The following is a 141,284-nucleotide window of genomic DNA, read 5'->3' on the forward strand; positions in this document are numbered from 1 at the left end:
TCATCACAAGATATAAATATAAGTTGACGTGGTGTATGTTGCTGAACTCTGTGCATTCAAACCTCTGTTCTTCTCTTCCTAAAGGACTGGATTCAGTCACTCACTTCTTCCTTTTTCTGGGGTTCGTTTTTTTGTTTGGATGTGGAATAATCTTCTTTCTTCAATTCAAGTATGTACCGCCGAATGTCAACCAGTGATATCTCATTCAGTGTAGTTTTGTGTGCTTTTTTAGAAAATATAATAATTGTCTTTGTTGTGTTTTTTTTGTCTGTTCAGAAAAACCGGCAGAGTTGGGTTCAGCTTCGGGGGTGTTGGAGGTGGTGGTGGATCAACAAAGGTAGTCCTGACCCTGGATGACCTGGTCTTCATCAACACTCAAGTCAGCAAACGGGTCAGTTCTGTGCTGTACTCAGCTGTGCTTTGCTTCTTTCTGTGGTGCAAATATGTGATGTATGAAAGTTGTTTACCTGTAAAAGATGATCTGCTCTAAGCTGAGCCTGTCCCCTCTGAACTGTGTGTGTGAGCAGAAGCTCAATGACGAAAGCATTATGAAAAGCCAGCTGGATATGAAGACGCCTCAACACTCTGTGTCTGGTCGAAGCTACTTGGCCTCCACACCAGACAGCTCGAATGTTGCTGTGTTTGAGGTGAGACAAGTCGTGATAGATTCAATAAGCTCATGTTTAGCATTATGGAGCTTATTCCTGTGGCTGTTTTTGGAAGAATTTTCACAAAGACTGTGTTGTTTTGTGTACATCCCAGGGTGACTGGGTTTGGTTGAAGAAAACCCCCAGTGGAGTATCAAGTGTCAACAGCAGCACTGAATTTGTCTTTGTCAAGGTCAGTGAATGTGTGAGTGGATGAGATGGAAGCTTTACTGAATTTCTGTTGATTGTCTTGGCCAATTGCATGCCACTCATTATTAGAACAAGTGACTTTCCATTGTAGCCAGAAGCCGGTTCTGTGATTATGCAGTGATTTACTGTAAAGCTCAAATTTGTAAATCCTCTGGACAAGAGGATATAATTGGTCATCTGAAGTTCAATCTGAAGAAACAAACAACTGATGCCATGACCCTGGCCTTTAAAAAAAATCATCATCAAGCCCCTTGAAACATGATTCGATCCAAGGAACAAACTTGACAGTCCACAGGTTTGATGTTTCCATTGTCTTCCTCTCAGCTCAGAGACATGAGGCATGAAAACCTCAATCTGTTCCTGGGACTGTTCTACGATTCTGGGATCTTTGGCATTGTGACAGAACATTGCTCCAGGGGCAGCTTGGAGAACTTGCTCAGCAATGAGGAAGTGCGTCTTGACTGGATGTTCAAGTCTTCCCTGTTAATGGATCTGATCCGGGTAAGAGAGACAAAATCACCTACTCATGTTTCATTTCCCACCTCAGCATGTCTTTTTATCACTCAAACATTTTGTTCCAAACATTATCAGGGGATGAAGTACCTGCACAACCGTGGCATTGTGCATGGACGGCTCAAATCCCGCAACTGTGTGGTAGACGGGCGCTTTGTGTTGAAGGTGACAGATTATGGGTTCAATGAAATTTTGACTTCCCAAAGCATGGACACTGATGATGACAAGCCAGAGAGTGAGTTCATGTGCATCCTCAGACCAGTTATTTAGTGAGTTTGCTTGTGCATATCAATTTTCTTTTTTTATTTATAATTTTTTTTTGTTTATTGTTCATCTTTTGTCAATAAAAAATAGATCTGCTCTGGACGGCTCCTGAGTTGCTGCGAAGCTCTAGTTTGAGAAAAAAGGGCACTTTCCCGGGAGATGTCTACAGCTTCTCCATTATTGCACAAGAGATCATTTCCCGCTCTGCACCTTTCTGCATGCTGGACATGCCTCCCAAGGGTAAGTGATATGGCGTTCGTAAACCTATAGGATGACAATATGAAACAATTACTGTATACACAATACTGTTCATACTGAGTGGGAAAGAAGAATTGTTCCTGAAAATGTTAATCGACGAAACTGAGTGCAAATTCTGTTTTTGTGCATTTCTGTGTGTGCCTGTCTGTGTGTTGCACTTGTTTTTACAGAAATTATCAGCAAAGTGAAAGAGCCTCCTCCTTTGTGCCGGCCTGTCGTGTCACTGGAAGAGGCTCCGGTGGAAGTGATACAGGTTATGAAACAGGCCTGGAGTGAAGAGCCAGGGAAGAGGCTGACCTTTGAGGAGATCTTCAAACAGGTGAACACATTGAAAACATGTGTTGATCCGAGTATTCCTATATGTTGCTCTGTGCAAAAACTGGAGATCACACCAATGTTCCCTCCCTCTTTGTGACAGTTCAAGGGCATCAACAAGGGAAAGAAAACCAACATAATCGACTCCATGCTGCGCATGTTGGAGCAGTACTCCTCTAATTTGGAGGATCTGATTAGAGAGAGGACGGAGGAGCTGGAGGTGGAGAGACAGAAGACTGACACTCTGGTGGCTCAGATGTTGCCCAGGTAAGCCTTTAACTGCTTTCATTAACATGTGAAAGACATGCTAAAACTGTGATGTCATGCTCAAAGTCAACAGCACAGCTAAAGAGGTTGATGAGAAACAACCTTTGGAGGTCTGTAGAGCATGAGCACCATTACAATAGTAATGTTATATTTAAGCGATCAAGTTAAGGGAAGTCGAGGTCATAGATCAGAGAGAGAGACAGCATCCCTGGTATGGATTCAGTTCAGCAGGGTGGCTGCTCCCTGACAGACAGTAGTGATCCGAAGTCTTTGTAGGGATGTAACAATTCTCAGGTGCTGTGGAGTTAAGGCCAGCTGTGCAAAATATGACTAAATCAAAACCACAGAAAAAAGTAGATTATTATTGAAATGTAGCCATCATTAAAACCACCGGAAAAATCTATGTATTTTCTTTTACTTCTTTCTTTCTTTCAACATATCTTTACTCCAAATTGTCTGCTGAAATATGGCGTCGTTCTGCTGCATTCAACAACTGCGGGAATGTAATATGGATGTTACCAGATTAAATCAAGCAGCCAAACACCAGTGAAACCCTGTAATCTGTAGATTTTTCTGGCTCATAACAGTTATTCTTTGTTTTTCACACATAACACAAAATAATGACATTTACTGTCCTTAAGTGGTGTTTAATCTCAAACATTCAGAATCAATGGTATCCTGCCATTATATTTTATACTGTCACAGTATGTTTACTTTGCAATTTGTTTTGAAAAAAAAGGAATCAATAAGAGGTTAGTATGTCATCAGGACTGCGAAAAACAGATTGTTCCATAGAACATGATGTAAAATAGATCAGCCACTTTAGTTTTGTTTCCTTTTGCAATGTGTAGTGCAACTAAGCACCAAAAAATCCTTCTTAACAAACTCAATTGTGCATTTCATTGCATTGAAATTGGCCTAATGATGTCTTAGTGAATCTTTATTAAATTAGATCAAATAAAAATCAGATCAGTGTAAGAAGGAATCAGTCACATCATGATGTTGCTGCACTGAGTTCACATATTAAAGGCTACGTATCTATGCATCTCAGTCATGTTTTTATAGATGCTACTTTACCTATATGCAGTGATCAGTACTGATAGTTTGAGAGGAAAGCCTGAAGTCATTAGATTTATGATGTTTGAAATGGACAGATTGTCTTTTAATGTCTGTGTGGGCTAAAAAGTGAAATCCATGAAAGTGTAAAATTACTTTCAGCAGTTTCACGCTCTTATGACAAAAATATTTCTGTGTACCTCAGAGTGTCCTCCACTCATCATCTTCCTCTTTCAGGTCTGTGGCCCAGGCGCTGAAGACAGGGAAGCCTGTGAAACCCGAGCATTTCAGCGAAGTCACCCTGTACTTCAGTGACATTGTGGGCTTCACCACAATCTCAGCTCTTAGCGAGCCCATCGAGGTGGTCGACTTACTCAATGACCTCTACTCACTCTTTGATGCTATCATTGGGTTGCACGATGTGTACAAGGTGAGTACTAGGAGGTCTTTTGTCAATCTGTGCACATTATGCATTATGAATACTTAGCTTTTGTATTTTCACTTTAAACCCTTTTTATTTTGGTGTTTCTGATATTGGTGGTATCTTCAAATTTCTTTCAATATTTTAAACGTAATGACAGGAAGAACAGATTTTTTGCAGGACATATCAGTTTTGTTGTAATCCAAACCATAAACACATTTATAAAATGATTCTATTTTTAATATATTTAGGTGAACTCTTAAATAATTTCTTTTTGGTTTGGTTTTATGGCCTCATTAAAAGTTTTGTCTTTTTTTCTTATTTCATGTCAAAATTTCCAATAAAAATGTGATCTAGAATTCAATGTATTGTTATTATATATATATATATATATATATATATATATATATATATATATATATATATATATATATATTGAAAAACTGTTGCAGTTGTTCCTGAATCTGATCTGAAGCTACTCATTGTTGTGTCTACTATTTATTTAGGGGAAATCTTTATTAATATTATAACTTTTACAGGGAGGGCAATTGAGAACAAGCTCTCTTCTATATGAATGGCCTATAAGAACAATAGAAGCAATACAATTGCATATAAAAATTATAAAAGGGCACAAAACAGCTTAAAAAGAGATAAAAATTAATTTGATGATCAACAGTATTTAAAGCCTCAGATAAATCAGTAAAATGGGCAACACAATCCTGCTTGTTATCTAATGCACTAATAATATCATTCAAGACTTCCAGTGCAGCCGTCACAGTACTAATCTCAGCTCTAAATCCTGATTGATACAATTTTAAAATGGAGCATTGAAATAAAAATGTTCTCACCTGATCATTTACCAGCTTCTCTAACACTTTAGTACTTTAGCTAGACATGGTAGTTTAGAGGTTGGACAATAATTTAGCTCATTGGACTTGCTCCCTTTATGCAAAGGTAGGATGTGGGCTGTCTTTCAAAGGTCAGGGATGCTTACTGTTTCAACAGTCAGATTAAAAGTATAAATTAAGCAATCAGCTAAAAATAGAGCTGCTTATAATAAAAGCCTTGGCTGTAACTGATTAGCCCCAGTGGATTTTTTGGATCAATAAACAAAGAGCATTAAACACTTCAAGATTCGTAAAAGGCTTCAATGAAAAGCTCTGAGTGCCTAATTTTCCCAGTAGGTGAACTGATCCAAGACAGTGGGAGGAAACCCAGCATTTTCAAATAAATAACCTGATGAAATACAATGTTGATTGAATTTATCACATATTTTCTTTCCAACTGAGATAGTGGTGATACACTGAACAATTTTATTGGGTAAGGATGAAGAAGATTTATGTAATAATTATTTGACCGTTTTCCAAAAGTGTGCTGGGTTTCCTTTACTTTCAGATAGTGCAGAGACATAACATGATCATTTGGCAGTGAAACACCTATTACATTGTTTAAGAAAAATATTACCCATCAGAGGATGATTTAGTTGTTGACGCTTTGCACAAGGCAGCATCCCTTTCATGAAATATTGAAGCAATTTCTGAACAAAAATAGTTCCTGGTGCATACTTGTCTTCAATGGAATTAAATGTTTTTATAAAATAGTCTAAGGCCAAGTCTGGATCAGGAATTTCCATGGTAAACCTAATATCACTGTAGTACTAATCAAACAGAAATACATACTCAGAAAAGTGTTAAAAATTCATTTTTAACAGTGATATTTGGTTTGGATCCTTGTAATTTTGTGTCACCGATGCCTGCTATTGGGCAGTGGAAAAAACACTAGATGTATAATGTTGAGGTCTGTTGGTTAAAATAATATCTAGATGTGTTGCCTTTTCTGCATTTTTGGATCTGGCCAAGTACGGGAAGAAATAAGCTGTGTGAGATTTAATTAATTGTAGAGAATTTTTAAATGATCAGTGTTAGTTAACCAGTTAATGTTCATATCAGCCAGGACCTTCTGGTGGTGGCCAGTACTTTCAAAATTTGCAGTGTTTTTTGCAAAACCCATTAAATGTCTGTCTTGTTCCCTCGGCAAGTCTAACAGCAGTTGGTATGTCTCTAACTCTTATTTCTATGGTAGGTTGAAACTATCGGGGATGCTTACATGGTAGCTTCAGGAGTTCCCAACAGGAACGGCAACCGTCATGCAGCTGAGATGGCTAACATGTCTCTTGACATCCTCCATTGCATTGGGACCTTCAGGATGAGGCATATGCCTGACATAAAAGTCAGGATACGTATTGGCCTGCACTCTGGTGAGGAATATTTGCATCCTTTCTGTGCTTTGGTAAAATATGTTCAAGTAATTACCTTTGGTATGCATGTTAGCATTGATCAAAACTGTATTTCAGATTGTCTAAAAGTTAAATTGTCGTACAGAAGTAAGAATTCAGCAACCCAAGCCGCTCAGGCAAGGAGGTATTTTTACCTCCTTTATCCTCGTCTGAAACTTATTCCTGGAAGAGTGAAACACTATCCACTTAGTGCTGTCATCCAATTAACACACTGCATACTTTGGATTTCTAACTCTATTCTATGAATTTATGGTAGCACACAGAGGTGACAGTGTACAGCTTTAATGTCACATATTGAGAAAAGAATGATATCTTTTTTTGAATAAATTGCTAAGATAGACACCAAGAGTCTTCCTGATAGAGTGGGATCAAAAACTGTATGTGTGTGTGTGTGTGTGTGTGTGTGTGTGTGTGTGTGTGTGTGTGTGCGTGCATTTTTATACTATGTTTGCAGGCCCAGTTGTAGCAGGAGTAGTGGGCCTTACAATGCCTCGGTACTGTCTGTTTGGAGACACAGTGAACACAGCATCTCGCATGGAGTCCACATCATTGAGTGAGTGTTTCATATATTACTATATAGACTATATACATTCTTCTTCCTGTTTTTTTTTTTTTTTAATTGACAGAGCCGTAAAAAGGACAGGTGTTCCACAGTTGTACAAGTGCATGTTGCTTGAGGCTAAAGAGGGCTTTAAGAGAGCAGTCTGTACTAATCCTTTAAGACTATCAGCAGAATTAGAGGCCAATTTGAAGTTTCGATGTAAATGTCGTCAGTGACACAGTTGCCTTGGCTACCCTCTGCGTAATGTACAAACTAAGTATTAACTCCTTAAAATACACTTTTTTCATGTTCAGTGAATCTCAATAAAACATTTAATGGATCACTCAGAGGATCATATTTTAATACACATAGTATAGCCAGGTGCACTTTCAGGTGAGTCTTATTATATTTAAACTAACAATTATACATATATTCATGAGTCTGCGTGTTTGCTATTAGGAGCAAAGAAATAATGGGTTGTCAACTGCCACCAAGTGGCTCAATAAAGACATGACAGCCTGACAGTGTTAATATCTCATATACAATCATTTTAAAACTTCAGAGAGTTCAGAGGCCAGTGCTGATTTGACATGTCTGCCTGATGTTAAGGTAGTTTAAGTTTGCAAATGCAAATGTTCAGGATGTCTCTGTGTTTGCTGTCACAGTTTACAGAATCCATGTCAACGGGAGAACAGTTGAAATCCTCAAAAGCTTGGAAATGGGATACAAAATTGACTGCAGAGGTCTGACAGAGCTAAAGGTACACAAAAATGTTTATAATACCCACTGAAGATTTGCATATCTGGCCTGGTAATAGTGTCTCATGAATGCTATGCTTCCAGGGAAAAGGGGTTGAAAACACGTTCTGGTTGGTTGGGAAGGAGGATTTCACCAAACCTCTGCCCATTCCACCAGACACTCTAGGGTAAGACCATAGTTTAGTTTACTTCTCCACAAACACATAGATGTGATTTGCATAATTTTATCTTCACAGCACATTTGTATTGTATAATTCTAGATTAATGCAGAACAACTTGATGTAATCAAAGAACTAATTTGTATGAATGGGGTGACTGCTGTTTGTGCTGGTTACAATACATACAAAGCTGTATTTTCATTTACAGGGGAACCAATCATGGTATTGGTGTAGATGAGATACCGGTGGACAGAAGACAAAAATTCCTGGAACGACAGAAGAAGATGGGCTAGCCGGATTTTGTTGATTGATCCAAAAAAATTGATTTGAAGTGATATATTCTCGAACAACTTTCAGTGAATTAATACATAGGAGATGGGTGAAGTGGAACATGCAGCAATTTTAAATTATCAGCCACTACCTTCTGTAATTTGTCCTATACTCAAAATGAAATCCTGCACCTGTGACATGGCCATTCACACTTTTTGGATTTGCCAAAATCACTCTCAATACTAACGTATTCTTTCTTGGAGAATATTGCTTGTTATAATAAACTCGGGCCCCAACATGTAAAAATGAGCCAAAAAAGTGGCAGCTCCATATTACATTTGTTCAACAGTGGATTGTATAATGAAAATAGAGTCATAATACATAATAGCACAACATGTAAACCAATGTTAAATTACAGGTCTAAAATGTGTTAGTTTAAAGGACAGAAATCGCCAACAAGAGAGGATTGTGTCTACAAAAATGGATCACTGTCTCATGTGTAATACTTCACGTTATGTATTTGTGCTGATCTCTGTACTCTGTATAGATTTTTTCATGAACACCCAAAGGGTGGAAGCTATTACTGCTTGACTATTCATTTTCATATGATAGAGTCTGTGTTGGACTCACTTTAGAGGCATTAGCCTTTAAAAACTACACAGAATTAATACATTTTCACAGTAATTTTAGCTGAAAAGCACTGGATAGACAAATAAGATTTGAGAGCTCAGGTCAGCGATAGCTTTGATTTTGGTTTTGTAGCAGCATTACTGGGATTATTCACACATTTCATGAATGAAACCATATTGTACCAAAATGGTCAAACAAAGCAACTGATTGTTTATTTAATACTAGACTCCATTATTAATATAAATGAAAAACTAAACAATATATTTGCGACTATTGGATTATTTTCTATTATATAACACCATTCAAGATTTTATTCCATTATTATAATGATCTTATTTGAGTTGATTTGACTGATAGATACTTATCAGCTCCATCAAATGTATCTACAGTAAATGTTTATCTAAAATAAAATGTGCTTTAAAAGCTAGTACATATCAACCATGAAACATATGCAATGCCGTAAAACACGTTTTTTTTTTAATGAGCCTCATGTCAACAAACACTGATATTAGTTAAAAGATTCACTTCTAATGTGCATCTACAGTATGTTTCTCTCGCACTAATGATGTTAAGATACAACCGTATGTATTGTTTTTTTAATGATGTGTGTATTGCTTTTAACATTATACTGTCATTTTCTACCAAAACATACAGTAGAAGGCATACATGCAAAACAAAATCCAAACTATTGCTCACTAACAACAATACAGTTTGACTGTAGTTTCATGTACTTGTAGCCTATTACTGAAATGTGCTGCATGCATGGCTGAATGTACAGCATACTGTGTGTTCAACAGGGTCTTAATAGGGTAGCAATAGGAAGACCTAATTTCTACAAAATACAGTGGATCTGCTCTGCACTGATACGCAGAATGTCTGAGTCAATTGACTGAAACAATCATCTCCAATAATGTGCTTCAGCAGATTGAGCCTTTTCATGTGCATCGCCATCTTCCAGAGGAAAATGTCTGTCTGTGTCTGAGTCTTTTTTCAGCCATTATATTCTGTTTGGGCTCTCCGGGACCCCAAACTGTGGCTGTATGTGAAGGTCCTCTGAGAACAAGTCCCTCTCCCATGCCCACCCCCAGGGGACTCTAGTTGAATTTTACAGAACATATGTGGGGGGGGCATGCATGAAAAAGGGAGGACAGAGTCTTCTGAGTCACTTATCTTTGGCCTGGGGATGTGTACATACTGTAAATTTGTACATAGTTAGTTTGTCTTTGAATCCTGCAGGGTTAGGGACTTTTTTAGTGGAGCTTTTTTTGTCCTACTTGGGTTCCCTAAACCCCTGACACAGAGCTCTCAGCAAAACATATGGGTTTAATCACAGTGCATTCAAAAAGCAAGCAATCACATTGTTCACTTACTCTCTGTTGGCTTGCTAATTGTGAATTGTAGCTCTGATATTGAGGCAACGATAGGCAGACAATGTCAAGATATGACAAAAGTTTCAGGCTGCAGATGTGTATTTTCTTTTGGAGCTCACTGCTGACCACTTCTAACACACGCCGACTTGTCACAGTAGCTCAGCGTATAGATAAAGGACGGACATCTGACGGCTTGATTATCAGGTTGCTTGTGGTGTAGTCTTTCACATCATTAAGTGTTTACAACTGTCTCTTCAAGCATGATTAAACCCCCCAAGGAAGCAGAAACGCAGGATTCTGAGTCAAGATGAAGAACATGGGGGGAAGCTGTCTGAATCCTTCTCTCTGATGGGTATCTAAAGAACAAAAATGAGTTATCTTATTACGTATAGGTAGGACCTTCCCTTTCTAGACTTTTAATCAATTTGCCAAATAGGTAGATCTTATCAAAATTAAATGAACGGTGTTGTTCATTTTGAAAGTGATCTCAATGTGTGTCTGTAAATAAATGATGGTTTTAGTGAAGGCTGTGTTTTCATATGTTTGTCTTATTGTCTGTTTTGGGGTTGATATATGATCTATTTTCCCAAACAATACCATAATAATATGTTAAATTATGATTTCCAACAAGAGGACTAATACATCATAAACTCAATAAAGGGTGGTAAATAAATAAATATTGATAAATGACATATCAGCTATTTATAGCTCAATTACTCTAATTAATGGCTTTTAGCAATCAAATCTGATTGAATCCATTTGAATAGAATAAGATTTAGGTTTTAAAATAGCAGAGTTGAAAATGGGCTCTCAATTATAAAGAAAAGACAGTAAAGCAATGAAAGTCTTACCTCATCATTTCACCATGAATCCCTAAGGAAGTTAGTTATTCTAACAAGCTTTGGGCTGGTGTGACTCTGCTTTATTCTGTAGTGAAACAATCCAATGAAAGTGCAAGGATGGCTTTACATAATGCAACTCCTGTGCAATATGCTGCATGTAGTCAAAAAAATTAAGTGTTTATGTCACAGACTTCAATTGAACAATGTAAATTATTCAATTTGTGATGTTTTTCAAGTGGATTTCCTGCTGAAACACAACTTTATAGATTTTAAATCAAAATAAAGGTTTTTCCCACAAGTTTAGAAATGAACAAACACATTTTTTTTCCAGTGTTGCTTTAGGGTCACAAGATCTTAAAAGAACTTGCCTTCACAAATGTCTCCTTCCATACAATGCATCATAACTTTTTCTAAGGCTGACTTTGTGAAATGACTGCAGTGTTAATATCTAAATCAGAGTCTGTTCGGATCATGTCTGCACCACTACCAGGAATATCTACAGTTGATATCAGTGTCCTGAGGACAACGTAAGCTCAAAATGATTTTCTATGTGGACAATTTGATCAGTCTGACAGGTTGCAATTCTGGATTTAACCACAGACAATATTGTCTACAGTATAACAGACTTTCATCTGAACTCTTAGTCCATGTTAAAGTAGTTTTGGCTGCATATGACAAACATTAGTTCAAACTATAAATGAAGTGATATGTGCTGTAATTCCATTCAATGGTGTAAGTTTATGTAGCCTATGCTATGGGTCACAACAGAAACAAACATAAAAAATAAGAATAAATCCCAAGTCGTCAGCCAACAGCCAACACCTGCAATATTGTGGGTTCTGGGAATTCTGGTTTGGGTATCCCGGTCCCTTATTGCTGGTGCTCCAAACCATCCAGGTAAACCCATTAAAAATGACTATTTACCTAGACTCTTATCACAACAAAGTTAACTTGATTTTACTCAGACTGGAATTTCGTACAACTGATGGTGAAAGCAGCAAATTTCAGATTTCATTTAGATTAATATCAGGACTGAAAATTAATAGGTAAAATCATATTATAATAACTATAACATATATATATATATACCTATATTTCTCTAATAGTGTTTCTATGAAGTGACTTCACCATCACTATCACAGGTTTCAGGGCTATACTTTTTTCACACACATACTGTAATGGCTGTATGAGATTCAACAGTTCCACCCCACAAGTATATTGGGCCTCCTTTATTTCAGCTGCATCAGCCCCTGACCTCTCTAACAGCAAGCTCTACAGTTGTTTTCCTTCCGTCTTTTGTCAGCGGGTTAAAATCCCCCAAATAAATAGTGAACGCACTCAGCTGTCTGTTCGTCCACACAATGATGAACGAAGTCTTTCCCGGCTGAACATCGTGTTCCTCTGCGCACATCATCAGTCCTGAAGCCCCCTAGCTTTTGACTGGCACCGGCTTGGAGGTGCCAGTCAAGCAGAAGCTGCGTAAAGTCAGCCAGAGGGAGCCAGAGAGAGAGGGAAACACAGCAGGCTGGTTTTCATAATAAAAACATGTCTAAGCTGTAGTTGATATGCAGACACTATTGGGGTTTTTAGAATAACTTTTATTCAGAAATAACTGTTTACGCTAGTTTATTTATCCAAACAGCAGCTCACCACCCAGGTCAGGTAAACAACAGATACTAATAAAAAACAAAAAACGCTGTTAATGACAAAGATAAACAAATATAATAAAATGTGAACTGACAAAAAATATGAATATGAAATATGAATAAATAAAATAAAATAAATAAATAATGAAAAAAGTAAAAGAAAAAAAGGTCAATTGAATGATAAGACAATAAAAGATGGTTACAAAATATGAATTAATAAAAATACATACTAATTGTGAAACACTACACAAATAGATTGATAAGATAATAATAATAATAATGATGATGATGATGATGATGATGATGATGATGATGATGATGATGATGATGGATACATTCAAATCTAAAATACAATAAGATAAAACATAAAGCACAAAAAAACCCTCTGAAGAATCCAGTAAACAGATAGCAGAGAGTACAACAATGAATTTTAGAGGCAGGTGGAGGATGCATGTCATCCTGAGGGCAGCAATGATAATTTGCTTGAGGGTTTAAAATGCTCATTGACACCCTTGTTGTGATTTGTTGATCATACAAAAAACTGAGATTCCTCTGTCACAGTTCAATACTGTTTGAATAGATATTCACTGTTTCTGGCCTTCACTGACCGGCTGTGGAGCCGGCAGATAAAGAAAGGGTCAAAAGAGTCAATGTGACTGAGAAAGAGTCAGGTTTTGAAGAAGGTACTTTACACTCATCTCTGTGATTATATCCCATACTATTTGGAAGACAAAATGTTATATGTGATCTGCCTAAAATTGACAATTAATTGTTTAAATTTGGATATTCAAATAAATAAAATTGGCAGTAATCAGCTTAAGCATATCCTGCGTGCTGTTTTGAGCCTTGTCTTTGACCAAGATAACATATTAAACTCATGCTGGATTAAAAAGCAGATGGGATTTTATTTGGGAAATATGTACCGGAAGTTCTGTTTTCATTACGCCTGACTTGACAGCTGTGGGTATAGACTGGGCAACCTCAGACAGGTGGAGGAGACGTCCTCAAGCAGCTGAATGCACCGTGGTTGGACTTGGTCGGGCAGGACTGGGCTGGGCTGCAGGACGAGCAGCGGTGCACGCTGTGCGCGCTCGGTGCGCGGATCCTCCTGCAGCTGCTGGATTCACAGTATGATACCAGATCCAAAACATGCTGTGGCGGTTTTTCCCATCCTGAGCCTTCGCACACATGCTGGACACTTAAATGTGGACATGGGGATGAGGACGAGGGATGTAGTTGCAATGGATTAATGAGGAATACACATGGACTTCGATTTTTTCCCTGAGATTATTGGCGTATAATATTTATCACCCTGCATTGGCCATGGAGAACCAAGCAGCCGAGCAACAGAATTATGAAGATGTACAGAAAAGCGGCTATCTCCGCAAGCATAAATCAATGCACCGGCGATTCTTCGTGCTGAGGGCGGCCTCGGAGCATGGTCCTGCTCGGCTAGAGTATTACGAGAACGAGAAGAAATTCCGCAGTAAATCACCTGTGCCCAAAAAAGTCCTGAACCTGGAGACTTGCTTCAACATCAACAAGCGGGCAGATTCCAAGAACAAGCACATGATAGTCCTTTATACCCGCAGCGAGAGCTTTGCCATCGCTGCAGACACCGAGGAGGTCCAAAATGAGTGGTACCAAGCAATGCTGGATCTTCAGTGCAACTGTAAGATATGAAAAGTGTGATGTGATTTCTACTGTCTGTTTCTGCATCAGGCCTATCCTGCCGTAGGCTGTTTGTTCTCCATACACTATTTGGCTCGGCCATTCCTGATTGTTCGTTGCAGATCACTGGCTCGGATGGTTTGGATATATTTTGCTGCGGGTCCAGTTTAGTCATTTAATGGGAATAAATGATTCTGAATAATGCAATTTGAACGGTGTGTTTTCACCAAGAGGCAGGTGGATCCGACTGAACGGGTTAGACCAACACGTTATGGGCGGCATGTGCTGTGTTTGTGCAGCACAGTCTCAAAAAGCATTGGTTTAATACAGTTATAACCTCCGGATTATTTAATGTCAGCATAATGAAATATGATGCATAGAATAGCATCGACATGTAGTAACATTCAGATGATCGCCTTTCTGAATGAAATGCAGCCCTTTTCATACGACGGTGTATTTTTGCATGGCGCAGTGGGCATATAGCAACCATCCAAGGGATGCATCATATAGTAGTAGCCTATCGTGGTGCACTCCGCTGGTGCCTGTGTTTTTGTTTTTCTGCACAGCTCTGACTGCCGTTCGCCTAACCTACATTTCTGTTGCACGGTGCTGCTGGTAGGGAGGAGATGGCATCGTTAGTGCGCTCTCGCTGGAAAATGTGTTTCTGTTGGTTATCCTCGTGTTTACGTTGTTATCCTTATGCAGGAGCCGAACACCACCATCCACCCTCCCTGTTATCCTTTGCATTTCAGTCACCGATGGGCTTGCCCAAGCTCTAATGTTGATTAATGCTGGGGAAACCAACGTTTATTAATAAATGCACATTAGAGTACAGACCCCCATTTTGTTAAGATTATGACTCAGGGACAAGCCACAATAAAAACACTTTTGATCATTTAATTTGTAGTACATACTTGTCCATAATGTGCATACAAACGTACAACGGAGAGTACCACATATTAATACATAGTTATAATGATTTCTATCAGCATCAAATATAATAGGCTAAATTAAATATTTTTCTTTAGGATGGGAGCACACCAGTGTAACTGTCAGTTGCACTGTGTAGATAACAGGGACTGCTGTGTGGCAAGAAAAACTAAAACAGAATTATAATTCTGTAATGTGTTATGTGATTGGCATTGAACAGATCTACAGTGCATTATTGCACAATCAGGCTTTTCATTAGATGTATTCTATACCTCTTAAGACTTACTGTAATTGATTATAGAGCTGTACACTAAAAGTAAAGGTTATGAATTTGCTGCAGCACAAGTGCTTGGCTGCTACAATAGTAGACATCTTTGCATTTAACAATTTACTAATGATTTAGAGAAAAAAATATTACTAATGACCTGTTAGTCTCACCTATGTTAGTCATTTCGTCTCTGATCAAAAGTTCAACAGGTTTCATGCAAATCTTTTTTTTTAAAGGGTATTTCATAAAATGTATAATAGTAATAATAATAATAATAATAATTAGTATGTATAAATGATGTATTTATTCATTTTGTGATTTTATTTTATTTTTTTCCTAGGTAAAACTCCTGAGGACTACGGCAGTAGTGGAGAGTGTAGCTCTCCCTCTCCTGTTCCAACCTTCAAAGAAGTATGGCAGGTTAAGGTTTGGCCTAAAGGTCTTGGACATGCCAGGAACTTAGTGGGCATCTACCGGCTGTGCCTAACCGACAAGACAGTCAACTTTGTCAAAATCAACTCTGATGTGGCTGCTGTGGTGTTGCAGCTGATGAATGTTCGCAGGTGTGGCCATTCAGAGAATTTTTTTTTCATTGAAGTGGGTCGCTCAGCGATTACCGGCCCTGGAGAGTTTTGGATGCAGGTGGATGACTCTGTAGTGGCTCAGAACATGCATGAGACTCTGCTGGAGGCCATGAAGGCTTTAAGTGAAGAGTTTCGTCAGCGCAGTAAATCCCAATCTGTGGGAACATCGTGTGGAGGTGGCACTGCTTCAAACCCCATCAGTGTCCCAAGCCGTCGTCATCATCCAAATCTGCCACCCAGCCAGGTGGGCTTTTCCAGACGAGCCCGAACGGAGACCCCCGGGACAGGAGGCAGCAGCACCAGCACGTCACCTACGTCACGCCATGGATTCCCGAGGGCACGAACTGCCAGCATTGGGGCCAGGTCAGAGGAGGGTGGAACAAGTGCCAAAGGAACATGGGCCAGCTCCAGTCCAAGTCTTAATGGTTCCTGCTCAACTACACCAACACTGAGGCCCAAGCCCACCAGGGCCCCAACCCCTGCTAAGATTACCCTCAGCCTTGCACGTTACACACCGAACCCTGCTCCCTCTCCTGCCCCAAGTCTGTCCTCCAGTTCTGGTCATGGCTCAGAGTGTGGCCTGGTTGGGGCAGCAGTGGGAGGCATGACAGTCTGCTCCTACCCTCGCGTTTCTCAGAGAGTTTCTGTTTCGGGATCACCGAGTGACTATGGCTCCTCAGATGAATATGGTTCCAGTCCAGGGGAACACTCTCTGCTTGTGCCTAGTCTGTCTGGACATCATGTACATGGAGAAGGCTCCTCCAGCTATATAGTCATGGGACAGCGAGAAGGTCTCCTTGGTTCTCATCATCGCTCCAAAGGCCGACGGATTCTGCGGAGCTCATCTAGTCGTGAATCTGAAGCGGAACGCAGACTGCTAAGTAAGAGGGCTTCCCTGCCTTTGGCAGCCCATGAACGACTGATTCCACATAGAAAAGATGAAGATGACGAGGATGATGAAGAATATGCCATCATGTCGCAGAGTGCTAACCTAGAAAGACCTGATTTGCACCATGGCTCAGGGGCTCTGGCAGTAGAGGGTGGGCAGCTTGATGTCGTAGGGGAGAATAGGAAGAGGCGTGACAAAAGCAGGAGACAAGTGGATGCTGGAGCAGCAGTGGATACTGGCTATATGTCAATGCTGCCTGGAGTGACATCTCCTCCTGTTTCACTTTCTCTCTCAATAGGTATGTCTGATGCCAGTGCTAAACCTGGGGCAGATGATGAGTACATGGCCATGACCCCAAACAACAGTGTGTCCCCCCCTCAGCACATCCGCCAGCCCAGCTCAGAGGGCTACATGGTTATGTCCCCCAATAGTAGCAGCTCCTCAGACTTACACGGACTGGGCATGTGGGATAGCAGGGCCAGCATGGAGAGCCGGGCTGCCAGTGACTACATGAACATCTCACCTGTCAGTAGCCGCTCTGCCTGCAGCACACCGCCTTCCCACCCTGAGCAGCACCAACTGCAACCAAAAATGTTCAATTCCTACTTCTCCCTGCCACGAGCTTATCAACATACTCTCTATACTCGCTTTGAGGAGGATTTAAACAAAGGGGAGGGAAAAAAGGAGAGCAGTGGGAATGATGGTGCTGGAAGGGGAGGGGGAGTAGGTTACAGCAAGAGAAACAAAATAACAGTGGGCTCTGCAGGAGGATGCCAACTCTCCATGTCTTCCTCTTCTTTCTCCTCCAGCTCAGCCAGCAGTGAAAGTCTAGAAGACAAGTCCATATCAGCAGGGAGAGGGTTAAGTTTATTAAGAACTGGAGCAGAATACAAGAGTGCAGGAACATGCACAAAAGATGGTCGTCACCACCAAAAACGTGGATCAAGTAGTAAGAGCCCAAAGCAACAAAGGAGGGGCCGTCCCCTCAGTGTGTCTTCAGACATTACTAAAGCAAACACCTTGCCCAGAGTGAAGGAGAATCTGCCGCCACTGGTGTCTCAGAACGTCGGTGAGTATGTCAGTATTGTATTCAAGGAAGACAATAATGGAGAAAGACGTGCAGGGTCAGAACGAAGGCAACCTGTGATCCATGGAACCCTACGGCCCGTGAATCAACCACTCCTGTGCCACGATAATCCTGCCAACCTTCCCCGCAGCTTCTCTGCTCCGTTGTCCACCTCTGCTGAATACGTCAGCATGGATTTAGGGAAGTCCTCAACCCCCCGGACTCCTGTTAGGTCCACATTCAGCACCCAACAGGGCCCACCAGCTGTTGCTTCCAAGGCACGACATGAGCACGGTATGTCCTCTCCTTTGGCTGCAGAGGGCATCGCCGGGTACCGATCAAAAGGAAAAATGGCAGAAATGCCAACAGACGTTCCTATACCATTTACAGACGACAAAGGTTCAGATCCCAGCATTTCAGCAAGACCTGCCATACACTCTGGTCAACCCTTATCCATGGAGCAGGAGCCAGGTTTGGGCTTTTCCCCAGTCAAGTCCTTTCAGTCTCCTGAGCGGAGCAGCAGACTGGTCCGAGGTGACCCGCAGGGACGGCGGAGCCACCGTTCAGAGACATTTAACTCACCTCCCCGTCTAGCACGCCACCCATCCTCTTCTACCTCCCTCTTCCCAGAGGGCAGCCAGGCAGCGAGCCATCGGCATGGTTTGGACTGCTCACTGTGGGAGAACGCGCAGGCAGCTAGTTTGTCTGCCACACCTCCACCACAAGCCTCCACCTCATCTTCTGAACAAGGCCTTAACTATATTGACCTTGACTTGGCCATTAAGGAGAGCCCTCAAGCTGGAGTGGAACGTACCTCTGCTGCCTACAACATTGGAGGAAGCGTTATGGGTAGCAGTGCTGGCCCCAGCCTCAACACTTATGCCAGTATTGATTTCTATAAGTCAGAAGAACTGAGAGCACACCAGAATAGTAGAAACGATGGTCAAGGTAAGCACTACTAGGACTGCAAACCCATCTCATTTTAAACATCTATTTATTTGGATGTGTAGAGAAAAATGTCCATCTATCATAACATTTAAGGTGAATTTTATGTTCAGACAAGGTTGAGATATTCTGCAACTGCGCTACATTCATATACATAATCTTTTATGATATTACAGTGTGAGACACCTTGCATACGATTGTTTGTAGTGCCACCTACATTTGTTCTGCTTGTAGACAATCAGGTTTTTGGGTTCAGTTCTGGCCTCACAACCGAAAGACAAAGTGGTTACTGAAGCAAACAAAACAGTGTTGAATAATCAATCATACTAATTAATATAGTAGTTGCATCAATAAAATATAGGACAATAAAATAGATTACTTAAAAACAACAAGTTTCTGATATGACTTCTGAAACTGAAAATTGAATAGTTACATTAGGTGGAAACATGCATTAGTCAATTACCTTAAAAAAGAAATCAGTGTCTTTTACCATATGTCTCCTATTCAGTCAGTCAAAGAAGAAGAAGAAGAAAGAAAATGTAGAAAAAACTTTTTTATTAGTATTTTTAATGTATTCATTGCAAAACTGGTTTATGACAAATTATAGTCAAAATTACCCTTTTAATTTAAAATGCATTGTCATTAAGTGTTTAGAACAAATTAAAGTGAAAGAAATATTTCCAAAAAGGTGAAAAAAATATTTGATTCTTGGTAATATTTGTCTGACTGGATGTAACCATTTTATGTGATGTGCATAATCCACAGACAGAACTCATGTCTGGCTCTTAGTCACTCCTTCCCCTTTCATCCCTTACTGATGTGTACCTTTGCTTCAAGCTGGTGGGCAGCGCTGTGTTTCCAGACTGTGGGTTGTCTGTAGAGTCTCTTATTATCACAAGTGGGTGTTCAGAGAGCAAAGCCAATTGATTTGTCTGCTGGTAATGAGCCATTTCATATAAATGGAGGAAGAGGGGACAGAACATGGACCAGGTGTTTATGTTTATGTGTGGGTGTGCTATCGGCTGCAGGATTTCACATGGCAGCTCTGAGGTTTCCCTCACATTGTGCGCAGATGAAAATTATTTCATGGTGAACGCTAAGTATAATTTTAATTGATGTACACTGACGTACATTAAAGATTTATTGCTTTTGAAATTTTCAAGGAATGAAAGAAAAAGCTCTGAGAGGCATGCTTACATTGAAATATAAATATACAGGTAAAGGTTAATATAAATCAAAGTAAATGGAAATGGAACAAACAACTTGTGCATCTTATTTATTCAGAGTAGCTACAACATTTGCATGATTGATTTATCTAATGCTATTCAGTCTCTACGTGTGCATGTGTAATCATAATAATTGCCTAATTATTGTAATTGGGGATAGGTAATTTATGCATTTAACATGCATAGCAAGGAAACGAAGGCCCCAGTAATGTTCTGTAAATTACTGTTTCATGTCATTTTCACACTGCGATTAATGATTGAATGTGCCTCTTCCCCCATAAGATACAAACTGTTTATCCCGCTTTCATGAACTGCAGCCATATTCTAATCATGGCACTCAATATATTAAGCCTGGATGTATGGAGGATGGTGAATATCAAAACTGTGCAAGCTGTTTTTTTCATGCACTGCAGTTTATAAAACTTCAAATACACAGGCTTGTTTTGTCTTTCTCATGTCCAATCAACACTCAAATAATGCTGCTAATATCACATCACTGCACCTATTTTTAATTACAATTTAATTAGACTTTCAAATTGAATGTTTATTAAAAAATCATAATTAGGTTAAGATGTTAAATTGGTCCCGATGTTTTAATTGTTGTATTGCCAAAGCAGCATTATGAGCAAAGTGTTCATGTTATCAGAACTGAGGACGTTGTGGTTCTATAGACACTTAAAAGTTTGTCAGTTTAATGTCTGACATATTTGGAAGAGAGACGCAAAGTCTGGTTCATTGCAATTATTATCTTTATTAAATCTACTCACACAAATATGACTACTTATTAATGAAAAACACTACAGCCTACTCCTGTTGCAGAGCTGGTGAACTTCATATACTCCAACTGAATATTAACCAGACAGACAAGTCCATTGTAAAATTGTAATCATAAATACCTGCACTGAAAAAAACATAGTGGGTGGACCTTTATATCCGATATCTAGTAAAGTGTTCAACAAAGAATACAAAAATGTATACAGGTGAACTTATCTTCTTCAGCCTTTGGAAAATCAGGAAATAGTGCAGGCAATTTTTCTTTTACACAACTGGAGTGTGGTTAGACTGACTCAGTGCTACTCAAACCACAGGTTGATTTATCAGCACTTTTGCCTGAGCTCCCCTTCCCTATTTGTGGTTGCTTGGGGAGGTTATTCTTTAATAGTTATTTTATAGGGTAACTGCGCTTCTCGGTAAACCATAAGAGAAAAAAAATCATTGTAATTGCAAGCTGATAATTATAATGCTCAGATGTTTGCTTGCTGCCACTGCCTTTATTTTGCTGATGTAGCTTTTGTGTTGTTTGGGTGGTTCATTAAAAAAGAAGAAACGGTTCAAAATCCCTGGAACTGACACAAAGATAAGACACATAATATTGACATCTGCAACAGTGTGCATGAGACTCCAATCAGCAAATTCTTTCAGAAAGATATCCTGCGTCATGTGATATTTACCCAGGCAGCCAGCAGGAGCTCTAAATTCAACAAAACCAATATGTTTTGGAGAATATATAATCTAGTCTAGACTGCGTCACCTTCTGTAATATTTTGTGTGGTATAATAATGGATGCAACACTAAACACCAATTACAATTTTTTTTTAAAGTAGAGAAACTTAAATTCCTGCCTGCTTTTGATTCTTTTCTTCCAGATTCTTGATTTCCGTGCTCGTCTTGGATCTGAGCGTGACGCTGGTGCGACAGCTCCACACTCAGTCTGCGAGGGGATGGTCGGCAGCCCGATCTGTTGCCACAACAGAACTGTACATTGGAGTCTGAACACTGGAAACCTGGAAAACTCATCCCCAACCCGTCTGCTGTTTTCTGTCAACCAAATGTGTGCCAAACACACACACACACACACACACACACACACACACACACACACACACACACACACACACACACACACACACACACACACACACACACACACACACACACACACACACAGGGTAAGGAAAAGTTATTGCTTTTTGCCTTGTCTTGAATAAAAATGGCATTTGACCATCTTTTAACTTACTGTAATATGGATAATCAATGACAATTTGACGCAATCACTCTAACAATTCAACAACGTTTTCAGGGAATCACACAAGATTTTCTATCCAGACTTAATGTTTAACGGTGCCACATCATCTCTAAGAACAGTTTAAATTAATGTGATTGGTAAATCTATTGAAGTGTAACTCAATGCTCAAAATGGCAGCTACTACATTGACACAAACTCAGCTGCGTTTTGAAGTACTTTGAATTCCTTCAATCCACAAGGTTTATGTTTTTGTATCATCTGCCTTTTGTCCATATTCTAAGTTAAATGATCATCAGGTGTCACTTTGATTCAAAATAAGAAGGAAATACGGCTTGGGAGAGGTTTCACACACTCATACACTTTGTCACTGTAAACATATTTGATTTATTATACACAGTTGCCAAAAAAAAGCTTTAATACTTCTTGACCACTTTTCTTGTGCTACTGCTAAAAAAATCCTTAATTTCTGAGGTGTAATATAGTACACTACTTTGGCAGTAAATTCATGTTAAATAAATGAAATCTAGACATAATGTTTTATGTTTCTTGTCAGGTTTTCCACACAAGTGTAAAAATCCCACAAAGCTTATGCATTCTTTGTGAAATCCATAGGAGTGAGACATTATAACAGGACATTATATGATTACATGCATTTTCACATTGTGGTTGATGCACCTCAGCTCAGATCTTTAGGTTTTAACTGACAAAACAACAGTTTTCTTTTTATCCTTTCAAAATTGTCATGCGGTAATTCTGTGTTTTTCACACACAATTAAGTTTCATCCCTAAAGCTCCAGATGTGCATTTTCACCAGATACATGCTTATACAGCCCCAGCTTTGATTATGCATAAACTAAGCATGTCTTGTCATGTCCTGTGGCTGATTGTCAAATGGTGTCAGTATGAAGGTCTAGTCAAACCATCTCAGCAGTATTTTAGAATATTTGGTAGATTCCCTTATACAGTATTCCCATATACTGCTCATGTATCCTTTTTTAAATAATTTTGTCATTTTCAACCTGATAAATATATATATTTAAACACTAACTCTTCAAACATTTAGTGTGTGCCAACTGTAGCTAAGAAACAAAGATAAAGGCACATTAAAGCCACAGCTTTTAATGCGGCAATACAGTAGTGTAGCCAAATGATTGATGTGACATAGATCCGGTGCATTCATTCAATAATAATGCAACATTGTATTAAAATGGCCAAATTAACACAGCATTTTTCTGCTGTGCATCTAAACAACTTAATCAAATTGGTAATAATTAATAACACAGTAACAACAATAATTAGATTGTATGTATGTAAATGTTCTCACTGGGACGATGAAGCGGCCTGATAAAATACTTGTTAGTGAGGGAAACACAATAGGGCAGTTTTGAAAAGAAAATCATTTTTAATTTAATTTAATATTTTTTATCTATTTGAATTTTTAAATATGCACATGAATTTTAGCGCTTGAGAGTTGATTACAACCGAATAAGATTTAATGCATTATGATGGGAATGTGGGAATGTGGAGCGCAAGAAAACGTGCAAAAAGTCAAGGTGTTATTACTTTTTTGGCAACTGTGCTTTTCTATTATAACTGTATATTATACTATAGTATATACTATAGTATACAAGTAGAACGACATTAACTATAGTACATGCTGTAGTTTGTTTTCCTCATTTGCATAACAGTTAACACAATTCTAATATAAAGTGACACATTACTATGGTATATAAGATATACAATATACATATAATGATTAATACTATATAGCCTAGATATCTATATACTCTTTTATAAAGTGCCTCATTTTTGATTGTAGCTGTTTTTACACAGGTAATCTTAAAATGGGTTGTTTCTCTCCCGAGTCTAAATTGTGAATACGTTTTAACTTTTCAGAAGACAGATGGTATATTGCTATAAGTAAATCATAATCAAATTGCCTTACTGTGTTTATCAGAAACATGAAAAAAAATATTTCATTAACTTTTTTGCGGTGCCTAACACTTCAGCCACAATGTAAGCACTCCCTCACTCTTTTGTTTGGCTTCGTCAAGCTGAGGTTCGGCCAAAATACACACACACACACACACACACACACACACACACACACACACACACACACACACACACACACACACACACACACACACACACACACACACACACACACACACACACACACACACACTCTCACACACACACACTCACAAACACTCACACACAAAAAGACTCTCTCTCTCTCTCTCTCTCTCTCTCTCTCTCTCTCTCTCTCTCTCTCTCTCTCTCTCTCTCTCTCTCTCTCTCTCTCTCTCTCTCTCTCTCTCTCTCTCTCTGTAGTTTCATGCCCTGGGATGCATCTACACCAGGCCTTACTGTCCTTTTTTTGTCTGAGGTGATTGTTAGTGCAGGAAATAAAAAAAGAAATCTTGTATCGTTTTAGTGATTTGCTCTATATTAACAATCCCTGTTTTTACACCAAGAAGAAATAACAGTCTCCTGTATATAAAAAATATCTACTAATAAGACAAGATCCTACTCCGTATTGGACAGAAATTCAAATATCTGCACTAATTTAGGTTTACAGTATATTTGGAACCTCAAAACAAGCATGAGTGGAGGTCTTCTGAACTCATCAGAGCAGCCAGCACTGGTGGCTTACTGCTAAAACAGTATTAACACTCTTGTTTATTGCTATTATTTTTATTATGATGTGGATTATCTGGACGTGGATCCAGTTCCCAGAAGGTGTGAATATTACTTCCTCTTTCTCACACTCTCTCTCTTTTTCTTTCCACACTCAAACGTGTTACTCGGTCTAAACTATGAGACGGTGCCATTCCTGCTCACAAACCATTCGTTACTTTCTCATTGCTTCCATTTATACCATTTATCTGCTGCTGTCACACAAATTGCCAAAAAAAAAGAAGAAAAAAAACAAACAAAGTCTGACAACAATTCAAAGATCTGCTCTAAAGATCATTTTTAAAGAGTAGACACACAAAATCAAAGTCATAGATCTGATTTAAAAGAAGAAAGAAAAAAAAACCCTTTTTCACTTGATAGCCACTGGGCCACAAGATATGTTTTGAAAATTTCAATGGAGTCAAACGTTTTTTAAGCAAACAGTGTTTTTCTTATGGTAATGTGACTTATAGTTTATGACTGGTTGAGTACTGTATCCAGAGCCACAGGAGGAGTTTGGCCAGTTCGTAACATTAGTGAAGATGTACATTGAATCAGCTGGAGGTGGAAGCAAATACTTAAAAAATCGTGTGGTGATGCCAAACACTTCACTAATTGCGATAAACAAACTCTTTTAATCCAGGGCTCTGGCTGTGTGTATACAGGGTACAAATGAAGAAGGCTTTCTTGATGTGTTTTTGACACTGGTAGCTTTTCCCACATTTAGATTGAATCTTTTACCTGTCACGAGGCTCGCTAACCAAATCATTTTGACCCGGGTGTAGATATTATATACATAACTGCACCTGAACGCTGTTACACATAAAAACTGATTTGAGTCTTTTAATCCTAGAGGTAAAAAATATGGTGCAGATACTTGCTCAGTTAATAGTTTCCTCACTCTGCGACAACATGTGCTCCACTGACTGACAGATTTATAAATCAAAATCCAGCCCTCAACTCGAATCTGAAAGGACACTCAAGTGCCTGGCTGTGATTACCGGTGTCTGGTTATTCATCAGTTATGTTCTTTCTTTTCAGTTATCTCAATGATAAAGTAGATGGAGAGAAATTCAAACCAGCTCCTGGAAAACCAAGTCTTCCACACATTTATTTAGTATTCAGAGATGTACAACACCTGGATGACATTCCCCTCATTAAGTTTTCTGTGTGAATTGTAATATCTGAGCTCCAGTCTTGAGACATATGACTTTTGACACCGAACCAAAACAAGGTTTCAATTTAAAAAATCTGATCTATTCGTTCTTTTACTGTCGAACCAAAACCTCTTTTAATTCTACTTATCAGACACATTATCACATCACATTATGCTGGAGCAGTATTTGTCGGGCACTTCAGTCGCATCGGAATCCTAAGAGATGAAAAAATGTACCAGTCAAAAGTTTGGGCACACTTTCTCATTGAAGAGAATGGGAAGGTGGTGCCAAACCTTTGACTGGTACTGTATCCTGATTGAGCACAGCCCACCACTGCCATCAGTCTGTGCTCAACACTGACAACTTTATTGCCAAATTCTCATATAACAAATCCATACAAATACATGGACTAGTTCCACTTTTATAACTTCTGGTACATTTGTGTTACTCTTTTGTTGAAGTGATCTTTTATAATCTCTTTGTTATTCATTCAGTGTAACTCTTCTAATTGGGGATTAGCGAGATTCTCTGACTGTACCTCATAATCTCAATCCAAGCAGACGTAACAGTTGGTAGTAAAGCCCCTGAGAGTCTGAGAAGGGTTCAGGATATTACTGACGTCAAAAAGGAGGAACAATTCAAGTGAATATCACTCAGTGTATTGTTTATTCAAAATTACTTATACAGCGTGAGGCTCTCTGCAGCGTTGCCACACCCATGACATGTGGTGGTCGAATCATAAAAAAGTCAGAAAAAAAGTATTTTGGTTTGGTGAGATTCGAAGTCTTGTGTTGTCTCTTGAGAATATTTTGGAGCAAAGGGTTGAAAATTGCTCATCAGACTCTAACTGTGGGAAATGATACTGTATGTACAATCAGGATAGCGATTATAATTACAATGGAAAGAGCATTGTATGTATTTTAAAGCTATTGATACTACTTTGATAATGATGTAAAATGTAAAAAGACTGAACAGGAACTATAGGTCTGTAAAGTATACTGTGTATAGAGGAGTTTGCTCCAGGGGAGGGTTGGGCATGGGGTTCATTCTGTTCATGGCGAATTGTTTAAAACAGAATATTGATGATTCTTGTCTGTGATGTAGACAACGTCAATGTTTGTTTTGTTTTTTTTTTGATAAAAGGCAAAGTGATACGAGAAAAAAAAAGGAACGTGTGTCTTTTATTGACTGACTGTCAAACTAAAAAGTCTGACTCGATCAGGGTATATTTCAGTGAGTCTAGACTGTTGTAAGCCATCACTGGTCTGAGTTTTTAAGGATAAGCCTGTGGACAGAGGGTACATGTATTTAATCCCAGCCTCCTCTGTTTAAACAGATGGTATTTTGGCAGCACTTAAGTTCATAGGTGAACAACAATGTGAGGTGTGTGTAGTCTGCAGATTTTCCTTTTAAACCACTCTATGATGGTGAAGAGGATACACAAGGAGGGAAGGACAGCTAGACTTACAGTATTACCCATTAAATCAATGCAACTGGAAGGATTCAGTACTGTTTTTCTAAAGCTCAACACTTGCTCCTCTCTGGTGTCTTTGTTTTTTTTACAAACACAGGGACAAAAGGATGATTTAATTATTTCCAATCAACGTAATATTTAATACTGTCGGATAAAGAAATCACTACCTCAAAAATATGAGCAAGACAGTAAATATCCAATACATGGTATTTAATACCAGGACTCCACAGGCAGTTCATGTCAATAATATAGAAGAGGTAAACAGCCACAACAAGAGAGAAAAAAAAACTTTTATTGATTAGCTGTTTTGACCTTTGGTAGCCACATCATTCACATTACACAGGCTGCTGTTGTTTTTGATATTCTTGATGTGACAGTTTCTTCTCTGGAGGTTTTATAATAATACAAAAACAACAACAGGTTAAAATAAGAAGTGCATTATTAATCAAACACACCATTATTTCTTCAAGTTACTGCAGGTTCAAACTTTGTTATCAGCACAGCTTTCCCTCAGAAGACATTTTGACATGTCACAGCAGGAAAAAGCATATCTAAATAATAAAATGAATGATGGCTGAATTCCATTAAGCTCCATTTAACTGTCATGGCTTACTGGGACACTTAAATTTCATGGAGCCATTGTTAGTACCATTAGCAAAATCAGTGCTTTTCCTATTGTAATGAGTCAAAATGTCTGCTGTGAAAAAAGCCTTTTACTGCTAGCATCTTTGAATAAACTGCTCAATATTTTCTGTAGAGCTGCAACCATTAGTCAATTCAACGATTAGTCAATTGACAGAAAATGTATTTCCAACTGAGATGATAATCAATTAATCATTTTGAGTCATTTAAAAAAAAGAAATATCCAAATTCTCTTATTCAGACATCTAATATGTGAATATTATGTGGTTTGTAATTTTGCGGACTATTGATCGGGACAATAGAAGACATCTGAGGAGGTCATGTTGGGCTTTGGGAAACTGGGATCGATATTTCTCATCACATTTCATAGAACAAACAGTGAATGAATTAATAGAGAAAATAAGACTAATATTACAATGAAAATAATTGTTAGTTCCAGCCTAATTTTCTGCTTCACCTTAGATGATTCTTGACAGGGTCCACCTTGGAAAAACTCCTGTACACGTGGCCATAGCTTGCTATTACTATTTAACTATATCATGACAATAACTCATTACTTATTTAAGAACAACTGGAAATAAACAGATTGAGAGGAGACAGACACTGGTGAAAACCATCAGTAGACCATAAGCAATTCTTGTTTTTCAAAATGTTTCATCTGGATTAGTTAGCAATCGATGATACTGTGTAACTATATTCACAGCCGGCTACAGAACCAATTAAACAGGGTTGATTTTCACAAAACCACCACAGCAAGTAAGGTTAAAAACGGACCAGGCTTGAATGAACATCATCATGTCATCAAACCTCTTTTTAATCAACAGTATATTTTTGAGGCCTTATATCTAGACTAAAAAATAAGAATGCATTTATTTTTTTTACAATCTGTAGTGCAGACACTGCCTGTATTACCTTATCTATTGATGTCATTTATAGGGTTGACTGTCTAATTTACCAGATCCTATCCTTTAGGCAACATGTGCAAAATCATGCTACACAGTGTTACATTTGTGTGTTTGATAAAGCAGGTATATGCATCGAGATACAGGTTTCACGAATGTACTGCTGCACTGTTTCAGGGAAGACTTTTAAACACATTGTGACTGTCTGAGCACAGGCAGGCTTTAGTTTAATGGCGGCTCTGTGCTGTTCTGCAGGTGGGAGGGAAGGGAAAGTACTTTCAGACAACGCTAATGATACAGTAGGTAGGGTAATTATGCACAAAGCCGAGTGTGAAGTTGAGAGCGCAGAGCTCCCAGGGAAGCACTGATCGAGAACAGCACATTCTGAGAAGTTCCTCTATTTATACAAATTAGATGTTTGGATAATGTCTGATGTACTTGTTGGCTAAATATTTCATGAGTGCTTCTGCCTAGTTTATGTAAATATTAAACAGGGTCTCTGATCTTTTGCCTAATTCTTACCTAGAAAAACACGGCATCACATCTGCATAGTGACCTTTAGTCAGCACTTATGAATTGGTAAAGATGGACCTAAAGGTGGAGAGCAAATGTCAAAATATCCCCAGGACTTTATCTCACATTACGTGTTAGAGGTACTTAATACAATTTATTCTCTCTTTTAATGCCTAGAAACTATGTAAATTCATCAACAGAGATGTTTTGTATATTTGAAATCTTGTGGGCAGAAAATTATCAATTTTTTTGACAGTTGAAGTAAGTTACCTGTTGTTGAGCCTGTTGTTCCGGTTGGAAGTTTGAATTAACCAAATGTAGAGTTTGTTTCACACCTGACTGTTGCTAAGCAACACACAGTGCTCTAAACGTGTTAGTTTCATAAAATGTTTTATTTTCCTGTGAATCTGCAGCACAATGCACATAATGATGGACAATCAGTGGTGGAAAATAACAAAGCACATTCAGTCAAGTACTGTATACTTTTCAGGTATTTGTACTTTACTTGGGTATATTCATTTCATGCTACTTGATACTTCTACTCTATATTTCAGAGGTAAATGTTGTAGTTTTTACTCCAATACATTTATTTAACAGCTTAGTTACTTTTCTAATAAAATGTTTACATAAAATAACACAATGATAAGCTTATAAATTACACTCAGTTGTAAAAGATTAATCCAATGGTTCCTGAACTGTTTGGCTTGTGGTCCCTTGTGGCTCTTCAGTATATCACAAAAATGCAAAGATTAAAGAAAAGTTTAGAAAAAATATTACATATGTAGCACAACTATGCTTTCTCTTCTTTCCTACCCAATCTATCCTCTCATGACCCCTCAGACTGATTTCATGACACAGCATACAAAGCAGTTCAAACTGGCTCCACCTGTAGCAGATACCACACTAAAATGCTGCTTATGCACTGGGTGACTAATCATTAATAATGGACTTCGTTTAATGTATGTAATATATCAGTCACAGCCTAATTATCTTCAAAACGATTATTTTTTATTGTAGTACTTTAAGTAAATTTAGCTGTTAATACTTCTATGCTTTTAATTAATTAGGATTTTAAATACAGGACTTTTGCTTGTAATGAAGTATTTTTACATTGTAGTATTGACAATTGTGTTAAGGATCTGAGTACTTCTTCCACCACTGTAGACAATCATGCTGACTATCTGGTGGCTCATCCACGTGTATGTACCAAAGACTGTACTGGTAAAGATAGTTGTAGCGGGTTTGTTGGTAAAGACAGTTGTAGCAGGTTTGTTGAAAAGTTGCAAATATTTAAACCCACGGATTTATTTAACACGAGTCACAACAATGGAATAACTTTGTTTTTTCAGAAACAAGAAAAAACCAGCAGGAGGTGCTGCACCATATCACAGAGTCAAAAACAGGAACCGGAAGCTTTACCATTTCTGACTCCTCCTACCATAGATCGTACATTATAAGATCAATCCTGTCAATATATCTGAACTTTGTGTTTGTAGCTTACATTTTATGCAACAGACACGACTACACTATTATTAAATTCAGGTAAAATGAGAATAACGTGTAATGGCTGCAATTATATCAAATTCTTAATAATAGTATTTATAGTAAATGTGTCATTTTGCATGCAAAGTTATTCAACTATTCAAGAATCTAATTATGTTCACAGTGAAAGTCCCGCATGAAAAATCCTACTTAAGTAAAAGTGCATAGTTATAGCATCACAATTTAGTTGTGTTAGTGGTTAAGTCCCTCTGATTGATATATTATTATATACAACATCATTAGATTATTAATACTGAAGCAGAAATCTACTTGAGTCAATGTACTCAGTTACTTTCCAGCACTCACAGTTACAATGTACAGTTTATTCAAGCAGAATGAATAGATTCGTACCCGAAATATTGAGCAGAGTGGCAGTTCTCGTCCTCTCCGCTCTTTGATATCATCACCTCTATTCCATCTATTCACGATCACAGATGGTCGACCCATTCATTGACTCTGGTGTGTAATCACGGGGGCAATTGTTGTAAATGAGATAACAGTGAAATAAAACGGTGCACGTTCAGGTTGGTGTTGAATTTTAGCATGCAGTCACCGGTGGACGATGCTCTCTTCAGACAGCAGCTCACTCGGTTACCACTTCTATCAGACTCTAGCCACGACACTTTGACGCCCCGAAGTGAACTGGTCGCTCTCCTGTAAACATTAAGGTCTGTATCTTGAAATTATTATCATTATTATCTGTTTATATGTTAAAGAAACGTATGCTCCCTAGGAAACAGTTACTTTCATCTTGCTTTTTGCTCACGGTAATGGTGTTTACGTGCTGGGGTGGTTGCTACAGAATCTTCTTAATGTTGTTTCACTCTTTACTTTCAGTTTTCTCCCTTAAAGTCGGTGTAAAAAACGTACGTGTCCTTCCGCCAATTGTATAACAATACTTCAAATACGTTTCATTTTGTCATAGATAACAAACTTTGCCACCATCTGCTGGTAAACGCTGTTAAACTGAGAAAGGCCTTCAAGTTGTTGCATCATGCGGAGATAAGTTATTATAACATAAGTGTAAGGGAAAATTCATCATAAAATGTCACAGAATTATACTCACTAATGGTAAAACAGCGACATATTGTCCTTAACTGCAACACAGTAATCCAATAGAGACTACTGATATTATATCGCAGCATTGATGTGCTATGATGCCAAGTGGCTCGCTGATTGGTCAATTAGTTATCTCTTTACAGAAACAAGTTAGGTTGTGCCTAAAGACATCATGGTGCAATCAATTTTTGGTAGCTGATTTAATTACAAACTACTAAACCTCCAGTGTCGACTTTTAACTTAGAGACCTTACACATAACTAGTGTAACCCAGTGCTGCAGTGGAAGGTCATTTAAAGCAAACATACTGTCACTGGTATGCTCTGTGTGAAGTAAAAACAACTCTGTAAACTGTTCATAATTACACACTTAAAATGTACAGAGCCTTTAGACAGGAGAACATTGATATTAAAGGTGTCGCAAAGCTGAGAGGACAGCATATCACTCTATATAAAACTACTGTAAATGACAGATTGTGCTCTTCAGAAACACTCCATAGTTGGCAAATTGTTGTCGATAAAAACTCTGCATTTGTACTTGATGGTTGTGTAGTGATGTTACTTCTACACCTATTTTTCTATAAACAAGCCAGTTTTTCTGTCTCCATACAAACCCCATTCTTATTGTAATCACTGCTACCACAGCCAAGGACATGTTTTATTATAGTGCATGTGTATAACCCAGCTGCTGCTGCCTGTCCCGGACTCTGATCCTGGGTTCCTGCTGGTGAAAATGTGCACTTACTTCTAGTCTCTGGAGGATTAGTTGGAAGAAACAAATATCTGTTTATTTTCTGTGTATGTTTTATAGTAAGAAAGTCCTGTAATAAATGCAGGATTGTAGCCTGTGTTGTGAGCGGATTAGAAAGTAAAATGTCCTCTTTTTTTTTAGGTAGCTGAGAGAAGGTGAAACCTCTTCTGACAACTTCTTGGACACCATGGCCCCACACCCGGTGGTCCAGGCCGTCATTGACCTCTCTGCAGGAGCCATTGGTAACCACAGCACTATTATACAGCAAGCACAATATTTCACTTTCATGAAGTCTAACTCACTCCTGCTTTCCACTGCTTGATCACACGACTAACTAGCTGTAGTTGCTGTGGCCGAGCATTTTGATGACTCCTGCCTTTTTCCAGTTCATTTCTCTCTGTGTTTTCATTGACTGTTCAGTGGAGCGCAACCCTCTGATAGGCCCTATCTGATTCTTATCTCTCTTTTCAGTGCATATGCTCAATCTTTGATTTCCTGTAAATTGTATATCAGCTACAGTCTGTGATTCTTTAACCTGGCTGTGTATGGATCTGTTGACTGTTTTTTCACCTTCTTCCTACAAGGGGGAGCTGCATGTGTCTTTAGTGGGCAGCCTCTGGACACAACAAAGGTCAAGATGCAGACCTTTCCCAAGCTGTACCGTGGTTTCCTCCACTGCATCACGTCCACCTACAAACAAGTGGGCCTACGCGGTCTCTACCAAGGCACCTCGCCGGCACTGATGGCCAACATCGCTGAGAACTCTGTGCTCTTCATGAGCTATGGCTTCTGCCAGCAGGTGGTCCGCATCACATCTGGACTGCACAGTGAAGCTGTGCTGAGGTAGGGAGGGGCATCACACACAGGACGTCTTTCTTCTTTACTCTGAGGGTACATGTAAGATCTCTTCACTGTCTTTTCTTTATCCTTTCCTCTCTGTTAGTGACATGCAGAAAGCCTGCGCCGGCTCTGTAGCATCCATTTTCTCCTCGCTGGTACTCTGCCCCACTGAGCTTGTCAAGTGTCGCCTGCAAGCCATGTATGAAATGGAAGCATCAGGCAAGATCGCTAAGAGCCAGAAGTAAGTATATTGTATTTGTTGTTTACTTTCACATTACTCAAAGTTTAGTTTATTATTAGTAGAAGCAGTGCTGAAAAATGACCTGCTCTAAATGTAGAATAATAATAGATAATAGAGATAGGTTACCACCATCCAAATTCAAATAGTATATTTGTTTAAACGACCATCTGCTTTGCTTATGAAAAAGAGAAAAACAAGTCAGATGAAAATGAGAGAAACAAGTGCTAATAGATTCAGAGATGAATAGATGTTTGTTTTTTTGGAAAAATTAGACAGCGTGTACACTTTTAGTGTGTGTGTGTGTGTGTGTGTGTGTGTGCACTGACTCATCCGTACCTCTCTCTGCTCTGTCTGAAGCACAGTGTGGTCTGTGGTGAAATCAATCATGAGGAACGAGGGACCGCAGGGCTTCTTCCAAGGCCTGACCACCACCATAGCCAGAGAGGTCCCTGGTTACTTCTGCTTCTTCGGTGCCTATGAGCTCTGCCGCACTACCTTCGCTGACTACATGAAGTGTGAAAAAGATGACATAGGTACCAGCAGTATGATCTGCCTGCAATACAACAGCGCAGAAAATATATAACATGAATGATAGTATCGCAAAACACAGTTGTAATAATATAGAATATGTCTTCTTGGGATAAGTTATTATTGTGGACCAGCACTGTACATTAATAAGCACTTCAAATATGCATACATTATAATGTGTTATAAATAATTTATTATATTTTTATACTGCTTATAGTACAACATATATTGCAATTTTACTTAAAATTCTACACTACTGATAAGAGTTACTTAACTAACAGGCGTTACTGTGTGTGTTGCAGGTGTGGCTCCGATCGTGTTCAGCGGTGGGTTTGGAGGAGCGTGCCTGTGGCTGGTCGTCTATCCTATGGACTGTGTCAAGTCTCGGATCCAGGTCATGTCTATGACAGGAAAACAGTCAGGCTTTTTCAAAACCTTCATGACCATCGCACGCACTGAAGGTAGGCAGAAGTGGAGTTTGATGTTTACTTCCTTTCTGTCATCTTAACTGGGATGTTTGGTGTACAGATTTGCTGGTGAAAGTTTTCTGTGTCTGTCAGAATGTCACCTTTTCTGTTTTTTGTGTTCAGGTGTGAGAGCACTCTACTCTGGTCTCACCCCCACCATGATCCGCACATTCCCTGCCAATGGAGCACTGTTCCTGGGTTACGAGGCCAGCCGTAAACTCATGATGAAGCAGTTTGACAGCTAAAATGTGCACAGCACATATAAGGAAGCTGTGAACTGGAAGTGAAGTATTACATCCATATTAATCTCTGTTAACATTTGAATGCAGCGTCTGTGGGCAACGGAACAAGATTTTGGTACCAGAAGCGTTCTGGTTTCCATTTGTAGTCCGTTTGTAGTCTGAGTAGTATAGACCAATCACGTGCATTTACATGCAGGTAAACGGACCATGTGGAGAGCAAAGAGGCGCAGCGCATTGGCGGAAATACAATCTCGGATCCCATTGCCTATCATCTGTTGATGATTTAGCTTTTTATTTGCATTTTTAAAATGTCTATGCATTTCTATGCATATATCTGTAAAATATCTAAACTGTAAAAAACAATTGCTGCATGGAAGAGGAAGTCTGTGCCCAGATATCTGCTTGTTACACTGGAATCCCCCGAAATATTTTCCATCGCTCCCAGAGGCTGTATCACCATCAGAAAGATAGCCGATGGGTTCCGAGATTACAGCCATATAACCTCATCAAAACAATTGAAGCTATGAAGTTGATCGTGTGTGGGATTTTGTTTTTGACAATTGCTTTTTTTTCTCTCTCTCTCTCTCTTAACTGAAACTGCCACACTCTGTGAACTTACTGAAAAACATCTTTGACACAGTGTTAACATCTTAAAACTGATATTAATATTTTTGTTTTTAGATCTCAATACAGTACGTTCTTTACACTCCAAAAATGCTACAGTATTTAGCGACCAGCCTCTTTATGAGGAATCATCAACACTCCATTTTACTGTTTTATGTCTACCTCAACAAAGGCGCACAACAATGTTTCTCTGCCAGCCATTCCAAATCATTCTTTACTCGGTCTACATGCCATACGAATGCAAATGAAGACAAGCACTCCGTTGGTCTATCTTAAGGCACAAAATCATAAAACTTAACTTGAGCTCAGTGTATGAAGATTTTATTTGAAAATGTGGCATATACTAATTTCTTTAAGTTACTTAAAATGTGTTTTAATAACGTGTTATCAATTATGTAATCAGCTTGGTGTGTTTTGGTGACGAAAATACAATTCTGGCAATAATTATGCAAAAAGATTAACTCAAACTTACTTGAGTGAAGTGTTACAGGTTTCATCTGCCTTGAAAGAAACACAAGACACATACAACAAGGGTTTTAAATATGAGATTAAAATTACAATTTGAGATTAAGGTTCTAATCTCACTGGACAAATAATGAGCACAGACTGAATGAAAAGCCCGTGCTATGGTGTTAATCTTAAACTGACAGCGTTGTTCTGACGTTCTTTTCCACTCCTGTTGTCCTTATTATTAAGTCTTCACTCCTTTGGGTCCCAGCATTTGCCTTTTAAATCACTATATTTTGCCTTTTTTTTTTTGTTGTCTAACCTTTATTGTAATGTATTAGACAATGACAGATATCTACTGCCTCATCAAATGTACCATTTGCACTCTGTATTCCATGTGCAGGTTCGATTCCGTGATTTGTCGTTGGCAATTCAGAATTCTCAGTCATATTCATTTTAATTGAGAAATATAGTGTTTTCAGAAAGTGCTAACAATTTCAGATGACACTGAAATGTTTGTATAGATATCAGCCCTGATGCAGCAGTATCAGGTGGTATATTGTAGTAATACAATGTTATAATGTAGTAATATAATCCACAATAAAGGTGTCATTGTCAGTAGGATCTTGTCCTGTATTTTATTTGACTTCTTTATTATTTTGGTAACATATATCATTGTTATGCTAGACATAATGAAATGTAACACGGAACTGTAGCAATAGATCAGTTTAATTAAATTATACCATGAATTATAATATGAATTAGCATAAATACTGTGTCATCTTCACAACATCCTTAATACATTTCAAAACATTTCAGATTTCTGTTTGAAGCATCAAAAAAAAAAGACAGAAATATAAAAATCTGTTGCAAAAAAAACAACATTGAATATATTTAATGCAGATGCAGCAGTACTGTCAGCCATCCAGCAGGGGGCGCCAGCAGACTCGGATAAGTGCAGATGATGAGAGGCTTCCTGATCAAGAACTTACAGTGGCTGCAATTTTAAAAACAAAAAGAGAGAAATGTTTCGGTTCAGACAGCATAGTAACAGAGAAACACTTACAGTGAGACTCCCATTTGTGTTCTTTCTGTTCCCGCTTCAGCTCACCCCTTTTTCGGTGCAGGTTCCACACAGGCAGCCAAAAAGGCCGTTGATCATCTGAATGCCACAGAGAATCACCTGCAGGCAGCTTGTGGCCAGCAGAGTACCAAATAACCCAGTGTTAAAGTGCACTATGTTACTGGGCTCTGTGCATTTCCACCACCCTGAACTGTCAGTCAGGTAACTTGGGTCACTATGCAATAAAGAAAAAAAGAGGTTTATGAATGACCAACAATTAGAAAACTGAGCAAGTGTCACCAGAGAGATATTCATGTGTGTCACCTCTCCTTAAAAGGCGTTGTCCAGATCAGTACAACTTTACAGAGGGGCCCGTTCTGCAAACCGAGCACTGCCACAATTAAGCTGTATAAGGCACCAGCCACACCCACTGCAGCGAATGCAATTGATAAGAACATCTGCAGTAGTACAAGAAAATGTCAGAAATGTTTTTGGTGCAGTTTGAAACTCAATATAATACTCCTGAATGCTAGCCTATGTTTACCCTATCTCTCCTCTACCAGACATTGTTTTTCCAAACAATCTAAGGATGAGGTATTTTTATATTTAGGGAGGAACAGGCTGTCCATTGACATTGGTTTCACTTATCACAAACCACACTCTGTTTCCCCCCCTAACACTTAATAAGATAAACTAGCAAGACACTGAAATACTGGAATATGTTTTGTATCAGCCTGTTGGAAAAAAGTTTGGAAACTTTTTCTAAGGAAGGTTTACAAGTGTATTTACTTTACTACCTCTATTGTCTTCCAGCAACTATACATGACACAAGACAGCAATGTTATATTTCTTAACAATTTGAGAAAAAGTGGGCCACAGAAATACAATTCCTGTTATGATGTTATTAAAAAAAGAAAAGAAAGATTGCTATATAATTTGTTACAGTGTGCTATCTGGAAAGACCTAAATCTTGTGCAATGTTTTAGTGACCATGTAGTATGTCACGAGCTCAAGGTTAAGTGTTACTTTGTAGCAAAAAGTTGAGCAATTCAGCCACAAAAACAATCTTGAGGTTTTTGAATTAATTATTTGCATTAATCACTTCCAAAACATGTCTGTGGAACTCATGTTCTTATTTGCTGTTTATATAAATCATTTTAATCTAGCTCACCCCGCAGCGATTCCCACAGCAGCCCTTTTCTCCAGTCATGTGGATGTAAAGTGCTGGCAACAACACCTGTAGCAGGAGGATAAGTTGATTATAATTTACATTCAGTGTAAAATAGTCAAAAGAATTCATCATTTTCTCTTAATCTTGACATTGTAAGGCAAGCACAATGTGTTGAAAGAGTTTGGGAGATTTGTAGAAATCAGTCTTAGATCAAAATTTGCGGCACAAGCACACAACTAGGACTCCGAACAGGTGACGTGACCAGTGCACCTCATTTAAAATCATATATATGGTACAAATCCAGTATATACATATTTTTAAACTTTACATATTAAGTTAGCTAGGAATTTTTCAGCAGGTTATAGTCCAGAGTGACATGCAAGAAGACAACTCACCATCAAACCCCCTCCAACGAGTCCTCCCATGTATTTCACCTCCTCAGTAATATGTCCATCTTTGGCATACTTGATTTCCCCACCAGGAAAGAACAGCACTATGTTAGAGATGATAGATATGACCGCTAATGGGTACAGAGTGACAGCAATGCAACGGGAACATTTTCCAGTACACATGTTGTCAGGATGAAGAACGAACTCGCCTCTCGGTTACTACGTTTCCTGCTGAAATACTTACTGGGAAGTCCCACTGAAACAGTCTCAGAGAGAGGGAAGTCTATTTGCACTAGTGGGCCTAGCTGACATTGAATGCAATGAGTAATGTGGGAGGTGTACGTGCAAGTCGATAACATGGACAAACGGAGACTTGTTTCAGAGGCAGTTGTGACTCATTCAACTGAATCTTTTGTTTTGTTGAGATAGATTATATGCATATGCATTTTATGCATTCAGGTCGTCTGTGTCAGGCTTGTTGATGGTAAAGCCTTCCAAATGTTTTTTGTAAATCTGAATTTCTTGTATGTTGCAGTGATATACTAATATTATTTGTTCTGGAAACACTGAGGAAACAGATTTCCATTAAGAGATATGTTTCAGCTCCAATTATTGCAAACAGTATTCAGGTGATGTATTGACATTGAGCCTCCAGGGTTGAAAGCTTTGGACTTTAGACCTCTGGCAGCACATTAAGTGGAGCAAGAACAATGTGTCATTGACTCCTACAGCAAAACATTGATAAATGACCACGCTGTTGGCCATGACACACTGACTGGACAGGCTATATTTTTTCACTTTATTTGGCTGGTGACTGCTTCAACAATCATATCACTAAACTGAAGGAACGGTTCATGTAAAATAGGAGTATCGCAGGAGGAATACTATCATGATGGGTCATCGGTCAGGATGCATTGAAAAAGAGTCATGAAAAAATCATGACATTTGACTTCACTCTAAAGAGATTTATTTCAATAATCTGGATTGTAGCAGTGAACAAAAAAGGGAAAAAGGACACACATGGTTCTCAATATCTGAAAGAAAAAGTAACAAGATTAAATGAACACAAATCAAATTATCCTCATGATTTTATTAGGTAAATTAAGTTTTCAATTAGACTTAATGTACATAAGATAAAATATTGACTAAAGAAGCTAAAACCTCTTATCAGGTGTGATAGTTAGGGGTGACAGAAGGTGAACCAACCAACCACTCAGTGAGAAGGAAGGGAAAGTCAGTTGCCATAAACAGGTGGCGTTGTCTCCAAGCAGCAGTTGGGCACGGCACTATTACTCATTAGTGATAAGAGTTGTAAATATGGAAAGTATGTAGGTCAACTGGAGTTTCTGCACTAAAGGATTGCATTGTTTTCATTATTTATGTAATGCAACACACAAACCACCATCACTCATGATATCCACAAACAAGTTTCATTTTAACCTTTGTTTAGCCTCTTAAAATATATTGAGGTCAGCTGTAAAAATAATATGACCAAATTATTCAATATTAACATCTTAAAACCTTGAGCAATTACAATTTACAGCAAAGTGAGTCAGCTAACATAAGAGCAGCTGGAAATATAATAAGATGAAATAAAAAATGTAAATTGCCCTTGGGATAAAAATGAGTTTAGCTTTAATGTTCTGCAGGTTATTCCAGGTTGCTGGTGCACAGTGTGAGAAACTGGATTTTTCCAAATTCAGTAAAAACAGCACATAATCCAATCACTCAAGTGTTTATGATTTTTTTTATTTTAAAAACCCACATTAAAAGACAAGGAGGTAAAAAGCCAGTAAGGGCTTTATAAATAAATAAAACCCAGTGTTTATCACCTATTACAGAGAGTGAGGGACGCCCAACAACGCAAAATGATAAACTGTGTCCAAGGAGTGTTCAGAGTTGATAGATAGATAGATAGATAGATAGATAGATAGATAGATAGATAGATAGATAGATAGATAGATAGATAGATAGATAGATAGATAGATAGATAGATAGATAGATAGATAGATAGATAGATAGATAGATAGATAGATAGATAGATGGATAGATGGATAGATTGACTGCTGGGCAAGTGACGATTGGTCAGCATTACATCATGTGCTGTGGTTAGTTTGTATCAACTGGTGTGCGAAAAATGACCACTTCGCTGAAAATGGCCAGTGTCAGCTGTAACCAAAACCCCAGGGGAGAAGCCAAAAGGAAGAAATAAAGGAAGAGAATTATATATATATATATATATATATATATATATATATATATATAATATGTGTGTGTATATATATGTATATATACATATATATACAACTACTTATTCAGCTTTTGACCAACAGGTATGTGATTTGATATGTCAGATTGACTGAAAGCTCAAAATAATTAAAGTGGATTTTAATAGCCAGGGTGGGTAACATTGGGTGAACTTGATTTGTGTGGCGAGACGGTGTGGGGGGTCCATGAGCGTCAGTGCCCAGGGGCCCCTGGGGGTACTAATCCAGCCGTCAAGAGCATGCCCAACATGAGGTCTCAGGAGAAAGAGAAGCAGCCCCTTCAGGGTCTTCATGATGTGTGACGTGAAGGCCACCAGTCTGTAGTCATTCATCTAAGCCGGGCGCCCTACTTTGGGAACCGGCACAAGACAATTCCCAAATGTTTTCCATAGGACATTGCAAAAAAACAACAAAAATCTAAATCTAAAATACTTCATTTCACCTCCCAAACATCCTATGTGCATACTGTATACAGTGTGTATTTAATCACATGTTTAGCCAAAACTGCAAATTCATCCTTTCTTTGTGAGAAAAAACAGTAAAGGAAAGGGGCCAGGACCTGTTCAGTCCTGGCAACCACAATGTCACAGTGAAATAGCACGAATTAATGTGAAATGTGGAGAGTGAGGAAGACCAGTAAAGGTTAGGTTTAGCTTCGCTCTATGATAAACTGGTGAATATATGATGTAACCGTCTCATACAACAATGCTCCGTCTGTGCTGTGTAGGTTTATATGAGTTAACAACTTGAGATGACAGTCAAATATTTGGATATATATCCTCATGCAGTATTAAGTAATATTCATTGTACACACATTACATGACCATCTACATTATATGTGGCATTGAGAAGAACCTTGTCCTGTATCTTATTTTACTGATGAGTGCACACAGCCAATTATTATTTTGATTGTGACGCACAATAAGCCAAAAAGTTCATGCTATTGTGAAATGTTCAATATTATGAAATACAACACAGAACAGTTTATAAAAGGTTTATTTAAAATTGCCCAAATAACAATTTGCATGCGTTAGGTTTAACACTGCCAGTTTCACAGCATACCCAAATACATTTGCAACAGCGTGAAGCATCATTAAGAACAAAAATAAATAAAAGCCTGTAGCAACAAAAGTAAATGTTTAATGCTGATTCAGCCAGGAACACTACTCCAGTGTTTCAGCAGGTAGCTCCAGTCAACCAGACACAGTACTGAGTATCCATGGTCAAGATAAGCCTCATGGTTCCTGTAAGTAAAAAAAGAAAACTTAGGTCAAAATTCTCTCAAATTACATGTCTTATGTAGAAATGAGATGTATTAACATTATGGACAACTGATGCCCTGACATCTTCGATTACCTCTTTGTTGAAGAAGACTCCACACACGCACCCAATTAGGCCGATGATCATCTGGATGGCGCAGAGCAGCCCCTGGAGACAGCTTGTGACCAGCAGAATGACGAACAATACAGTGTTGAACTGCACGATGTTCTTAGGCTCGGTGCAATCTCCCCACGACTTGTAATTAGTCAGGTACTTGAAATTCCTATGTAAAAGAAGAACTTTGTGAATGACCAGGACTTTGTAATGTTAACAAATATCATCAGAAATTTGCTTCCGTGTCTCACTTGTCATTAAAAGGTGTTGTCCATGTCTCATTTTTGCAGAGGGGCCCATTATGCAAAGCGAGCGTGGCTACAGCGAAACTGTACAGGGCCCCAAGCAAAGCCACTGCAGCGAACGGAATCGATAAGAACATCTGCAGAAGTTGAAGAACAACAATCAAAGGTCGGAAACATTTTTAATGCAGTGTAAGACACAATATGTTCACACTGAATTATTTTCCCATGCTTGTTTTTTCTGTTATTCTCCTACATTACTGACATTTATGTCAAGCTATTGACTTTCGTCTGTACACTGATACCTCTCACCTTACTCATATTGTTTTAACTTGCATTTTGTTTTCCCAACATCAACGGGACATAATATGGGCCAACTTAATGCTCTTTTTTGAAACAAAAACAAGTGTACTGCGGTTATGTTTCCTGTTCAGTATAAAGAGGACCTGAATGTTGTGCAATGATGATGCAGCACCATGCAAGTGAATTTCAGCCTGGCCTCCATTAAACACTTTATTTAGTTGAATTTGGTAATTATTTCTTATTTAACATGAGGTCCTGTTAATAGCTTGCTTACTTTTTTCCTTAAACTTTTTCTGAATGCTTGAAACATCTAATTGATAGTTTTGACTGACTCACCCCGCAGCGGTTTCCACAGCATCTGTTTACTTCAGTCATGTGGATGTAAATTGCTGGGATCAACACCTGTGGTGGTGCACATGGAGTTAACAGGGAGAATGATGCAGCATCAGTGTATAACAAAACAGTTCATACATTTAGCAGGAGTCAATTTTCAGTCAGGTTATGAAGAATTCCTCTAATTCTGTGCCAAACTCATCATTAGAAGCTTGTAACTTTGCCTTAGTTAATATTTTTTCAACTTTATATGTGCAGAAGCTTGTAGGCCAAAGTCAGAGGCTACTGAAAAGACAACTCACCATTAACCCCCCTCCAAGGAGTCCTCCCAAGTATTTCACCTCCACAGTAATATGTCCATCTTTGACATACTTGATGTCCCAGCCAGGAAAGAACAGCATTATGTTACAGATGATGGATATGACCACTAATGGGTACAGAATAACACCAATGCAACCTGTGCATTTTCCAGTACACATGTTGTCAGGATGAAAGCAAACTGCTGAACAACCACTCCTTCAATATGTTTTTGTTTATGTTCTTCCTGTTTTCAGAGGACTTCCACTTTAAACTAAGCCAAACAGTGAAATGTATTTACACTATGTGGCAGCTATGTATTATTAATGATGGGGAGGTGTAATTAGATTATTAATAACTATTGCAATGGTTTAATGCAACACACTTTGCACTCTTAGTATTGTTGGTGTCTTCATGTGTATTTTAACACACATGTTCTGAATGAATGCAATAACTGGGTATTTAAGTTGACTTCTTTACTGGCAATATAGGGATAAAAGCTGCACGAGAAGATGGAACTATGTATAACTTAGAGTCTTTGGCAAATCTTGTTTACCGATCCATAAAACAAGACCTCTGCATACTAATGTATCTACTTCTCAGGTTTTCTGTTAATGTTTAACTGGCTGTAACTGTCACCAAAGCAGCTTCCTAACACTTTGCTCTTCATATTACATATTAAACGGTCCCATATCAAGGCTATCACAGATTTTAATTAATTAATTATCATGTCATTTGAAAGTTACTTCTGTGCACCGCCTGTCTTTAAAGTGTGTTCTCCAATGCCTATCCTCTGCAGTACAGACTGTTATGCAAATCATGCTGCAGCCGCAATGATGAATGCGAGTGATTAGAACGTTTGCAGAAGTTAACGAATGTTCTTGTTGTAGTAACAACTTACACAACAACTTACTAACTGAAAGTGCTGAAGCCACATCTGCTCTCTAGCAACATCACCAAGGTTCACATTTACTGGTACATGTTATTAAAGGGAAAAGTACATTTCAATTTGGAACCATCCCCAAGACAGAAATGTATTTGCATGGATGAGAAAAGTGTAGGATAAATAAATATGACTGCAGTTATTCACTTAACTGCCATCATTGCAACACTTTATATTGTAGCTTGATAAATATGGAAGTAACAGCCTGGTATCTAGGTAATCGTATCGTGTGATAAAAACATGTCAGCAATAAAAAGATAATATTTTGCGCAGATATTTGTGTTTCCCAGACACTGTGTCCCCTCTGACCTCATGACTTTTCCTCCAGTGCCACCACAAGGTTGACGTTATTTGAGTGCAATATCTCACTGACTGTTGGATCGATTGCCATGACATTTGGCACAGTCATTCATGTTGTTTGAATTAAGAAGAATTTGATAAAAGGAGCAAGTCTGTGTGCAGTCCTCTTTTTTAAAGAAGTTAAGCATTTCAAAACCACCAGTACCAGCATGAATTTGATGGGGTTGATGTGCTTCTTCATTTGATCCAAAAACTCATGTACTCATCTAGGTCATCTGCCGAATGGGTGCCATTTCCGTCCCCAGTATATTACATATATAAATATTAGGGTTTCAAAGTAAACACGTTAATAACACGTTAATAATGCATTCATAATGGGTTAATAACGCGTTAATATCACATGACTGCAAATATCAAAAACTGTTAAGAGGAACCCCAATTATTGAGACTTGTAGGCTTTATTAGATTAACGTTGTCATCAACTATACAAATGTGATATGACAACACTTGTCCGCTACAAGTAATGCAATTACTTTTGGGAGGGTAATCAGATTAAAGTAACCAGATTACTTTTGGGAGAGTAATCAGATGCAGAAATGTGTGTTCGCCACGGGGTGTGCAAGGGGGACAGGTGGCGAGGGATTACTTCAACTTCCCTGCCCATTAGTTGAGTATACTCAAAAATCCTTTGCAACGTTGTCTCACTTTTTAATCAATTAAAAATGTACACAAGTTTGTTGTGGAATACTCAATAGTAGAAGTTGAAAAAAAAGTCTGCAAACAAATTATTATTATTAAAAAATGTTCAGTAAGAACAATTAGTAAACATTTGCTTCTGTTCCTCAATAAAAAGGGAAATGCTTCTTGTTGTTGTACTTGAGTGGACGTCCCCAATCTCAAATTCTACACTTTATCATGAAATATAATAATTAAAATCCTTCGGAAATTTTTTTTTCTGCATTGTTTTGTGAATCCACATCCCATCTATGCTTTAAATATTTTATTTTTTCATAAGTCACTTCCCCAGGTTTTCACTCAGTCCTGTTACCCATTTTTTTCAAATACAATTGGCTTGCATATATAGTGATTTCTTAGTCATAAATATCAATTATTTGAACATGTAACCAACCATTTCTGTAAAACAAACACTTTTTGTCAGGAAAAAAAGGAAATGGTTTACATGCTTGTAAATATATCCTTTTTAAATGACACATACGTTTTGGTAACAGCACTGAGAAAAATGCAACCATCTAATGCTTATTAACCTTGTAAAAAATTAAATTAAGGTACATGAGATTGACCAATACACATTTTGAATAGTCAAATATGTGTGTTATTATATTCAGTATCAAAAAATATGGCCCTCAAAGCTTAGTCCAATCAATACTTTACTTTAGTTTCTACCTGCTAAACGAATGGCATCTCCATCAGCCTGTACTAAAATAGTGACCATTGTAACAAAGGTATTTGTGGAAAAATCTTATTAAAAATTCATAATTCAAAGCAGAGTAGCTTTATGTGTCATTCCGCTTGTCTTGTGCTGCTCAATCAGCACTGTGGCCCTTTAACAACAGAATCAAAAGGCCTGCAGAGACAATGAGGACACATACTGGTCTCCATAAAAAATGGGACTGTTTTATGTCATCGTAGACTTCCGGACTACAAATATCCCCGGTGAGAGCATTTCAAGGTGTCCTGTTTGGCTATAAATATTGGGGAACTTTTGGACCCCTCCCCTCGTTACTGTGTGGAGTAGTACTAGCTGACCGACCATGGCCACGTCTCCCGTCAAAGAGTTCCTGGTTACATATTTTATGCCAACTAAATGTTACGAGGAGCTTTTTGTCAACCTTCACTTGCACGGTGAGGCTCGTCGTTTTGAAATGTTTTGGGTGCAAGCTGTAGAAAAGTTGCGAAATCATGTTCCAGATGTGCGGGAGGCGTGTTATGGCAGATGTTTCGCGTCTTACAATTCAACAATGTAAACTTATTTGGGTAAACAAAAACTGTGACATTGTGTTAAACGTATATTCTTCACGTTTCGGTCAAAAAAAAAATGTTTTGGGGATTCATTCCGCGTTATCCAGCTGCAAGGTTCACGGCTCACAACATCTGCATTTAACATTTTTCATCCTTGTCGCAGTGCCTTGTCTTAAGTTTGTCCTGAAGAAAATTGCTGGAATTTGGATCCTCCTGGACATTTTTCTGGGTAAGAATTCTCCTCAACCCAAGCCTCCCTGATTTAATCAGCTGACAACCGCAGCAGGACATCATCAGTCATCTACAGTAGTTCAGTAACAGTTTAACTCTGACACACTCACAGGTATCAGGAATAAGAAAAAATACCAAACAACCCTAAAACCTAGCTCCACTCCAACTATTGCAATGCGTTTTTTACACCACAATGATGTATTAGATCATTATTTGCATTAGAGTCTCGTGAAATCCATAGATTTGTTTACATGGACAATCATGGAAAATTAAACTTTAAATTCAGTCAGTCAAGCATGGTGTAGGCACGAAATATACTTCCAACTAAAATGCACTAGCAAAAATAGGACAATTCGTGTCCATATACATGAATCAATTATCAACAAATAGATTACATTTCGTGACTTTCTCACTAACTGTGGTGAGACTGGGTTGTCATTATTGTTTGAAACTCTTCTCAACTCAATGATCAAGTAAGAATCCAAATTCCTCGAAGTGCTCTGATAAACGCCCTACAGATTACAATGCATTATTCACTGTGCTTAACAATAGACTGATAACCATGACGACATCAGGAAGTTATCACAAAACCACAACATTAACTTGTCATTCATGCAAACATTTTCTCACAAGTCAGCAGGAAACTGAATCATGCCATGATACAGTTAAGTGGACAATATAATTTTATATAGATATTAAGATATGTTTGCATATACATACTAATAATAATGGTGAGAAGAAGCAGTTAGACCTGGTTTCAGTGTGTCAGCCTCTGTAAGTCAATGAGCAGCTGAGCCCATTGACTCATGCTCACCAATATCTCTTTTTATTTTAAATATTATTTACATATTCATAACTAACTTGGACAACTAGCAAATTAGGGATGCAACTAATGCTTATTTTCACAATCAACGAATACACTGATTAATAATTGAATCAATTAAATGTGTCAAATTTGTGAAAAAATGGCACATCATTTCTCACAGCTCATGTTGATGTCTTCAGTTTGCTTGTTAAACCTTACAATATTCAAAATTGTCAAAAGAACTTTTTTGCCTGAGAAATTATCAAAACAGTTGCCAGTCAAATTTGGATGAATTCACTTGTTGCAGCTCTACATCAAATCTACAAGTTGGTGGTCTTCAGTCCTAAGAGTCAGTGATTTTTCATATCCTTGTCTGTCATCTCCCTGCAGTGCAGCTACTTCAGTTGCTGAAGATACTCTGGAGAGGAAATGCAGAGGGCCTGAGTCTATCCTCCGTCCTGCTGCAGCTTTATGCCTTCTCATGTCCTGTTGTGTATGCAGTGACCAACAGCTTCCCACTCTTGTGAGTTCTTAATAGTCACAGACTGTGTCATGCACTATGTATAGTGGTTGATTTCTCACTGTAAACCATGTGTTCAACCCCTGTATTACAAAGTGAGAAAAATAGTTCCGGTCTGATTCACTGACATTAGGCACAGGGTGATATTAGTGTCACAGGTTTTGTTTCACACATGTTGCAGTCCTCTCCTAGTTTACTGATTTGAAACACACAGTTGGAGTCCCAGAATTTTGTCTATTTCTATAACGCAAGAAACTGCAACAATGTTAAATTAGCTTAAATCACATATTTTACCTGTTGTTTGCACATACTTTAAGAATATGTGGCTCACTGGCTGTAGAAGTAAGCTGGTTGTACAAGTTGCAGCTTGCAGCCTTCACTTCATCACATGCTCAGTCAGACTGTGGCTCCACTAGTGTCCAAACACTGCTAATATTTGAGACGATCTGAGTAAAGAGTATTTGTTCTGTTTTCAAGCTGACAATATGTTATCTCTTATTGTACATGTGTTTTACCTGAATTGCTCCACAGTGCCTGGAGTGAGAGGCTACTCACGTTGGCCCAGACAGTAGTGATCACCTTCCTCATCCTGCATTATCGTGGTGATACCCTCACAGGTCAGTACACATACCTGCATTTAAAGGATAAGGGCTGCTGTTATTTTATGTTTTTATTTATTTAATTGTTTTTAAATTATCATCAACAAATCCTATGACAAGCACAACAATATGTTTAATTTCCTTTTCCTGTCTGTGATCCACATTTATTTTTACTGTATGTAAATCTTTATAAACAGTAACAGTAAATATGTAAGATAAGGTAAGATAAGATAAGCCTGTTTTAGCCCAGGATGCAGAGATTTACAGTGTTACAGTAGCAAATTGAAGCATCAATTAAAAAAACAAAAACAATAAATAATTAGTAAGTAAACAAGCAATATGAACAGTAGGAGACAATGGGAAATATTAAAGATACAGACAATTTAACAAATGAAAAATAAAAATAGGGACAGTGTTAACATATTGTATTGATTCATTTTTTATACATTTTATCAGTAATTTCCTAAAACATTGTAGTGTTTAGCAAATATTACTCAATGGTGCATTTGTTGGGTAGTTTTTCCAGCTGTGGATTGGACTATGTCTCTGAATACATTGTGGTTGTTTAAAAGATTCATTTCAAAACTAAATAATTGTAATAATCTTCAAATGACAAAGCAAAGATAAAAAGAAATAAAATGAATTGTGATTCAACATTAGACACTTTGCAGTCATTTACACTAAAGAGCAGCTTTGCAGAATAAATCTATCATGTATTTTCTACAGAAGCACCAGTCATTTGCAATGTCTCAGAATATAGTGTATGTGACAGTGTGACTGTTTTATTGAAGTCATTTCACTATGTGTTTTTTGATGATCCTGTTTGCTGTTTATGTGTCAGGAGCGCTGTTTCTTTTGGCTTACAGTGGTTTAATGTTCCTCCTGGGCTCCCATGCAGCCACTGCAGTCGTCTCAGTGATGCAGTCTTCCAGTCTGCCAGCTTTAATTGCAAGCAAGGTAGCAACTCAGTGGGCAGTTATATGAATCATTTAATTGATTAATTAATCGGATGATGATCAGATGTGAACTTTAACTGTGATTATGTATAGTTAACGTGAATTCAGCAAGGAGAGTGGATTACATTGCTTGATTTGCTTTTTTCCAGGTTCTCCAGATCAGAGCAAACTACTCTAATGGTCACACAGGCCAACTGTCCTCTCTGTCTGTATTCTTATCGTGCGCAGGGTCTTTGGGTCTCGCCTTTGTGTCTGTGCAGGTATGTAGTGAGGAAGTACACGTAAATATAAACATAGAAAATAGCGGGCTGCATCTTTTCACTTCTGTAATCTATAATTGTTGCCTGTCCAAACTTTTCTTGTAGGAGGAAGGAGGCTCTCTCGCTACTCTGTCTCACATTCTGTCCGCCTGTCTCAGCTGTGTCCTCCTGGCCCAGGTCCTCTGCTACAAGAGCAGTAATAAAAAGAAGAGTGATTAGAGGTGGCTATTACTGGCAACGCATCAATCCACAATGTGAAAGCTTCACATCATATGCAAGTCCTTTTTGTTGGCCAAACCATGTTATGTGATGCTCAGCTAGATGTTGTTTCAATAACTCCAAAAAGTAGCAAATGTTTACAGTGTCTTTTTTTAAAATGCCTAAAATAGGTCATGTACTGTGTAACTGTGTAAATGAGAACTCAGTGTTGTGCTGTTGAATAGTTTTGTGTTTTTTTACATTTCTTTTGTGAAGTCTCCCAAATATAGTAAGGGGGAATAAAATGTTTTGTTGCCCTCTAGTGCCTGAAATGAGAATTACTTACAAACATTTTTACAAGTTTCAGTAGTCTGTGTGATTTGTAATGCAGGAGTACCTCGTATACAAGCCTCAAAAACGGGGAAGATGTACAGTCACATACAAGCTCCCAAAATTTCATCAGATCAGGTTGATATCATTCATTAGTTCCTCTTCAGTGGTTGAAGAAAAATCCTGTTTGTGATTAATTCATGTCTGATTTGCTGGTAGCACTTCAGCCTGGGAAAAGTTTCATGTCAACCCCCTCATGGTTATTGTAGGTGGGTAATTAGATTTTTTTTGTGGTAAGCTCTGCTTTTTGCAGTTGGCATCACATTATATGAGGCCCCCCTCGTCAGAGCGTCCACTCCCCCTGCACAGTTTGTCACATACAGCTCTGATGCATGTTCATCGCAACATTTTGGTCAGACGAAAGACTTAACCACAATTGAGTTATTGCACGATGTTAGGCCGGTGAGACCAGAATGGCCTGTTTTGGTGTCACGGGTGCGCACTTCCGTTATATCAGTTCAAAGAAAGGCTTGTCGAATCTCAGGAATGTGACCTAGAAATGCGTTGTTTGACATAGCAACAGAACGTCCTGTTGCCACTGGCCATAGAAATTATTAACCCATATCTGAGTTTATTTCTCTATTATCCTTATGTAGCATGACTCATTCTAACCAGAATATTTTGCTTTGATGTGTTATTTATCCTCTATTAACCATATTTCTTCTAAACATATGTATTCATATGTGTTGCTGTTGTTGGTACACAATGCAATGCATCTGTGTAGTTGTCAAGAGACATTAATGACGAAAGTTATAATGAAAGTTATTGTGTTGAGGAGTAAAAGCTTTTGACTGATTATTTAATAACTTAATTGAGCACTCATATTGTCAAATAATGTTAACATTCAGTCGTGTAGAATGTGCCTAAAATAATAGTAATAATAATGTCAGAGGGTGCTTTAAAAACAAACAAAAAGCTCAAATTCACCAATGTTTTCACTGCTGCATTTTGAAATAGCTGAAAATCTAAATGTTAAGTACACCAACTTCAAGTGGTTTTTCATTCCATTTTTAAAGCAGCCACTTTTCTTTATTTGAACCATTGTTTACAGAGAGTAAATCCCAGCAACGCCCTGTTTCTTATTAGCACAAAGAAACATTTGCACGTGGGAGCTGCCCAGAACTGGCATTGGTTTGTGATCACTGAAGCTTGAGGGCAGTTCAGTGGAAGGTATTTAAGAATGAATATCGGTCAATAATTTCCCCCATTTTTCCTGCCAGCCTGAAGGGTTGAATGTTGCCATGAACCTTAAACACAGTATTCATTTAGGGTAATTAAGGGAGAGTCCTCTTGTAGCTCCAGTCAATTATGTTAAAAGCAACAACTGAAAAAAACAACCTAAATATAAGATTCGAAATATTTTTGAACCTGTTGATATGTTTACATTTCTTGTCAAATATGTTGGGTGTAAGAAGCTTTGTAATGAATGAGGCCTCTGAGCTTCTGGTATTTCCAGCACCATAAACAAAGTGTCCAGTGTTGCTCGGTGAAGTGCACACACACCAATAACACATTAACCTCAATTTACTGTGACTTGTTTTTAGTGAACATTCCTGTCTCCAATTCATAAAATAAAACTTTGACACAGAATACATGTGTTTGTAAACTGTCACCTTCATTCACCTTCATGTCAAGGTGCCTGGCTCACTCGTTATCAAATGTTATCTGTGTGTATATCAAAATCTGACTTGTTTCCTTGTGGGAGTCATGTTACAACGTAGCTGATCTGTTGTTGTGCTTCAATGTTCAGCCAGTGGTCTTTGACCTGTGTGACCCTGTGGGTTATCTAAAGCACAGCACTGATTGTTTACTGTGACATTTACATGCCAGAGGCCGTGCCATAATGACCCAGCTTTCAATAGACAATGAAAATCTGGTTAACTGGTCAATAGCTGAAACAAAAGATTCTGTGAATAATTGTTTTAATATAGTTGCTGCAAATAATTTGATCAGTGGAGGACAGATCACTCATCATGTCATAGCTATACAGATGAAAAGAAATGTCCACTACTTTGTGCCAAAGTCAGACCGATGATCCTGACTTTTTCCTGTAATGCTACAATCATTTTTCATTTTTTCTCTTTTAGTGAAATATCTTAACTGGATGGCCATAAAATTTCACACATCCTTCATCCTAATGACGTTGCTGTTGACCTTTTCCTCTCGCACCATTTGTCACTTTGTGTGTTCGAGTGAAATATCTCAACAACTCTTGGATGGATTGCCATTAAATTTGGTACAGACATTCAGGATGAATTGTAATAACTTTGGTAATCTTTTGACTTTTCGTATTTAAAAAAAAAAATCTTTTTTAAGATTAGTTCTATTAATTAGTCATTTAAAGATATGATGCTGTTAAAAATGATTATTTCGATCAAATGAGTCTGCAATGAGGACCGTGTTCATGGTTTCACAATCTCAGAGTTGAGACACTATTTTGTGTCACTTGATAAATTCATGATGAAATGTGAAAACACAGAGTGCTGAACTTTCTGCTCTCAGGAAATTCATTAGTTGGTTTAAATGTAGCGTTCGGAAAGATAATGCTTTTAAACCAGAGGAAATTAACCTTATAACCACCACAGACTTGTAAAATAAACAACCTAAAAAACAGTCTTTATGCCTATTTAGTATCAACACAAGGAAAAAATGAATTATGTGATGATCATGTTTTTTTTCTAGTATTGAATTCAGCCCATACATAATGAAACAAACAAGCGACACCAAAATGTCTGTCAATAAAAATCTGATCATTTATTTGCTTTCACCACTGCTCACATCAGGAAGTGCATTTTGCATCACATTCAAGGAACAAGCTGCTGTATGTCACATTCATCATTAGTATCAACTGTTTACAGTTTTCATGAGGTTTTATCATACACACATAGTCAGAGACTTCACACTGAGACCATCTGAGAAAGAGTTGAGCAGTTTCCAAACAATAGCATCAAAACTATATTCAGTATTTTTGCATTTATTGGACATTATCACCAGTTCACCCTGAAGCACTCTCCTTCGTTTTAGAAATTTTAATTCCTCAGGCTACAAAATGATTAAACAAACCACTAACTATTCAGTGTGTAGTCATTGTTGACCACTGTTAACAGCTTTACATTCAACCCCCGGCACACATTGTCTTAACAAAGATGGCCATGACCAAGGTGGACAGAGGAGGTATAACATGTTGAGAATCAGGTGTAATTGTTCTTATGTGTTCATTGTATGTGAATCAAATGTAATTCAGTGATCATTTCAGTTATTTTAGTCCGTCAGTGAATGAAATATGCAGTACAGCTAGTACAGCTGTTAAATATATTGACCTACTGTAGTCCAGTTGAAACTAAAAGTTCAATCCAAACATGTGTTAATTTAACAAGCACAAGAATAAACCATATACAGTGTTTACAGTACAAATGAGTGTCATTACATCAAGAACATAAAGTTCCATTAAACGTGTAGAAATGGCAAGACTTCAACTCCATAATACAAAATAAACTCAAGTATAAATATTTGTTTACTCTGTTCTGTTCTGAACATTAAGGGGACAAATATGTACATTTATTACACGTTATTCCCATAAAATCCTTGACACATTGCAGTATTGTGCACTTTATGAAGAAAGCTTCAAATCTGGCTCAGGAGTGTTTATCTGTGTGGTTTAACATTATTTACAACAGTGTACATGTCAGAGTAATCTGGAACTTTACAGTGTTCACAGCAGGGTGCAAAATTCACTTTTTTTTGTCCACTGGCCAAACGGCTAGTTAAAGTTTACATTTTGCCAGCCACTCAATACATTACTATTGTCCTTTGGCTGGTGAGTGAAGCAAATCTATCAGCCACTTGCATATTTAACAAGCATTTGGTTGGCGGCCGGTGTTGATTTTGTGCCCTGCCTCACACAACTGCAAGTCACTGTTGCAAAAACTATAAGAATGGTTTGGCATTTTGAGTCAATTGAACATCATTTTTAAATTCTTCTTCAGTATTTTTTAAAAGCTGTAAAAAATTCCAGGTTGAGTAAATATTAGTGACTGTTGGCACAATTGTCATGAAGAGTAAAACAGTCAAAAAAGGAAGATTTTTAAAGCTATATCATTATACTGTAGCTACAGTATCCCAATATTAAAATAATCATCAACATATATTTCTCAAATGATATATGAGGATTTAGATTTTGATACTGTAGATGAATGAGTCAACTTCAACATTTTTAGTAGTAAGCCCTTACTGATATGATCCTGTGTGAAGGTTTAGCAGGTCTAAAGAAATGCTTAAAGCTACAGTTGAGAAATCAGACAAAATGAAAACAGTTCAGCAAGTTTGAAGCAATTGGATACGATAAAGCCATGTAGCACACAGATGAGTATACATGAACTTAAAGCTGTGAATCAGCTGATAAAATGTAGCTTTTTTTTGTTATAATGGTGTAACTGATGTCATCGTTTAATATAATATAAAGAAAAACATTCTCCTAAGGCACTCAGTGAACCTCTGTGAGCTGTAAAACAGTTTTTTTAAGTTTTTGAGGAGTCATCACACATGTGGTCAGGAGTGATCAGCTGTCCCTTTAATTTTATAAGATTTTGTCTTATTTGTCTTACTTTTTTGGTTAAGTTTTTTCATCTAAATGTACTATTTTACAAAAGTCCACCCAGGCATAAGAGATAAGAGAGAGAACTGGCTTAGGCTGCAATAAAATATGACAACTGTAGGTTTATGTATCTGTCTCTATAGGAATGAACAGAAATAATTCTGACAATGAAGTTGCACTAAACTCTATTTCTACATGCATGTCAGCATATAGCTCAGTTAAAAATCAGAACAAACTATTAACATTCATAAAATCCTACAAAACTTGAATGTAATCCTGTTCATTTGAAGCAGAGAGCATTTTACTGCCAGCATGGCGTGCCAAAATTATGATTATGATTATGATTATGATGATGATTTTTTTTACTTTTGACTTTTTTAATTGAAATTATTTTCAGCTATGCTAGCCTCTTGGCTGTAGGGATGGCAATCTTTATCTGTTGGTTGGTCCAACTCTCCTCCACTTTGGTCTAGACTGAAATATCTCCACAACTATTCAAAGCATTGCTATGAAATTCATGTTCTTATCTTTACTTAAAAACCTGCTTTAGCCGTTTTTAGGGGCAGCATGCTCTGTTGTAATATGTAAGGTCTTAAGGTCAGCTGTCTCTTGTAGGAAATGATGAAGTCATTTTAGAGGAAAAGTTACAAGTTGTCCTCCAATCAGCTACTTTAAGGTAGGAATAATTCATATTTCACAGTCTGATAGTATTATATATATTTATAAATATGTTTATAAATATACAGTATATTCTGTGTTTGTTTCATCTCTTCTGAGTGAAATAATCAAACACAAGACTTCATGTTTTTTGCAGCTGCATCAGTCCATCAGACAGAAATACTGTACACATTTTCTGCATTATTTGACACAAACTCCCAGAAACCATCTTAACATGATATTGGGTATCTTTGGAAATGTTGAAAATTTCCTCCAGATTTTAGAATAAAGATCTGCACTGCTTGTGAGGAGACATTTTCCAGCGACACCTGATAGCAGGTTCTCTCTGACTTAAACACCTTGAAGGCAAAGTTACTAAGAAATCCACACACTTCTTACTTCTTTTGCTCTATCATACTTGGTGTCACCTCCTGTTAGTAAAAGGCTATTGCAGGACATCTGTATGACTTCTATACTCATATCTAATGAGATTAAAACTGCACTACTTACTATTATCTTTGTTTCACCTTATCAAACATATCAGTTTCCCTTTGATTACACTGGTTTATACCTTTATGTGTGTAAACAATTTCATCAAAAAGAACAGCAACAGAGTGCAGATGCCTTCTGGCAACTTGCAGATATATTTTCATTTTGGGAGGTTAGGTTCAGCTGTTGTGGCTGTTGGCACTGTTAATGCTCTAATGCTGTGAGCCACATGTGATGTGACATTTGAAGGTAAAGTTGTGTCGAGTGCAGATACTTATATATCTTTATATCTTTTGGAATGATATATAACCGAAGTGAGGTATAGGTAAAGAGGTATAAGAGGCCATGATGTTTGATGTTTTTACCCAAGAAAGCATATTGTATGCTGAATATAAGAGGTCTATTGCATTATTCTCTAAGTGCCACAAAGACAGATCCATGTGCATTTATGATCTTTTCTGAATTATTCACACCTCCCAACAGCAGTTGTTCAGACATTTCCTTCCTGATGCATTTTGTCTCTATTAAAGTGTTTTCTTGTCATTGGAGTGTAAAACGTTACCTTTGCTCCTTCCCATTAAGAAAGGAGAACATCTCCTGGTTCTCCTTTTACCTCATAAAAAGTTAATTCATTATATGAAGACTCATTTAACCTGTGCACTCAAACCTTAATGAGTTACCCATTCTTCCATTTCTTCGTCCCTGGTGTTATCTTAACTGCCAGTACATTTTGCGCAGTTCATCCCAGAAGAACAAAGATAGAATGGTGTGTGGACCGATCCGGAAATAAGAGGCTCCCAAGCCTTTGTAGAGTCCTGTCAAACCCTCCTTTCTCAGAGTCTTAGAGAAGCAGTCAGTGAATCCTTTATAAAGCTGGCCCTACAAGATGAGAAAATTACAATGTTATTTAGCCAAGATCTGAACAGATAATCTCTCACTGTGGGCTCCCATTACTGATTCTACTTAGAAGTTATAATCCTTAAAGGAGAAATATGTAACACTGAAAGCAAACATTTCAAATGGGTACTGCAGTCCAAAATCAATATACTGGAGACAGCCGTCTCTCTCTGCCTTTCATTTTATGAGTTAGTACAGTAAATATATTACATACTGGTCCTTTCTGATTTAAGTCTTGTTTGATTTGGTTATGTTACAGATGATAAGAGTGATTTGACTTCAAGACCCAAGCAAGTTGGTGTCTGCTCGCATCTTTGCTTTGACTTTGTGCGTCATTGCACCACGTCTAAAATACTCACAAATGCAACAGAGGAGCAACTTTGTTTACAGTGCAGTTAAACAATTTACATAATTTCCTTCAAGAACCTTGTGCATCAGTGCACAATTATTTAGCGTAGGTGGACGCTGCCAGTTACGATAAAAACTGCTACATAAAAGCCATTACAGAATGCACTTTGAATAGCTATTGCTGACAAATTATTCATAAATAGTCTCAAAAGTGTTATTTGATATAATGAAGCTTTTGAGGTGTAAAACTCGAAGATTAACTGAACACCACCTGCATAGCTGCAGTGCTTCGACTCATCACCTGGCTGCAGTGATGTGATCACTGTGGTTACAGGTGCAACTGAGCATAACATAACCTGAGTGTTGGGTTACTATTAAAACCTATTGTCTTCTATCATCTCCTTACCTTGCCGAGATGATCCACGGGCTGGTTGTAGAGCCGTGTGCTCACTACATCAAAAGGCGTCATGGCCATCACCACCACCACGCTGCTTATCATCCCGGCGGTCAGGGCCACCAACCAGCTGTCCTTTGGGAACATCTTGGCAGGGAGACAAAACAATGATGGGATAACAGAAGGCACTTAAAGATATGTGATAGAAGTCAAAATGACAGGATGTAGCACATTCTTTCTACTTCATCCAGAAAATGATTTAGACCAGCATATCATCATCATCACATCATCAGGATAACCCCATACGTGCAGTCATTTTCTAATTTTAACCGGTCGTGATCTCCCACGTGTAGTGAAATGGAAAAATGGTTCTATTATTAAAACACACACACACACACACACACACACACACACACACACACACACACACACACACACACACACACACACACACACACACACACACACACACACACTGTAATTCACTGGAATAGTGTAGCAACTTATGCCAAAGATCCCTCATCCATCTTCACTCACCCACCAATCGATTAGATCAGCTGAAAGTCTGGGAAATGAGGGAAGTAGTATATCCCCACACAAGAATGTCAGGAGTCTTTTCTGAACATCTTTGGTGGAGTGGTCAGGTTGAATACCAGCACTGTTCAGTGATCCATGTGGCTCTAGTATTTGGTATGAAAGGCCTTTTTTTAGCCAGCAGTGGGTCAGCAGCCACAATTGCACCCTGTAAAGTAGCGCACAGGTTACGTAAGCTGCATGTTTTCAGCCAGAGGGGCCAATGTGAGGTGTCGAATTTCTCCTTTAGAGGAGTGTAATAGCTAGAGCTTTGTCGGTGCCACAATGACAGCTTTAGTTATCAGTGCATCGCTGCTGACGACAAATAGTCTCCTCTCAAGCCTGCATCTCCCAGTTTAAGGCCACAACTAATGATACATTTCAGGCTAAATGAATCTGCTGATTATTTTCCTTAACATGAAGGATTTCTTGGTCTAGTTAATATCAGCGAATAGTAAAAAAGGCCTATCACAGGTTCCCAGAGCCCAGATTAAAACTTGCTGCCTGTTCATTTTCTGTTAGTAGCAGCTCTCTGAGTCAGTCGTGTGTATTCTTGAACAGTGTGGTCATACAAAAGATGTTCGGACATGATGGGCAGCTGAATAAACAGCCCCTATGTGTCCAAATCAGATCAGATCAAACCCCCCCAGACGACCCCTGTAACATATCCTAACCTGCAGGTCAATCACAAGCTCCTTGGAGGAGGAGAAGGTGGAGAGTTGAGCAGCTGATCCCACGCTGACCCTTGGTACTGCAGCACTGGAGCCCCTCCACAATCCCAGAATGCCATGCTGCCTGTAGATGGCTGCCAGGGCCTGGGTCATCCCCTGACGGGAAGAGGAGGGACACATTAGGGGGAAAATGCTGAATCCTGCTACTGAGATTCAATCAAAAGTTTGAGTTATCATTGCTACCTGGTGTTGATACTGATGTCCGACAGCGATGGAGGAAGTAGACTGACTCTGCAGATGAGTCTTTACCTGTCAATGGAGACAATCTGGGTTTAGGCTCTACTTTTCTCCATGGTTACTCAACTCTTCACAGCTCACCTTGGAAATGAAACACCTCATTAAAAAAAAATACAGCCAGCTACTAACCAAGTATATAGGACTGCCCATCACTGCTCCCACCACTCCTGCCACAGCCCCTGCTATCGTAGTTTTGAGCGCGCTGACCCTTCCGTTGGTGTGGATGTAACCAGAGGATTCAATGATGGCGTAAGAGCCGAGCCTGACTCCATTCATACAAAACTGATACACCAACCCGGGTGCCAGTCCTTTCTGTAAGCCGGAAAGTCCCTCCACCTTCCCGATGGTGTAAAAAGCGTGGAACACGTTGCGATAGTAAATCTGGTAGGTGCCCCGGCTCTTGAGCTCTCCTTGCAGCTGCATCCGCGTTTTGACCACCTCCAGCGGGTTGGTGAACAGACACGCTCCGCAAGCTGAGACCCCGCTCAGTACAAAATCCATCACGGATGTGGACTTCAGGCCCGCTGCCAGTACGACTTGTCCTTCATGTCAGAGGCTTTCTGCTCAGCACCATTTACTCCTCCCACACACACATACTGTACGCTGTCACACACACACTCATTATACACAACATACCACGGTGACATCAGTGCGCAGACACAAGAGCACTTCACGAGCTCCTCGTAAACTCGTAATTCAGATAAACAACATGTTGAGTGACTAGTTAACATGAATTCAGATATGGATTAAGTCAGTTTCTTGTCATGTAGGTCTGTGTCATTGTTATATGTGTAAAAAGTTGTGTTGTGTTGCTTTCCATTGTGGTGTTGTTCGGATTCACCACATCTCTTTGTTTTCTCATCCTTTGTAGAAAGATCGTGTCCATCTCATGTTTGAAAATCTCTACCACTTTTAATAAAATCTACTTGTAACTGCTTTGTATAATTGTATTTTATTTGATATGTTTATTATTATTATTCATCTTTGATTTATTTTATTTTTCGCTACTGTTTTCCTTTTCTGTCTTTGTAATTTGTCTCGAGGTCACTGTAAATGAGGGTCACCCTCAGAGATCTCTCGAGTATAAATAAAGGTTTATTACTACTACTACTACTACTACTACTATTACTACTACTACTACTACTACTATTAGTACTACTACTAAATCCACAGTAGCTTGATGGACATACTGAAAAAAGACCCAACACTTAACATTTTGTAATTCAGAGAAGACAAAAGTCTATGTTTTCATCCCAAGTTATAATAATGTCCCTGACACTCGATGTTACATTTACAGTTATAGCTACTGTCAGCTTCCCTTAATCTACAGCTTCATCACTTATATCGCTCGCTGAATCATATTTAAGAATAAAAACTCGCAGAAAGACTACCATAAAAGACACTGCATGCTTCTCAAGTATCAAATGGGACTTTCAGTAATTTAGCCTACAACTGTATTTCAAAATAGAGAAAAACGCTTTTTTTAATATACTGACATAAAAGTGCATGTCCGATAAGACTCACATAAAAACAATTACACAGAATAATTATTTTACTAAAGCCTAAAATTAAGTGTAGCCTTAACTATTTGTCCCTGAACGTCTCATCTCGGAGATGTTACGTACGTACGTTTGACGCTCGTCTTTTCAGCCAATGAAAACAGTTCCTCAATCCCTGCTTATGTTAGCGTTCATCCTACAGTGCTGGGTGGGCAAGTGACCTTTAAATGAATGGGCGGCCATATTGCAACGACCCATCCAGTCCTCTAATTATACATCCATCTGTGGAACCAGCAAATCACCAGAAACTGGTTTCCATCATCTTCTATTTAACTGGAAACAGTCACATCCACATGTGATCCTATTCAGTAGACTATGGGAGAAGCGTTACTATGGCGTTTAAACACTTTTGATCATCATAATTATTATTATTCTTATTAGTTGTAGTAGTAGTAAGCTTAGTAGTAGTATATTTTTTGTACAGTTTATATAAGCATACTTGTTTCACGCTTGTAAAATGGATTCATAAATGTAAAAAATATTGGCCTATGTATCAAAGTACAAGAGGAAACAGGCTTTGAAATGTGTAAACTAAAAATCAAGATACTCTTTGTGTCAGCTTCAGTCATGAAACTGTGCGAAAGAAAGACTCTTTTTTCTATTACATCTCCAAGGGGTCAGTTTTGGAATAAAGAAAATAAAAGTAAAAAAAGCAGTTAGTACAGACAGAATGCAGAAATGATTTAAAGAGGGCTATATCACCATAGATAGCTCAACTATCTCACTGAGCAGAGTTGAATAGGACAGCTCCCTCATTCCACCTGTCTCTGATCAAACATCTGTTTGATGAACTGTTTCACTGTACTAACTAGAGCCCGACCAATATATTGGTTAGCCGATACGATTGTATCGGCTGATATTGGCCTATCACAGATATACAGTATCAGTATCTGCATATATGTCTGATAATGGCTGATATTTTTTAAGGCTATATATGCAGCATTTTATGTATATATGATTTTTTTTTTCTAATTCAAGTTAAATATATATACAATCTTTTGTTATAAAGTTTTTTTTATAGTTATTTATAAAAAAAATCTAATTTCCAGTGAAGTTTACTGTTTCAGTATGGCCTCTATAAATCCAGTATTGGTTGGGCCATAACTTTCGTACCAAAAATCTAATTATTCACAACTGTTGCACCTGCCTGATTCAAAAAGCACAGTGAAGGTAACTTTCAACAATCTCCACATGCCCATAACCTTCTTTCAGAAAAAACAAAATCAAACTTAATTTGCATAGCACCCTTCATACAAAAAATACAGCTGGAAGGGCTTTACAACAAAATAAATTACAGTACACGCATCAAGTGCTTCAAAAAAGAAACAATATTACATAATATAATGAACATAAGATGAAAAATGAAACCCACTAAGAATGCATTGAGCAATTGTCATTCAACAGTGATAACTGAGATTCAACTGATACACAGCCCTCAGTATTTCCATTAATATTCTGCTCTGTGAAGTGAAATGAGTTCATGTGATACTGGGTCACCGGGGTGACAGCATCACTTTCAATTAGAGATTGTTGTCAGAGTGAGAACAGTGACTTCCAGCACTGTTTTCAAACACATCTCTGTTTAATCAGCTGGAGAGCACTTAGAGCTCAGCTGCTCGAGGATCACAGATATTTTGACAACCTCAATGCGTGTACAGATGTAATGGGATTTTTACTTCGCTCTGAATTAATTAAACAGGTAAGGATTATCCACCTGCCTTTATAACACCAACGGGTCAATATTTAGTCATGCCATTAGAACATGATGAATTGCAGTGCAATGGAGGAAAAGAGAGCCAAACGATGTTTGAAATTTACTTTTGAGAGAAACCGAGGAGTTATATACATTTTTCCAGATGATTAAAGGTGCAGTGACACTTCTGTGCTCTCACCTTTGACTTGGTAGATGACGGGGCAGTGGTTAGATCAATTCAGATATCACTGCCTCAGAGCAACAGACTATATCATTGTCTGGGTGGGTGGGATTGTTCTCCGTCACTGAGCTGGATTAGACTTAAACATAAAATCTGTATCGTCTATAACCCCTTTAAATAGGATTTGTGCTTAGGGGCTTTTTGAGCAGCCATAGCCTCTTGCATAGTACAGGAAATGGACTTAAACAGGATTAAGTTTCCTCTATTGAGCCCACTATTTGTAATTGTTCATTCAATCTATTAGTCTTCCTTTGCACTAAATATTGCACAACGGTCCTTTCTGGCTAAAAAAACACTGAGTGCTCTCAACAGTTTCTGGAGGTTGCACTGTAGCAATAGCACAAACTAAAAAAACTTAAATTCAATGTAATGTGCTACAGATGTGGATCAGATCATGAACTGTAAACATTTCCTAGCATTGTCCAAATGAGGTCAGTCAAATGTGGAATAACCTTTAACCTGAAGGTCTTGTAATGCTGAACACTTTTACTTATTTAAACCTGATCTTCAGAGGCTTTTCTCTTTATAAATGAAGAGTTAAAATATCTCAGGTGTTCTTCATAACTGTAGTATTTCTTTCATATTTAGACCACATATCTTAAAAAAATACAGAAGTTCTTAAAAAAAACTGCACACATCAAAACATGACTTCCTAGCTGTTGCAACATGTGTTCAGTTGCTGAGAAAAACCACAGTTTAACACAGTGGCATTCATTGATTCATCTGTGAATTTCCCATCTCATAGTTAATTGGATAAACAGCTCTAACATGGGTTATCTGTTTGGCAAACTTTCAGTCGTCTTTAGCTGCATGATCTAAATCCCTCTTCTCCGTTTCATCAAACACAGACTAAATCCTCTCACCTGGAATGTACCTACATAATATCTTTCTTCCAGCTCCTGCAGATTTTTGTAAAGATCTGGATTCACATGCAGCATTCAATGAATGTGAGCAATATTTTCTCGCAGTATCAAGTTCATAGAACAAAGATTAACACTTGGGCTGCTGTTTTGTCCTCCTGGACATCTACAGCAGATAATTCACGTTTTAATCTGTTAGGGCATCTGAGCTGCACTGTTACTCAATAGACTGAATAAAGTCAAAATGGTGGAGATTTTACTTCAGCCTTCATTATTATTTGTCCATAGGGTTCAAAACTTAACAGCTTGTGCAAGGATAGTTATCAATAAAGAATTTTATCAATTCAGAGAAAAGGTTTGAAGGAAGCTTTCTTCAAAAGAGTCATACAAATTGTAAATAAAACCACTTACAGAGAACCAAAAAACCCACTCTATTAAATTAAAGGCTCTAACATTTAAATAACTGCTCGTCAAAACAGTTCAAACTATGTACAAAGTTATAAGTCAATTACAACCTGAAAGTATCCAAAAGTTGTTTAAGATGAGAGGAAGTCAACATGACTTGAGAGGAATTAGTTTGTTCAAAATATAATTAGTGAGGACTAATGTTAAATATCATTGTATTACAGTCAGAGAGTTCATTTATGGAACAACTGTGGTCAGGAACTGAAAACATGCAGAACATTTTGTAAGTTCTTTTTAAACAAATGTGAAATGAAAGAGCAGAAAGAAAGACTGGTGTAGAAGAACAGGTACGGGATAGAATTGCACCTATCCACTTTTTTCAGTCAGTTCAGTTAATAAGCTGTATGCAAATCAGGTTTGACTTAAACATTGCTTTCCTAACTTTGTAAAACAAAATGTAACCAATAAATATATAGATATAAATTTACTAAATTGTTATTTATTAAAATCATGGTACCTAATACCAGATTGTCACTTATACCTGATCCAGCTATTTGAGTCAGTATCGGACTGATATCTAATATCAATATGAATGTGCAGTATATGTTAGATGTTTTGTTATTTGTATTGTTTCATTTGACTGCATATAAAAATTAATTTGTATTTGAATACTGGAGAGAAGATGTGAAGGTTCATATTTTGATCATATTTGAAAAACGTGTTATTCTTGAAACCAAGCATGAATTCAGTGTTGAACAATTGAATGGTGTCAATTGAGTGAGTTTGTACATGATTCCTAATCAGTAATCATTCATGCTGCTACTTACACTAATAGCTTCTGCCAAGTCTCTCCGTCTGATAATCAGGGTGTAATCCTCACCAGCTAATGAACTGCCAAGTAGGATTTCAGGAGCAGATTAAACCTCAACCTCATGCCCCAACCCCTTCAAAATACCATGCTGTACGAACAAGGGGAGAGAGGCGAGAGTCAGAAAGAAAGTAAGTGTGTTCAAGACCATGACAGGACATAGATGATTTCTATTTGTTCCGGTTGATGAAGAACAAGGAGAACAAGAGACGAAAATATATATTGGATGGTACCCAGTTGGATTTACTTGATTGCCTTCAAGTCCTTATTTGACTCACTGCTACAGCAAAAAAGTTTGGTGAGTGCTTATACATCAATATTAATTATATATGGTATCAATCTGGATGTGAAATATTGTCTTTCTTAAATGAAATATAAGCCAGAAAACTATATATTGACAGATAGATCATATTATTTATTAGTTAAATGTTCCGTCAATAAATAATATTTTTTATAACATTGCATAATATTTTATATTTTATAATTAGTAGTTAAAATCCTGACAACTTAATATCCTCACATTGTGGATTTTAATGCTAATAAGGTCCTTTTAAATATTTTTGTTGAGTTGTATTTTTCTGGTGATAAGTTATGTTTACATATTCAACCTGTTTAAAGGCATTTCATTCAAAGCTAGTAAAAAAAAAAAAAAGCAGATTCATTAACAATGGGATAAATCATCTCCACATAAATCTCTGGTATCAACAATCAGTGTTAATTGGATTATGTAGAGTCAGGTAAGCACCTACTCAGCCAATAGTATCAATTTATCGCTGTACCAGCTCATGACAGAGCAGTTTATGACATGAAATAAAGACCAGAAAGATTTAACACAGCAATATCATGATTCACTTTATGATTTCACTTTTTCTACTAAAATTGCTGTTTTGCATCATTGTTTAATTGTGAAGGAAGAAATCTAATGCAAACGATACAGACAATTCCTCAAATTTTAAGTCACAATTAATATAACCATTCTTAATTACTGTGTGGATAAGAATCCAACAACAGGGAATACAAAGAGAAGCAGGAAAAAATAAATGCAAAATGTTGTGGTTTGGCAACTTTACAGAGAATAATCTGCAGAGTTGGAAAAGACAGAAAGGAACAAGGCTGTGCTATGCCTAGTCTGAACTAACACTCTCCTACCTGGGCTTGCAGCTCCCTAAATCCATTATTAGAAGCATCTGAAATAAAATACCCTCTTCCAACAGCAGAGTGCAGCATATCATCACATTATTCCCTTTCCACCCTAAATATTATCTCATCTGGAAGTTAATTCATCAGGCTTTGTCAGCAGGTTTATGGCATTTTGCACACAGAGTAATCACATGTGCTTTAAAAATCAGATAGAAAAACAACTGAATCAGAATATAACTGTGCTGGTGCAACTATTATTGGAATAGGACATACAAGCATTTAAAAGCAAAGGGAAGATAAAGCAAAAGCAATATTAAGGGTAGAATGAGTTAGCAAATTTAATCAAAATGAAGCCCAGAGACGCTGTTATCATCCTTGAGTAGAGGATGAGCAGGTGTCCATGAAAATCAATTATATCCATTAATCAGAACAAATAGACTAGATGATTCATGGCCCATTAAAAACAATAGAAGAGCAGATCAGTGTATTCATGAATATTGCAACAACACATAGATAAATTGTAAAATCAACTGCTGAGAGCAAAATAATGAACATTTTCATTACTTTCAATGATGTATGTATTGGTCTTGTGTGTACTAGGAAAAGGTACAGCCATGGACATTGGTGGTTTGGAGACGGTGGTGGCAAACTCTGCCTATGTCTCGGCCCGTGGTAGTGTGGACGGAAATGCAGCAGCCACCATGCGTGACAAGAAGATGCGAGCCAGGCTGAAACTCCCACACATCAGAGAATGTGAACACACGAAGACGACTGTAGACACGACCTTTGACAGCATGTGTGTCAAACAGCCAATTGGCAAGCGCCTGTTCCAACAGTTTCTGCAGAGCGACACAATCCATAAGAATGCTGGGGATCTGTGGAAAGACATCGAAGACTACAAAGTATGTCAAGAAAAGGACAGAGTACAGAAGGCACAAAAAATCGTCAATAAGTACCATGACTCAGCATCAAAGAATTTTTGCAGCTTCCTGGAGGAGAAGGTCGTCACTCGAGTGAAGGAAGACTTCAAAAATGTCCGTGGTGACCTGTTTAAAGAGAGTGAGCAACAACTGCTCAAACACCTGGAGAACGCCATAGATGGCTTCAAGAACAGCATGTACTTCCTGCGTTATGTTCAGTTCAAATGGATGGAGAGCCAGCCTTTTGATGAGGAGTGGTTCATGGACTTCAGAGTCCTGGGTAAAGGAGGTTTCGGGGAAGTGTTTGCTTGCCAGGCTAAGGCAACAGGCAAAATGTACGCCAATAAAAAGCTGGATAAAAAGAGGCTGAAGAAACGTAAAGGCTATGGGGTAAAGCAGTGGTGTAGTATTTAATATCCCACTCATAGATATTCGTAGTATCAATCAAAATGAGTTACAACACAAAATAAGATCTTTAACCAACTCATAATGACCCACAGTAGGAAATAAGAAAGAACTGAATGGGAGACAATATTCCCCAGTGAGCTGCAAAGGTTTAGTTTTCAACGCAACAGCTCAATGCAAAGAAGCTTGTGCGACTCTTGAAGACCTCACAAAGCAGCTCAGAGCCAGACACAGAGACTGAACTGAAGCTCGCTGCTTTTAAAAGCATCAGTGTATAATGAACACCAAGTTCTTTAAGTCAGTCCACCTTCTCAGACATGCTACAGCATATTAAAGACTATGCACATCCAAGCATCTGTTTTTTTTATTATGGCTAATTAGCCATCTGCACACGTTGTACTTGCATATAGCTTTATGAACCTCTTTCTGCTACTGAGAACAGGCCAATTGCTCATGGCACTTATAGAGGCAGGAATATCACAGGTGTAACTAATGACATTAATGATGGCTTAGTGACATTTGGGTATGTCAGAAAGCCAGTATGCACAGTATACCTTTTTTTACAGCAGACATTTTAACTTGTTATGGAAGGGAAAGCACACAAATGACATATTACAATTAGTATTGATGATGGCAGTTCCATCTAAGTATCCATAAGGTGTGGCTGACCATGTGCCATCGAATAAAACCTGAAGAATGATTGCCATCCACCAAGCAAGCCATGCCAGAGAGCCAGCATTCAAAATACTAGGCCTGTATACTGTATACATGAACACCTAACAACTTAGTTGAATTCAATCATTATAAATGTGCGATTAGTTGTGCCTGTGCTTTTCCTGAATTGTCAAAATTTATGTTTGGATGGGTCACACCCAAATGAAATGCAGCAGTTAATGTAATTGTTTACTTTTTGACAAGTCAATCAATCACATACTGTTCATGCCCACAGAGTCTTCAAAACATGTCTACAGTAGTTACGCAAACTAAGTGAAAACCCCCATGTGGCTGCATGTGGGGGCTTTAATTCTTTCAGACAACATATTGTATGTTCCTAGTTTTGTTGGACTAATCATGTTCTGATTTGTGTTTAGGGAGCAATTGTGGAGAAGCGCATCCTCGCAAAAGTTCACAGTCGCTTCATTGTGACACTGGCTTACGCCTTCCAGACCAAGACTGACCTCTGCCTAGTTATGACCATCATGAATGGTGGAGACCTCAGGTACTTTACATAAATGCAAATACAGCTGGTATACATAGACTGACACTGCCAATGCCATGCTCCATGCTGGTTTCTGTAGTTACCAACATGGGAACTTGTGTCATTCCACTCATCTCTACTAATTAGCCTAGGTATAGATAAACCTCACAGCTAATATACTGACTGATCTCTCAGGTGCGTCATGCTTTAAGTCAGAGAACAACTTAAGGAATCCTTAGTCTCTCCTCTTTCTTCTACTATTCTGTTACTTTTATTAATGTCACAGAAGCTTTAGAGAATACTGTATAATATCCTGCTCCCTCTCACAGGTTTCATATGTATAATGTGGATGAAAAAAATCCTGGTTTTAATGAGAAGAGAGCATGTTTCTATACAGCTCAGGTCATCTGTGGACTGGAGCACCTTCACCAGCACAGGATCGTCTACAGAGACCTGAAACCAGAAAATGTACTGCTGGATGATGCAGGTGAGCCATTTCCTCTGCAGCATTTATGCTCTAATCTGTCCAAACCCATCCATAGTTGTTCTTTAACCATGTGAATGCGGATTTTCCTTTGAACCAAACACTAGAACAGCCGAAAACACTGATACGTTAAACCTCTTTGTGGCCTTTATCACAAAACAAGATCAGCGGGTAAACCACCTAACTTTGGTTTCAACCCCAGTTTATCTCATGAAAATGGCTTGCTTTAAGCCCATGTTAATCACCATGGTAACCTATGCTGCGCCCCTAACCTGCTCTGCTGCAGGTTTAGTTCAGAGGACTGGACTAAAATGTGCACACATTAACAAGATCTAAACATGAACAAAAATAGTGCCTTGACTTCATGGGGAGCAGAGAGGTCAGGGAAAAATGAGAATAACATTTAAAAAATATTGAAACATTAATAACATTAAAAAGAGTTTAATGAAAATGACCTAGCAAAGACATTAAATACTTGACGTTTCAGACTGATTTTATCAAGGATTAATCAGGCATTCTGTTAATGTTGGCTTGGAGTGGACACCTACTGTCTCATTATGCCATTTTAGTAATCAATGCTTTCTTACTCAGGACACGTTCGCCTGTCAGATTTGGGTCTGGCTGTTGAACTTCCACCAGGGCAAGACAAGACTTCTGGATATGCAGGAACTCCAGGTAGGCCTAAGTGAACGAAACAATATTTTAAGATGAAGTAGAAAGGTCATTGTCACTGTGAAAACGAAACAAAAATTCTGTTCAATTCACATACGTCATGCAAGTTACTGTGTATGAATTTGTGATGTCTATGAATCAAGGTTTCATGGCTCCAGAGCTGCTCCAGAAGAAGGAGTATGACTACTCAGTGGACTATTTTACTCTGGGGGTCACAGTGTATGAGATGATTGCAGCTAAAGGGCCCTTTAGAGTACGAGGAGAAAAGGTATAAAACGTGTAGAACAGACACATCAGGTGTCTTTTATGGGGGAAATATCCTTAAATATCCTGTTTACTTTTGTCTCAGGCCAGTTCTCTGTGGTCAATGACTTCACGTCCAATGTTCATTTGCAAAATGTTCTCTTTCTTTAGGTTGAGAATGAAGAGGTAACTCGCAGAATCTTGAATGATCCAGTTTCATACACACCCAAATTTAGCAAAGAGTGCACAGATATTTGTGAAGGCCTGATGGCAAAGGACCCAGAGAAACGCCTCGGGTTCAAAAATAACGAGTGCGCTGAGCTCAAGAATCAGCCATTCTTCAAAGAGATTAACTGGGGCCGTCTGGATGCAGGTGGGTGACGTCTACAACTTCATCATCACCAAAAAACATCACAATTTGAAGCCATGTGATTTACTCATAAATGATTGAAGCAGTGATAGCTTGCTCTCATACAAAAATTAGGACACATGCTGTTTTTGCTCTCACTCTGTGAATCTCTATGATCGTTTAGTGATTTCATCTATGAAATCCTACATCAATTTATGTTTCTGAATGAATGAATGAATAGCAGATAAGATACTGAATAGAGAATACTGAATCCAAAGAGACTCAAGACATGAATCACACAAAAAGGGGTTTAAGTACAGCAAAAATAGGCCATACTTTGAATTGATGATGTTTTCTGTGTTCCTTCTAAAGGCATGCTACCTCCTCCATTTGTACCTGATCCTAAGATGGTCTACGCTAAAGATATTGACGATGTGGGAGCCTTCAGCATAATTAAAGGTTTGGTCATGGATAATAAGGACACAGAGTTCTTCAATGATTTTGCCTCTGGCAACGTCCCAATCCCATGGCAGGAGGAGATGATTGAGACAGGTGTGTTTGGGGAGCTGAATATCTGGGGAGAGAATGGCAAACTACCCAATGACCTCGACCCGAACTATGTGGAGGTCAAAGGTGGAGGATGTGTACTTCTTTGAGTTGGAGCCACTGATAAACTGAGCAGAAGGATGGAAGAAAGTAGAATTTGACATATCTATTGAAATTTAGCACATTTAGATTGGGTATTTGCTCATTTGGTGCCAGTTACTCATAAACTGTAATTTGTACAATAGTCTGTAATAATCAGACAGTAATACTGACAGTACTACTGTTGAACATATATGTATAACATATTGTGTAACAGAAAATGTAAATATGGTTGCACTAACAATGGCTGCTGTAATTTATGCATATGTTAATACTTTGTATATGTATAGAAATGTATAGAAAAAACACTGAAGCAGAGTTTGTATTATTTGGACCAAAGATACCGTGTTGATAGAATGTTATATTATTATTATTATTATTATTATTATTATTATTATTATTATTATTATTATTATTATTATTATTATTATTATTATTATTATTCTGTATTCCTTTATTTATCATATAACTAATACTATTATTGTTATTAATGAGGCAAATATTGTAGATAGAGTTAAAAGCAATCAATAAAATCTTGCAAAGCACAAATAAATGTGTTGGTTCCTCTTTCCATGGGTCTGCAATCCACATTGGTAATACATTTAATTCCTGGTTGTATCTTACATGAAAAGGTGGCACAGTCCTTTCCAACAACAAGAGGGAAACTGAGGCCTGTCTTAAATACTACATTAAACTACTGTATGCTTCTTGCAAATGGAAAGATCCACAAAAATCTTTGAAATTTAAAGTTTTAAGACATTGTGTCTGGTTCCTGTAAATGCTTTGTGGAATCACCTTTAATTCTGCACTTAATTGTTAATTGTGTGTTTGAAGAGTGCTTGTTTGATTTATATTTTGTTTTCTTGAACCCTCTCTCTTGAAAAATATTATGACTGTTTAAATCAGCAAAATCATTTAGAAACATGTAGTTCCCAGAACATAATGTGGGGAACTCTTGAACCTGAACCGTCACAGCAGCAAACTATTTTTTTCTTTCTTTACAAAATCTTCCATTTCACAGGTTTTCTTCTTTTTCTTGTTCAGACAGGCGTTTGCTGTTAGAATAATATTTTCTGATTCATTTTAGTTTACCTTGATCAATTAAATCTAGTAAGAACATTATAGTGGTATCATTATTATTATTATTATAGCATTCAAGATGACATGTGCACACCTGACAGCTCAGTTACACCTGGTCATTTTCGCAGGTAACCTATTGTGTCATTTCCTATAATAAGGACTCTATTTACTGTATAGAAACAACAATAGTGATCAGCCTGCAACATCAGTGTTCATCAAACCTCCTGAGCAAGACAAAGTATATTACACATACCAGGTGTCTCATTTATCACCTTTTATACAGCCATTTCATTGTTTCTAAATCTCTTTATTCGTATATGATGTAAACAATGAATACATAAAGCTAATATGAAATGGGATTTTCCTGAATACCTAGATACACCTCTGACCTGATGGGGAAATGTTGGTCTTTGAGGAAATAAGTTTTGGTAAAATGTGAGCATTTATTGACCAGGTTTTTAATATCACTACTTCATCAAGAAACCAACTTTACCACTAATTCAATTTAAAGTTTAAGCATCACCTTACTAACATTTATCGTCATCATGATGTTACTAAGATCCTGAAAATTCTGTGTTTTGTGAATTTGAAATTGAAGCACTGCATATCCAATATATATTCTTAAAACCATTTTTTTATCATATTAAAAAAGGGATGGGATAGTCCTCTCTATGATACTCGGCCTGTTTTATGTAACAATACTATATTTCTATCGGGGTCAAACAATAACTGAAATCACCACCACACCTGTTTATTTAAGTAATGACCAAAATTTGCTTGAGGAAAAGTCACCATCACCAAAGTGATTACAATTAATCCTGAGGGGAACATTAATATATGTACCAATTCTCATGAAAATTTATCCAATAGTCATTGAGGTATTTAATGGACCAACCAACACTGATGTTAAGGCAATAGACTCATGCTTCCAGCTTGGCTAAAAAACATAACTGAAATAATAGTCTAACAACCTTTTTTTTTTTAATCAAATGTTGCCATACACCAGACCAGCAAATATGTAATAGTTGGTTATTCAAATCAATGAGTTTTAAACCCTTGCTGTCTGTGTGTATTTGAAGGAGAGAGAGAGAGAGAGAGAGAGAGAGAGAGAGAGAGAGAGAGAGAGAGAGAGAGAGAGAGAGAGAGAGAGAGAGAGAGAGAGAGAGAAACTGTAGAGAGCTGTAATCTCAGCAATCAATCAATTGATTTATTGCTCCATGTATTGAGGCAGTGACTTTACCGAAACTCTATTACATACAGTACACAAATACTGACTGTGCAAAGTTAAACAGCATCACACTATTTAAATAGTTTCTACTGAGAGCACATAACTGAATCTGCACATGAATAAGCATCCGATATTTAGCTCAGTGTAGAATTGCACAAAGGTCTGTTTAAGATTTTAAATTATGCTAAATTATTACTACAATACAATTCTGATATTGTGTAGCATCATCATGACATCCTTCAGTCATAACACTACAGCAGCTGCTTCTGTCATATAAGATAATGTAATGTCATGTAATTTAAAAATCCAATGCACCCATGTGTTCTCAATTCACTTTTCATCAAAGGATGAACAAGCGGGCCCAGCAACATACTGTATAGGACAAGTATAGGGTAAACCAGTGTAGTTATGTAGTTTATTACACAGAAATCAAGAACCTCCTTGTGAATTTTATTTGTGTTTTAGTTTAATCTGCCATTTGTATATGTTCAAAAGAAAGACTCTTGCACACAAATGTGTTTTTGGTACAACACATCTCTGCTGGCAGCCTCTTACGGATTTAAAAATTTGAGAATTGTTCCCTTCTTGTGATTTCTCATTTTCTAGTTATTTGGGGCACACAACTACAAGAAAAAAATGATAGTTTCCAAAACTGCTGAGATTTCACCTGACACTAGCACTGACCACTCACTTACAAGACCAAGTTTACTAATCTAATTAGATTAACCTTAAAATCTAATAAGATTCAGAAAATGTTTCTGTCTATGGACACAGAACAGGAACTCACCCTCACACCTGAGGACAGCTATAATTACTGACTGCTAAGCTTCCCTTGTACTGTATGTATTAACTTGTGCTTAAAACTAATATCTGAAATCATCATGTTCACAATTTAAACATTTATTTGGTCTTAGTTATGTGACCTCAATGGCCAGTGATAACTAGAGGCTGGTAACCAAAAACCCTGTGAGTTTTTTTCTGAGTGAACTTTCCCCTTTAAGCAAGGAGGTCAATGCGGACACAACTAAATAAATATTTCAGCGGACTGAGGGAAGGGCAAAGAAATAAAATATTAACAGACAAAAGATTATGAGTTAAAGTCTGAATGTCTGTTCAATATTGTATACAGTACAAGTATATGACAGAACTTTGAACTGTGCTTCTGATTAATGGTCGGCTGCAGAGAATTCACGTTTGATAAGATACAGACTGTATCTGGCAAGTTTCTGCTTTTAATATCTCCAGAATAGTGCAAGCTGAAAATACAAAGGGAATACATGATTGTACTGCATATGCATCAGTAGTATCTTGTTAATCCACACCTCCAAATGTTGCTTAATGTATAGAGACAACTAATAAATAATAAGGGTGTGTTAGAATAGCTGTACTGTACTATGTCAACATAACAGGCATCATTGTTAAATCTATACACTCCAGTATAAAAAATGTATTTACAAAGAGCAAGAATGCATCTTTTGTCCTGCTTCAGACTAGTTAATGCTTAACCAGTGCTAAAATAGACACTTTCTGCCTTCAATAAATCACAGCTTTCAGTATTTGCTCAGCCCTCTATTCAGTATTTCCCCATAAGTATTTGCTTATGGAGCTTGAAATGACCTCCCTAAAATCACAAGCTACCAATTCCTCAAAAGGGAATGCAGGCAGGAAGACAAGCTGATGTGAACAAGCACAAAAAGAATGATACCCACAGAGTAAACCTAGATTACGACAAGAACATCACTTCATAAGATTATGACTAGATAAACCTTTCTCTGATTAACTTATTTAGTGAAGCATATATTTACACACACACAAACACACACACACACACACACACACACACACACACACACACACACACACGCACACACACACACACACACACACACACACACACATACACACACACATCCTACAATTATGATCACATTACTCTTACGAGGCTTCTTAAAATGTTACGACTAAATAAAACAATTACTTATAAATTGTCTCCTGAAAAAGCTTTAAAAAAGCATGTTAAAGCCATCAGTGCCAAAGGATCCCATTACATTTAAACTTTTTGATTACTGTGACAACTATTTTAAATTATCTGCACTGCCAATCAGAAGAAGGGAAAACAATGCTCATTGTACTTACATTTCTATGGTAACATGTCAGGCAAGTGAAATGTCATCAATTTTGGGCGGGAATAGCAGACTTAATGTAGCTACAGCCAACAAATCAATGTTCAAATTAGTCCAGGTTTGAGTGCATGAGAAAAAAAAATCCTGAGTCAGTTCTCACACTCCCAAAATGTATAACAGATACAGAAGTTGCGAATAGAGCTCCTTACAGAGGCAATATCTATCTCGTTTTGCTAATTATTAATAGAAAATTACTTTCAAGATGAAAGAGATAATTGAGGTTATATCACTTTTCCTTGGTTTTGTTGGCTGGATAATGATTTTCATATCACTAGAAGATCAGTATTGGAAAGAATCCACCACAGATGGCAGCGTAATTACAACCTCCACAATCTATGAGAATCTTTGGATGTCTTGTGCAAGTGATTCAACGGGGATATATAACTGCCGTGACTTTCCATCCCTTTTTGCTCTTCCAGGTAAGTAAAAGTAAAAGTAGCTATTGTCTAATAGCCTAGTAGGATCTTTGAAAAGTAATTAAAGTAATATCTCCTGTTAAAAAAGGTGGTAGTTACTGGAAATTAATAAGACATTGCTTAGGCAATGTTTTTCCCATTATCATTTAAGCTTTCAGTTTTTTCTCTGATTCAGCTGTATGTAATAGCTGAGTATGCATTTTCTAACCAATAGAGTCATACTGATTGAAATGCAGCTTAATATTTTAATTGACTGAGGTATAAACTACTTTAAGAGTTTAAACTATTATACTATGTAATTCAGTTCCTGTGCTGACAAAAAGAGGCAGCTGTTTAATTCAATCCAAAAAGTTGTGTAGCTTGAAAAGTTTATTTTTGATGAGGTTGTGTCAGAGAGGACATTTGCAAAGACATGCTGTACATTGTACTGGTGCTGTGCTGAATTACATTAAGTCTCACAAATGTTATTATAGGGCTATACAATTATCAGTACATTGTTTGAGTGCTTACATTGAATTTTTAATTGTTCTTTACTGCTTATCCTATTTTTAATTGTATCCACTGTATTTAATGCAATGCAGTTTGACTTTCAATAACCCCTGCCATTTTTACCACTGTTAAGCTGTATTCAATAAGGAGTTAAGTCTAGCTGTTCTTAGCTGCTATGAGTGGTGCTTCATTCTTAAGCATTCTTAAGCATGGGTTATTAAAAATATACTGTAATCCAGTATAATCACTAAAACCTGTCTTTAAAAATGTCTTTGAGGTTGACATCACATTAAGGCAAATGCATCCATTTTTTTGGTGGTGTGTTTAGGTCTAAACCATTAGAAGTCAGATTTCAAGTAAAATTGTGATTTCCTTGTCAAGATCTAGGCCTGATAACCAGCCATGCTAAATTACTGAATGAATGAAGAGTTTTGGGGTCAGCTATCACACAAGTAAATAAGTTTATCTTACGGCAGAACACCTGGTCATCTGCGGGTCGGTTTGTGGTGATGCACCCTCACCCCCATGTATCACACACATTTCCATCATCCCTTATCTAGAGGGTGAACTGAGGAGCCAAAACGTGACTTGAATCCCATCAATAACGGTTTGATGTTATTGATACAGTGCTCAAAGCAAACGTCATGAGGTGACAAATAGCTTTAAGTCTATAGACGTTTGTAAGCAGGTTGGAAGGTTGGACTTCACCTCTCTGTTGTCTTTTAAGTTGGGTAAACATTTGGAGTCTTTGAAAAGATTCAATAGAGTTGGGAATAATAGGGGAACTCTTAAGTGGGAATTACTCATTGATTTGTAGTTTTCTGTAGCATCTTAGCACAGTTGCTCAGAATTGGTCTTGTACACTGAGTCTGCTGGGCCAAACAAATCCACACGTGTGCAGGAAGATAGCTTGGAGAGTTAACGTTGGTATTTAGTGTTCATCTTTCTGGATAACTCTACACGTGTTGGACAGATAAAACAAGGAAATATGAATGCGATAGTGGAAGCTTTTGCCTTCTTCCTGGGCTTCCTTGGCTGGTTGATGGTTGGCGTTGCACTTCCAAATCGATACTGGAGAGTCTCTACAGTGGACGGTAATGTTATTACCACATCAACCATCTATGAAAACCTATGGATGTCCTGTGCAACTGACTCTACAGGAGTTCACAACTGCCGGGATTTTCCATCTTTGCTCGCACTTAATGGTATGTGGCTGACAGCAACTGTTTTATTGGTATGGATGACTACTTATCAGACTCAAATCCAAATCCACCCACTCAAAGTGACTACATTTTGAAGAAGTGGTATAACAATCATTACACAAGAAACTTTACTATTAAGCAGCTTAGTATATAAATGGTGTATACTTTTTGTAGCAACAGAGCACAAAGAAAAATGCTTAGTTCATCTCCGAGGTGTAAAGGGCTGACAGTGTTATGTACAATAAAAAACAGTTTGACCTTTACAACAAAGACTGGATTCTCCTGAATCGTATACCACTGTATCCAACACAACAACAGAGAAATTCTTCTTTGCCATTGTTTTTTTCCATGTACTATTGATCTAAATGTGTTATTGGTATCCCTTTAAAAATCTATCAGGAATATTATATTGTACTGGCTATAATCTGTGAACAGGGGTAATATGACAGGAGGATAAGCAAGCACAACCGCAATGAACCCAGACCAAATGACACTCTTAAATTAATTGTTCATTTAAACTGATTTCTATGAGCTGATATTTATGTCCAACTTGTACTTTATTTGTCTGAACCTGTTACCCACTTTGGGAAAACTACCTGTGCTGCAAGGAAAATGCAAATTCTCCATGCTTAGTTTCAGCCAGTGTGTCTGCTACTATTCTCATTCGGTTGGTACTCAGAAAGTATCAAGGTTGGATACCTAGCCCTAGTACTTAGCTAATTTTGTCACACCCCCATAGTTCCAACGTAGTACATATATTTACATTTCATAACATTGTTGATTGAAAAGGTACTGGTCCTGAAACTATACTGGTATATACAACCGTGACTGTTGTTTATCTCTTGGAGAATGCTGGATGATTGGATAGACTGAATTCAATAAATTTGTCTAGAATTGTGGCTCAAGTGTTTTGTGTTTTGATCAATAAAGCCTTTTACAGGGCTCTGCCTTTGCTCACAAAACCAGCATCAGTACTAATGAAAGTCTAAAGGGCTCACACCCACATCGCTGCAACATAGTTATGCTATACATACAACTTTAATGTTAATAATGCATTTGCATTTAATGTGTTAAATTCTTACACTGTAAATACATTATTATATGTGTGTATTGAACACCGGGACACATGATTGTATTTTTTTTATGTTTGTGCACAGGATACATACAGGCCTCCCGAGCACTGATGATTGCTGCCATTGTGTTTGGGACATTTGGGCTTGTGGCTACTCTTGCAGGAATGCAGTGCTCTAAAATAGGAGGAGAAAACTACATCCTGAAGGGAAGAATTGCTGCAATTGGAGGAGTGTTCTTTTTACTACAGGGTAAAGACAAGGGGGTTGGATGCAATTAGCAATGTAACAAAACAACCATGAAGAAAATGTTTCGTGAGAAGTTTAATATTTCTTGTGTGCAATGAAGGAAGTCTTACTGCTTTAAAAAATACTTAAAATTGTACAGATCCCCAACCCTAGCTTAGTCTCTGGAAGTACTGTGAAACATGAGACTCATGTATTTAAGAAAGAGAATCAAGCCTCATCTTTACCCACAACACTTGGATAGGCAAACATGTCTAGTGCTCCAATCTCTGTTTGCAGAAGACAAGCTATCAGAAAATGGGTCACCAGTTCAAAAGGTTATCCTTACTCTACAAGCTCTAACAAGCCTGCTCATGCGCAAAAGCCTGTCATTATCAAAGGAATGAATTGTTATCCAATAAGTCTAAAATAAGTCACACTACGTAAAATACAAAAAGTAACATAGTGATAGGAGACTAGTAATATCAGGAAGTGGTATGTCCACAAATAAGATAATAAGTAATGTTTACTATGTTGACCACCTTCAGTATCAGCATTGCTAACATTTGCTTATTAGCGATAAAAACATAGTATAGCTGAGGTTGGTGGGAATTTCATTCATTTTGCAGGTATGTCTGCATACACCACATTAAAACATTTTACCTGATGATGGTTCTAGATGAAAGTTCAAGGGATCAAAGTCAATTCATGATATGTGAACATCTGATCAAAATTCAAGGGTAACTCACTCTGAACCAAAAATGTCGTCCTGCTGATAGCACTGCAGGACATTTCAGGAGATCAGCAAAGGTAGTAGGATTCATTCCCTGGGAACCATGAATGACTGAACAAAGTATTGTGGGAATTCCTCAAGTAGAAGTAAAGATATTTCACTGAATAACTTTGACCTTCTGGTGGTGTTAGACGAAAGATCAAAGAATCAACAAAGAAACTGGGCTTCAATCACTGGGGGCAAGAGAGAAAAGGTCCTGACTGTAGAAGAAAGTTCCAAGGCACTCATCTGCCTAAAAGTTAAAAGCCTTTATTCAGATGGCTATTTCATGGGGAAACTCTTTTATTCAAAGGTGACAAGTGCAAAGTATGACCACTAGATGGCTCTATAAAATGTATAGAAGGAAGACAAGGATAATGCACAAGTATTTTCCTTTTCTTTTTTAAAAGAATTTTACCATGAAATAGCCATCTAAATGAAGGCTTTTAAACTTTTTGCCAGAAGAGTGACTAGGAACTCTTCTTTTTTCGGCTGAAAACAATCTGACTGTAAGAAGCCTGGAAATTCACACATCAAATATGAACCATTTACTTGTCGTCAAGACAAATACTAAACCAGTGGTGTCATTTTAATCAAATTTGAGAGGCTTTAAACTATATTATATAACTTTTTATTATAACTTCTTCCCCCAAGCTGTTAAACTAATGAACACGGCCTGATCCCCTCATCCCACTCACCCACACACACTCACTGATTGTGGCCTACTGTTACAATGAGAATTTCTACTGTTTGCACCTTTTATATTGCATATTGCACTTAGTTGCTCTAATAGATTGTTAATGTTGTATTTATGTCTTACGTTGTTTTTAATTGTCTTAAATATTGTTATGGCTTAGGGAGTGCTATCTAAATTTCGTTATATTGTTGTCTGACCCTCAATATAATGACAATAAAGCTACTCAACTAAAACTAGTAATAGTATTCTATTAGGATAACTCATAGAGGAGAGCTGATTGTAAATGAGCAGTCACTCTCCTTACAACAAAATTGAGATTCAGTTTTACTTTTTACGTCACTATAACATTACAACCTAAGAACTCCAGGATTCATACGTTATGTTTCAACATTATGTTATCTTGTTATTTATCCATGTTTTTTGTTTTGTAGGGATTTGCACAATGATTGCAGTGTCTTGGTATGCAGCCAACATCACACAGCAGTTCTTTGACCAGTTTTATCCAGGGACTAAGTGAGTCAATACAAACTGCATCCATATTTCATTGAGTTGAGAGACACACAACAACAGCTAAATAGCACAAAGTGATGTTGTTGTTTACCATGAACTAAATAACAATACGTAGAAAAGACACATGTTAAATGTTACTCTATCTCAGGTATGAAATCGGAGAGGGCTTGTATATCGGTTGGTCTTCAGCTACACTTTCCATCTGTGGTGGTTCATGCCTGCTGTGTGCTTGCAGAATCATTACACCCAATGATAAAATGTGAGTATGTAATTGAAATGTCCAATATTAATTCACTTGGTATAGTAGAATTGGCACATCTTATTAACTGCAACACTTCTTTTGTGTTCTAGACCGTATCCATACCAGCCTTCCTCCAGAGGACATGTGCTGTCAACTGTGGCAATGTCTCAGTCTGTCCCAAGCAACTATGATAGAAATGCATATGTCTGAGAGGTTACTGTGAAGAGGAAAACGGACTGGGTAAAATTCAATTCAATGGATTGATTTCGTGTTCAATGAGGAAACAGTTTATTATTCTAAAGGCTCTATGAGTGGGCACTATTTCAAATGAGAAAAATGCACAGACTCATTATCGATGTACAACAGTAATCATGATACTATTTGGGGGATTAACTGGTTGTATCTAAACCTTTTAGTGACACATATTTGCTTTATATGAAATTTACGCAAAAAATGCTTCACTATCCCAGCATATATGTACCTCAGTAGCTTACTGTGGGCATACAAAGATAAATTGCACCATAATGAATACAAGAATACAAAATACATATTGACATGTAACCAGTCCAGTTTGTATTGGGAATCCCAGAATTTCAATAAACTATAAGTCAATTTTAACCAAACTTTTACACTAGTTACTCTTCCTTGCTTTTATCTTATTGATAGCAAAGGATTACTTGATTGTGAGAAAAAAGTTGCAAGAAAGTTATGCAAAGTGTATCTGGTCCTCTGATCTCTACATCTTTGACAACTGTTTAATTTTTTAAGGTTCAAGACTTTTATTACTATGACTAGGAACACATATATAGTAACAGATTTATCTAATCATCAGATCATCTTACACTGCTATATGCTAAAACTAATTGTTTGTGTTCAAGTATATGCATTTAGTGTTCATATGTAGACAGATTTCATAGCCATTAGGTTTTATGCATTTCTTGGCAAATGTGTATATTTCAGGTGATATATCAAATAGTTTTCTTGTCTGCGATTTTACATATATTCCTGCAGTTTTCTTGTCTGTTTTACACACAAATAAAGATTTTCAGTGACTGATTAACAAAAATCTGGATGTTGATTTATATCAATGAGGGTTTATGATGTCCCCAATGTAAGACAATACTGTACATTGTATTTGTCATAAATAAACCCATAACTGATGACAAGTTTGCTACAATTTTTAATTAGATCCACTACTACACATGTAGACCTGTAATAACATACATTGTTTTACAGTAATGTTTGTGTATGTTTGTATTCAGAAAATATCAGTTGTTATAAACCAAATCAAGTCATGTTCAAGATGGTTGAGCACTGTGATGGACAAGCGTTAATTTCCTGCTCAGTTCATGTATTCATCTTAAAATGAGACCAGTTCATAAAAGTAATCAGGTTTTGACTTGTTGGCACATCTCCCTCTCCATTGACTGCTTTAAATAAAGTAGGAAATTACAGCTATTGTAGTCATGACAGTGAGCTGAATTATTATGGTCCATAATTTTTACCTGGGAAAGAGATGGCACCAGAATGCAATATGGGAGGAACGCAGGTCGGCAGAGGCAGTGTGATTCTCTGGGCAATATTCTGCTGAGAAACCTTGGATCCTGGCATTCATGTGGATGTCACTTTGACATGTACCATATATCTTATTGCAGACAATGTATACCTTCAAGGCAACAGTATTCCTTAAGGGCAGTGGTCTCACAAGTACTGAAAGGTACTCTCTCTCAAGATACTGAAATTAGAGTATTTAAATCATCTGCTCTACATAAGTAAAAATAAGGGATTTTCTATCAAGATATAATTTTGTTAAATCAGGAGAAAGGCCAGGTAAAAACTAACCAAGGAGAGTGAAGCTTAATTTGACTGTCTTATTAAGGGTGAATGTTTATAGCAGACAACAATCCAGCCACTTTTTCAAAGCAAGGAACATATTTTTCATATAAAACTTCTAATTTTTAGGAGCGTCATTTGCTAAATTGTCCAGGTTTTGTCCGTCAAAACGTATAAAATGCCAGCCTTCGCTCTCAGTGAGGTCTTGAGCTCCTTTAGCAGCATAGAAGTCTCGAGTAGGTGTATTCCAGTTCAACACGGACAACTGCAGCCGCACACACTGCTTGTCTTTTCCCACCTGAGTAAACAGGACAGTCCTTTAGTTAATCATGCGCTGTTACCTATTCCTCACACAGAATGGCATTACTCAAAGCAATCACAATGAAAAAAAACAATTTCACCTCAAGAGCAATTACAGCACAACTATGTTAAAAATCCTATTTCCTTGAAAACTGTTTAAGCGGTCAACAAAGACATTCTCACCTTAGCAACTTTGCACAGTAAACCTTTGCCAATGCCATTTCCTGTTGAGGGAATTAAAAAAAACGTGAGGTTGAAAATATTTACTTTATAAAACCTACTTATTTCATTTGTTAAAGAATATAATATAACAACATTTAAAGTTTAGTAAAAATAGAGAAATTATAATTTGTAGATACCATAAATGTAAGCAAGTACAAAAAACAAATATTACATTACAAGATTTGTTAACATATTTTACCTCTGAATTCTGGCATCACATACAAGTCCTCCAAATATACTGATCGCCCCATCCATGTACTGTAAGTGTAAAAGTAAAGGGCGTATCCAATAACCGTGAATCCTACATGGACATAAATCAAAAAGTAAATCAGGAAGAACACCAGAGCAATTAAAAAACTGTCAGTGTCGGCTGTGAAAGGAATCAAACAGCTATTCTGATGATTTATGAGGCTGCACAGCAAGGACGCAGATCCTTTATTATCTGTATAACATGCCGACAAGTTCAAAACTGGCTGACAAGGCAGGCCCGATCAACACTTCACCTTCTTTAGATTTATGCTCCTCAGGTACTTCTGCCACGAGGCATCCAAAGAAGGGATTCTGGCAGAAACCGTCCCGCTCCAATTCTGAAGTAAAATAAAACAGATCATTAACCAACAAAGGAACATTTCATCTTTCCATGACAAAAAAAATGTGTGACCATTGCCAGCTTCCAAGTGACTAGATGCATCAAAAATATAAATACCTGAGACAACTATGGAATTATTTAAAAGTTTTTACAACTTGGTTCTTATATTAACAATATCAGTTGAGATTCAGGGACATGGTGACATTGATACACAATAGTCTACAAGGCAAACAACAGATTGTAAAGCAATTATATAACTACTGTACAACTCAGAGATCTCCATCTAAATCTGTGGGGTTTATTCTGACTAGGTTAACTCATAAGAATGTTAAATCCATTTCCTACCTTATAATACATTTGCAAATTCTTGTTCTGAAACTTTCACACCTGTGTCCACTTGCATTCTTCTTTTATGCCATTTCTCATATATTGGCGTATTTTACTGCCATGAGCTGTTGATATGAATTATCCTCAGAAGGAAAGTGTACTGGGTCATGCTTGTGCTTGTGGTGTGTGATGTACACTGCTGCCAGTGGACAAAAACTCAACAATGAAGGTACCTTTTAAACAGACTACATGTATGTATGAACTGTGATGTATACATATTTTTTTTTGTATTGAAAAATTGTTGTACTTATGTACATCTCTACACAGTACTTGACTAATTTAGACATGCATATGTGTGAAGCAAGACATTAATGAGATTAGCTTAAAAAAAACCTAAAACTTTAAAAGGACAAAACTTTTCTTTGCCCCAATCTCCTGAGGTGCATCAACCTCAATGTTGCATCTTTTCTCCAAAGGATCTGATCCCACCATATTGAGGATTTACCACCGCTGGATCCGTGTATGCTCCTGTTTATCAAAGTGACTGTAATCTCATCACTGTTACTTATTAGCACACTCCATTTATTATTATCCATGTCTGCGTTGCACTGCTGACTTTATAATATCTAATCTCACATTGCAATTTGTACTATCTGCACATGGATTAGACATAAACATTCAGACCCAGTGCTGCTTCTACAGACTGCCATGGTGGTACTATAGATCTGTTTCACAGTAGACATTAATTTCATAATAGAAATAACACAGATGTGATTAATAATGCTGATAATGGCATCAACCATTTGCTTTTCCAAGTTTCTGCACATGGCAGCACAGTGTAATGGCTTCTGGTACACCTCTCCTCTGATGTCATTAATGTTAAAGTTTCACCTGGGCTTCTCCAGCTAAAATGTCTTCTGTGATAAAGGTCTATAGTTATCGTTTTCTTTTCTTTCTTTCTTTTTTTTTTTACAGTGTTACTAAAACAAAATCATAAAACAGTCACACACAATATACTCTGCCTGTTATTTTCATCCAGTTTGGTAAAATTTAGTAGAATAATAACGGCACTTATACTGAAGGAAGATTTCTCTGTATTTTTTACAAATCTTGCCTTTCTTTTTTTTCTACAAATAAATCAAAATTACCTTTATGGGATATCTTCACTTGGTCAGGCATGTTTTCATAAACTGCCAGCTCCTGAAAAAAGGATACAATGAGGTATTTATGTCCCATTTGACACATGCACCAAAGGGACATATTAATTCAATGAAACATAACAAGTGTTACAGTCGAGAATGGCTGTGCTTGCAAATTTTTTTAACACTATCATCTCGAGATCGTGAGATAATTACCACGTGACTTCAAGTTAACAAAGCTCGTATTCTCACAAGAGCGGTTTCATTTATCTTATGAAAACAAAAGGCTGATTTCTCACGATAAACGACTTCTGTTTTCTCAAGATAACAAGTTAATTACAGGGAACTTGAAAATGAGTGTCTGGTTCATTTGATCACACCATCAGCCTTCAAGGCTTATGACTGTCGGGGGGGATTCATCACTAATAAAAATGAGTTTGGGGTAATTGAGGCTTACTAACAAACTACTAATTATCACCATATAATTGTACATCCACGAACTGGGACAGTTTTTGGTAACTTTATAACTTTTTTCGAATAAAATGTGACAGAAAAAACATGAAAGTGATGACAGTGGTGAGTTGTATATTGATTGCTTCATGACATCTTGCCCTGAACCATCACATGTAAAAGCAATGTCAACGTTGCCCAGTAGATGTCGCCATTTTGACTGTTGCTTCCAAACAGTGAACCATTTTCAACACAACTCCTTTATTTGATTCACTGTTTCAGAAAGCTTCCCCTCTCTCATTACTCAATTCTGGCATGGCACTGCTGATGTCTGATAAACATTATAAAAGTTACAACAGGAAACAACCTTTTGGCGCTGATAATCTCTTTATCTCGGGATATCAAAGCTCGTTTTCTCGAGATAACAGCTTTAAAACATATTTGACAGCACGTCCACTCTAGTCTTCCGTAGTTACAATGTTCCTTGTGGGGCGCTTTTTGAGGAGCTAGCGTTAGCTTCACACCACTATTCCACCTCTCCATTATCAGTACTCACTCACCATTATCATTCTTGATATGTCTTTGCAGTCTTCAGCTGCAGCGGGGCGAACTTTGAAATTCATGTCTGCAGAAGCAACAGCAGCAGGGTTTGAACTTTTATTTCAAGTAGCACAATGAGCCCACTACACTTACACTAACCTGACTACTGTCTCGAGGGGGCAAAGTACAAATCTGTGTTTGGTTTTTTTTTCGTTTTTTTAACCCTAGTATTGCTAAGTCCCGCCCTACTCTGCCTTTGATTGGCTTACCCAGAGCGGCTCTGGACTTACCATAGGGCGTCGTATCCTAGAAAAAAAGGCTTCCGGTGTGGCAACTCTGCCCTCAAAAAGGTAAATCAATTATTATTCAAATTACCTATAATTATTACATCCACTGAAGTACGACATTGAGGTATTTAATTTACTCCAGTATTTCCAGTTTATGCTTCTTTATACTGCTACTCCTCTAAATTTTAGAGTGATATATTTACATTTATCTGACACATATAGTTCCAACCGGTAGTTACTTTTCATATTTTACATACAAACTAGTAGAGTTTTTTTTATTCCGTGCTGTACTGCATTCATTGTGCTAATGTTCTTGGTTTACTTTACTTTTTTTAAACTTTTTTTTCATACACACTGAGTTACATTGTTGCAATGTACCGTGCAATTAATTTGTTCTTACATTATTACATTTTATTACAGATGTTCTTTATTTTATCACGTATTTGTGTATATGTATGTAGGTAGATATGTAGTGTGTATTTATATGTATGTATGCACACACACATCTGCTAAATTAATGTGCATGTGTACATAATATAGATTATATTTACTTCACTGGGAAATGAGTAACCGTATTTCGTTCTTTCATGTACCTACATGGCTGAATGACAAGTTCAATCCTTGAATCTGACCTTCACAAAAGCCCTCCTAGGAACAGGTGTTGCAAATTAGCACAGTGTGGTACTTGCACCAGACAGTTGTTCTAGCCTGTCTATGTATATTGTATATGTTCCTATTAAATAAACCATAATAAATACATAAAACAAATGATGCATTAATATTGAACTACAACAATATATAATACTTACATTAGCTCCACCAATGAAATGCCACTCACACATTCAAGTTTAAGCGTTAATATTCTCTTTGCTGGTTTGCACCACTCATGGGATTTAGATCAGTGACTACAAGCCAGTTTCAGAAAATAATGTAGTGGTAAATGGTTTGTTTGAACAATTTATGTTAATCTATCTTAAAAATAACTTCATGGCACATATTGGTAGTTGAGTGGTTAAGGTGCATGCCACAGAAAGGCAATGTCCCTGGTTCAATTCCAGCAAGGGACATTTGCTGCAGGTCATTCCCCTCTCTCTCCGTTTCCTGTTAACCTCTATGCTACCCACAAATAAAGCAAAAAATAAATCTTTAAAAAAATAAAATAACTTCAAAACTCTGGAGCGAAAATGTTTTAAATGTATACAGTAGACAATTTGGATCATTGGTGCAATTTTTCCACTAATAACCCAAGTTTTGACAAATGTCTATTAAAATTTCAGTAGTTTGAATATGTATGCCAGGAGTTCTGAAATGACTACACCTCCAGGTCAATTGTTGTACTGCCTTCACACTGATGTGGATTGCATTGCATTGCTGCCCTTGTGTGAATGCCTGTGTAATAATAAATTAAAATGCATGAGTAGTTTGTAGTAAATACAACAATTATACTATATTATACTTAATAAACAGTGAAATTTGCTGATGGCAAACTCAATAGAATAATAGTTTTCTTAAAAAACTGAACAGGAATATAGACACACACCCACATGAAGGAATTAATACAAAATCTGATTTATTTTAGAGTAAAAAAAGAACATGAAATCAATTAGAATATAAGCTGAAACATTACAGTTGTCACAGATTGACCTCAATTTTCATGGGCATTAACATATTTACAATTTCTGGTCACATTTGCTCTTTGTCATCAGTTCAAGGGTTCAGATACCCCCCCTCAAACCATTCCAGAATTTACCCCTGTAAGTTCAGCCCAAACAAACCTTCTTGTGTGTTCCGCCGCTGCAACATGATAAAAAATCTCCACCACCTATAAGTCTCAGTGTGGCGACTGTGTGCTCGCTCCAGGAGACTCGGACCGGTCTAGCTTCATCCCTGCTTCTAGAGGAGTTGAGGAAATTGAGGTTGGTAGTACAGAGCTCTTACTCTCCAAAGAGGAAGAGGCAGACGAGGGCAGAGATACCACTATGTACTTCTGCATAGGTCGTGATGCTGTCAGTGCAGGGCCACTGCCAGACTCTAGTTTAACCAGGGGCTGCAAGGTTGAAGTGGCGCTGGGAACAGTGCTAGTGACTGGTGAGGCAGACTGGGAAGAGCTGATGGTGATTACCTGAAGGGAAGACAAAAAGACAGATGTAATTTAATACTGAAGGGTTGTGAATTTTTTTAGATAAGTGTGAGAGTACCATCAATTTAAATCTGAAAACTGAGGTCTCAATAAGTTCCAAGCAAAAAACAGTGACTTTTTCATTAATCAGTTGTCAAATGGGGCCGAACTGATCACTTGTTTCACATATTGGTTAAAAAAATACAGTAGATACATATTAGTGACATCTTTACTGTCACTGCTGAAACACCACATCCTGCGATAAATGAACGTAACATGTCGAAACATTTAAACATGCTGGAGCATTATCAATTGAATACACTTCTACAAGTCCACTTTAAAAATGTGAATATCATCATTTATTACATCATCAATACAAAGCCATGTCAAGTGAGGTCAAAGATTAACCCAAACAATGGTCTTTCCTTCAGTAGTTTTCCACCTCAACACTTTCAATTGGCGTAATTCATGGATCTGAGTGATGTGATGCACTGGGTACTTCTCCTATTCATGCTTTTTTTTTTTTTAAACACCTGTGTGGCTCTGGCATGTTAAAGTAGACATTTCTACAATCTAAGACTATCTAATGTGAACATAACTACCTCAGTAGTTGGTATAACTGCATGTACACCGTAGCCTGAAAAGAGCATGTTCTTTGCCTGCTGGTATGGCTAACCCTAACCCTAACTGCAGGACAACAGTGTAGTGTGTCTTTGAGAATGGGCTGATTTCTTTTAGGACAAACATTAAAAATGTAATCGCTTTACATAACCATAACCTAGTTATAACAGGAAAGAAGAACAGGCTTTGTCTTATCCATAACAGGGCATTTATTTTTGGTGCCAAGAGGTAAGTGTGAGTTTATGAGCAGCAACCCTGGAGTGGTCACAGGTAGTTTCCACAGGTAGGTCTTTGTACAGTCCTTTTTTTCCCACTAGTGAGCAGTCATGACAAATGACCTTTTTTTATCTAAGTTGAAGTTCAGAGAAAATAAATACATGTAAAAAGATGTGATAAATTGTTTCAATATGTTGATGAAACTTAGTTTTTTCATATTGTAAAACATTAAATATTTGTACTGATTATGCACTGCATATTACATCATTATAGCTGCTGTATGAAGGCAATGTGAAGCACAAGTATATTCAAAAGCTTTAAAATGTTCATCATATTACCTTTTAAATGTAAACAGTTAGGCAGATACACTTTGAAGCAACGTTCTGAGGAGTGTAAAACTGCAAAAAAAGTACCTGCTGAGTTGAAGCAGCTCCTGCACTGGTTGTCATGACGATGTACTTTGTTGCCGGGGGAGATGGCTGTGATGGGGTCCCCGGTCGAGGAGACATCAAGGTGAGAGAGCTTGGAACCTTAATTATGCTGGGAGTGCGAGGCCCCGTCGATCCACTTAACCCACTTTGCGAGACTGAGAGGGTAGGTCGAGGCTAGATGGTAAATGAGACATAAATGACATCACATCATCTTTATTTGAATGCCATTTATTCTGTGGTTGTATCAAAAATGTCCTTTTACTTTTCCATATTTGTTTGAACCTTAAGTAAACATTAAATATACCTGTGTGATTGTTAATGTGGTTCTGTTGACCTGCTGAGCTTGCAGCGCTGCTTGGGTCCTGGCCTTCATTACATGGGAACAAAGCATGGGCCCGAGGTAACCGTAGTCTGTCCGATACTGCTCTACGTTGTCAGGCTGAGGTCGTATCTTGGCAATAACACTGGCACAGTGTTTCTTTGAAAAGGCAACGAAACAAGCATATTTTGTATATAAGAAAAACGCAATTTTGCTACAAATTTTGAAAAAAAAACAATTACTGAAATTGTCTGTCTTTTCAATGCATTATAGTCACAGAACTTGGATTTCTTACCAGTAAGAGACTTTGAACATGGTCAGCTCCTATTTTGTCAATGTTTGAGACCACCGGTCCTTCCATCACTGCTTTGATGCGAGCACCCTCTACAGTAAGCCGAGGAAGGATCAATGTCTTGATCACCTACAGAGCACAAAAGTAGCATGTTGGTGCCAATGGGACAGAGAGAGAACAAGAAACAACCGACAAAACAAAATCACACTCACATCAGGTCCCAGTTCAGCAAGTCCAGCGATGCAGCCATATCGTGTCGTCCACTGAGTTTTTTCATCCAACCAACTCTGTGAAAACAAGTCAGGTTTAGTATGAGAAAACACAAACAGTACTTCTACACATGAACTCAGGGAGGGTGACATTTATCTACAACAAAATCAGACAGATGACATATATTGGCCTGGTAAGTGCCTACAGTTTAATATGAATTATTTCAAACAGGATCCAATAAGACTCCATCTATAACTATACATGAATTAGTTAAAGCCTCTATTTCATGAACAACAAAAAAAAGCATGACAGAAACCCACCTTAGTAAAAGTCTTGGTAATACGGGACTGGATGTTGTTGGTCGTAGTACTGAAAGTTTTGCAACTTTGTGCCATGAGGCGAGCAGCAAAGTCCCGTAAAGCCCAGTGGTTGTCAACATCTGGTCTCAAACACAGCTGTTTACTCACAATACACGTCACCACAGCCGGGATGAGTTCATGCAGCTACAAATAAAAGCAGGAAAGAAAATATCCAATAAAAAGTAAGTGTTAAAATTATATAATTTAATCATCAAATTTCTTTTTTTTTTTTTCTCTCCACTCACATATTTCTCCAAGTACAGGGTGGGGTTGTCCATTAGCGCTTTGACCATCCGCATGAGGTAAATCAGTAGAGCCAAGTTGTTTTGCACCACATTCACGCGAACCTTTCAGAAGAACATAAAGTCAGTGCTTTGAGCAGAGATATACTTGGATATTTTGTATTAGGTAGTCATGCTTCAAAATGTAAGAGAAAGTTGGAAAAGATGCTCACTCCTTCAGAAATAAACGTGCTGAATCTTGGAAGCATCTGATAGAGTCCAGGATCTGTAGCAATACTCTGTAAAGCTTCCTGAATAAAAAAAGAGGAAACCTTTATCCAAAAAAAAGTGACATGACAAGGTCAGAACAACAATTTCATATTTTGGAAGAACCCTGGTATTATTACATTGTCAATCTCATGTTTGCTGCTACATGTTACAAAGTTCTTTGATTCTTTTACCTTAAGTCCCTGTTTCTGTCTCTGCTGTTTTAATTGGATGGGGCTAAGGTGATTTATTTTATTATTATACTAAGGTGACATATTTCTGTGCACCAATCAAAACATTCGAATCAAAATCAAATCAAAGTTGTGGAGTTGAATGCTTTGCTTGACAGACCAATGTCAATTAAAAACTGATCAAACCACACCTACACAGTCCTGGTGAGTTTTTCAGAGATAAACTCTAAATATCTAAAAAACCTAAGGGTGTTTTTCTTCTGACCTTTAATCTGATTGTTGCATATTTAGTTATGAATACTTAATGACAGAGAGAAAACTTAAAACCTGACAGTTTTCAGGGGCTTTACTTTTTCATTTAATGTCAACGAAAGGAAAAAAAAAAATCACACACACAAAATTACATTAATACTAAGAATGCATGAGATTTTAAATATATATATAAAGAGAGACAGGAAAAACTTACAGCTCTTTTTGCTTCACATGAGCCAACACATGCTTCTGTTATTTCCTTGTAGTAGAGCTGCTGTTCCACAGACAACTCATGAGTGCTGCGTGGCTTCAACCTTATTAGACCCTTTTCTTTTCCTAAAAGAGACAAACATGCACATAAAGGATTAGGGAGGGACGGTATGGAGACAGAATAAGAAAATAAACTTTTTAATACTGATAATATTATTATTTTGTCTACAAAATAAGTTACAGACCTTTGCCATCAGCTGGTGTTGCTCCCTGACCCTTGCCTTGAATCGTACCTTCCTCCTCCTGACCAGGTTTGACGACTTTAAGGGGCTCTGTGGATTCCGCTTTTTGTTGCTCTTTTGATGCTGAAAAGCAGTAAATAAAAATTAAGAGTAAGTTTCCCCTCCATACATTTTTTGTGTTTTAAGATAAGACAATTTAAACAGGGCTTACCTGGTGGTGGATTTTCTGGAATAGAAGGCTGCATTCCCTCGATACTTAACCAGTGAGCTATGGGTTAAAAGAAAAGTATGTATGTATGCATTAGCTTAAAAATCATACAGTCAAAATAAATTGAAATAACATATATTGGAGTATAACAGCATGTTATACTGATTATTTTTGTACCTTTGAGTGATACGTCTAGAGGAACTCTGGGGAGCGGTGTGTTAATAATGTCACTGAGGTCCACTTCCTTTTCCTCATAGAAATGAAGCTCTCTTCCACCACCACTTGCAAAGCGAAAAGGGATAAACTCTTGCGACTGGAATCCATACAGGGGCTATAAAGAGAGGAATTTACTTAAAATGCAGAATTTAAAAAGAAACCACAGCAGAAGATCCACTGTATGTTTTACTTCAAATTGCATCCCTTAAGTGGTTTATTAAAGTAATAAAGCATGTATGGAAGTTCTTCTTTACCTCTACATTTTTGAGTTTGAGAGCATTATCTATGTCATTGGTGGTTAATTTACGTCTCTTCCCATGATGCATGAATTTGAGAGCATCCTGTGTAAAAAGGAGAAATGAAAGAACAACATTTAAATATAGTAGGTATGATATAAATGAAGATATTCAAGCATGTGGCTTCAGAATAATTTACAAACCCATATAATATGTGCTCCAATCATCTGTGCTTTACCTGCGCAATTTCTTTTATTCTGTAGCTGACTTCTTCACTTAAGGCTACGCAGCTCTCCTCCTGTAACTGTCCCACTCCCATAGACTCTGCCATGGCCTTCATGGACTCCGTGGGCAGGACGACCGAACACTGCTTTGGCCGTCGTTCCTCCGCCATGGCTAAGACAAAAAGTACACAGGTCTGTGAATATAACCTCCCACATTGTACACAAGCTCAAGTTCACCTAAATGTATTCCACTTATTCTTGGAGACACTGTTTTTTCACCAAAATCTTATAAAGTATTATCAGTACTACCAATGACCCACGCTAATGTGAGAGAGTGCAAGTTTTGTTGGATCTGATCATTGTCTTATCATTTAGAGTTTTAATATAGGTTTTTTCTAATTTAATGAATGGTGTCTATTTAAAAAAAGAAGATCCAACAGCTGGTTAGTTAATTTTTCAACCTTTGTAGACACTGAATATCCATCATACAGTGCAAGTATAGTATAAGTATATCCAACCATAAAAGAATGGAAACAATATGATTCTGCCTAACACAGATGTATAGATGTATCTGCCTAGAGTCATCACCAAAGATGTTTTTCATGCATAATGGGCAGCACTGAGGGATGCCACCATGTGGCCAAATACAACACTGAAGGAGCTACAGGTTTCCACAGCTGAAATAAAAGACACTGTGTATACAACTGCTGCCTTCGTGCTTCACTGCTACTTTAAAGGGACAATAACAAAAAAGAAAGTCACTGTTGAAAAAGCCACAAATGATATGCCAGCTTGTGTCTGACAGTAAGTATGTGGGGAAACTCATAGAAAGTTCAACAGTCTGATCCAAAATTACACACTCACCCAAAAAAACAAAAACAAACCAAAAAAGCAACACACACACACACACACACACACACACACACACACACACACACACACACACACACACACACACACACACACACGAATTAACCAAAACATGACATAATGTGGTAGAAGCCTCTTGGTATGCAATTATTCTCTCTAACTTGCAGGTATTAGTAAGATCAATGCAACAACGAAAAAAAACCCATAACATGCTTGACATCCATGTTAACAAGCTATACAGGAATGGTTTAAGACAATAATGTTTAGGTCTTAGAGTGGTTACATCCCAACCTAAATACAATTCCTTTTTACGTTATAATTGTATTTGTGGCAGAATTTGAAAGCTGCAGTTCAATATCCCCATACAAGGCAACAAGATCTTAAAGATGCCCTCCAGACATGTGTTAAGATGTATATAAAATCCTCTACTCTGAATAACAACTTGCCTCTGATGTTTTTTCGCCACAAAAAAACTTTAATTATGTTGTTTAAATAATTAAAATGACACCTATCCTTTCTCCCTCATTAAAAATGACATAATACTGTAAACATGTAAATATTGTTTATTTTAAAGTTTAACTGTTGAACACAAGATGTCACCTTGCTCAGTGTATGTACCCTTCTCTGAGATGAATGTGAAAACGGTCCAAAAATAAAATAACTTGAAATGATATCTTGAATTTAATACATCAGTTTATAAAGATGTATTGTACATATGACAATAAGAGATGGTTTCTGTTATCAGTGTCAATAATCCGACTCACATCCATTGGAATTAGGTGTTATTTAACAATATAACAACAGAAAGATGAAGGCCTGAACACTTTTAAATGGGTTTTTAGACTTCATGTGTGTAAACAAACTGAGCTCCACGGAAAGCGGGTTAACCACTCTGACGGAATAACAACCAACAACCGTACATGGACCACAAGCCACCCAAAAAGCATATTAACTCAAGTGCAACACCAACGCAGCAAAATGAAAAAAATCGGAGTTGATTTCGAAGATCTTGGAGACTACAAATTTCTTCTATATTAACTTATAGTGAGCTAAATTTGAAATGTGTTAGCTCGCATGCTAGTCACTTAGCTTCCGTTGACGTTTTTACCTGTGTGAAGTTGTCCTCTCCTTTCTGAGGTAAAGCAGGAACTTATATGAATAAAAACAGTCAATGTTGAGATTTGCAACAATAATTATTTCGCAAAGCTAACTCCTCTCTATAAATATCCATTGCCCGATATAAATAACTAACTAATTCACGGATCGCAACTAGAACCTCCGTTCGTGAATTAGCGCTTGTATTCCGTCGCCATTTTGAGTCACGTTCCGGTTGTGATATCGCGAGACTACACTCCAAGCTCGTTACCGCCTCAAGTGTATTACAAATCTAAAAGAGTACAAAATAAATTAAAGAAATGTACTTTCAAGGGAAAATAACAAATATTTAAATCAAATCATTTTAAATTATTATTGAATTTATTATTTCTCCACGGAGAATGCCGTCCTTATTCTAAGCTACCCAAAGTCTACCCCGGAACCATCTTCATCCTCGAGTTTACGGGGGGTGACCTTATGTAGAAGCAACGGACACGACCGTCTGGAGCGTGGGGGAAGGACGTGACAAGAAGTAATCATGTATAGATTTATATTCCGGACTGTTTACACGGTTAGGACTTCTTCTGTTAGTATCTGTGAGTCGCGTCTGCTGCCAGCGAAATGCAACACTGCTGCGGCTCCAGTTTTCAGGTGAGTTTGTTCTGTCTGAATGTTACCTAACGTTAGCTCCTCACTGCGAGGTTCAGTGCTGTGTTTCTGTTGAAGAGAGATACTACATTTAAACGCTGACAATGTACACTTGTAATAGTTGAAAAATTACATAAAAGATGTCATAAAAGCTGAGAGAGCTTACTGAAGCTGCACTGGTGGGCGGGACGATTTGATTGACATTGCTTCCAGCGATGGTAGGTCGTTTCCATGGTAACGTGTGTATGAAGTTGGAGCTGAAATGCACATACAGCTGACCTCCTCACGTTTTACATTACTATCATTTTAAAAAGCTACCGTGCTGTACAGGTTGGTATAGAGTGATGTGAATTCTGTGTCTTTCTCTTGTGTGGATGTTGGGATTCAATTTGCGTCATGACAGAATCTCCCAAGAATCAAATGCAGTGTCTTTTTATTGAATATTGTTGTAGTATGATAATCATCCGAGCTCCTATGATCACAAGATTCTGATTACCTTTTTTTCTCCTTTCATAGGGTTGCTAATGAAGGTGGAGTCAAAGCCCTCAGCACAAGTTCATTCAGACTCTGTGAAAAGAAAGACGATGTTGCCCCCTCTAATCAAAATGCTAAAACAAATGTGGATAAAGAGGGCGAGCCGACAGTATCTCCAACTGCTTTTAAACAGAAAGCAGAAGATGATAGCAAAGTCATCAAGATGGATGAACAAAGGGAGGAGCCAGTAGTGTTAAAGACAGATGGTGGAGGTATAGCCGTGGAGACAGATGTTATAACTGGACAGGATGCAGCAAAGCCAATACAAGAAAAAACTGATGCAGCCAAGAGTGGGAAGGAGAATCTCCTTGACCTTCTTGGAGCCATGAAGGTGGAAGTAACTAATAAGAGGAAGCTCAAAAACTTGAAAGTGAAGGAGACTTATGAGTCTACCCCCAAGCCAAAGCCTGCCGCTATGGAGAGCACCATCAGTATGTTTCAAAAGGCCACAGAGGAGGCTTCATCACAGAGGTCAGAGTGAGTCTGGACTGGGAAAGGTTATTCACCAGACTGCATTTCTTTGAGTTGGTGACTTTTGTATCAGCATTCATCGCATTTATCTGAATTGCTCGGCAGTTGATTTTATTGCAAGTTTGATTATTTCAGCTGTAGTTTGCACCTGTGAACATCTTCCTTTACAGTCTATATCTGAAGCCTTGGTCCCTCTTCATCTGTTGAGTTCAGCCTTTCTTTATTCTGTGTTTTTGGCTCTTTCTTTTAGTGAGAGTCTGGATCCTGAACTGGTTGCAGCCGCGTCTGCCGCTGCTTCCACTTTGCCTAACCGCAGCCAGGCTGAGTCTGAGCTGCTCATGCAGCTGAGGCAGCACGAGTCTGTCACTGTGGCTCAGAAGAAAGGGGACATGAACAATCTGGGGTATCTACAGTTTGTCTTTTTGATGCAGTTAGGTGAAGCCATAGATGTGCTAAGAAAACTCAGTTCCATCATGGCATCTAATAAATGCAGATCTTTTAATATATATGAATCTTGCAGTGTGTGGTTAGGATGTTATAATTAGTTTCAAACAGGGTCAAAATATTTCTAAACTCTCAAGGTAGTTGGATTCAGCTTTAGAGGGCACATTTCAGATATACACAGACAAAAAAGACCCTCTGAATGTAAACAATGAACATACTAATAAACACAAATACAACAATATTTTCTCAGAGACATTATTGCTGACATGAAGGTAGGAAGGAGCCCCAACAAACACAAAGCTTGGCCAGCTCATCAGATCCGGTTTGACGAGGACGGGCGAGGATATACACACGACAGAGGAATCTCTGAGCTGGAAGGCGTACGGAGAAGGTATGTCATTTCATCACATCTTTGATTAACATTGTGTTTTATGCTGAGGAGAAACTAATTTTTGTGATTTAATTTTTTAGGAGGAACTTGTTCTCGGGGAAAAGACTCAACATTTTCTCCCCCCCTACTGATGAAGAAGGAGTTGACTCAGCAGTTGGTAATAATTAATTTTGATTGTTCTGGGCCTAGCCTACTTCAATGACTATGCTTGCTCACATTGGAGGATTTATAGTGTTCATGTAGCTTTCACTATTGTGTTCAAGGGTTGACAGTTTTTACCTTTTCCACTTAGTCCTCCAGAATTTAGTCATTCTTGCTCAAATTGATTTGTGTGATTTTAAACATGAACTATTGTAAAGAGAATAGAGCTTCATTAATGCATTTCTTTCTCTCCTAAACACATTTAATATCACAATGCAATATGTTTTGATTTTGACCTTTGCCCATGATGCTGCATTTCAGCGAGGCCCACTCTTTGGGACATAGACTTTGCTCATCAGTTGTCACAGGCGCCCAATCACAAACCCCGCAATGTACTTGAGGAAATGATCCAGTGGACCAAAGAGGGAAAAGTGTGGCACTACCCAATTGACAATGAAGCTGGTGAGTAATGAATGCTGTATTCTTGTTGAATATATATATATATATAGAGAGAAAAACAAACGGCTGGTTGTTGGATACACTGACAGTGTTTTCTTGCTCTGTGTCAGGGCTTGAGGAGGAAGCCAGTGTCCCGTTCCATGAGCACATCTTCCTTGATAAACACTTGGAGGAGGGTTTCCCCCGTCAGGGACCAGTGCGTCACTTCATGGAGCTCGTGGTGGCCGGTCTGTCCAGCAACCCCTACTTGAATGTCCAGCAGAAGAAAGAGCACATTTCCTGGTTCAGAGACTACTTTCATCAAAAACACAATGTCCTCAAGGAAGCTGATGTTTACCTCAACTAAACTTACGACGATTAAATATGTTTTCAACATTCACTGAAAGTGGACACTTAACAGCAAGAACCATTTCCTCTGTCAGGTTCCATTAGAAACCAGGCTTGGATTTCTGGACTCTTCAAGGAGACCCGGTGTCAAATATTGTACAGATTTAAGTTTTTAAAATGTTGATCAGACATGTTTAATCACTTCAACACTGGCTTGTTGCAGGACGGAGGAGAAACTGATACAAGTGCTTGTACAAAATATACAAAAAGTGTAAAGTAAGCAAAAGTACAGTCATGGCTTTCTTTGCTCATTTCAGTGGCTAATAATCTTCCACTCATTAGTTCACACTTTATGTGAATTGTCCAATGCTATTGCAGTCAAAAGGTGACTAGAAGATACAATCACATAAATAGGCATTTATATTTATGGATTCTCAGTGTCTGGGATACCAAAATTGTCCCAGAAAACTGGGCTTAACTGCTCACATCAGTGCAATGCAATAAGACAGTCCCATGTCAGCCTTAAAAGTGTTTCATTGCTACACTGTTGTAGTGCACCATGATGCATGTTTTCCATCTTAAGCGTGGACATAATGATCATAAAGGTATTATATGAAAGGCAACAGTCAACACGCCGTATTTGTTATGATACACGTGTAAAACGAATGAAGGTATCAAGTGATGTACAAATAACTGCTGTTAAATTAGACTGATTAACTTGATTTAAATATTTATATAAATGGTTTAGTTTTGTATCTAAAGGCGCGTTAGATTTGTGGACATACATTGAATGGATTGGTGGAATATGTCGCAGTGAAAGAAGCAGTTGATGAAAACAGTTATTGTATTCTTTTTATGTCAAAGGTAATACAAACTCTGCGATCATGATTAATGGCCGTTTTCCCGGGCAGGCGGTTTAAAAACTATAACTTTAATGCAGCACGTAGGACCTCAGATCAGGTTTACAGTAGGAGCGTAATTAGACCTTGAACCTTGTGCCCTTTGCAAGGGAAGTGCTTTTAAAGTTAAAAAACATATTAACAATGCACTACACAGATTCATACTGGTCTGTAAACACCCTCTGCAATCTATTGTTTGGAGAAGCCTGGAAAATGAGAGCTTGGCATTTGAAAGCGCACCATTTCCACATTTTGTTCACTTTTCCTTAAACACAGTGGTGATTGGCATGATAAGATGTTGGCACCTTATATGTGTGTGCGCCACATAAAGGACAAAACAAGTGTGTTAGTGTGGACAGACACCTGGCACTGCTCAGTTTGTTGTTTTTAAATATACAAATAATCCACTAGATGGCACTACTGACAGCTGCGATGCATGATCGCCATTCAGACTCTGGAAATCAGAACTTCAATTTATATTTTTATAAGTGTATTATGCTTTGCTTTTACATGTCTTTGGAAACTGGATATAACTGCTCAACCTGTAATTACAGTGGTGTCATTACAATTCTAAGCGTAAGTAAATGATGGCAGTTATTTGGATATCAAAATCATGTAAGCTAAATAAGTGGCTAAAAACACCTACCAGTGGATTGTTTGTAAAAATTAAAATGGCCAATTTTGTGGGAAATGATCAGATACACCACACACAAATGCCAGGACTCTAAAAATAGTGCACCTGTAAATACATTTTACTGTGGGGAACCTCAACGAACAAGGTGGACCATTCAAATGAAAGCTGTTCCCACTGTTAAGATTGTGTCTAAACGCTAGAGGGAGTCCATGAGTGCCTGCGCCTTTACTCCATGGTGCCTTCAGTTGCTGACAAATGTGTTGGAATAACAAGCTTTTGAAACAATTTTAAGAAATTGCCTACTTTAGGTGATATTGTAGCCTATTCTCTCTGCAAATTTCCTCACAGATGTGCAAATGACCAAACTGCCATAATATAAAAACATGCATTAAATGAGTCAGTTTCATATATGATTCAGATATTGTTTCAAACTGTGTACATTTAGTCATCAAAGGTCCGACCAAACTGCACATCAATGCGTCGTTAAGAGTAGCCAGAAGACGGAGCCTGTGAGCGGTCCCTGAATGCAGCATCAGACTCAGCACTGGTATTACTGACAGAGCGGCAGACTTGAGAGTTTAAGGAGTCAGCGCAGGATGGTGTGAACGTCAGAGTAGACCTTACACGAACCAGCTTTGTTTTTATAGTTACAAAACTTTTTTGGTGTTGGCCTGGGTGACTGGAGTCGTTGGCGTGAAAGCAACATTTTAACCCTTTTCTTTTCGTCAATTGATATTCATTTTGTTTATGTGAGTGTCTATGTGACACTGAGAGCCGCTTTGACCCTGCCATGGCTGAGGTACCTCCACCACACGGACAGCCGGTCGAAATAGACCCGGACTTTGAGCCTCTCTCCCGCCCGCGGTCCTGCACCTGGCCGCTGCCCCGTCCGGAGCTCGTCGACCCCGCCAGCTCCAACACATCCTCCCCGGCACCGTCCGTCCAGCAGGAGCCGGGAGGAAACGCCGATTTCACCAGTAACCTCGGCTTGTTAGAGGAAGACTATGAGGAGTACGCGGACCAGAAACCGCCTTTGCCCTGCACTGATTTCCAGTGTCGGGAAGGAAATAATGTGCATCTACATCACCACCAACAACAACAACAACAACAACATCATCATCATCCTCATCATCAGCTCCACCAGCAGCAGCAGCAGCAACTTTCGGGTCAGCAGCTGCCGCCCCAGCAACAAGTGCCTCCTCCTGGTGTTGCACCCTTGGGTGGCACCGGCCAGAGAAAAAGCAGCTCGTCCCGTCGTAACGCCTGGGGGAACATGTCATACGCTGATCTGATTACCAAGGCGATAGAGAGCTCACCTGAGAAGAGGCTGACACTGTCTCAGATATACGACTGGATGGTGAAGAATGTGCCTTACTTCAAGGATAAAGGAGACAGTAACAGCTCCGCGGGCTGGAAGGTGAGTGTCACCTGCACATAAGCATCCATTAACCTGAGATGGTTTGATGGTAACGCTTAACTTTTAACCCCTTTAAATCTTAGAAGAGATAAACAAAGCAGAGCACACATTAAAACATAAACATAAAACATTTTCAGCAAGAAGGTACAACAGCCTTTTAAAGAATACACTAACTCCTACTATATGCTTTGAGTGTTAAGGTTTTCTTCAATGCATTTGGCAGCAGATCTGCACAAAGCAGTTATTGGACTCTTCTGCTCTACTAATTGTGCAGAAAGTGAGGGTACCAGCAGGCCAATGTTCTGCTGTTTCCACTAATGCACATTTTACACTTTTTCACATAATAGTGAGCAGATCATTTTTTTTGTCTATGAAGTAGTGAGCAGATTCATTTTCTTTGTAGTCCTCTTTTCTTTTCTTTTTTTTTTAAATCAGCAAAAGGTCACTTAAATACTCTAACTGCAAACACTGACGTTTTAAAGTTGTATTATACCAAACAGCTGTTCAATGGGCTTTTCTCCCTGAAGGAATATTTGACATGTCACATAAATGATGGCTGAATTACATTTACGATTCAGGGCCCTGATACTGTACACGCTAGATCACTGTCGAGGCTTACTGTAAATAGAACAGAGCCTTCCTTATTAATGTCGTTATTAAGACCTGTGCTTTTCCTACTATGCAAAGTTAAAACAGCCACACCCCAGTCAGTGATGTCATGGCAACGGTTTTTCATCAACTCCCAACATCATAATACCTGCTGTGACATCACTGACCAGCAGCAGTGGGAGAGAGAGAGAGAGAGAGAGAGAGAGAGAGAGAGAGAGAGAGAGAGAGAGAGAGAGAGAGAGAGAGAGAGAGAGAGAGAGAGAGAGAGAGACCAGCAGTACTTTTCTGACCTGTATATGGATTTATCTTTAAATCCCACATTACATCAGTATATTTCAGTATATGTGGAGAAAATAGTGATGCAGAAAAAAATCTATCTCTAAATATTACTACCACATCTGATGATAGGTGGTGGGTCTTTTTCCCCCATTTTCCCATCAGGGAGATAGAGTTGAATATTTTTGTCGTTTTTGTGTAGTCCATGAACATGAAATTATAAACAGTAACTCTTGATATGGTCTGATGAACTTTGGCACTAACCTTTGAAGTTTTGGAGCAGTTTCTTCTGTCAGTGGTAGCAGCCAGCCGACCGGCCTCTCTGCTGTGTCAGGGAGGAAATATACAGCTCTAAAGCAGCGTGTGTGACAGTAAACATCCTATACATGTGACTGAGAATACTGAATATCCCTCAAGGAGAGCACTGTGAAAACAAAAAAGCATCAGAGAACAACTGTAAGCTTTATTTTACTCCTGTCAGCTTATTGACTGAGTGGTGGTTCATATCTGCTTTGACTGAGTTACATGCAGTAATACAGCCCAGCACAGATTTCAGATATGCCTTTCCTTAGCGGGAACAGCCTATTCAGTGTTGCTACAAAACATACTGACTCATGGTCTGTGCAGCGTTTCCACAGTCATGGAAAACCTGGTACAGTCCTGAAATTATGCCTGGAAATGTACAGGAAATATTCAGTACAAGATAATTTTTCATGCTGACAAGTTGGAAAGATGTCAGGTTAATGTTTTGCTTTGTGCAGGTCTTAATATTGAGGTGGGGAAATCACGCAGACACAATGGTTAGAAATTAACAGAGAAAAAAAGCAGACAAAGAAAGTCAAATTTGGACGAAAAGTTGATTCAAACCTGCACACGCCAAAAAATTTGAGTCAGATCTATATGTCAGCTTTGCAGCCCTTCCCGTCACCCCTCTGTTCTTGTGAGATGTAATTTTGAAGCTATGTCAGGAAATGCCTTTGTGAACCTCAATCAAATATAGTTTCCATTGTTTTAACACCCCCGCCTGAGAAGTGTGATCATAGCTGGTATTATGAATTGTTGCACTGCTAAACCTCCCTTTCCTCTTTTTCTTAGTCTTTCTTCAGTTCTTCAACTACAGCCATCTTACACTGTAGGTGCACTGGCTGGTGGGAACGCATACACATTTTTGCCAGCGTGGAGTAAACTGTGCACAGCTCCCTCGACAATAACAGGAGCCGACACAAACAGCTCAATCAGTGTTGGGGAGTGTGTCGGAGGGGAAGGGGCTGGGAGAAGGGGATGCTGGGAAAAACGTCAAACATCCTCCATTCCTGAGCTGTGCGCTCATATCTTTGTGTCCCTGTCTTCTAGAGTTTCCTCAGCGGATGCTACGGCTCGGAGAAAGGGATTGCTGCTCTTTATCCCATCACTTCCTTCTCTGCCCTCTCTCAGGCCTTTGCTGGAGGTGTTTGTGTTTGTTTAAGAGGAGCTCGGAGAGTTACAGACTTTTCATGTATAAGGCCAATTTTCCTTTAAGTTTCAACATGGACAGTATCATACATATATAATACATTTTAAACCACTTTATTACTTCTTTTATTTTACTTTTTAGGATCAATTTCTAATGCTGCATTATGCAAAACTTGGTATACTGTAATTAAACAGGACAAATATGTCAGAAGTGAGCCAACAAAGGACATAATCATTGCGACATTTATTGCTATTGAGGTAAAATGATCATTTATTTGAAATAGGACTTACTCACCAGCCATAGTTTGTGGGGTTCATGTAATCCTGTATGTAGACTCCATGACCTCCTAGGAATTAAATACTTTTCAAAACCCCCAATGGCCCCAAAGTGTCTGAGCACAGTTAAGTGATATTATATATTGGCCTGGTTGTTTTATCTTCATAGCACATTGAGCTCCAACAGTATATCTTCAAAAATATCCCATATTTTTGCACTTAAATGACAAAAGATTTGTCTTGATTCACTTCCAATAAATCCCAATCAATGATATGCAAATCATGACATTCTTTTGGTGCTTACAGGACTAAATCAAGATTCCGCAGAGCAGATTTGTTGAAGTTGAACTTGGACCCTGCATCTCCTGATGTTGGGTTTCATTTTATAATATTTGACATGAAAATTCTTTTTGTTTGAATTTAGTTGCTTGTTAGAGGGAAAAGGATGATGCAGGCACTCTGTACCTCACTGCAGTCCTACAGTAGCTTGGATGTGCTCACCCAATGCTACCCAAAAAAATGCAAATACCCTTTTATTCAAAAACAACAGGTCAAGCCTGTTTACCTTTAATATAAAATCAACACATCTCCACTTCAACCTCTGCATTCCATTGTTGGCATGCTCGCCGGACCTTGGAACCACCGACTAACAGTTATTTTTACACTTTCCTGTTAAAAAAACACGACAGTCCCCCCACAATGAACTATGATGCATTTCCTGCCAAGTGGATGGAAAACAGTGCCATGTGTTAACATCCCCGCCCTGCAAAACATGAGGGTCAGGGTTGGAAAAAGAGGAGGGGAGAAGGAAGAGCGTATATGGATCATGTTTGTGCATATAATTCTACATTAAGTCATATATTTCCATGTCTTTTCAGACTGAAAGAAAATATCTGTCTGCTTGATATTATGTTTTTGTCATGCCCCGGCTTATGTGTTTACTTTATAGTCCACATGCATGAGTGTCCCTGATTGTAATGACAGATAGAGAGGAGGCACAGACCTCATGGTGGGTGGAGGGCGTTGAGTTTGAACCTCAGCGATTATACGGCTCCACCTAGAAAACTGGAGGTGGGTGGAGGTGGGTGGAGGGCAGGACGAGGGCGATGCTGCTGCCTCCAGAGCTTCCTGTCTCCTTCATATCATAGAGATTTTTGTTTCCCCTCCAAAAATGTTGTGGCAGCTTGGTGATAAAGATGTCTTTGGTCCCTACTAACTGGGAAGACTGGTTCCCCTGGGATGCTGGTGGGTATGTGACTGGCAGTGCACAGCATGTAAGGTACTTCACCACTACTTTACTGGTACTGCCATTGTTTTTCTCAGTGAACTGTGACCTTCTGTGATGGAACAGGGAGTAGCACCCCTGAGTTTAACTGGCACTCAGGGTCTGAGGTGCTCATTGTAAAACATGTAAATTGCAAGAAAGTATTTTATCCGTTATGTCTTCAAAATTTTAAAGGTTATGAAGTGCTTAAAAGGCACCAGAGTAAGCAGTTTCTGTATGTTTTGGTGGCTGCCTGCAACAATACGTGCAGTGCATGTTGTGAAGCAGTGTATTTTACTAAATAGTGAAGCATTAGTCCACTGCTGAAGCTTACGTGCAGGTGATATGAAACTGTAAGGTAGCGCTCAGGTAAGTAATGGTTGTAAACGTTAGTACCATTAAGTAACATTTGTCCTATAGTGGCTTCAGTTGAATATACAATGAGGTTGATCCATCTGAAGTGTCAATTAAGAGTTATTACAGTGTTTAAGTTTGTATTATGTAGATTGAAGGTAAATGCTACCAAGAATTGAATTTTCTCTATAGATAACTCAAGTAAATATGCATGTAGTGAGCAGTGTTTTGCTACAGAAAGTATTTTTGTTATTTTAGCCATGTTAGTGATGTGGTGGCAATGTCAGTCTGTCAGGTGGTCCACTGCGTTGGTCCAAACTGGAAATCTCAACAATTATTGGATGGATTTTGTGCAGACATTGTCTTCCTCAGAAGATGAATCTTTCAGACTTTGGTGATTCTCTGACTTTTCCTCTAGCGCCACCACCCTGTCAAAGTTTTCACTTGTCCAGTGAAATATCTACTAAAACATCTACTCAATGGATTGGCACCAAAGTTTGAACAAACACAATGACTCCTAGTGACTTCAGTGATCCCTGGATACTTCCTCTGCCTCTGTGAAGTTTAGATTTGTAGTTTTGAGTGAAATATCTCAACAGCTCTTGGATGGATTGACATAAAATTTAGTGCAAACATGTACATATCATTTGTAATGACTTTAATGATTCCTTATCTTTTTAAAGTGCCATTATCACATTATGGATTGTATTTGTCCAACTTTATGACCAAATAACTGCAAAATATTCCCATCAGCCTCAGCTGTACTTTGTGTTTAGCGCTAATTAACAAATGTTAGTATGCCACTGGCCAAATTCAGATGTTAAACATTAGAGCAGCATTAGCATTTAGCTCAAACTACTTCGCTGCTAATGTGACTATACTCCTGTTTTGCTCTACAAGCATTTTGAAATCCATTTTCTTTTAATGTATTTTAACATTTTTATCTATTTAAACTAGCCTATAAAACCAGATTAGTTTCAGTTTCCATTTTCAGGGTTAGGTGGGTGGTAAATTAATCACCCCTAAGACAGAGTTTTTTTAACTCAGTTTGGGGACACAGCCCTGATAAGAGACACCAGCTACTGAAAGTGGTGAGAAAAAAAACCTGAATAACTGCCAGCTATTTGTCTTGGGATCACAAGGTTAAAAAGGGAGGCCTGCCCTGAACTTAAGAGGCCCACTGAAAGCTTCCAGTAACCCCATGAAGAAAGGGAGGCTTGGGGCAGGGGCTTTTTAAGAGGAGTGACTGTGGCTTGAGGGAATGAGGGGAGCAGTCAGCTGAGCTGACTGGCTGGCTGTGGGCTGAGGCCTGTGTACAGTCTGCTGTCTACACATGTGTGAGTCTGTGGAATCCGTGGCATGTGGGTTTCTGCATTGTCCTCTAGTCTGCGCAGGATAATAACCCCCCTCTATATTATGTTCACAAAAAGAAGTTGGCCTCAAATCCATTATGCAAAATTTAAAGGGTAATGGGTGCTGAGGGAGGCTTGATGCAAAGAAATAGCCTATGGTGTGAGGAAAGAGGGATGGGATCAAAAGTAATTGAGATTAGTGGCCAATCCTGTAAAAACCAGTTGTCCTTTCTAACCTGTAAAGTGTGTAAAGAATGTGTGTCACTCTCAAGATTAGGCTTAGAAAGATTAACAATCAAGTTTTTAATCACCTTGAATATTTTAAGTATGATTCAAGTATGTCATTTAGTCATTAGCACATTACGTGAGGATGTTCAATTCTATCTATCTGTCTATCAGCCTCATTTTTCTCCCTAGTTGTTTATCTAAAGCTGAACTCCTGACACAAAGCTCTCCATTCCTTTTCATGCTCCTACTTTGAAGCCATTGCAGAAGTAGGTCACTCAGTTTGATGCTCAGTGTTAATGAAGTAGCCTGTATTGTGCTTGGAGCCATAACAGGATGAGAAGCTCCACATTGAACTGGAAGGCTCTTCTTCTGCAGCCGCCTTTTTAACGGCCTGTAACAGAAAACTCTTGTACCACTCTCATGTTTAACTCTGTATGCGCTTCCTGGGTCAGACGAGAGAAAGCTGGGGGGGGGGGGGCATTGAAATAGTTATGCGTGAAATAAGTTATTGCTAACAGAATTTGTAATATATCTTTGTTGTTTGGTTGGATTGATGCTGTTAGTGTTTGAGTTTTACTTTTTCCTTTGTACATTTTTACAGTGCACGTAGGAAGACACTGTCAGGAAGTGGCTTGTCATTTTACTGTAATCTCTGCAAGTGCTGCTCACTGTTACTTTTTTCTTTACACCAGACATCTGATTGCTGTGTAGTGGTAGTCACGACAGCAGTGATTAAGAGTAACAGTTCTGATTAAGTGTCATTTTAAGAAGCAGTGTGTACACTCTTAAAGTCACAGAATGGGTCATTTTAGATGTGCAACAGTGAGACGCACAGAACATCAGTTTAATTACTTTATATTTTTTACAAGTTTGATGATGTATTGTGGTATATGTTGATATCAGGAACATAATCATTCGTATTGACTCTGATTTGAGCTATACCATACGGCATTAAGGAAGTATGTCCACCTCCATCATCTCCAGCTGGGAGCACTTGAGAGCACTTTGGAGATGCAGCATTTTTTCAGCTTAGGCGCTTTGGTTGCTATGATACGGAATATCCATGGAAGTGCGGTTAATTTTTGTGTTGCAAGTGCGTAATATTGCAGATTGTTTGTTATATCAACAAATACTGAATGTAAAAATGGTCGGCACTTGGTAGAGTACTTATTCTGGATGACGGGAAGGCTGAAGCATGTAGGGAGAGAGGACCCACCGGTCTGTGTGACATTTTGTGGGTGAGGAAACATCTTGGTGAATGGTGCACCATCAGTTGGTTCAAGAGTTGAAGTTGACAGAACCTGCTAACTTGGGTAACGTCTATTGTTGTCACTGTTCAGCTCTGGTCTTGGTGGTATTTGTCCTGCCCTTCCTCTACTGTGATTGGACAGCTGGGTAAAAGTGACAGTGATGGGCACTATGTTCTACCCAGAGTTCAACATTTTTCAACTCTTGGCAACTAGAAAAAAACTCCAAACGGTCAGGGCCCCCACGCAGAATAGACAGTCAGCGCGTCATTACACTGCTGCTGTGTGTAGCATAGTGTAAATACACCGCACACCCATTACAAAAATTCCAAAAATAAGCTGGTTTGATGTAGAATTTAGTGGCATCTAGTGGTGAAGTTACAGATTGCAACAAACTGAACTGCCCACCCCCACACCCGAGCATGTAGGAGAAAATAAGGTGGCCGCGAAACGTAGGTAAAACATAGAAGGTCCGTTCTAGAGCCACTGTTCGACTTGTCCGCTCTGGGCTTCTGTAGACACATGATGGGCTCCGTGGAAGACGACCCGCTCCTTATGTAGATATAAAGGGCTCAATCTGAGGTAACGAAACACAAGTCTTATGTTGAGGTGATTGTACACTAATTAAAACATACCTCTGAATATAATATTCTATTTCTGCCAAATCGATTTCAATAGATGCCACTAAATTCTACACACTGCAACTTTTAATAGGAAACTCTACGCATTGACATTGTGAGCTACACAATCAACCCGATAGCAGAAGGTAGTTCATTTCCTGCACGGCTCGGCCAACACGTGGATGGTCAACAAACTGGTCAAGAAGTCTTTTCCACAGCTGAACTCTTTTTTTTTTCCCAGCCAAAGAGATTAGCATACTTCCTTATTTTACTGTTAATGTGATTTTTGATTTATGAGCAATTGTTCCACGTGTTTCCTAATTCTCTACAACTTTTGTTTAAAAACCTCAGGGCAGAAGCAACATAAAAACAATGCCTGCAGGGTGAGGAGCAGCTGAGGTCAATGAAGTTCTGATTAGAAATAAAAGAGGTTATACAACACTAAATCACTGTTAAATTGTAGTAAAATGAAAGAATTGTAGCCACATGAGGCCACTAGATGCAAATTTATTGTAATTATTTTTTCCCTAAAGACTTTCATCACTAACTGTATATCAGTCCTCATCGCTGATATAAAAGCAGTTACTGATTTGAGTAGCATCTGGTCTCCAGCAGTCAGTCTCCTGGGGGATCCTCTGTCCTGTCTGCGGTTGCATCTGGCTGGCACTGTGTAAAACCTTTGGACCAATTGCAAATGAGGCCACTTTCACTGTGTCTGCACCTGTCCCTGCAACTGGGCCTTGTTTATTTACTTATCCCACGACCGTTACTGCAAGCCTCATGCTTCACTACACAAGAAACAGCAGCTGTGTCAATGAGACTGTTGTGAAGTCCAGTAGGAGGAGTCTGATGTCGGAGCTGTTCTCTGAAGAGAATGCAGATATTAGATGAATTAAACCTCCTCCCTGTAAGATGACTGCTGGGATCACTTCGTGTGGTTCATGATCATAAATGATTTTGAGATCATTTGAGTGGAGTGGTGGTTTTCTATAATCTAATGAGGGTCTGCTTAAAACCAGCAGCAGGTGGACTTACAGTCACTCGCCCTACAGAGAGGCAACAGGTTTCTGTTGTATTGCATTTACAGTTTGCTGCCCAACATGTGGCATTTCTGAGGCCATCTGAAAATAGATTTTGTCAGAGGCAAAGAGACCTTTCCCATGTCGGTGTCCTTGCACCAGCTGACCTAAGACCAGTGTTACTTATTCTATACTGCAGGGCAAGTTTGTTTCAAATATAAATAATATAAATACATTTTTTAGCGATGTAAAATGCAAAATTGGCTATGAAAATAAAATTTTAAAATGTATTCACATTATATTACAGTATTTTGCAATGCAACTTAACTCCTTTGCAAACTTTGGTTGAAACGCTACTTGAATTAGTCAACAGATCTTATCTCTTCAACATTTACATCACTCATAGGCCTCCGTAATCTGAGCCTGGGAACTCCCCATGTCACCAATATAAGTTCATAAAGTTAATAGATTTTGTAATGTCACACATTCAGATAACAAATAACGTGCCATGCAGTTACAGGTGCACATATTTAACCACTTTAAAGTCATTCAAAAGTGAGGACCATAACAATGCATCTTATAAAGAAGTTTAGCAACAATGAAACATATAGGCCACCTTGGGTCAGGCTTTCAGAGACATAATGTGAGAGAGGGGCACCTCCTGAATTAGTGAGGCAGTATCTTTTGTTCTCTCTGGGCTGAGGTGAGGTCTGTCTCAGACAAGGATTATCCCAGACTGAGCAGAGAATGCCCCTTCCCAGGGCCCAGTCATGCAGTCCATGATCTATTGTGGGCACTAATCAGAGGCTGCAGACATTTGCATATCACCAGTGATCTCAGCCGTGTGTAAGCAAGTCAGTCATTGTCATTTGAATAGTGGCGTTAAAGTTAGTTTACAGAATGAGTTTGTGCAGCGCACTGCTCGGATCTCAGGTCAACCACTAATTACTCATTTCCTGTCTTCGGTTACAGATAGAGATCACGTCAAACGAGAGTAAAAGGAGAGAAAAGGTCATGATTTAAAAGAACAGGAGACAGATGGAGCATTGCATTTACTGGCCATGCAATGAGTGCATACTCCACCTCAGTCTCTACAGCCTGCATGTGCAGGATGTCCTCTGACACAGGAAGCCTTATTTAAAAGTCAGTGGAAGAGAAGGGAGGAGTGCAGTTCAAGAGAGGTGTGTGTGTGTGTGTGTGTGTGTGTGTGTGTGTGTGTGTGTGTGTGTGTGTGTGTGTGTGTGTGTGTGTGTGTGTGTGTGTGTGTGTGTGCGTGCGTGCGTGCGTGCGTGCGTGCGTGCGTGCGTGCGTGCGTGCGTGCGTGCGTGCGTGCGTGCGTGCGTGCGTTGGGGGGTTTCTGTTTTGGTGAGTCAGAAAGCAGACAGTCGGACCTAGCACGTCACATTTGATGCTTTTCCCTCTCTCTCTCTCTCTCTCTCTCCCTGTTCGCACTCCATCCAACCTGTTTGCATGTCTCTGTCAGCGCCGGCTGAGGAGCTCGTGTTCAGCACACAGTGAACTCATTGACCCCAGCTCTCACGGCAAAAACATCTCACTCTGTCACCCTCCCCGTTCTCACTACGAACTCTGTAACCTCCCCTCGCTTTCTTTTTCGGGTAAAAAAAAAATCTCATTTTCGCATAGCCCACTGCCTCCACTGTTAAGAACAGGCTTCACAAAGCTACTGTTGATGTGCCATTTGAGGTTGAGCTTGCTTTGGTTCAGTGCCCCCATATGAACAATAGTTTAAAGCTTGTTCTGTTTTTTTTTGTTTTGTTATTTGAAGTATCATTCTGGTCTAACTCACTGCCACATAAAATAATGAACAATTGTCTAATCCACTTTATGATACTAACCTCAAATGTGAAATAGTTACTCCTGTTTTTTGTTTTTTTCAAATAAAAAATGTGGGTAGTAAATTAAAATTGAATAAGATTTACTTGGAAGATGATTGTATTAAGATGCTTCTTGACAAACACATGTAATTAAGATGATAGTAGGAATCATAATTCAATGATTAATAGGCACTGATTACATTCGCCAAAAGCCTAACCTCAACCCAAGACCAACATTTCAGAGACGCACTCAGACAATCGGTCTATTGTTTTGAATGTGAGTGTCTTTATCTCCATGCTTTGTATATCCCTGTTGAATTCTGTGGTTAGGGACATCTGGCTTTACTAACTGCAGGGAGCTGCTTTTGCGTTCACATGGGTATTCGGGGGAAATTCCCTGCTAGTATGTCTTGTGTTGCACTTTGGTCTTTTTTATTGTACCCAGCATCCAGCACAGCAACGAGTTTCATATTAGGGAGATTTTTTTCTGTCCAGAGAGACCAAACTGTACAGTACGTCCGTGTGCTCCTCAACCATCTTTGTTTTTCTTCCTGAGAGAATTACCGCAGTGTCCTTTTTAGGGTACATAACATAGCATTAGAGAAAACGGACTGAATGGGGCTTTAGGTGTATACATGTTAGCTCAAGGACAACTGTGGCCGCATGCACAAAAAAAAAAGTGATCACATTGGTTAAGCCCAAAGTAATACAGTCTGTCTCATTCAGGAGAGTTTTCGTTTAATCTGCTCTTTTTGTAGGGTAGCTGTCAAACAAAGACCTCAATCTAATTTGTATTTGTCAGCTATAACGTCATTGTCAGATAACTGAAAGTATTCACAGCGATGCAAGAGATGTTTGTAAATCTGAAATATATTCTGAATTACTTGCTTTCACTGGCTTTCTCTGTGTTATTTTTTCAGTTTCATGGAGCAGTGCTGCTGCTGGTAGAAGGGCGGAATAGAGATGTGCAGATAAAACTAGGTGGAAATCACAGGAAACATGATTATCACCCACTGTGAGGAGGGAATAGAATGACCACCCTAATAAACTCAGTCAGGATGAAGGCTTGGGTTTGACAGTGTTTTATTATTAGTACTTTTATTCATTTGCTTTAACCCCTAACAGAGATGAGTATCTGAAGAAGGAGGCCTCAAACTATATATCATTTAGATGTACAGTATCTTTAATGTTGCGCTTCTCAAAGGACAGTTATAATTTATAACTTTGACTACAAGCAATTAAAAGATGGCAAAAGCCTTTCAATGTGAACTTAAGCTGAGAGTTTGAAGTAAAACCACTGCAGAGAGGCAAAGAAGAGATTATGCAACGGTTCTGTAATAAGAAATGCATTTTTGTCTGCCAATCATGTGCAAGAGTCATACAACTTAAAATGAAAAGAAAGGTTTTATGACCTTTGAGTCACATTTTTGATGCAGGTTCAGCAAGTCCTCCATTCCTCTCCAATGGTGTCACCCTGAAGAGTTTCCAGCTCTGATCATACAAAACAATCTGCTCAGTTAGGTCATTGTGCGTTCACTCTGTTTGAAACCAAATTTTACTTGGTTCACCATCATAAACCATCCTTTAGCTGTACACCAGCAGCACTTTGTTCTAGCTGCTATTGTTGTTAATGATTTTTCTTTGCGATTGCAACCGCTGTTGCCTAGTAACAACTACGACCAGTCTGTAAAGTTGATGAGAAGGGTTTTTGTTACCCTAAGCTGCTTCCTCTTGGTCCGTACAAAATGTCTCATACTATGGTAAACTTGCACACATTATGTGGCTAGAAGGGTACCAAATATTTATTTTGTGAAATGACGCCATATGTCCCATCCACCTCTGACTCCCTTGTGCCCAAGTGACCAGTGTCTTTTGCTGGAGAGCCTTAAGAGAGATTAGAAAAAGCTTAAAAAGTGGACAAAATGTTTGTGGAGGTATGCATATTTCCTGTTTCATCTGATGGCTTTGACATCACACCCTTCTTTTCCACTCTGTTAAAATATGCAAGTTAACCTTGCACCTTCTCATTTACCTCCCTCTGAAAAGCAAGCAGGGATAACTCCCTAACATTGCTTTCCTGCCTCTATTGTCCAATCTCATCAAAAAAATAAAATCAATTGGAAAGCCTAATTATTTTTGATGCCTCAAGCTGCGTTTTTAGACACACTCAGATAACTTAAAAATTATTCTTTTTATATCCAGAACTCCATCAGACACAACCTGTCCCTGCACAGCCGCTTTGTGCGCATACAGAACGAGGGAACAGGGAAAAGCTCCTGGTGGATGCTGAACCCAGAGGGAGGGAAAAATGGCAAGTCACCTCGACGTAGAGCCACCTCCATGGACAACAACAGTAAGTTTGCCAAGAGCAGAGGAAGAGCCACAAAGAAAAAGGTAAAGTCCCCATTAATGAACACTCGTATAACAACTATCTGAAAGTAGTTCAGCTGTATAGTTTTTCTCACAATTCTGCTGAGCCTAGATTAATTTTAGCCTATGTTAATAATACACTGGTATACTTTATAGGTTTATGAGGTTTTCATGTTTTTCTATACCCAGATGGCTCTACAGGAAGGGGTTGAGGGAGGAGCAGGCAGCCCCGGTTCCCAGTATTCCAACTGGTTGGGAAGCCCAAACTCCCACAGTAATGAGGACTTTGAAGCCTGGAGCTCCTTTAGGACACGCACCAGCTCTGACGCCAGCACGCTGAGTGGTCGCCGGTCACCTTTCCCTTCTGAACAGGAGGACCTGGGGGAATCTGACAGCCACATGATGTATCCTGGAGGAGCAGGGACCAAGATTACTGCCCCCTTGCCCAGCCTGTCTGAGGTGGCTGGATCAATGGGCCAACACGGCTCAGAGAATGTCATGGAGAGCCTGTTGGATAACTTGAACCTGCTGTCTCCTAAGAACCCCCAGCTCGGTTCAGACTCCTCACATTCCCCAAATGCTGCCATGCTTCAGAGTAGCCCCTACAACTCCACCAGCTTGACCCTGCGCCAACAGCAGGACTACCATAAATGCATGTATGGCCAGGTGAGGATGAACTCCCTGTCCCCTGTCCCAATGCAGACATTGCCAGAGAGCAAGCCAGGCTATGTGGCTTATGAGAACCAATATATCTCCCCTGCTGGCCTCCTCAAAGAGCTGCTGACCTCAGATGCAGATGCCAACAGAGACATGATGCCCCACAGGGATTCACTGGTGCCTCAGGTTGGTAGGGGAAGTTGCCTCTTGCCCACCTACAACAGTCAGAGCCAAGTGAGTGGGCATAATGGAGTAAAAATTATGAATCCTCCTCAGAGACACACAGTTCCTCATGTAAGCCCACAAGTTATACATAGACAGGGTCCTTCAACCTCACGAGACTTGAATAGCTGTAACATGATCCCCCTGACCAGTCTGACTAGTCTTTCAGGGGCCCTTCCTCGAATGACCAGCCTGAGGACATGCATGCAGCTGCCCCATGGTCACCCGGCACACACTAATGATGTCACGGCAGGCTACAGCAGCAGCAATGGCTACAGGCAACTTGTTCATCCACACGGTCATCATCATCATCAGGAACGGCTACCCAGTGACCTGGATAACGTATCTATTGAGAGGCTTGAATGTGACATGGAGTCTGTCCTAAATGAAACCCTCATGGATGGGGGGGCGCTGGACTTCAACTTTGACCCTGCAGCTGGGCCTCAGGGGTTTCCCCAGAGGGTGAAGACCACCACACACAACTGGGTGTCGGGCTAAGGAGCATGGTGGATTATATAATTGATGCTTAAACAGGTGAGACTGACGATTAGTCTGGTAGTAAATCTACAATAAATAAAATATACACAGCATGTTTACCCCTAAACATTTTCCACTCTCCCTCACAGGTGTTTCTCAGCATCACACTGCTGCTCGCCCTCATTCTGAGACAGGAAAATATCAACCCAAAGAAGCCATCACCAACACTCTCCACAAAGATGTATATGTCTAGAGTGGCAGTTCCATGTATAACAGTGCAAGTTATTACTTTACATTAAAGAGTAAACAAAATGAGATTTCAATTAGTTTTTTAGATATCTCTTCAGGGAGAAAATGAAGACATGATATAAGCCTGTATTAATTAAATTTGCCTTGTTTACAAAAACTGGAAATATATATGTATTACCTTTTTAGCTGAAGTCATTGTATATTGAAACAAACGATAGGGTGCAGTGTATTACATAATACAAAATGCTTCGCAAAAAAGGCAGTTTCTCAAAATGTATAATTTGTGATTAGTCTGACATTTCTGGGAATAATGTGTATTTGGCCCAAACTTCAGAATCACCTTTAGTTTAAAGACTGGATCTTGGAGCAGTCAGTAGGCCCAGCTGAGAATACCTGAGGGGCTTCAATGTGCACCGGGGACATAACAACTCAGTAATAAGTCAGGGTTGAAATTGATCATTTGAAATTGGCACCCAAATCTGTAATGGTGGGTTTGAGATTACATTCTCTGGACCAAAAAGCTTCTTTGAACATCAAGTCCTTGATAGCAAAAAAAACTGCTGACCTAGTGAGATCATAGGCAAACTAGTGTATCATCCACAAATTATATTCACATGTTCAACACAGTGAATTAAAATAACCCAGAGAAGATGTACAGTTATACCTGGAGGAGCAGACATGTTAAATCCTGAAAATATAGCCATAAACAGTTTGAAATGTTTATAGACAGATGTCATGGTACAGTGCTGTCAGAAGCAGTGCTTGAGTCAAATGTCAACCACATTTCCTCATCATTAGACCATTATTCATCATTATTAGAGACCCTGAGATGAGCTCTATCTCAGACTGAATTTACTCCTTCATTGATAATCTGTATGACAATATTTATTTATGTTTTTATTTTAATCATGGCCATTGGACATTTGCTTTGTACTTTGTATGCTTGTAAAAATGCATATGGGTGTACAATTTACTGTATTTTTAGTGATGAGATGTTGTAATGCTGTCATTGTTTTTTTTTTGCATGAAACTAAAATTGAAGGTGAAGATCACAGAAACTGTACTGTATGTAAGAGATCCTAAAAACAGTGACCCAGTACATCCCTGCCACCTGTTATGAAATATGATTCACTTTTCAAACTGCATTAGATAAACTGGAAAATTCATGCCAATCAAGTTGAAATCAAAGTTGTTGTTTTTTTTTTATCACAAAAAAGGGACATTTTGCTGATGTAGGCGGTGTGATAGAGGGGAAGCGGCAACAGGTGGAGAGGCTGATGATGAAAACCTAAACTCTGCAAATGCAAACTGCAAATGGATTATAGTCTTCAAAGTTCAGCTAACACAGCACATCATTTGCGTGTGTTTTATTTACCTCTGAGCAGCTACAGTTGTTATGCACCAAAGAGGTTTCTACTCTACCAAACACATTTCAAAGTGTGCCAATCCACTGTGCCTACACGGTCTTACAGACTTACAATGCTGTATATTAACTTCTTAAGTAGTACTTTTTTGTATATGATGGTTTTAATGACTTTGTTATGATTATACTGAAATATTATCCTGTATGTATGATTGTGTTACAAATGGTTGTTTACATATCTCCAAAACTATATCAATACATATAAAAACACTCATACCTCAAAATATTTTACCTCTGAAGTGTTGAAGGGATTTTTCCTGCCATTTCCCTGCGTGAGTTTTGTATTGAATTTGTCTTCATTTTCATAGTTTTGTACATATTGTTTTGTTAATGCCTAGACAGGTTCAGAGTGAAGTATCCCTTTAAATTTTGAATGTTTTCTTGTGCTTGAGGATTATAGCCATTAGTTTCTACTGAATATTTTGTGACAGCAATGTAAATAATTTTAAAATTGAACATGAATTTGTGTGAAATTCTACATTTCAATACATTTGTATTAATCTTTTGAGACAGACATCCAGGAAAGAAGTAAAACATTTAATAACATTTAATTATATTGTGGCACAAAATTACTACTTTATTTAAAGCAAAGCAAAGATAAATATTTGATGGAATCATTTCAATAAATAGCTACCATGCACAAATGAGAGTGCTTGAGTCTGTTACATTTAATTATGAAAAAGAGAATATATCTCATTTTCAGATGAAATCTTTTACATAAATGATTAAACCTATTTAAGGATTTTCAGAAAACATACCATCTTGATTTGCTTTTAATGTCTACATCCAAGGATTTTTGAAAGAAAGCTGTGGTTTTCTGTTACCCATTCAATGCATAAATCACCATCTGAGCCTGCAATTAAAGGAAGAGAAAATAAATAGCATTTGTTTTCCATATAATACCGGTGTTATAAACTCATGCTGTTTATAATATATGAGGCATCTCACAAGGCTTAGGCTTGTTTAGTACATTAAAGAATGTATAGGTGTCCTATCCTAAAGTACACCTGGAAGTGTGTTTGCTACCTATTATTACAGAAAGAAATACAATTTTAATGTATAGAGTAATTAAAAAGTCATTGATTTTGCATCAATGCAAAGCTGAATCTTAGGTTTATATTTGTCCATAAAATACAATAAATTGTGCCAGATATGCTTCTTCCTCAGCGCAGACTGTGCCCGTGATCCGTGCTTAAGTGTTTTTAAACTACTTGATGTAGCGTGACTTGAAGTCTTTATGTGGATTTGATGCTGCAGAGCATCTTAGACAGTGAGGCTGGTTGTGAGGAATGAGGCTCGTGCAGGATGGACACCCATCATTAAGCACATATGCAGCCCACATGCTCCCATTCAGATTGTGAGAAGTCTCTTCAGGTCACAGTGGAGCTCAATTCGAGGTTGGGTATAACTGGATTGCCGGGATGTGAATAGAAAAAACAGTAGATACAGACATGTCAAATATGAATCTTAGATATGAAACATATCTAGAGTACTTTTGTTCAGCTGTCTTTAAATAACCTTTTGAAAAATGTTCCTGCAATCTGTGAGACAATTATGAGTCACCAACGTTGATATCACATCTGACCGGTGGCTTCAACAAGTGTGTCATCAAAGGAAGTTGAATTTGACACCAACAATTAATCCACTACCTTTTAATTGATTGATTTGATCAGTGTTGAAATCTTAAAATCAAATGTATAATTGTATGTATGCAGTGACAGCAAACCCTTGAGTCATGCAGCTGTTACCCTAAATGACATCAGAGCATTTATTCGTGGGTGGCTCAGTAAATAAATGAAACAGGTTTTTGTCGATTCACATTAAATTAGCGAACAAAAACCTACTGTACCTTCAACGCAAAATAGTTTCCAGATTATTGGCCCAGGGCAAATCCCCATATAAAAGTTCTTTGGTATCTCCTCCACAACTTTCGATGTCTATCAGGGCACCCTTTCATTCCTTCCTGCTTTGACTCATTCAGTACAGTTTCTTGACTAACTTACATCGAATGAGCTGTGACCCGGGTTCTTGCAATTGGGGCCTTAATGGAGGGTGTGTGTCAGTGGGGCAGTAAATATAGACCTTTCTCAGTTACATTAAATGAAAGCATTAGTCAAAACAGTTTGAGACTCTCAGTATGCTTCAAATAAACAAGATTGTACAATGGGTTGTCTGAAGGCAGAATAATAATAATGATCATTTTATTTGAATAGCCCTTTTCAAGCTAGCAGCGTAAAGTGCTTTCCACTGGTAAAACTGGGAGAAAAGATGTCATGGCCTCCTCTGGCTGTATCCCACTGCCTTCATATCTCTCAGAGAATTTGTACTTTTGTTCATCTTTGTGGTCTCACTGCCAAGAATCATACAGTATCACTTTACAATAAGGTACACAAAAGTTTGAGTAGTTACCAAGGAATAAATGAGGACCGAATGAGGAACTAATTGCTGGTAAACCCCTTATTAAATTTTAAAAAGTAGTTGATTCGTTAATGATTTGTTAATTGAGAAATGACTGTTGTTGTTACTGTGTTGTTGCGGAGTACTGAATCATTACTTCATGATTATCTGTCCATTAGTTACCAGATTTGTAACAAGCACTTTGTCTGAATCATACGGAGGCCTTTACAGTCCTCTCATGCCTCTGTGGGAATCATAGCAGTGAGAAAGCCAACATGTTACCAAATTACATATTAACTTTATAACACAATAACAGCTGTTGGGTGCAAGACATTAATTTGTGATGAATTAATTATTGTGCTTTTCTGGCAAAAGTTATTAAAACTATTTGTCAATATATAACAGTATAATTATTAACAGTTCTCCCAAATAAATGGTTTATGTGCCCACATTTTTAGCACATTACCCTTTATTAAGCAAAATGCATTGTGTTACATTTGTAGAGGCACTATAATCAATACAAAGAATACTTACATAAAAATCATCAAAAGTGCCAAAGCCAAATGCATTTTATTGTACACATTTGACAGAACCAAAAACAGCATATTAATGTCAAATAAATGTAGAGATTCTTGCAGGCTGTATTATAGGATTCATAATTCTTAAAAATATTCACTCAATAAAGAAGATCTGTGTGGTGCAGTGATAGTGATAGAGCTGTCTCCATATGAAAAATTCACAGAAATGATCACTCAATATAAACCCATGGCTAGTGACAGAAAAGGACACACTCCCCCTTAAAAAACCTAAAGCAAAAAAAGAAAAAACACAGGGCTTTCAGGTATAATCCTAAAACAGGAGGAGATCTGTAACCTTTTCTCACATGAACAGGTGATAATTAGGATTCCTTCTTCAGACCAAAATCCTGTTCCACTGAGCTCAGCGCATCTGTAAAACCTAGCTGCTGGCTAAGTTGGGCGTTCACACCATGAGCAGGCTGCAACCCATGACCGCCCATAACTGTAGAATTACTTCCAGGAAGCTGATCATTTATAGTAGCAAATGTGAAACATTATAAATGAGTCATCTTCCATGTGGCCTACATTGCCACCTGAAGCTTTTTCTCTACTGTAATGCAAAACAGGCCCAGTTTTACTGAGGACAAAAAATAAGCATACTTTAGCAAGAAATGGAAGACGAAATAGGAAGCAGGCCACAAAAGAGTCTCAACACACACTTTGGTTTCTGTCAAACCTGACAAAGTTGATTTTGATGTCAGTGATAACAGGTTCATTTCCTGTTTGAAATGAGGCCACATTACAGCTACAGTTTCATGCATATGGTAGCAATGTACTCTCTGCAACTTTGTTAATCAATCAGTACAGAAAAAAATCCATTTGCACTTTGATTATTCAACAAGTCTTAGACTTTTAATGCCAGTGAAAGATATTTTCTTGGTCAGCACTGACTGTTTCAATATTGAACTTTTGTAATTACACCTGTCAACACATGTTCATGATTATGAATGATATGAGCATAACAATTTTTCACCTTCAAAAAGTAATGTATTGACTCTTCTTCCATTTCCCCAAAGTAGTCTCATAATAGCTGGTTAAACACACACAGCTAGCTTCACGCACAATTAATCCCATGGTGAGAGCCATTTAACCGCAGGGAGGCAGATCACAAAGATACTGCCTGAGTGGTTGTTGTTTCCAGAGCTGGACGTCAGGTCACCTCTCCTGCCTGACTGGTCAATAAAGTGCATTAGAAAAAGCTAGGTGGGTGGCTGCAGAGTGGGTTAAAACGGACGCCCGCTGTCTTTTATTTGCCTGGGGCACCTCTTGTCAGCTTCATTGGTTACAAAACATGTACTCTAACATGCGATTTTTACTTAAGACTTAAGGAAAATTGGACATTTTGATGAAATGTATTGATACCACTCTCATATCTGTCCAATGCATTAAAAAGCTTAAGCCAAGTGACTGTTAGCATAGCTTAGCATACAGACTGGAAACAGGTAGCCTGACTCAGTTCTAAGTTTTAAAATGAGCTTAGCAGCAACTCTCAGTGAAACTACATCATTTCTTTTCATATTAAATAAACAACATATAACTATTAATTTAAAGCTTCAGGTGTGCTGGTAGGCAGATTTTTGTGAACCTTTGGACAAAGCCAGAATGGCTGTTTCACCATGATTACAGTCTTCCTGTCTACTGACTCTAGCTTCATATTTAGCATAGAGGCATGAGAGTAGTAAAAAAATAAAAATAAAAATGAAAAAAGTTTATTTCCCCAAACGTCAAACTATTCCTTTGAAATATTCCTGTTTTTGCTGCCCTTCTTTCACTTAGTGTTTTCAAGGTCTTCTTTATTTGAATTACTGTTTATTGTTAATATTGTTAATAATATATTAAGTGTTGTATACACAATCAACATGCACCAATATTCCTATCTTACGTTTCTGTTTGTGTGACATTGTGCATTGCATTTGACAGCATCAGTCAAATGCCTAAAATATCAAATTGACATACTGAGATTGAGGCTACAGCAAAGTGCACATAATGTGAGTAACTGCCTTATTAAACAACATTCATGTTTGTGACTCTGAATGTAAGTTATGCTGCAGCACAACACACTACAGACCAGATGAGATTTTCTGTTTGTTCCACAATCACTAATGAGGCAGATGTGGTTTAAAGCTGTCCTGCTTCGCTCCCACTCCTGGTTGATTCTCTTAATTGACAGCAGCAGAAAAAACAGCAGACCCTGTATTAAAGTACCAGTGTGTAGCATTTAGTAGCATCAAGCAGTAAAGGTTGCTGATTGCAACCAATTGAATACTCCTTCCCCTCCCTTCCAAACATATAGGAGAACCTACAGTGATCACGAAACGTATGAAAAATGTGTAAGGCCCTGTCTGGAGACAGGTTTGGTTTGTCCATTCTTGGCTATCATAGAAACATGGCAGTACAACATGGGGTTTCTGTGGAAGAGGCTTATTTAGATATAAAGAGTTCATTTTAAGGTAACGGAAAAAAGAAGCTTATTTTCAGGTGTATACAGACTAATTAAAACATACTTATGAATATTATATTCCATTTCTGCCGAGTCCATTCTGCTATGCCACTTAATTCTACACACTGCACCTTTAACATCTGTGTGGAGTGGAAGATGAATTCTTGTTTAATTCACCTCAGACTTGATGGAGATGATTCCCACCAGGCTTGTATAAATAAGATGGACCTCTGGCAATAGCTTCTCCCACAGGGGGGGAGTGGTAGCCTGGAGGAGCTGCACAGCGAGCTGGGGACGGGGCTAATTTATCTGTGTGGCCCAGGCACAAAGCCAGATTAGGTGGTTTGAGCCTTTGGAGCTTTGCTAATATAAAACACAATATGCACATGCACGCCAAGCATTGCAGCTGTGATGCAGCTCTGTGTCTCTCAGGGGGAGGCCAGGATGAAGATTAATTCATGATAAGATTAACCTGACAGCAGCCTGCTGATCAGTGCAATCACGTGATGCTTGAACAGGAAATCGAGAAAATCAGGTTGGTGGTATGGGTGCAAACATCTCTGGTCACCTGTGACTCAAAGCTGGGTCTTGGCAAAGTCCATGCAAATGAATCAACAGTTGGCAATTTGACAAACTGTTCATATAAGATGTTTATATATGATAGGAAGCCATAGTGTGCTAATTTTGTGTTGAGCCCAAGCAGAAACTCAATACAGGAACCTTTAAAAGGTAAAAGATGGACAAGACGGTAAATGGCATTTGGTGTAAAATGCCAAGCTTTAAAGAGCAAGTGTAATCTGCTTTGTTGTAGTTTCCTGTTATTACAATATTTTGATTTGCAGACTGCAAAAGAAGCACACAGTGTACCTCAGCAAGAAAGGAAACTATACAGTTTTCTAATTTTGAGAGGGGATTTTTTGTTGTTGCACTCTGTGATGACGCAGAATTAAAGTGTGTTTATAAGGACAGGAAGCCAAGCACAGTATTTTTATTTGTTCCTTTGTACTTAAAGCCTATGTCATTTCCATGACATAGTTCAGACAATATTTCCACTGCACTTGGCTTGAGTTAATTTACTACCACAGGAAGTGACATCAGGCAACTGTTTATGCTATATCTGTACTGTTAGTGACACTGCTTATTATGAACCAGTTGTGGAAATACTGCAATGAATCCTTTTTCTCTCTTCTCCATTTTTTCTTGCCATCCCACCTCCAACAAAGCCTTTTCATTAACACCCTTTAACTTCACTCTTGTGTCAACCATCACAGTTACAAAATCACTAGAATGTGTCCCTGTGTACAGAAAAAGTACCTGATCAAGTACACACAGAATTTTCATTGTGACCAACCTTTAGTGTAAGTAAGTCACAATCTTGGTCGATGCACACACGCCATCAAAAGAAAATGCTCTCAGTGCTGCATCACTGTGAGTAACATAGCTGGCAAAGTACACAATTGTGAATACTGTAGAAGCCTGTGTGTGTGTGAGAGAGCGCCAGAGAGTGAGGTAGACATCGTCCTCGTGGCAAACATCAAGTACAGTGCTGCCTCTGGGCTACAGTTAAATGGTTTTCTTCACTTGCTCTGGGTTTCCCCTAAAAAAATCTGAGGTGACTGATCTTGCTCAAATACCAAGCTGGTTTCAACTTCTTATGACAGTTTATGAAAGTTAATCTCCAGATTCATACATGAATAGTTGACTAGTCATAGCTGGAGAAGCATAAGTTAAAAAAATACCACAAGTGGCAATGCCATTTAAGCACCTTAAGTAAAAGTAGCCGTATCATCAAAAAGTACATAAAGTGTTAAAAATAAAGTAACTCGTCATGCAAAATGGCCTCCTACGGAGTGTTGATCATATAGCTACATAGTGTGAATATTATTATAAATGCATTGACATGTAATCAGCACAACATTGTATTTCAGTACACTACCTGAACAAAGGTACTAACTTTTCACTAGTTATTCAGCACTATTCCACTCCACATGTCTAAGAGTCTTTGGGCAAGATACTGAACCCCAAATTGCTCCCAAAAGCTGTGCCATCAGCATTTGAATGTGTGTGGGAATGTTGGAAGACTAGAAAGGCGCTATATCAATGCAGTCCATTTACCATTCAATCACATTAGTGATGGCTTTGTTCAGTTGAAGTGTTGGCAAAGGATGAGCATGCATAACTATATTATTTCAACACCTTGAAACTGAACAGAAGGCAGTCATTATAAAAGTGAATACTTATACCTGTGTTTCCCCTGCTATATCTGCTGTCAAATACACCCACATAGCACATCATGACACGTACAGATGCTCACCTGTATAACCTCAATACCATGAATATGCTGTGTGTATTTAGGGGAACTGTCACGTTGGTGCAAAACAACAGCCCCCTCTGCAGGACAAAAACTGGAAGCAATGTCACAAAAATGACAAATGGGGCAAATCAGTGCTTTGGTGACACCTACTGTAAAAAGGAAGTTGTGTTTGGGGCATGCTGGATACACAATCAGAGCTTTAGACATGAATTGGACAAGTTTGAGAGTAAACTTTCAATGTATCAATTTTCTATAACACTTACATTGTTTTCAGCTGCAGTTTTCCCAGCATAGCTTTACTTGTGAAACCAGGTGTGATACTTTTCCTACTGCAGTATTTGTTTTCTGTTGCAGTTTAAAAGACTTCACAGGCAAATACATTCTATTGATAAAAAAATGCACTTAGTTATTAGCAACAAGAGTATGTGTTATATTACATTATGTATGTGTTGTATGGAAGTAGTGACTTGTACAGAGAAAATACTGGACACATTTACTATGTATTCAGACCTTTATTTGTTACTATACTTTTAGTTTTGCATTTAACACACCTTTGGTGAACATTTGATTTGTCTATTTGAAAAATATAACCATATCTTGATAAGTGCTTCTTTGCAAATAATACTAAGCAGCATAGCTTCTGATGACGGTGGCAACTTATAACAAAAGTGCACTGCAGACACAATTCATGTTTGAAATGTGACACCAAAGTAAAAAACAAAGAAAACAACAAAATCTAGGCAGAATGAAGTAAGCAGCATAAAAAGAGCCCACAAATATCCTTAACGTGTCTGTGTTTAGCTAGTGCAGAAAGCGTGTGCAATTTTAATGTAAACATCAAATATTAAAATGAAGGCAGCTTTGAAAAAACACATGAAGCTACAATAATCATTCATACTACACACATACTGTGTACATTATCTCATGCATACAAGCACATGGGCAACAGCTAATTTAAACACTCCAGGATTATTAGAGTGAATTTCAGTATTGTGCAAAACATTATATTTCCACCAACTGTTATTCTCACCATATTCATTCTTGGTCTGTCAGTTATTACTGAAGAAACAGGCTAAATCAATGGGTGGGTCATTGTTTTTTTTCCCTTTCTGTTTGTTCCAATTGGTTCATATTAACTAATTTAAAATTCATTCGTTTTTTTCTAGTTTCATCTGTCTTTTTCTCCCACATATGACTTAATATGGAGAATATTACATGAAAGACAATTTTGTTTTCAGACACTTGTACTGACTCCACTGGTCATGTAACATCAAGTAAAAAGATATTGGCCAACCTTTTAGGCTGCAGGACACTGAGTGACACATGGTGCAGATCTTGAAGTAAGAAATATTCATCCAAATCATTTTATGTATTTGTGTCTTATTGCTGTTCAAAGGGTGCGGGGAGACTGATATTGCTATAAAGATGTGCAGAGCTAAAGAACCGTCAGAGGTTTGTTGAAACATAATTAGTGTTAGTGTGCAGAAGAATAAAGGTACAGTGCTGAAGGTATCTGAGATTAGCTAGCAGCAGAGGCAGTGACCGAGCAATCATTCATTATTGTTATTCAAAAGTCATATTATTCAGGATATTTGTCTATGTTACAATGTAGTTCAGCAAACTGGTAACACTGTAATACAACCCAAATTAAAATTAGGGGGTGAAGTCAAAGAGAGAAATGAATATGTAGCACAAAAAACCCAATCATAGGGCTCTCCACATTTTTACATACAGCTATATGTTGCAAGAGCACCAGATCTGTGTTGTGATGATCTCCACTATTATAAGCCAAGGTTTTCAAAGAGGGGGGTGGGTCTTTCTAGGGGGGGGTCCAAACTGTTTCAGGGGAGGCTCAGTGAATGGAAGTGAAACAACATTGCATTAGCTATTTAATTAGTTATCAAATGGAGATAATGTAGAATAGCCTAATTATGTGTGATTTGGTTATAGAAACGGTTCAGAGATACAGTAATTTTGGGGGATTCGACTGTTTTTCCCAGAAACTGATAAATACCTTCAGACAGACCTTTTTTATGTATTTGGTGTAGTCTGAAGTATGTCAAAAAACAATATCAGGCTATTTTGGTTCAATTGTTGAGGATATATGGGATCAAATAATACAATCATGATCCCATAAGCATCCGGGAATTGAAGTAAACTAAGCAAGCAAAAAGAAATGGAGGGTGGAGTGGGGGATAGCACCTTTTTCCAAACTTTTTCTGAAGGGAGGCCCACAGTCTCAGACTTTGAAAACCCCTGCTGTAAGCCAACCCATTTGTGTTCACAGAATCAACAAGATGCAATATAAATCTATAAGAATGATCTGTTTTTCTTTAAAAAACTAAATGATTGTTAGTATCAAGACAGGACCCTGATCATGACAACGGGCAAATGTCTTGAATCAGTTGTATCATAACAGAAAATAAACACTGTTCACTGTTGACTTTGTTTTCACTGTCATTTATGTTAATATTGTGAGTTCCTTCCTGTACTTCCTGTACTTCCTTCCTTGGAGTTGACTTGATGTTTTACAGTGTCATTTATTCGGAGGGGTTTTCATGCCTTACGAAATGATAACCGCCAACCATCAAACCAGAGTGGATCACAAACCATGTTTAAAAAAATGTCCAGTGAGTTGTTACCCTGTGAAAGGGACAGTTCAGGGACTCAGAAGCCCCACAGCTACAGGAAGTGACATCACCAGTGATAAAAGCCATGGCGCAGATTTGAACATCACACTTATTGCAGAGCAGATTGGAAGAATCCCTGTATGGGAACAGGAAGGGAGTTTAGATATTGTTTCAACTGTTGTTTGTAGAAATCAAATCAGTGGTTGAAGTAGACTCTACTCACTGTGATGCACGGCCATGCTGTTCTCCTTCCATTCGGTGCCTTGGTAAACCCTGCAGGTGTAGGTGTAAGGCTTCTCGTCATCCATCGGAGCCCAAGTGAGGCGGCACAGAGTGGGAGTGACCAGGCTGACGTTGCTCCTCCTGCGGTCCTCAGTGGACACATAGATGACGGCGTTGGGGTAGGTGCTGCCAACCAGCCGGCTGTCCTGCCGATACTCACAGTAGGGGCCTGGGACCTCATAGGTGGGTGGGAACTCACAGTCCACCCTGACATTTCGCTCCATGTAAGTTAGACAGGGAAACATCTGAGGGCCACGTGGAGGGAACAGAAGTGTGGTAACTGGGTTCACTGAAAGAGACGTAAAAAATAAAATACCAAGAAGTTACACTCAGAATACCAAGAAGTTACACTCAGAAAACACAAAATGTGCAATTTGCACGTAGTATTTATATTTAAATGAACGCTGTAAAAGATAAAGCCAAAGCAACACAATGGCAATATAGCAGAGACACCTGAGTAATGTTTTGCATAAAAAAAGCTCAAGCTCAGTCATCCTGCATGCGGATCATGAGTCACAGCCACCAGTTTTTGAAGACACTTTGGATTTTATACATGTAATTTAGGTCTTTGTAGATATTTGTTTTATTGTAGGTATTAAAAGTTTAAGTAAAACACCTTTAATAAATCCCCTGTGATTCAATATAAGAGAGAATGAACATGGAAAAAGTCAAGAGGTTGATGAAACTAACACTGTTGATACTAGTTCAACCCCTCCCCATCAACTACTCAGCTCAGTGGAAAGGCATGACTTGGGTTCAAATCATCCACATAATTTTGGGAGAAAGCAGTTGTCTGTAAACCTTGTGGATTACATAATCCTCATTAAATCTTTACTGACTCTGTGGTGAAATTGAGAAATGACACATTGGTGCAGTGTTATTGGATTTTGGGCTGTCTTGGAGGAGTTCACAACATGTATCTAATCTCTTTATGACTTACATTTTAATTAGAGCCCAGATATTAAAAAAAAAAGAAAAAAAAAGATCTTCAGTGCAACAATCCCCCTCTTTGATTGAATCACACACACTTTTTTTTATAGGCTACATTACTGGAATGGGTGCTCAACATCTAACTTTTGTCTGCAGGACCCTCCAATGACTGCCAGTAGTTTTAACAGTAACATACCAGTCTAAAATACGTGAATTAAAAAAAAAGAATCGTACATACTGTGATTCTGAGTTTGGTGCGTTAGCATTATCCTGCCAAACAGGAGGCAGGCCGTGGCGAACAGGTGAGGTTCCATGGCGATTGGTACGATCAGATCAATAACCTTCACAGCACTGGATGACCTGTGAAAGTTTGAACATGCAGAACCAGACTACCACACGTGATTAAAGCAGAAAACACACGATTTATAGAACATACAGAACCTAGAGTACCTAGTACTTAACCAGTAGAACCTATAGACACACACAGTAGGTCTAAACGTGCAAACAAAGCGCAAACAGCAGCACATGTTTTTGAACCCACTATAGCGCAGTAATAGTGGGCCTGTGCCCATCTGGGTGGGCTGCAGACGAGACTACGCCTTTGCAGTGACTTTGCACTGCAGCAAACTGCCGACTTCTACCCACATATTGTCCTTACTGCAGCTCTAAGAGCAATGCAGACTATGTCTCTGATAGATGCGAGACCGACCAGAAAATGTTAAATATTCAATAAAGACACGTTTGAGTCTTATGTTGTTTTTAAACCCTGCAGATGAGACAGCCCAACCTACCTGGTAGTTGATCCCTATCCCGAGCTCCTCCCGTGTGTATGCAGAGCAGCATCCGCAATCCGCAGCATCAGCAGCACAGCGCTGACTGATGACTGCTGAGGACAGAGTTAATTCCCTCAACTTGTATGTCTGCACTCACACACACACATCGGCTGCATATCTTCAATAAGCCGATCCCCGAGCAGGGATCCAGCAGAAGTGAAATCTCTGGATATAATTGTAATCTTACAGAGAAACCGCTTCGCGTTTTCTTGCCCATGCGGAATAGCAGAAACTCCTCATGTGGGGCGCAGGCTTGATGAGGGGTTGTAACGTCTTTATTTTGGGAGATCTTACATTATAGAATGGTAATCTGGATCTTGGGTTTGATGTTAAAATGTAGGCAAACATAATGTATTTTTGTTTTTAACGACAACAATTCTTTTTTTTTCTTTTTTCTTTTAAACTGTAACCATTCCTCTCACCCAGATACTTGTTTCTGAGGAGAGTTCCCCCTGCAGGACAAACACTGACATATGCAAAAAAATAAATAACTAAATAAATAACTAAATAAATGATAAAATACACAAATAAACGAAACATTTAAAAAAATGGGTAATAAAAAATGTTATTTCTTTATTTTTTACATTGATTTATTAATGCATTTCTTACTTATTTCTGTATTTCTGTGTTTGTTAGTATCTTAATAAGGTAGACGATCACTCCTCAGTCCATTTGTGTTTTTTTGCCCCAAACAGCCAGAAAACATGACTGTACATTGCATTGCATTGACTGTCTGAGGGGGTGTGTCTGTGTGTTTGTATTCGGGGTTTAGATTTGTAAATTGGTTTGGAAATGATATAACTCACTTGTATGTTAATTTATTGTCAGAAATGTTGAATCTTTGTCTTTCTGTTTGAATATTGAGTCATGTGTCTCCTCATGAGTTTAAAGAAGCCAGAACAGAGTTGAAACCGTGTCTCTATTCTTAATAAATCCATAACTTCAGTTGCTGTCCCCAATACCAGACTGGTAACGTATGTGTGAATAAGTTACAGTATGCGTGTGTGCATATTTTGATATTGTCAGTCATCTTACTATTAGGTGATATTAGTTCAGTATTCAGTAACCTGTACATTTTGTGAAAGTGTTGATGATACTATGATCAAGAAGAAGAATAGAATGATCAAGGACAGTTTGGGAGCAGAGTATGATAAGGGAGAATGAGGTGACGAGCAAGCTTGGGTTGTGAAAAATAACAGGAGACACTGGTCTGTGTTTTGACTTCTGTAGCTCTGCCTATCTTTGTATATAATGTTCACTTGGGTGTGTAAAAGTCAGTCTTTGTCATATTTGGCATGAGCTAGACACAGTATAGATATAGTATCCACAACATTCCCTGCTTCAGTCTGTTAACATTTTTATACTACATTTAGTTTGTGGTCCTGCGTAGCTTAGTGGGTAGAACATAACTTAAACACCACCAGGGTCAGGGATTTGATTTGTGTTTGGGCCACCTAAAAATGTATGCACTTACAGTACCATAAGGCGCATTGCATAAAAAAAGGTGTCTACCAAATTGCATATTACAGAGTTTCTAAATGCGATATGTTTTGTTTTGTTTCTAAAGAGAGTGGAGCAGGTCCACCTGCTAGGCAAGATGTAGACATCAGCTATTAATGATCATTAAAATACTGGACCAAGCGTGTCAATAACCTCTTAAAGAAATGTAGTGGGGTTAATATCAAGGCTGCATATAGTTGATTTCACAAAATGACAATGATACAGGTTTAAGATTGCTGAAATAAATATGACTGTCCCTACTGAAATGTAAAAAGCAGTGTGGGGGGCGATTTGTTGCCTTATGCCCTTGACACCATTTATAAATCAATTAAAAAACTTCTCACACATCTCTTGTGAGGTATTGAAGTGGGAGAGGTTGATGATTGAGTCATCTTAATGTGTGTGGGTTCTTGTTTTGTTTGAGTGAGGTTAAAAGATTAATGAAACTGGTGGCAAAAGTCTGAGAAGAGCAACACACATGTATGTTAAGACTTTTTGGACAATAAACACACTATTTGGCATGGGTGGTCTGTAAATTATTAAAATGATCATTGGATCTTAAGAATTTACCATACAACCATCACTGCGACCACGTTTACTGAACCTTTGATATGAAATGCTGCACTTTGCATCTGTATCTGTTTGGTTTATCTCCTCTGTTTCAAAGACATTTATTTGTTCCATGCTGAAAATGTATGAAAACATTGAAGCCCCCCTCCACTCAAAACTTCACTGTGCAGAATTGATGTACAGTATGTGATGAGTTTGACACTAAAATATTGTTTTCACATTTATCTGCTGAAGAGTTTCTTAGTGCTGACCTTAAATCTGGCATGTAGACCTTACAAGCTTCATTTGTGACATCACATCTACTTTGGAAACCAATCTTGGTCAAATATTCAACATTCCCAAGCGTGATGTGGAAACTTAAAGAAGTGGGACACACCTTATTAAACTTTTGAAACAAACAGTTTAATAAAATAGATTCAGGATTTATCAGGGAGGGAGAAGGTGAAGATTGATTTGTATGTGAAATTGTATGTGATACTCTTTTTGTGGAAAAAAAACACTGTAGACAGACATTAATATTCTAAGGCAGAGCTTTTTTTTGGTATGTCTTAACATATCTGAAACGTATATTTAAAATGTAATTATCATTTTTAAATTATTTATTGGCATTAATTTCAAAGCCTGATTCATGTAATATGTATCTAACATACATTTACGAAATATAGATAGCAATCATGGCTTTCATGATCATAGTTTGTTATTAAAGAATAGTTAAAATATTAAAAAATTAAAAGATGACGGTTTCTTGGAGTTTCCCTTTTGCTGTGATAGATATAAGGGAAGAGAACTTTGCACATGACATAAAACTAATACAAATTACTCACACCATATGCTGCTGAGTCATCGTTTTTTTCCTCAAAAATGAAGAAGGAAAGGAGGTTAAATAGTGCTACAGAAACATAAAAATCAGTGTCAGAGCTCACCCACAGCTGATGATGGTAGAGGGTTCAGAGACCTGACCCCACTGACTGTTGTTTGTTTAGTCTGTGCAAATATCACCTGGCCAATTACAAACAGCGAGCTTGGCCCTGTTTTCTCTGTATGGAAATGTGCCATGTAGCTCCTGTCAAACCTGCTTTTCCACTCTGACGTCACCCAGACACCTGAGACGCTTTTATTACCCGGAAGTCACCTGGGCGGACTCGGCAGGGGAGAACAGACGCTTATTGAAGCTGTAAACATAGTTGATAAAAGTTGGACATATCGAAGCTTGGTTGGATACTCGACGCGAGGAAGTTTTTTGTAATTTTTTTGGCCGTTTTTTATTCTCCAGGAGTGTTGTTGAAGAAGGAATAGGTCGACATGCGTTTCAACAGGTTGCTCTCAGTGGCTTTGTTCGTGTGCGCAGCAACAGGTGAGATATTTGGCAGCAAACTTAAGTCGTTTGAGGACTATTCAACGCTAAATGTCTTTATATTTGTATTATTTAAGTACATATTTATCAAGCCAATGCTCACAGGCTCTAAATGAAATATTAAATGAGCTTTTATGACTTGTTTTATTATCCCCAAATGAACGCTGGGCCTTGTCTAAAAAAATGTAGGCCTGTTTTGTATCAGTTGGCGACAGGCAGTGGGTTTAGGAATGTAGTGAGAAGTTGATATTTGTGGCAATGAAACATTGGTGTTTTTGTGGTCGCAGGACATATTATGTTTTGCTGTGATGTCCTTTAAAAAAAAAAGAAAAAAGACAGCAATAAAGTAAAACAACTGTAAACAACTATAAAACCACACATGTGTGAGAGGAAGGGACACCAGGTTGATTAGTTCCTCCTCATTTAGAAAATATATCATTGTAATTTGATAATAAATGTGGGAGGAGGGCTCCTGAAAATATAGCATTTGTTCTCACTTTTCTCATTCGTGTATATGCATCAGAATGAGGTCACTGTTTTATTCATTTATATGAGCAAATGTAACTGTAAAGAAGGTGTTAATAATAGTCTGTATGTGTGAATGCAACCAAAGCTTGGAAAACACAGACGGGAAGGTTTTCAGCTTTCCAGACTGAACTGAATTTTGAATTTGACTTGTGGGTGGATGGACTTTTTTTCTCTCCCTGTAAAGAACCTGAAATAATGTCCTTGGTTATTGACAGGGGCATTGCTGACAACATTTCTTTACACTATAAACTTGGAGCTTTAAATTTACTGTCTTGTCTTGCAACAGTGCAGTGATTTCCAAAAGTCTCTAATTTGTTCACATACTCTTTGTAAGCTCAGATTCATCATTTTGACGTTTTCTCCTTCGAATATTCACTCTTAAGTTAGGAAAATCTGCCTCACAAACATGTTCTTTTAAGTATCTTTTTTTATGTGTAAAGAAAAAAGAACCATGAATTAAGACAGAGCAGTAAGATGACATGATGATTGATGACTGATGCCCTGTTTCAGTTTTCACAAGTGTTTTTATAAATCAAAATTTCTTCAAGCTGCTTTCCAAGGCGGTTACTGTTCATCTTTGTTGTGATACTCAGTTGGCACCTGTAGTACTGGTGCTGCTGTTTGACTTCTGTCCAAATCTGTACACTGCACTTGTTACTCTATACAGAGAAATCTACTGTGGGGTTTGAAATGGAGTTTCCACATTAATCTGTAACCTGCATGTGCTGCCAGTATCTTACACTGGAGGACTTTAATCACTCCAGCCCGAAACTCACACAGTATACAAACAAGGAAGCCATGGACTGCTCTGGTTTCATTTTACACTGTAGGCTTATCTCTCCAACAAACCAAAACTGTGACTGTGCTATTTTATCTCAGGCAACTATTTGTTGTCTATATATACTATAGTCTTTAAAATACATAACATCAACTTGTCATTATTACATTTTATTAAATGGCATATTGATACACGTGTTAAAATAAGGTATCTAGTAGTAAATACAATGGCACCGTTGATGGCTTGTTCGGCATACAGTAAATGATTTACCGGCTGGTGCTGCTGTTCCCTGTATTTGACGGGCTTCTCCTACACAGACGTGGCAGACAGCAAGGTAGTAGTTAAATCTTGTAACTACCAACAGTCAAAGCCATGCCAAGTGGTTTAATGTTATGCATTTGTGCATGTATGGTGAGACAGACTAAATAGTGCTTTAGCAGTGCTGCTGTGCCTGAAAAGACCCAGTTTCAGCTAGACTGTTGACAGTTTCACCTGAAGGTTTCTGGCTCAGCAGAAAGGAATGAGCAACTTTTTTTGGTTCACACCCTGGAGGCTTCTCACTATTGTTTACTTTGCGTAACAAGGGGTGTGTTCATCAATCGTCACACATTTTCACAGCATGACAGTTTGTGAAGTGATACTATGGAGATTAAACCTCTCATGTATTAATAACAGTCTTGACGTAGCCTGGTACATTTTAGTTTTAAAATCTAGTTTATAAAGCAGAAACGGTAATACAAATATTTTTGATGTCCCATTAATCCTCTTTTGACCTGAACCTGTCTTGTAGTTGAGGGTAACTGCTGAACCTTTCAAAGGGGACCAACAAGTATACTGATCCCAGATTAAAACAAAAAACTTTAGAAGTGATGGTAATCTGCATCCCAGCCTTGGTTCAACCAGTCTTGATACCTGTTGCAGCTTCTTGTGTTCAACCATATAAATATTATGACAGTGCTTTTATTTTGCCTCCAAGTTTTTGAACTGTTCATATTTCAATCCTTTAAAATCCATGTATTATGTATTATAGTGACCGCATGTAATGGAACTTCAAAAGTCTAATTACCTGTATTTGTTGTATTTTAATGTCTGTGTACAGGTGTAAGCAGCTTTTCAGTTACTTCCTCCAATCCAGATGTGAAGGTTAAAGAGAATGAAGGTGAGTCCTGAAAATGTAAATTCATTTGAAGATAGAGAAAAGGCCAGGAAATTATACATCACATGGGATTATTTCCCCTTGGTTTGTAATGTTTGGTTACAAATCTGCTAGGTTGTCCATGAAGCACTTCATTAAAAATGATCTATATCTATATCCACATAGCTGATTAGTTGTTGTATGAATACATTTTAAGGTTGTAAAAGTTATATTAAAATGTGCCATCATTAGAATAAAGTATAACTGTGATTGCCAAAGAGGGTTTGACACATATTATTTGCCAACACTACATAATAAAAGTGAAGACAGTAGATTTGTGTTTTCTCTTTGGATTCATTGTGAACTCTTTATTTCAGGGGTTGACCTTACATGCAGTTATTCAGCGGACTTTGGTGCAGATGCCAGAGTTGAGTGGAAATTTAAGGACATGAAAGGCTCGCAGACATATATCGTTTATGATAAGAAAATCACAGGTAAGTGGGTTCACAGTTTGTGTCTGTGTCTGTTTGTCGACAAATATTTTCAGATCTTTTTGTCATTTTGTCCGTCTCTCAAAAAATAGTTTAAAAGATATTGAAGAAATTTGGTGGAAAGAATCAGTTTCCTATAATTGATTGAAAAATTGTTGTACTTGCAGCCTATTACGTGTGACATAACATACCATCATTTCTAAATGTGTTGTGCAAGTACGACCAAAAGTAGTTAAGACATGTGCATATCTGCTCCAGCTCATTCTGAAAACTTTGACTGCAGACATAGATTTTGAATGTCCATAACTCACTTCATATTTTACATAAACCATCCCCCTGCAAAACCCTAATATTCCTGTACAGGATGAAAAAAACAGCATGATTGCCTATCACTGTGTTTTGTGATTCATATTAGCTTCTAAAATGTTTCTATTATCAAGTAACAAATTCAGAGGAATCTGCAGCTTTGACAGACGTTTCCTATCGGTTATGTAATGCTGCAACTCTTCCACAGCACCATATGCCAGCCGAGTGGAGATGTTTGGTAACAATCTGAGATTCTCCAAAGTGACCCGTAACGATAACGGAGTGTATGACTGTGAGGTGTCTGGCAACGGCCAGTTCAGAGAGACCAGAGTGAAGCTCACTGTTCTCGGTAAGGATCCTTTGTAACTACACCCAGACACAGTCACTACCATAAAATAAATAATATTCTGACTCAAACATCTTTGTCTTAAGTTTTTGTGCTTTGTGGTCCTGATGAAAACTGAATGTTATGTCCTACAGTGCCTCCATCTGCACCCGTGTGTCGGGTCCCTACCTCAGTGACAACAGGCAAGAAAGCCCTCTTGTCCTGCTTTGACAAAGACGGCTCACCTCCTCCCCAATACAAGTGGTACAAAGATGGCACCCTTCTGCCTGCTGACCCCAGCAAGATTGCTGCCTTCAAAAACGCCACCTACAGGCTGAACCAATACACTGGCAACCTGGTAAGCTGCAACTCATCTCACCTTGCACCGTATAAACTGTGACAGCTGCGATCTTATGGGCTTTTAGAAATAATATAACTCATATAAATGTATCCTGTCTGTCTTAGGAGTTTCCTGCTTCCAAAAAGATGGACACAGCAGAGTATTACTGTGAGGCTTCCAACAGTGCTGGTCCTGCTCAGCGCTGTAGAGCTATGAGAATGGAAGTCCGTAAGTGCTCTTCACTTGAGCCTGACCTGATTTCTGATTTTTATTTTTTTAATTCTTACCAGAAGTGAAGGGATGAAATGAAATGAAATGAAAAGGGGATACATTCAAGAGATTATCATCTTTAACCCAGTTTCAGGCAGTATACTGTGCTACGTACCAACACTAAGGACATTAAACTTTCATTTTCAGTTTAAAAATGCTAAGTTTTCTGTCATCATCCTTTGTGCTCTTCTTCAAGGTGACATGAACACCGGAGGGATTGTTGCTGGGGTAATAGTGGCTCTCCTGCTAGTGGGCCTACTGGCACTTGGAGTTTGGTACGCCAACAAGAAAGGATACCTGCCCAGTGAGTGTACACTTCCACATTTACTGTAATCAACAATATTCTGGTATTCATGTTGACATTATCTTGGTCCTCTAAAATCCAGACAGATGGTACACCAGTGGAAACCTGAAATAATTTCTCCTATTAATTATAGAAGCTAGTTGAATCCAACACATTGTCCGAATTTGCATTTTAAATTAAAGCAAATTCAGCATTTTGGAAGTCTTAATGGAAAAACAATGTGATCACTTTTAAAAGAATGTTTAACTTCCTCTTCCTCTAACCTGTTCCTGTAACCTGCACCCCTATGTTAATGTTTTTTGGTCATGTGTAGGAGGAGGGAAAAGGCAAGGTGTTATACAGTAATGTGTGCAGCTTACAAGATGTTTGTGTTCAACCATTGACTTTGTTTCCTTTCTTCCCTGTACAGAGAAGAGCGAAAGGTAAGATCACTTTCTTTCTTTTTTTTTTAATACTTTGCAGGTTTCATTCAGATTGCATGTGTAAAATGATACGCTGTCTCTGTGACAAGCTCATAATGTTCTTTTAAATTATCTGTGCAGCAAATCAAAGCCCAATGTGCTCTACCAGCCTCCTTCAGTGTATGGTGGTGAAGAAGAAGAAGATGTACGTATGAATCTGCCTGTTTTTAACTTTAAAACACACTGCTGTTATTCCAAGTGATTTATATGTCAGTAATGTTTCTTCTGTCAGGTTTTTCTATGTTTAAGAAAAATGTTCCAATAATGATGTTTGGTGTGTTTGTTTCCCAGGGGGAGTTCAAACAGAAGTCATCGTTCGTGGTATAGCCTGCAAGCAACAGACATAACTGGAGATCACCATGATTTTCAATGTTTCTCAGTGTGTTTTTTTTTTCTTTTCTGTTTTTAGTGAGGTCCTGAAACTAACTTTTTTTTTTGTTCCTAAATTGCAGTTTTCGTAGTGCAGTGTTTGAGTTAACTTGTACTTTACAGTTGAACATCAACGTGTGTGCTTTAAGGATCAAGGTTTTTGGAAATTATTTACTACAGGGACGACAGCTAGTGATACGTCTTTTGTACATGAATTGTGTTTTTAATAGGATGAGCTGTGGCTACTAGTCACGGATTTTTGGAGGTTTAGAGTTTGTGCCTCTGAGTTTCTGATTTTCAGTGCCTTTTTTAGAATAGAATTAACTCATTTCTAACATAGTTGAAAGGACACAATTGCGTGTAAATGCCTGAAATCATCTCCTTTTAGCTGAATACAAATTTCAGTCCCTTTTTAGTTATTTTCTTTACAAGGGGGGGATGGACTCATGTGATAGGCACATTTTCCCTGCAGATGCAGTGTCTTGATAAGACATTTTTTTACGATCACATTTTTATTACACTTACTGATCTGTCACCTTAATTTCCTCCAGTGAAACACTCTTATCTGTCAATCTGTGTCGAAGCAGAAACATTTAAGCAGCTAAAATATTGCTTGACTCTTGAGATGTTTTTTTTTTCTTCTTGTTTTTTTAACAACCATAAAACGTTTTTTGTGTACAATATTTTTTTCTATGAAAGTTTATAAAATGTCTCATTTCTGTAAATATACGCTTTTGTGTTTGCAATTAAGAACAATTTAGAAAGTCAGCTGCTCTTCCTGTCACTGAGGTTCCTGATATTAACTTCAAACTTTACGGTAACCTTATTACATCTGAGATTGTTATGGAAACTGGTTATAAGACAAAGATTTCAGGTGCACCATCTCTTTAAAATTTCCTTTCTGATTGAGCTAGTAGTACATTTGTTTGTTGTTTGTAGGAGACATAAGTTTGTAATCCTCTGCACTACATTGGCTAAGTTAATGCATTGATAAGAGTGTATGCTTATAGTACAGAAAACTTCACGCATGGTGTGATTCATTTCCTGTTGAAATGTCATTTCCTGTCAGCTGAGATGCAGGAGATACAGCACTATGTGATGAACTGGAGGCAAAAATGTGACTAAATGACAATGTCAGTTAAAAAAAATTAACACAGGATTTAGTTTTTAAGTGATGACAAGCATGTTTGTATGGCATCATGTGTAGCATTACCATATGATTAATTACACAAACTGTTATCCTTGATATCCACAAGTACTCAGGTCATGTATTTAAGTGTGAGTCACCAATACATATCATGAGTTTATATAATCTGTCAGATATATTTAAATTGGGAAACACTAGGTTTTTCTACATTTCTCTGTACAAACCTTCCCTTTATAGGCAGTTAAAAGCTTATCAATAATGATTATTGTGACTTCTCTTTATGTATTGGTTAATAAAATTGTTTGTTAAATTGGATAAACTGTCGTGTCAATAAATGGATATTCAGTGTATGTCATTTGGTGTGCTGACTATGTGCAAAGACCTCCAGTAAACGCGTAAAACTAAAGTTCAATGAAGGGTATCGACAGCAGCCTGCATATAAAAGACCAATATATCATCTTGATTTTTCCTGACAACCTCTGCCACATGCTGCACACCAGTTACCAGATATAGGTTTTGCTGAAATTTGGAAGTTTTGGACCACTGATTGCTGCAGTGAGCCTCTTTTCAATGATATCAGTCAACATGAAGATACTGCATATATGTTTGCCCAGCATTTAAACTGAGCATGATGGAATGTTGGCCACTTAATTGGACTCTTTTAATGACAATATTATGAAGTTTTTCCTTTAAATGTGTCCAGAACACC

The 141,284-nt window shown here is 38.2% G+C and overlaps 14 protein-coding genes and 1 long non-coding RNA gene across 17 annotated transcripts in view; 9 read left to right on the top strand and 6 right to left on the bottom strand.

The window, feature by feature from the left end:
- The window catches only part of gucy2d (guanylate cyclase 2D, retinal), a 9,879-nt gene extending 1,882 nt beyond the window's left edge, over positions 1–7,997 (top strand). Inside the window, exons 4-18 of the mRNA XM_062432946.1 lie at positions 85–169; positions 277–391; positions 528–647; positions 763–840; positions 1,182–1,358; positions 1,449–1,605; positions 1,725–1,874; positions 2,063–2,211; positions 2,311–2,474; positions 3,768–3,960; positions 6,034–6,208; positions 6,702–6,800; positions 7,454–7,548; positions 7,631–7,713; positions 7,913–7,997. Coding sequence (XP_062288930.1) covers positions 85–169; positions 277–391; positions 528–647; positions 763–840; positions 1,182–1,358; positions 1,449–1,605; positions 1,725–1,874; positions 2,063–2,211; positions 2,311–2,474; positions 3,768–3,960; positions 6,034–6,208; positions 6,702–6,800; positions 7,454–7,548; positions 7,631–7,713; positions 7,913–7,997 — 1,925 coding nt within the window. The remainder of the gene's footprint in view (positions 1–84; positions 170–276; positions 392–527; positions 648–762; positions 841–1,181; positions 1,359–1,448; positions 1,606–1,724; positions 1,875–2,062; positions 2,212–2,310; positions 2,475–3,767; positions 3,961–6,033; positions 6,209–6,701; positions 6,801–7,453; positions 7,549–7,630; positions 7,714–7,912) is intronic.
- Positions 7,998–13,785: 5,788 nt separating this feature from the next.
- si:ch211-284e13.4 (insulin receptor substrate 1-B) lies at positions 13,786–21,814 on the top strand. Its single transcript, XM_062433649.1, has 4 exons — positions 13,786–14,134; positions 15,672–18,818; positions 19,844–19,865; positions 21,688–21,814. The coding sequence occupies exons 1-4, from the start codon at positions 13,786–13,788 to the stop codon at positions 21,812–21,814; spliced, it is 3,645 nt and encodes a 1,214-aa protein (XP_062289633.1).
- A 9,643-nt stretch (positions 21,815–31,457) lies between these two features.
- On the top strand, positions 31,458–35,110 carry slc25a15b (solute carrier family 25 member 15b). Its single transcript, XM_062433470.1, has 7 exons — positions 31,458–31,647; positions 32,929–33,029; positions 33,372–33,630; positions 33,731–33,868; positions 34,226–34,401; positions 34,699–34,857; positions 34,987–35,110. The coding sequence occupies exons 2-7, from the start codon at positions 32,975–32,977 to the stop codon at positions 35,106–35,108; spliced, it is 909 nt and encodes a 302-aa protein (XP_062289454.1). The 5' UTR covers positions 31,458–31,647; positions 32,929–32,974; the 3' UTR covers positions 35,109–35,110.
- Positions 35,111–36,887: 1,777 nt separating this feature from the next.
- LOC133994241 (transmembrane 4 L6 family member 1-like) lies at positions 36,888–39,073 on the bottom strand. The gene is made up of 5 exons (XM_062433471.1): positions 38,806–39,073; positions 38,411–38,476; positions 37,564–37,697; positions 37,288–37,474; positions 36,888–37,173 (listed from the first exon to the last, which is right to left on the bottom strand). Exons 1-5 carry the CDS (start codon positions 38,980–38,982, stop codon positions 37,165–37,167), a joined length of 573 nt encoding a protein of 190 aa, XP_062289455.1. The 5' UTR covers positions 38,983–39,073; the 3' UTR covers positions 36,888–37,164.
- Positions 39,074–42,052: 2,979 nt separating this feature from the next.
- Positions 42,053–43,817, bottom strand: LOC133994211 (transmembrane 4 L6 family member 4-like). Its single transcript, XM_062433432.1, has 5 exons — positions 43,621–43,817; positions 43,322–43,387; positions 42,692–42,822; positions 42,423–42,609; positions 42,053–42,310 (listed from the first exon to the last, which is right to left on the bottom strand). Exons 1-5 carry the CDS (start codon positions 43,795–43,797, stop codon positions 42,302–42,304), a joined length of 570 nt encoding a protein of 189 aa, XP_062289416.1. The 5' UTR covers positions 43,798–43,817; the 3' UTR covers positions 42,053–42,301.
- A 2,811-nt stretch (positions 43,818–46,628) lies between these two features.
- LOC133993922 (mannose-P-dolichol utilization defect 1 protein-like) lies at positions 46,629–52,369 on the top strand. 2 transcript variants are annotated; one of them, XM_062433061.1, is made up of 7 exons: positions 46,629–46,721; positions 47,002–47,067; positions 48,265–48,397; positions 48,926–49,011; positions 49,835–49,950; positions 50,099–50,209; positions 50,315–52,369. In XM_062433061.1, exons 1-7 carry the CDS (start codon positions 46,631–46,633, stop codon positions 50,426–50,428), a joined length of 717 nt encoding a protein of 238 aa, XP_062289045.1. In that variant the 5' UTR covers positions 46,629–46,630; the 3' UTR covers positions 50,429–52,369. The 2 variants fall into 2 exon arrangements, with proteins under 2 accessions (XP_062289045.1, XP_062289044.1); XM_062433060.1 differs by lacking the exon at positions 46,629–46,721 and having other exon boundaries at positions 46,737–47,067.
- A 4,843-nt stretch (positions 52,370–57,212) lies between these two features.
- On the bottom strand, positions 57,213–60,296 carry slc25a35 (solute carrier family 25 member 35). The gene is made up of 5 exons (XM_062433492.1): positions 59,847–60,296; positions 59,664–59,729; positions 59,424–59,576; positions 58,189–58,323; positions 57,213–57,416 (listed from the first exon to the last, which is right to left on the bottom strand). The coding sequence occupies exons 1-5, from the start codon at positions 60,216–60,218 to the stop codon at positions 57,246–57,248; spliced, it is 897 nt and encodes a 298-aa protein (XP_062289476.1). The 5' UTR covers positions 60,219–60,296; the 3' UTR covers positions 57,213–57,245.
- Positions 60,297–67,097: 6,801 nt separating this feature from the next.
- Positions 67,098–71,410, top strand: grk1b (G protein-coupled receptor kinase 1 b). Its single transcript, XM_062432930.1, has 7 exons — positions 67,098–67,793; positions 68,900–69,027; positions 69,336–69,493; positions 70,082–70,165; positions 70,306–70,430; positions 70,577–70,778; positions 71,127–71,410. The coding sequence occupies exons 1-7, from the start codon at positions 67,098–67,100 to the stop codon at positions 71,408–71,410; spliced, it is 1,677 nt and encodes a 558-aa protein (XP_062288914.1).
- A 6,373-nt stretch (positions 71,411–77,783) lies between these two features.
- LOC133994209 (claudin-15-like) lies at positions 77,784–81,722 on the top strand. The gene is made up of 5 exons (XM_062433430.1): positions 77,784–78,000; positions 79,155–79,319; positions 81,193–81,274; positions 81,420–81,530; positions 81,623–81,722. The coding sequence occupies exons 1-5, from the start codon at positions 77,784–77,786 to the stop codon at positions 81,720–81,722; spliced, it is 675 nt and encodes a 224-aa protein (XP_062289414.1).
- A 954-nt stretch (positions 81,723–82,676) lies between these two features.
- Positions 82,677–87,083, bottom strand: sat2b (spermidine/spermine N1-acetyltransferase family member 2b). Its single transcript, XM_062433037.1, has 6 exons — positions 86,933–87,083; positions 85,932–85,983; positions 84,371–84,454; positions 84,067–84,168; positions 83,829–83,869; positions 82,677–83,643 (listed from the first exon to the last, which is right to left on the bottom strand). Exons 1-6 carry the CDS (start codon positions 86,993–86,995, stop codon positions 83,464–83,466), a joined length of 522 nt encoding a protein of 173 aa, XP_062289021.1. The 5' UTR covers positions 86,996–87,083; the 3' UTR covers positions 82,677–83,463.
- A 1,703-nt stretch (positions 87,084–88,786) lies between these two features.
- taf6 (TAF6 RNA polymerase II, TATA box binding protein (TBP)-associated factor) lies at positions 88,787–96,203 on the bottom strand. The gene is made up of 15 exons (XM_062433120.1): positions 96,012–96,203; positions 94,048–94,205; positions 93,828–93,914; positions 93,535–93,688; positions 93,361–93,417; positions 93,153–93,272; positions 92,912–93,033; positions 92,221–92,298; positions 92,012–92,113; positions 91,728–91,910; positions 91,410–91,484; positions 91,201–91,326; positions 90,891–91,064; positions 90,569–90,760; positions 88,787–89,321 (listed from the first exon to the last, which is right to left on the bottom strand). Exons 2-15 carry the CDS (start codon positions 94,201–94,203, stop codon positions 89,031–89,033), a joined length of 1,917 nt encoding a protein of 638 aa, XP_062289104.1. The 5' UTR covers positions 94,204–94,205; positions 96,012–96,203; the 3' UTR covers positions 88,787–89,030.
- A 275-nt stretch (positions 96,204–96,478) lies between these two features.
- mrps31 (mitochondrial ribosomal protein S31) lies at positions 96,479–100,079 on the top strand. Its single transcript, XM_062433342.1, has 7 exons — positions 96,479–96,649; positions 97,163–97,651; positions 97,902–98,054; positions 98,346–98,486; positions 98,567–98,643; positions 98,949–99,089; positions 99,197–100,079. Exons 1-7 carry the CDS (start codon positions 96,537–96,539, stop codon positions 99,430–99,432), a joined length of 1,350 nt encoding a protein of 449 aa, XP_062289326.1. The 5' UTR covers positions 96,479–96,536; the 3' UTR covers positions 99,433–100,079.
- A 1,507-nt stretch (positions 100,080–101,586) lies between these two features.
- Positions 101,587–119,064, top strand: LOC133993904 (forkhead box protein O1-A-like). Its single transcript, XM_062433036.1, has 4 exons — positions 101,587–102,363; positions 115,098–115,289; positions 115,455–116,678; positions 116,771–119,064. Exons 1-3 carry the CDS (start codon positions 101,737–101,739, stop codon positions 116,640–116,642), a joined length of 2,007 nt encoding a protein of 668 aa, XP_062289020.1. The 5' UTR covers positions 101,587–101,736; the 3' UTR covers positions 116,643–116,678; positions 116,771–119,064.
- Positions 119,065–129,103: 10,039 nt separating this feature from the next.
- LOC133993751 (uncharacterized) lies at positions 129,104–130,680 on the bottom strand. Its single transcript, XR_009927077.1, has 3 exons — positions 130,656–130,680; positions 130,103–130,253; positions 129,104–129,223 (listed from the first exon to the last, which is right to left on the bottom strand). It is a non-coding gene; the product is annotated as an uncharacterized LOC133993751 (long non-coding RNA).
- Positions 130,681–133,853: 3,173 nt separating this feature from the next.
- On the top strand, positions 133,854–140,894 carry f11r.1 (F11 receptor, tandem duplicate 1). 2 transcript variants are annotated; one of them, XM_062433428.1, is made up of 9 exons: positions 133,854–134,121; positions 136,527–136,586; positions 136,940–137,056; positions 137,568–137,708; positions 137,840–138,042; positions 138,150–138,252; positions 138,491–138,598; positions 139,008–139,204; positions 139,351–140,894. In XM_062433428.1, exons 1-8 carry the CDS (start codon positions 134,070–134,072, stop codon positions 139,022–139,024), a joined length of 801 nt encoding a protein of 266 aa, XP_062289412.1. In that variant the 5' UTR covers positions 133,854–134,069; the 3' UTR covers positions 139,025–139,204; positions 139,351–140,894. The 2 variants fall into 2 exon arrangements, with proteins under 2 accessions (XP_062289412.1, XP_062289411.1); XM_062433427.1 differs by having other exon boundaries at positions 138,491–139,204.
- The last annotated feature ends 390 nt before the right edge of the window (positions 140,895–141,284 follow it).

The sequence above is a fragment of the Scomber scombrus genome, chromosome 14 (assembly GCF_963691925.1).
Source record: "Scomber scombrus chromosome 14, fScoSco1.1, whole genome shotgun sequence".
Classification (NCBI taxonomy): Eukaryota; Metazoa; Chordata; class Actinopteri; order Scombriformes; family Scombridae; genus Scomber; species Scomber scombrus.

Coding starts and splice junctions, on each gene's coding strand:
- si:ch211-284e13.4 (XM_062433649.1), top strand. CDS start 13,786: ATGGAGAACCAAGCAGCCGAGCAACAGAATTATGAAGATGTACAGAAA. Junction 14,135..15,671: donor GCTGGATCTTCAGTGCAACT/GTAAGATATGAA, acceptor TTTTTTTCCTAG/GTAAAACTCCTGAGGACTAC. Junction 18,819..19,843: donor TAGTAGAAACGATGGTCAAG/GTAAGCACTACT, acceptor TATCGGCTGCAG/GATTTCACATGGCAGCTCTG.
- slc25a15b (XM_062433470.1), top strand. CDS start 32,975: ATGGCCCCACACCCGGTGGTCCAGGCCGTCATTGACCTCTCTGCAGGA. Junction 33,869..34,225: donor AAGATCGCTAAGAGCCAGAA/GTAAGTATATTG, acceptor CTCTGTCTGAAG/CACAGTGTGGTCTGTGGTGA. Junction 34,858..34,986: donor GACCATCGCACGCACTGAAG/GTAGGCAGAAGT, acceptor TTTTGTGTTCAG/GTGTGAGAGCACTCTACTCT.
- LOC133994241 (XM_062433471.1), bottom strand. CDS start 38,982: ATGTGTACTGGAAAATGTTCCCGTTGCATTGCTGTCACTCTGTACCCA. Junction 38,477..38,805: donor TCGTTGGAGGGGGTTTGATG/GTGAGTTGTCTT, acceptor CTCCTGCTACAG/GTGTTGTTGCCAGCACTTTA. Junction 37,475..37,563: donor ACAACGCCTTTTAAGGAGAG/GTGACACACATG, acceptor TTTATTGCATAG/TGACCCAAGTTACCTGACTG.
- LOC133994211 (XM_062433432.1), bottom strand. CDS start 43,797: ATGTGTACTGGAAAATGCACAGGTTGCATTGGTGTTATTCTGTACCCA. Junction 43,388..43,620: donor TCCTTGGAGGGGGGTTAATG/GTGAGTTGTCTT, acceptor GCACCACCACAG/GTGTTGATCCCAGCAATTTA. Junction 42,610..42,691: donor ACAACACCTTTTAATGACAA/GTGAGACACGGA, acceptor TCTTTTACATAG/GAATTTCAAGTACCTGACTA.
- LOC133993922 (XM_062433060.1), top strand. CDS start 46,779: ATGTTCCAGATGTGCGGGAGGCGTGTTATGGCAGATGTTTCGCGTCTT. Junction 49,012..49,834: donor TCGTGGTGATACCCTCACAG/GTCAGTACACAT, acceptor TTTATGTGTCAG/GAGCGCTGTTTCTTTTGGCT. Junction 49,951..50,098: donor CAGCTTTAATTGCAAGCAAG/GTAGCAACTCAG, acceptor GCTTTTTTCCAG/GTTCTCCAGATCAGAGCAAA.
- slc25a35 (XM_062433492.1), bottom strand. CDS start 60,218: ATGGATTTTGTACTGAGCGGGGTCTCAGCTTGCGGAGCGTGTCTGTTC. Junction 59,730..59,846: donor TGGGCAGTCCTATATACTTG/GTTAGTAGCTGG, acceptor CTCCATTGACAG/GTAAAGACTCATCTGCAGAG. Junction 57,417..58,188: donor CCGTGGATCATCTCGGCAAG/GTAAGGAGATGA, acceptor CTCATCTTGTAG/GGCCAGCTTTATAAAGGATT.
- grk1b (XM_062432930.1), top strand. CDS start 67,098: ATGGACATTGGTGGTTTGGAGACGGTGGTGGCAAACTCTGCCTATGTC. Junction 70,431..70,576: donor TTAGAGTACGAGGAGAAAAG/GTATAAAACGTG, acceptor CTCTTTCTTTAG/GTTGAGAATGAAGAGGTAAC. Junction 70,779..71,126: donor CTGGGGCCGTCTGGATGCAG/GTGGGTGACGTC, acceptor TTCCTTCTAAAG/GCATGCTACCTCCTCCATTT.
- LOC133994209 (XM_062433430.1), top strand. CDS start 77,784: ATGAATGCGATAGTGGAAGCTTTTGCCTTCTTCCTGGGCTTCCTTGGC. Junction 81,275..81,419: donor CAGTTTTATCCAGGGACTAA/GTGAGTCAATAC, acceptor ACTCTATCTCAG/GTATGAAATCGGAGAGGGCT. Junction 81,531..81,622: donor ATTACACCCAATGATAAAAT/GTGAGTATGTAA, acceptor TTTGTGTTCTAG/ACCGTATCCATACCAGCCTT.
- sat2b (XM_062433037.1), bottom strand. CDS start 86,995: ATGAATTTCAAAGTTCGCCCCGCTGCAGCTGAAGACTGCAAAGACATA. Junction 83,870..84,066: donor TGTGATGCCAGAATTCAGAG/GTAAAATATGTT, acceptor TTCCCTCAACAG/GAAATGGCATTGGCAAAGGT. Junction 83,644..83,828: donor TACTGTGCAAAGTTGCTAAG/GTGAGAATGTCT, acceptor CTGTTTACTCAG/GTGGGAAAAGACAAGCAGTG.
- taf6 (XM_062433120.1), bottom strand. CDS start 94,203: ATGGCGGAGGAACGACGGCCAAAGCAGTGTTCGGTCGTCCTGCCCACG. Junction 93,915..94,047: donor GAATAAAAGAAATTGCGCAG/GTAAAGCACAGA, acceptor CTTTTTACACAG/GATGCTCTCAAATTCATGCA. Junction 93,418..93,534: donor TCTAGACGTATCACTCAAAG/GTACAAAAATAA, acceptor TTTAACCCATAG/CTCACTGGTTAAGTATCGAG.
- mrps31 (XM_062433342.1), top strand. CDS start 96,537: ATGTATAGATTTATATTCCGGACTGTTTACACGGTTAGGACTTCTTCT. Junction 96,650..97,162: donor GCTGCGGCTCCAGTTTTCAG/GTGAGTTTGTTC, acceptor CTCCTTTCATAG/GGTTGCTAATGAAGGTGGAG. Junction 98,055..98,345: donor GGGGACATGAACAATCTGGG/GTATCTACAGTT, acceptor ATATTTTCTCAG/AGACATTATTGCTGACATGA.
- LOC133993904 (XM_062433036.1), top strand. CDS start 101,737: ATGGCTGAGGTACCTCCACCACACGGACAGCCGGTCGAAATAGACCCG. Junction 102,364..115,097: donor ACAGCTCCGCGGGCTGGAAG/GTGAGTGTCACC, acceptor TTTTATATCCAG/AACTCCATCAGACACAACCT. Junction 115,290..115,454: donor GAAGAGCCACAAAGAAAAAG/GTAAAGTCCCCA, acceptor TTCTATACCCAG/ATGGCTCTACAGGAAGGGGT.
- f11r.1 (XM_062433427.1), top strand. CDS start 134,070: ATGCGTTTCAACAGGTTGCTCTCAGTGGCTTTGTTCGTGTGCGCAGCA. Junction 137,057..137,567: donor TTATGATAAGAAAATCACAG/GTAAGTGGGTTC, acceptor ACTCTTCCACAG/CACCATATGCCAGCCGAGTG. Junction 138,253..138,490: donor AGCTATGAGAATGGAAGTCC/GTAAGTGCTCTT, acceptor CTCTTCTTCAAG/GTGACATGAACACCGGAGGG.